Source organism: Ptychodera flava, chromosome 3, assembly GCF_041260155.1.
Source record: "Ptychodera flava strain L36383 chromosome 3, AS_Pfla_20210202, whole genome shotgun sequence".
In the NCBI taxonomy this organism is placed as follows: domain Eukaryota; kingdom Metazoa; phylum Hemichordata; class Enteropneusta; family Ptychoderidae; genus Ptychodera; species Ptychodera flava.
This window is the reverse complement of record NC_091930.1, coordinates 35,126,185-35,261,535: the sequence shown is the minus strand read 5'-3', so window position 1 is coordinate 35,261,535 and position 135,351 is coordinate 35,126,185. Positions and strand designations below refer to the sequence as shown.

The 135,351-nt window shown below is 38.2% G+C and overlaps 4 protein-coding genes, 1 non-coding gene and 1 pseudogene across 5 annotated transcripts; 4 read left to right on the top strand and 2 right to left on the bottom strand.

Moving 5' to 3' along the window:
- The first annotated feature begins 19,853 nt into the window (after positions 1-19,853).
- Positions 19,854-20,702, top strand: LOC139129240 (tripartite motif-containing protein 3-like). The gene has a single exon (XM_070694882.1). It carries the CDS (start codon positions 19,854-19,856, stop codon positions 20,700-20,702), a length of 849 nt encoding a protein of 282 aa, XP_070550983.1.
- Positions 20,703-26,675: 5,973 nt separating this feature from the next.
- Positions 26,676-29,317, top strand: LOC139129895 (tripartite motif-containing protein 3-like). Its single transcript, XM_070695584.1, has 2 exons — positions 26,676-26,716; positions 26,988-29,317. Exon 2 carries the CDS (start codon positions 27,283-27,285, stop codon positions 28,072-28,074), a length of 792 nt encoding a protein of 263 aa, XP_070551685.1. The 5' UTR covers positions 26,676-26,716; positions 26,988-27,282; the 3' UTR covers positions 28,075-29,317.
- Positions 29,318-43,860: 14,543 nt separating this feature from the next.
- On the top strand, positions 43,861-44,826 carry LOC139129239 (tripartite motif-containing protein 3-like). Its single transcript, XM_070694881.1, has one exon. The coding sequence runs from the start codon at positions 43,861-43,863 to the stop codon at positions 44,824-44,826; it is 966 nt and encodes a 321-aa protein (XP_070550982.1).
- A 10,386-nt stretch (positions 44,827-55,212) lies between these two features.
- Positions 55,213-95,366, bottom strand: LOC139129893 (putative surface protein SACOL0050; annotated as a pseudogene).
- Positions 95,367-100,604: 5,238 nt separating this feature from the next.
- LOC139129892 (coatomer subunit alpha-like) lies at positions 100,605-134,344 on the bottom strand. The gene is made up of 28 exons (XM_070695583.1): positions 134,157-134,344; positions 122,015-122,128; positions 119,410-119,564; positions 119,110-119,186; positions 118,563-118,672; positions 118,010-118,125; positions 117,529-117,628; positions 116,831-116,966; positions 115,487-115,569; positions 114,780-114,997; positions 114,236-114,311; positions 113,568-113,650; positions 112,679-112,904; positions 112,096-112,234; positions 111,060-111,369; positions 110,219-110,408; positions 109,456-109,551; positions 108,543-108,631; positions 108,207-108,411; positions 107,263-107,375; positions 106,713-106,790; positions 105,971-106,039; positions 105,327-105,463; positions 104,604-104,790; positions 103,845-103,955; positions 103,395-103,556; positions 102,714-102,826; positions 100,605-101,908 (listed from the first exon to the last, which is right to left on the bottom strand). The coding sequence occupies exons 1-28, from the start codon at positions 134,194-134,196 to the stop codon at positions 101,767-101,769; spliced, it is 3,675 nt and encodes a 1,224-aa protein (XP_070551684.1). The 5' UTR covers positions 134,197-134,344; the 3' UTR covers positions 100,605-101,766.
- A 447-nt stretch (positions 134,345-134,791) lies between these two features.
- On the top strand, positions 134,792-134,863 carry Trnam-cau (transfer RNA methionine (anticodon CAU)). The gene has a single exon. It is a non-coding gene; the product is annotated as a tRNA-Met (tRNA).
- The last annotated feature ends 488 nt before the right edge of the window (positions 134,864-135,351 follow it).

The window sequence follows — 135,351 nt, the reverse complement described above, 5'->3', positions numbered from 1 at the left end:
TCGTACAACAAATCATAGTTGTGGCGAGTTCTCGTCTGTGCAAAAATTAAATCACCGTGTGATTCAAATTGTTGGATGGTGTCAGTTTAGTCCAGTATTAAAATCATGGCCGTGATCATTCTATGCGATGTGGAACACAACCTCTAAACCACAACTGGTTGCAACTACTTCTTGTAATGTTATTTTCGTGTTTTCATGTCTTTTATTGTATTTAGTCTCAAAACACACTGAACCGACCTGCTTGCGAACGAATACAGGCGTGGCGACAGTGAAACATGCAATATGCACTAAGTGTGTTGGCGTGAGCCGCATGGGCGCTCTACACAGGTATTTATGATTTGTGCGAGAAGCTTATTAAGGTTATCACAAAATGCAATGTTAAGGTAGAATATGCCTCGGGGACAGATATTCGGACTTTACTTTTAAAATGCATCCTTAATCTACCACTATTTTGGGTTCATTTGAAGCTTGAAGTGTTAATAAAGTTTTCACCGGCGGCTTATTGTTTGAAAACTTCGAAAACAAATTCAATATTTCCTCATTGAGTTGACACAGGATGGTGGCTATTTTCAATTTCAAATGTCGGTATTGGGTAATTTCTTTCTTTAGTACCATATTTTGTAAGGTGACTCTTCGTTTGATTCGAAAGGAACAGGTTGAAGTTTCTTCACGCAAACTTTTAGCAAAGTTAGAGTCTTTCAGTTTTGAGACGCGAACTATCGTGAAGTGCATGGACGCTTATTTCTGACTTTCGACGCCTACACATGCGCAGCTCCCCTCGAGTATTTGCTTTGTGTTCCCAATACTCACTACAAAATGAAAGCGAATCGAATGTGAATTTTTTATACTTCCTTAAATGTTATTAGCTATTGTGTTGAGTGCCTGCCTTCCATTACACGCGTCGTTGATGTATTTTGATACTTTCACACTCTTGCCGTGATTAACAGTTGACAATATTTCAACACAAGTAGTTTTGCATTCTCTTAAATGAACCGTGATTTGATATTTTTCATCAAGACAACAGAAAATTTCTTACTTTCTTGCTTAAAATGTCTTAAAATAGAAAGTGTAAATATTGTGAACGCAACTCATTCTGTGCAGTAATCACAACACAAGTTAATCCTTCTGCTGACTTTAATTCAGTGGACCGGATATCGTGCACATACACGCCGTCTCGGAGAACTGATGACAGAATTCGGGATGAGTTTGGGCGTAGAACAATGAACCATGTATCACACAATGAGCAAAATATTTGAAGGTACATCAAAGGTTACAGGCATTAGAGTTTTGGTAATTACTGCGTAGGCAGCCTAACTGATATATGTTTGTTATCGAGCTCGCTTTGATATTTTGAGGAAGAAAGGAAACCTGCAGTAAGGTGAAATTCTAATGTTCTCCAGCCTTGTTTATTTATCAAAAATATTCACCTGACTGCGCATGCTTGGACACTAAAACAGTGTTCACTACTCGGGTGGATGTGTGTACGTTGTCCGTCCAAAGCTTGCAAGAACTCAAGGTGGAAATCTACTATTTTACGTCATATGTCCGTGTAATTTTTGTTTGTTTGGTTTTGTTTGGCTTTTCGAGTGGTTGCAATTTTTCTCTTTCTTTTTTAACGTTTTAGGGAAATAAAGAGAAGGCAGCTTGACACATTTTTAATACGAGTCTTCGGTCATTTAGGTTCTGTGTTGGATGTAAGAATAGATTGGCGGGGATTCTGTTGAACACACTCTCGGAGGGGAAAGCCATGATGCGCTGGTCTCGAATTGGTGCGCAAGATGACTATAAACATCCATTGTTTTGCCTTAGCTGACGTCATCGAACTGACAGATGCACATCAGCCTATATTTTGATCCGATGACGTAACATCCTAATTTACCGACTTATCTGAATTATAACACTCTACATTCTCTGAACCAAATCACGCCTCCTCTATGGACAGAGGGAAGGTGATTGGCAGTACAACAGACAGTGCCATGGCAACGAACTAGGGGAATTAGGCAAACGGCTTTTCCGGTAAAGTCATGCGATGCTAAGGTAACACTCGCCCAAGGACATAAAGGCTTGAACTGTCACTGAAATTTTCCCATGGTCCCGTACGCACGGCTTGGTTAGGTCGGCATATAGTAATTTAGTATTTAAATAATAACACACGCCAGCAAGGGCAAGATCTCGATTTGTTGTCCGCCCAAGGGCTGGTGGTCATGACGGTAATATTGATGATGCCCTAGCCGAAGGCGAGGGTATCATCAATATTACCGTCATGAGCACCAGCCCGAGGGCAGGCAACAAATCGTTATCTTGCCCGAGTTAGCGTGTGTTATTAATTTTATTACACCGAATAGACACTTGTTTTCGAAACTTTGCTCAGAATGCAGTCAAGTGTCGATCGAGACTCGCCACAGTGAAACGTTCTATTTGTTGCTCGATCGCAATGCTACATGAAGTTGAATTAACGTCTAAAAACGAAGACAGTATTGTTCAAGATTTTCTCGTTTAATGTACTAAATGTCGTCGTGCACTTCAGTCGAGCTAATTTCTTGTACCTTTTCCAAAAGCCATGCTTTACAGAAATACCAAGCAATGTACGCGATGATGTGGTACGCGCAGAAAGGACGCGCGGTATTCCAGAACGTGGTAGCGGGCTATATCACTGCACGCGACAGGGCTATATCACTGCACGCGACAGGGCTATATCACCTAAGCAATGTTCTATCACTTTTTGTTCTATATCACGTGAGTGAGGCTCAGCCAATCACAGTACCTGAATAATACGTTAGGTGTAATAAAGTCTTTTAAGGGAGGTTCCGTGCCCGAATAAACACCTTTGGCTACCGAAGTTGAAAATTTCCATTCTCTTTCTTAATGAATATGAAAGTCAGGCTTCGCTGTCATAATTTATAATCGAACGTCATCGGATTGACAGAGACACGTCAAATATATTTTGATACAGTGTTTAATTTGCTAATGAGGAATTAGCTGAATTTGATTATAAGTCAAACTCATTTCTCTAAATTATCACCTTCGCCAAGCCGCTTGAAGGTAATTGACCGTTCATCAGACAGTTCCCTCATGATGAATCTGATACAAATGATACCGCCTAAGACGCCTGACGGCGGTACAGATGGCTTCGTTCGATGTTAAAAGCAAAATGTTTCGAACTTTTGTGCACATTATCAATTCCTTCCCTTGCTAAGATTAAAATCATGAATCACTTGCATGGTTTGGAATCAGAGAAGCCCAAAATTACCTTAACTTTACTGGGATTTGAAATTAAAAGTGGCAAATGTGCCCTTCGTTAACCCTATACGCAAACGGTGAAAATTTTACTCCGAAAGCTAATTGCACCCACACTCTGTACACTACACAAAAAAGGCAAACAAGAAAAGAATTGTAAAAAATGGAGTGTCTGAAAAAAAAGTCCCCGACACTCATTTACCGGTCAACAATTTCCAATAAAGTTTTTAAATTGCAGGTAATGCGTTAGCCCTGCGTACACAGGTCTGTGTGTTCCCGGCGTTATACGGCCTCCACCACAGCCTTGCAACGGTCGATGATATAACTGGGGACTCTGCGGTCCGGATCCGGATCGCAACGAAAAAAAACGGTCTTTTTGGCCGAAATTCTACTCTATCGGGGCAAAATCCTTTCCCTGCCTACCTTTACCTCCTAAGCGACCCAGAAAAGATGCGATTAACTTCTCCTAACGTCAAAAACCGCTCGTTTTCTTAAACATCACGTACTCGACAAGTTGTATGGAGATCGCCATTTTGAATCTGGCCAGTTATCTGTATGGACCGTTGCAGGGCTGTGGTGGGGGCGTATAACGCCGGGAACACACAGACCTGTACGCAGGGCTAATAATGCGTGTGTTGGTCTGCTGTGCCGACACTTTCTGGGAACCGGAACACGCGCCAATTGCCGACGTTGTGGTTATTGAACTCGTGTCTGGAAAGTGATGACTTAAATTGCATTTCCTGCAGATGGCCCATCCGACTTTTACGACTTGCCGTGTTTTGATACATGATCACTTGAAACTTCTGGTGTGTTTCGTGCCTACTCCGTGATATCGCCGTGTATGTCGTTTGCAAGCAAGCGACAGACCGCATCAGGCGTCAAGTAACATGCATGTTAAACATCTAAGGGAACAGAAATTGTCATTTGCCTTTACAGTCCGCGAGAACATAAATCAATGTACTAATTTTCTTAGCGGAAGCTCGTAAATTTCTAAAAACAATGTGTGTTCCAGTTCGTGTTTTACCTTCGTGAAGTTGTGTAATTGTTTGCATGTGAACGAACTCGGTAGCTATGACATCATCACTCTTAATTTCATTCGTCATGGAGTGTTAGGTCAACGAAGCGCGTCTTTATCCCTGTGACTCCGTTTACCGTCCCAGCAAGAAATTGATCTGTCGACACACAGGTCAGCGCGCGAAGAAAGTCATACCATTACTGTTAAAACCAGATGTGAACTGAATGTGCTCACGTGGTTTACAAAAGCTTCATTACATACAGTGGTACGCTTCACAGAACAATCAGATATCTGTCATATCATTATATGTAGCAGGTTTCATCAACTTTCGCACAGTACTCTCGGAGTTAAATCACTAATTACAAAACTTCATTTAATATGCAAATGAGCTGTTTATTAAATTGACACTGCTCAATGCTTCATGGGACAATTAGATATCTATCAGATCAACATCTGTAGCACGTTTCATCAAATTTAATGCTGTAATTTTGGAGTAATATCAATAATTACAAAATTCATTAAATATGCAAATGACCTATTTATTAACTTGACACTACCCAGAACTTCACGCGATAATTAGATATTTATCAGATTAATATCTGTAGTGGAATCATCAAATTTGGTGTAGGAATTTCAGAGTCATATTACAAAGTTTATTAAATATGCAAATGAACCCTCAATTAACTTTGCACTACTAAATGCTTCTCAACACAGTCAGATATCTGTTGGATCAGTATCTGCAGCAGATTTCATAAAAGTTGGCGCAGTTATTTAGGAATTATATGACTAATTACAAAACTTCATAAAATATGCAAATGAGCTATTTATTAACTTGACACTGCCCAATGCTTCTAAGTACAATTAGATATATCCGATCAATATTTGTTGCATGTATCATCAAATTTGGTGGAGGAATTTCGGAGTTATATCACTAATAACAAAAGTTCATTAAATATGCAAATGAGCAGATAATTGACATGACACTCACAGTATCATCATAATGTTCTGAGATTGTCACCTGTCAAAAGTTTCATGAAATTTTGTGCAGTATTTCTTGATATATGTCGACCCTGTCATTACCGCGTCTCCAAAGGGAAACCATTATGTGAAAAAAATATATCATAACTTCATTAATATGCAAGCCACACTGACCAAAATCTAATCAGTTCTTGCAAGTAGCGTATGGTACCTGTCTACCAAATCTTACTTCAATGTGTTCAGGCGTATTTGATTTATCGTGTAAAGACAGACAGACAGACACACACACACACACACACACGGACAGAAAGACAGACATTGTTACGACATTAGCTCACGTGTGTGAACACATGAGCTAATAATAAATGGCGCGAAGAGAGCGCGATGAAGTTTGATAGAGTTATTGTTGTTCTCAAAACGAGATGTGTAGCATTTCACATTTTATTTATTTACTTATTTTATTTATTTATTTATTTATTTATTTATTTATTTATTTATTACCGTAGAGCGCAAACGATCTTTACGAGTCGACGAAAATGTCATTTTGCTGACAGTCTTCCCAGCTCTGAATTTTATCAATATTTTTTTATCGAACAAAGAAGTCTCGAATTTCTTCAAATAATCATTATTTACTTTACAACACACTGCGCATGCCCATGATATTTCACGTTGGCGTCAGTAGAAGAGATGTTACCTGTACCTTTTGCGAATACCAATGGAAGTGGCCAATGAAACAATATCAGGATTGGAAAGCAAGTTGTTACCGTTCGAAAAGGAGTGGTTTACGCCGCTCCTTGAGCAGACAAAACACGGTCCTTCCCCGACAAAGAAGATGGATCGATGACGTCACTACTGGCTTCGAATTCGCTCAGATGTTATTGACCTCCACGTACGGTAAAATTCTTGAAACGGCGATCGAGCTACTTTTGACTCTCATTGTACGGAAGCTTTCCTGAAAGAGAAATAACATAGCAAAACACAATCTCTTTCACAGGTGGCTTGGACGAGTGCTTGTATACAAAAATGTACAATGAGGAAAAGCTAAGCGTATAGTAGCAGCGTGCGAGTCAACGACATAGGGGAATATACGGCTAGTTTTCAATCGGATTCGAACCAACAACATACGGCATCAGTCGCCTAGCTGAGAACCGCTCGGCTAAATCTCCACTCCCAAAAAAGAGTGGTTCAATAGCCGGCTAAGTTGTTACATTTTTCTGACTGAGACCGCTCAACACGTTGTAGAGTTCGTGAAGCACTCATGCACGCATGCTCACTATCATACATCGCGAAGAAACGAATTTCATCGCTTTAACTGGGCGAACGATAACCTCGGGGACAATTCTGTCCACCAGCAGTGTTACCAAACCAGGGTAGAAAATACGGCTAGTAACGGCTAGTTCTGAAGTTATTCTAACATATGACGTTCCCAATACGTGCGTAACAAACACTTGTCAATATGTTGTCCTATTCGAAAATAGCAGTATTGTAACATGTGTCGATGCAGAATAGCATGGAATGTTTCGGACTTGCATTATCGTCACATCAGTGATTATGTTCAGTGCATTGTGATGACATTCACCGTATTGATGACCGGATAGTCAACCTCGTACAATGTACACTTCTTGGCGCCTTGCCGCTGATCTCGTGACCGGGTGTATAGTGATATCACAGTCATACGACATCATCACACTAATGTATGGATTGTTAACCCTTTGAGCGCCTAAGTCAATTTTTGTTGCCCCTATGAAATAAACCTAAGTCATTTTGTCAGTTTTTTTGCGAAAATTTTAATGAAAAATTGTGGCAGTTGAAATATTGTGGTCATCTGGTCCAAAATTATCAGAAAATAAAGGAAAAGTTCATAAAAATTGGCAAAATGTTTCACAAAAATTTTGGTGGGAAAAATAAAGCACTCAAAGGGTTAACAAGATAACAATGTATTTTCTTTTCAATAAGCAGTTGCTTACAGCTTCCTTCAAAATCCAATTAAATGGAAAAAACGTGTTTTTACCTATTGTTTTCCGTGACCTTAGAAAGATATTTAACTTTATATGACGAAGATCGCTGTCATCAGCTGATAAAGTCTGCTATGATTCGAAGGATTTAGGTTCAGGCGTGGATGGAGATGAGACAGTATTAATTTAAACCTTGTGATCGAACTCGTTCACGAATGTTTTTTCTCATACTATCGTGCTATTATTCTTTAAAGCAGGAAAGTTTCGGATCGGTTCGGAAGTCAATCAGATACTGCTATCCTGACATCGATATCTGAATATAGTCAACGGTACCCGGTTCATCCTGTTTCGCCGCATTGGGCAGCAAAAAAACTCTGTATTCTATGAAATAAAAAAGAGATTCGCACCAAAAAGCCTATTAAACGAATTGATTTCAGGAAATGAGTAATGTGGTGCGAAATAACATCTGATATAGATTTAATAAATTGATCAATTTTATGTCCTATAACAGCACTGTATGAAAATTGAAAAAATTTAAATGAAAAAACATGTTAAACACTTCGTGTTTCTGTCGGTTATCTAATGTCTTTGCGTAAGACCAAGTAAAATCACATGTTTTACCGGTAACAAGACCCACCTAAGAAAACACGCCGACTGTAGACATGTTTTCCTATTTTCAGAAACATTCGAGCAAAGTCTACTCACTCTGAATTTTACCTCTTTATTGGTCTCATCCAGCCAAATAACACCTAGACCTACCTAGCCTAATTTTCGGACTCGAGGCATGTTACAGGAAAAAACACATTTATTCGCCCTAAGTTTTGATTATCAGATATCGCGACTCAGTGCAGTATCTCATATGAGGAAGACTTTTTGGCCAATTTGTGTTATGAAATCACACCAAAAATTGCCCAGTCCAAACATTTGCACTGACATCTCCAATCAAAGAACGACAGCACAATATGCAAGCCACGTGTTACTATGTTCGACATACTTCTGAAGAAAAAACACACTTGAGAACGGCTGGTGCGTTCGTTGTTGACTTTGTCAAAGTTAATCCGGTGATAATCTGGTGACAGCGTCCACAGATTAGTAATTTACCTAGTGTCGTTTTACCAGACCTCGTCGCTTCGCCACTGCAAAGTGCGCTGCTGACGATAGGACATGGCGAGTTGCCGGAGCGACGAGCGGCGAGTCGCGAAGCGACGAGGCTTACAAACTCATCAGATAATAGACGCAGTATGTTGATAAAACGTTTACGCAAGACTGTCAAGGGCAGTGCTAAGTTAAGACCAAAATACCAAAGGTTGGTAGAATATATCTTTATTAGCAATACAACGAAACACCTACCCACCCCTGGGGAAAGGACACGTAGTCGACCCCCTATGGCAAAACACCGGGAAGTGACCTGTACAGTATACTTTTTATTACACCTCACTCATTCAGCGTGCACTGCCATTGGTTAAACACGACTCACGTACATGACTGTAAAAGAACGTGATTATGCCCTCTGCGAATGTGATGATGCCCTCTGCGAACTTGATGATGCCCTCTGCATTTGATATTACATGGATGACGTCATTTTACTTACTGCGCATCCTTTCTGCACAAAACAAATTGTCGTTCGCTTGTTGTGCTTTGCACAGTTGGCAACTTATGGCTGCGAAACGTCATGCAGAGCTGTCACCGGCACAGTTAGACGATATTTTGATGCAAGTAAACAGCAAACGAACGAAAATGGCAACAAGGAATGCAATTTCTGTGTTCAGCGACTATGCAAGCAACAAATTTGGATACGCCACGAGGAGATCGGCAAACTTTAGCGGCAACCCTAGACTCGGCACTGACAACATTTTACGCTGAGGTCCGGACTCAGAAGGCGAACTGTACTCGAAGAAGTCTTTGTGTTTTTGTTTCTTTGCATGTTTGCTTGTTCGGTGTAATAAAAATAATAACACATGAGAGCTTGGGCAATATCACGATTTTTTGCCTGCCCTCGGGCTGGTGGTCATGATCGAAATACTGATGATGCCCTCGCCTACGGCTCGGGCATCATCAGTATTTCGATCATGACCACCATCCCTTGGGCAGGCAATAAATCGTGATATTGCCCTCGCTCTCATGTGTTATTATTTAAATATAACATTGACTTCGAGACAGCATGGAGAAATTCAGGCTCTAAGGTCAATGCTCAAACCTCGCTTTAGCATTGTCAAGGTTTCAGTACATAAATTGTCGTCTGTTTATTAGCATGTATTTTTCTGTAGATTTTTGTCGTGGCAGTAAGCAAGGTTAAATAAATAGTCTTGCTGATCACTCTCCGCGTCAGTGAACAACCAACTTCTCAAAGTCACTGGCGCAAATGATGTCGAGACAGCGCGACACTGTCCCTCTGATTTTGAACTATCTTATCACATAACATGCGGTGTTTTTTCTTCGATCAAAATATATGTGACAGCTTTGCTAGTCGGTTTGATATGCGTCTCGAGGGCAGTACATTTGTGGAGTGCGTTGAAAAAGGTCAAAGTAGGTCAAAGGTCATCAGACAGTTATCAGTCAAAATGTCCTGCTCTAAGACAACCAGTCAGGCGTTGAGTTCAGCTTGTACGTAATCTCCTGACCCTTGACCCTTTCGTGACCTGGTCATCGGTATTTGACAGAAGTGTACAGTCAGGCCAATTCGAATTTGTATTGCTTATAATGTTTCTGTTATTTCATGGACGACATTCTTCCATCCATCATAGATGATATGATTTCACGAGATCCGTTGCATTCAATTGTAACTATGGCTGACCTTGCCCTTGTGTAGTTCACGAACCCATTGCATGCATCATATTATATTGCATTCCTGACGTTTGAGAGCTAACAAAATACAAAAATGTAATAAATAACTCTAAACATGAACACAGTCCTCCACCAAGACCGTGACATGAAGTGTGAGCGTTTAACACTCTGTGGCAAATGTACAAAACATGAAGTGATGTGAGCGTTTAACACTCTGTGGCAAATGTACAAAACATGAAGTGATGTGAGTGTTTAACACTCTGTGGCAAAATGTACAAAACATGAAGTGGTGTGAGCGTTTAACACTCTGTGGCAAATGTACAAAACATGAAGTGGTGTGAGCGTTTAACACTCTGTGGCAAATGTACAAAAAGGGATGTATTCACTATTCCTGGACAAAATTTCAAACCACTTTATTTTTGTTTTGAACAGAATAGCTACTTGTGTTTTTCATTTCACTGAGAGATATTGAATGACAGAAATACCTGTATGTTTTGAATCCCGTTTCTAGATATAACGGATTAACTGGAATTCGAGAAGTGAAATGTGTATCAAGGTGTCTATTTTTCTCCAGTAATCGTGTTCCTGTGAATTTTATATGCACATTTATGTGTTCTTGCTACCAGTATGATTGGAGCTGGGTTTTGTTAATTTGTATTTCAGCATGTTTAAATCGAACAGCGCATATTGTATGTCATAAAGTACAAATATTGCCAAACTAATGACCTGTGTGTCGTCATAGCGCAATCTTTGGTCATACGCGATGTGGACCGCTGCGTGCTGTACTCCAAACATTGTCATGACAACAGTTTATGCTTTGTATTCCAAAGTATGACTGCGCTATTCTGTGACTGTGCCCGCAGCCGGACAAATGTTGGTTTCTAAAACCATGGAGGTAGGAAGAGACCTTCCTACCCCCATGCTAAAATCAACCCGGTATGACGGAAAACAGCCTGTCTTTGATCTTCGGGGCGCAGATGGCTGTAACGTCTGTCCGTCAATGAGGTATTGCAATGTTTTGAACCAAAAATACACACCCACAATTGTACACGAATACCGTTTCCGAAAAATGTTTCCTCATAGAGTTGAAACAGGGATGGTGGTTATCTTCAATTTCAAATGTCGGTATCGGGTATTTCTTTCTTTAGTTCCTTATCTTGTAAGGTGACTCTTCGTTTGTTTCGAAAGGAACAGGTTGAAGTTTCTTCACGCAAACTTTTAGCAAAGTTAGAGTCTTTCAGTTTTGAGACGCGAACTATCGTGAAGTGCATGGACGCTTATTTCTGACTTTCGACGCCTACACATGCGCAGCTCCCCTCGAGTATTTGCTTTGTGTTCCCAATGCTTACTACAAAATGAAAGCGAATCGAATGTGAAATTTTTATACTTCCTTAAATGTTAGTAGCTATTGTGTTGAGTGCCTGCCTTCCATTACACGCGTCGTTGATGTCTTTTTGATGCTTTCACACTCTTGCCGTGATTAACAGCTGACATTCTCTCAAGTGAAGTGTGATTTGATATTTTTCATCAAGAAAACAGAAAAATTCTTACTTTCTTGCTTAAAATATCTTCAAATACAAAGTGTAAATATTGTAACGCAACTCATTCTGTGCAGTAATCACAACACGATCCTTCTGCTTAGTTTAATTCAGTGCACCGGATATCGTGCACATACACGCCGTCTCGGAGAACTGATGACAGAATTCGGGTATGAGTTTGGGCGTAGAACAATGAACCATGTATCACACAAGAACAAAATACTTGAAGGTACATCAAAGGTTACAGGCTTTAGAGTTTTTGTAATTACTGCGTAGGCAGCCTAAGTGATATATGTTTGTTATCGAGCTCGCTTTGATATGTTGAGGAAGAAGGGAAACTGTAAGGTGAAATTCTAATGTTCTCCAGCCTTTTTATTATCAAAATTCACCTGACTGGGCATGCTTGGACACTAAAACAGTGGTCACTACTCGGGTGGGTGTGTGTACGTTGTCTGCCCAAAAGTGTCAAATGCTTGCAAGAACTCAAGGTGGAAATCTAATATTTTTACGTCATGTGTCCGTGTAATTTTTGTTTGTTTGGCTTTTCGAAGTGGTTGCAATTTTTTCTCTTTCTTTTTTAACGTTTTAGAGAAATAAAGCGAAGGAAGCTTGATACTTTTGTAATACGACATCTTCGATCATTTTGGTTCTGTGCTAACCATATGAGTGAGAATAGATTGGCGGGGATTCTCTCTTGAACACACTCTCTGACGGAAAGCCATGATGCGCTGGTCTCGAATTGGTGCGCAAGATGACTATAAACATCCATTGTTTTGCCTTAGCTGACGTCTTCGAACTGATCGAGAAACATCAGATATATTTTGATCCATTACGTAATATCCTAATTTAATGACTTATCTGAATGATAACACTATATTCTCTGAACCAAATCATGCCTCCTCCATGGACAGAGGGAAGGTGATTGGCTGTACAACAGACAGTACCATGACAAGGAACCAGGGAATTCCCGCGCAAATGATATTCTCAGGCCAAACGGCGGTTCCGGTAGAGTCATACAATGCTGAGGTAACACTCGCCCCAGAACAGAAAGTCTTAAACCGTTGCTCAAATTTTCCCATGGTCCCGTACGCACGGCTTGGTTAGGTCGGCGTAGTATAGTCTTCTGAGAGAGGTTCCGTGCCCGAATAAACACCCTTGGCTAGCGAAGTTGAAAATTTCCATTCGCTTTTCTTAATGAAGATGAAAATCAACCTTCGTTGTCATAATTTATTACCGAACGTCATCGGATTGACAGAGACGCCATATACACGTCAAATATATTTTGATGCACTGCTTAATTTGCTAATGAAGAATTGGCTGAATTAGATTATAAGTGAAACTTGATTCTCTAAAATATCACCTTCGCCAAGCCGCTGTGAAGGTAATTGACCGTTCAACAGACAGTTCACCCGATGATGAATCTGATACAAATGATACCGTCAAACGCGCCTGACGGCGGTAAAGATGACTTCGTTCGATAATCTGCGCATCGAAAGTAAATGTTTAAAACTTTTGCTCAAATTATCAAGTCCTTCTATGGTCAAGATTAAAATCAGGAACCACTTGCATAGTTTGGGATCAAAGTCCAAAATTACCTTATAGAACGCTGCCTCGGGGACACACATTTGGACTCTCAAACTTTTACAATTATTTTCTGATATACTACTTGTGGGGTTCATTTTAAAGCTCTTGGTGTGAGAAAACTTTTCAAGGGCTTAGTTTTTCGAAATTCGAAAAAAATTACTTTCTCCATAGAGTTAACACAGGGATTGTGGCCATTTTGAATTTTAAATATCGGTAAATCTTGAGTTATTTGTTTCCCTAGTACCAAAATTCACGGTGACCCCTTATTTTTATTCTTGATTTTTAAAGAGAATGGTTGATAGATTCCCCAAGGAGAGTTTGAGCAAAAGTTTAAGTCTTTCACTTTCGAGGCGCGAACTACCTTAACTTTAGAGAGATTTGAAATCCAAAATGACATATGTGCTCTGTGTTAACCCTATAGGCAAACTGTGAAAACTTCACTCCGAAGGCTAAAAATGCACCCACGTGCACACTGTACACTATACACTCAGTGGATGACCAGATAATCATGAGAAATGGAGTGTCGGGAAAAACGTCCCCGACGCTTATTCTACTGGTCGATCATTTCCAATGAAGTTTCAAATTCCAGTCAGAGAGCTGTTTCTCTCTAAACCAAATGATTATTGGAGCATTCTGAGTTCTTTTGAAGAGTAATAGTCCCATTTCTCCGTATGCAGACAGATTTGTTGTTACAATTTCAAGATTTTTGAAGATAGAGGATATAATGAGGAAGCTCATACTTTCCCTCACTTTTAGTACGTGCCGTTTCGCTGTGCTGACTCTTTCCGTGAACTGGAACGCTCGCCAAGTTGCGTAATGTGACCGACGTTGTGGTACTTGATCTCCCGTCTAGGAAAAGTGATGACTTAAGTTGTACTTCCTGGTTCCGAGGGCCCGGCCGACTCTTACAACTTAAGACATGCTTTGATACGTGATCACTTGAAACTTTCTGGTGTGTTTCATGCCTACTCTGTGATAACGCCGTGCGTGTCATTTGCACACAAGTGACAGACCGCCACTGCAGGCGCCAAATAACGTGCGTGTTAAAAATCTAAGGGAACAGAAAGTGTCACAATCCGCGAGAACATAAATCAACGTACTAATTTTTCTCGTGCGGAAGCTCGTAAATTTTCTAAAAAAAATTTGTGTTCCAGTTCGTGTTTTAGCCAACGTTGTGTCATTGTTTGCAGGTGAACGAACTCAGCCTCTATGACATCATCACTTTATATTTCATTCGTCATGGTGTGTTTGCTCAATGGAGCGTGCCTTTGTCCCTGTAACTCCGCTCACCGTGCCTGCAAAAATTAATCTGTGAGTGTCGACACACAGCAGCTCAGCGCCGCGACGAAGAAAGTCATACAAATTACAGCAAAATAAATGGCGCGAAGAGAGGGAAAGTTTGAACGCAGTGAAGGTTGATAGAGTTTTTTGCACTCAAAACAATGAGTCCAGCATATATTTATTTATTTTATTTATTTATTTATTTATCTATCTATCTATTTTTGACCGTAAAGCACAATGTGATCTTTATGAGTCGATGAAAATGACATTTTGCTGAGACCCCCCAGCTCTGAATCAATATTTTTGTATCGAACAGAAGTCCCGAATTTCTTCAGATAGTCATCGTTTACACTTTGTCGCATCTCAACACACTGCGCATGCCCATGAAATTTCACGTTGGCGTCAGTAAAATAGATGTTACTTGTACCTTTTGTGAATCCCAATGGAAGTGGCCAGTTAAGCAATAACAAAGTTCGAGGAGTGGTTTACGCCACTCCTTGAGCAGAATAAACAAGAGTCTCCTTCATCGACAAAGATGATAGAAAGAGCGATGACGTCATTACTGGCTTCGAAGTCGCTCATGAGTGAACAATTGCTTTCATGGGCTGTTATTGGCCTCCACGTACGGTAAAATTCTTATAACGGCGTTCACTCTACCTAGAACTCACTGTGAATGTAAGGAAGCGTTTCCGTGAAGAGAAAAAAAACACCATCCCTGTCACTGATGCTTTGAACGAGAGCTTTGAATAAAAATGTACGCTGACGAGTGCTCAGAACAAGTCTCTATGGCATTGAGCGAGCCAACTATTGGGGAAAGTGGACTAATTCTGATCTTATTCTAACATATGACGTGCCCAATACGTGCAGAACAAACACTGGTCAATATGTTGTCCGATTGCAAAATAGCATAACACATATGCCGCCGATGCTGTGTCGCAGGAATGTTTCGGACTTACGTCATCGTCACATCGTTGAGAACGTTCGTTGCATTTTGATGACATTCACCGTATTGGTGACGGAATATTCAACCTCGTGAAATGAATACGACTTCGCTCTTCGCCGCTGGTCATGTGACTGGGTGTACAATGACATCACAGTCATAGGACATCAATCTTTGTATGGATTGTAAACAGGATAATTTTTGGTCAAAGGAAAAACAACGCATGTTAAAATAATAAGATGGCTCAAAAGTCAAAGTCACGAAATGCATTTTAAAAGTGAGTTATGTGATGCAAAATAATAACTATATTCCTTTAATAAATCATTCTAGTTTATGTCCTACAGCAGCACTTTACGAAAATGAAAACTTTTTTGTTGCTGTCGAATGTGTAGTGGCATTGCGTAAGACCATGTACTGGACTGTGTTTTACAGGTAACCAGACCTATCTGAGTAAAACCCGCCCAACCTTGACATTTTTTTCGCATTTTCAAAAACTATTGAGCAAATTCTTTGAATTTGTACCTTTTATTGGTCTGATCCAACAAAAAAAACCTCAACCTAATTTTCGAAGGTATGTTACAGGAAAATACGTCTTTTTTGGCCTAAGTGTTGATTATCAAATATCGCGACTCAGTACAGTATCACATATGAAGAAGAATTTTTGGCCAATTTGTATTATGCAATCACGCGAAAAATTGCCCAGTCCTAACATTGGCACTGACGTTTCCATAGCAAGAGCGACAGCACAACATGCAAGCCACGCGTTACTACATTTAAGCTTTGTTCGACAATCTGAAGAAAAAAAAAACACACTTGTGATATGACCCTTATGCGTGATAAACTTAACAGTTGACCTTCCAAGATCTCGCATTCATGGCAAGTTTGTAGACATGAATGAGCAATCGTGACCTCGAATGTCGTTCAGCCATTGACTATTGGGCGATATGGCTCCAGGGTAGGTCTATACCTTTTAATGACAATCTGTATTCTAGCCGGCATTGGCACTGATGATTTACGTACGAAAGGAAAACGCTGCTCATATTTGCATGTTTCAGGAAAAAATAAAACTACCTTCAAATAAAACCAATTATAAGCACAAACAATGTATAACGCGGGGAAGTGGCTTGTATACCTGGAGAGAGAAACTTCGCTGTAGTATAGGTCATTGAAGGTTTCAATACAATAAATTGTCGTCTGCTAATTAGCATATTATTTTCAGTAGATTTTTGTCGTGGCCGTAAGCAAGGTTAAATAGCCTTGCTGATCACTCCCCGCGCGCGTGAACAACCAACTTCTCATAATTACAAAAGTCTGGCGAAAATTTGGAGACAGAGCGACACTGTCCCTTTAATTTTGAACCATCTTGTCATATTAACATGCGTTATTTTTCCTTTGACCGAAAATATATGTGAAAGCTTTGCCAGTCGGTTTGATATGCGCTTCGATGTATTTACTGGTAGAACGTTTGTGGAGTGCGATGAAAAAAGGTCGAGGTAGGTCAAAGGTCGTCTTGTCTATCAGACAGTTATTAGTCAAAATGTCCTCCTTCGAGACTACCATACCAGACGAGCGTGGTGTTCAGTTTGTACGTAAACTCCTGACCCTTGACCCATCCGTGACCTTCAAAACGACGGAGATTACATTTTGACAGCTCAAGTGATCTGTTCCTAAATTTCCGTCCGAATTTGTCATCGGCATTTGACAGAAGTGTACATTTAGATCCGATCAAAATTGTATTGCATCATAATGTTTATGTTATTTCATGGACGACATTCTTTCATCTACGGAAGGAGATATGATTTCACGAGATCCGATGTATTCAATATTGTGACTATGGCTGACCTTGCCCTGGTGTAGCTCATTTATTCATCTCGTTCCTGACCTTTGACAGCCAACAAAATACAAAATATGTAAATAAGGCCATGAAAAATAAAAGTTTGTTTCTCATCCTAGACATATTGCAAAAATGACACGTAGACGCGGGTTTTTTTTTTCTCTCATTTTTTTTATTCTTCAACCAAGAAAAATGCGCAAAAACACGAAAACAACATAGGAATGAAGTTCAACGCAGAGATAAATGCACAGTAGTGTTGCTTTAGTATTTTTGTATAGCAGCAGTTCTGTGGTGTGACTTTTAGTGCAGCAATGCACAGTTTTGACAGCTTAATATAACATATGTACTGTTCTGAATGGAATGTTAGTGTCAATTATTTTGTTTACAGTTCTGTTTTATACAGCACTGTGTTATGCTCTATCGTCGCGTATTTTTGCGTTTATTTTTTTCATTTTATTTCCTCATGAGCAGAAAAAAAGAAAGGTTGACGCGGCGGGTCTGAATTGACGCGCGCGAGGATGAGAAACAAACATTTTGTTTTTCTCGGCCTAACTCCAAATATGAAGTGATGTGAGCGTTTAACAGTCTGTGGCAAAAGTATGAAAGGGATGTATTCACTATTCCTTGACAAAATTTCAAACCACTTTTTTGTTTTGAACAGAATTGCTACTTGTGTTTTTCATTTCACTTAGAGATATTGAATGACAGAAATACCTGTACCTTTTGAATCCCGTTTCTAGATATAAAGGATTAATCGAAATTCGAGAAGTAAAATGCGTATCAAGGTGTCTATTTTTCTCCAGTAATCGTGTTCCTGTGAATTTTATATGCACATTTATGTGTTCTTACTATACCCGTATGATTGGAGCTGGGTTTTGTTAATTTGTATTTCAGCATGTTTAAATCGAACAGCGCATATTGTATGTCATAAAGTACAAATATTGCCAAACTAACAACCTGGGTGTCGTCATAGCGGAATCTTTGGTCATACAATGTGGACTGCGTGCTGAACTCCAAATATTGCCATGACAACAGTTTATGCTTTGTATTCCAAAGTATGACTGCGCTATTCTGTGACGTTTCTAAAACCAACCCGGTATGACGGAAAACAGCCTGTCTTTGATCTTCGGGGCGCAGATGGCTGTAACGTCTGTCCGTCAATGAGGTATTGCAAGTTTTTGAACCAAAAATATACACCGACAATTATACATGAATACCGCAGATCACCAAAGACAATGCGTTGGGTCACCATCCGTTGTACCATAGACCCTCGAGAAGTTTTTCTCGAGGGTCTATGGTTGTACCGATCCGGGTTTTTAAAACAATGCATATGCGTACAATGTACCATCACTTTTCTATTGTTTTAGCAACAATCGCATTCGACCTGTACTTTGTACCTATACACGCATGTTGATGTAATTTGTGGTGACGAAACACCGTTTATGACATACGTCATTTCAGTAATTTTACTTCGCCACTGTAAAAAGGGGGAAGTTTAATATCTCGAATGTCACGAGACAAGCATCTGCGCTATTTCCAACTGATTATACTGTAATAAAAAACAGGAGGACTGATATATTGTTTGTGCCCTGCATCGCTCCTAGAAAAACTAATCGCAAAGTAGCCGCAGAAAAACTGAAAGTACGGGACAGTTTGGTTCGAAGAGTACGTTGGAGTTCTTTGTCATACGCTTTCAACCATTTTATCGCCCTTTACCGTATGGCTAGCTGAATGTGAGGCGGAGTTTGGTAAGCAGGCGTACAGGGAAGGCGTACAGTTTGTCCAGCCATACGTTAAACCCTTTATATTTACAGCATTATGAATAGCACTTGGCAGCGTCTTTCCATCTTCTAGTACACCATCCTGGTAGTTTTAGACTGGCGGGAAAATCATCTCCGAGCTCTGATTTCACTGAAGCTCGGTGATTTTATTTTCTACTTCTGGCTGGCGTACAATATTGGCAGCTGCAGCTGGCTCGTTGCTTGCTTTGGCTTTGTTCCGACGGTCTCCTGACCAGACAAAGGCAGGGATCACGTGACATGGGACGCTCGCCTGCAGTAACAGTCACGAGTCACGCGGAGGCTATTGTGTGTGTGGAACACAAAGAAGTTGACGTATATTGCCGGCGTCGTCGTCTTATTTTGTCTCCCATCGCGGCAAAATACTCTTTTTGCTCAGCTGAGCGTCATCTGAACATGACACCCTTGTAGGTTAAAAATGCTGACCTAAATTGCGGTAAAACATTTCATACTTCATTCGTCCTTGCCGAGAATGCTACCACTTCGTGAGTTCGGTCGGTCGCCTCGATAGCAAAAATCATCAGCCGCAGCCTGCTAACCTATCCAGTACGGAGGGACTTCCCGAGCGGAACTGCGATTTCATCTGCGTTGATTGTGAACTCGTTCTAACCTGTTTCTGGTCCGCAACAAGAGTGAATCAGCGTATCCGACCCTTCATTTTTGTGGCTTGGCCGTCGTATCAGTGCCCGGGATCAGTTGAATGATAGTCTTGCCGCGTAACAACCTGAACAACTTGGTATCAGTGGAAAAGGAGTTCTTTGGGATCTCAGGTGGTTCAGATTTTCAACGGCCAAGATACTACGGCACACTTCAGGACAACGTGGAAATTTGAACTTTTAGGTGTTGGGAGCCCCCTTCCCCTCTTCCACCCCGTACTGTACTTGTCGGAGAAATTGAATGAATTCAGGATGGATCGATGGGAAGATGTGGAATCAGGTGAAGCTGCGCCAGGTCACTTCAGGACACCACTGGGTATGTGTGTCGCTTCAGACGGAAGGCTGGTCGTGGCGGACTCCGAGAACCATCGGCTTCAGGTTCTCAACTGGGATGGAGATGCCGAGGAAGTAATCCCGTTCGGGCGTTGCCGTTTCGCCGAGCCTTGCCTTCCAATGGATGTCGCCGTTTCCGACGACGGCGCGTTCTATGTCTCCGACCAGGCCAATGAACAGATAGTGGTCCGTAGCCAGGAGGGAGTCGTCAGCTCGTTTGGTGAGGGCGCGCCTATACGACCGCGAGGAATTGCGCTGACGAAAGACGGCTACGTCCTGACCACCGACTGGTGGCAAGAACGGTACTGCGTGAAAAAGTACACCAAGAACGGGGAGTTGGTCAGCGAGTTCGGTCTTCCAAAGTCAAACGGAGATAGCATGGGCTGGCCACTCTTCTTAGCTGTCAACAGTAAGAACCAAGTATTCGTGTCGGACCAGGGTAACAATCGAATCCGGGTATTCGACTCGGACGGCAAATTTCTCTTCGACTTCGCCGACAGGGATGCTCCAGACGCGCGCAAAGTCTACGGACCGACGGGCATACACATCGACGCCGACGACAACGTGTACGTGTGCGATCCGAACAGAATCTGTGTGCTGAAGTACGACATCAGCGGTAAATTCTTATCTGAAGTCAGCCTCAAACCGTTTCAGTACCAAAGGCCATACGCCATCGCCGTCAGCAAGCATGAACCGCGCAAGATCGCTTTCACCGAACACCAGGGAAATCACATCAGATTTCTGAACGTGTCATTTCTGAGTTCTTGAGGGCTAAACAGCCACCTTAGCCAGTAGGAAATCTGATTTTGACGACAAAGTACTGAAGACAAACAGACGTATACATACTGCCACAAACAGATTTATTCTCTGTTTCGTTTGAAGAAAGTTGGAGCGTTATAATGGCACCGCATGCACCGAAGATACCACAGGAGTAACACTGCCAATCATGATGTCTTTAAGGACAAGCCCTCGAATAGAAATCGCAAAAAACATCGATTTAATTTGTTCATGTAGAGTAAATGAAGGAGTTTTCTGATTATAGATACGTGGGACGTAGGCCTGGCTAAATGCACCGGCCCACTGCCTGTAAGTTTTGATATACTGTTAATTTTGATGTATTTTCCAGTAATTTGCTGTGCTTTTAATTCTTGTGTGACTTTTGAAATCATATCGAAAATAATTAATGCCTTGTCTTCACTTGCCAACACAACCTTTATTATGTTAATTTGAAAACCGAATCACTTTGTTAGCAATAATGCAGAGCACAATTGAACGTTATGAAGTTCGTGTTTCCGGTAACACGCCTCCGAAACTAGGGTTTGGCAGTGGAACTTTTTTGTTGGCTGAGACCCATAAAATACGGCAAATACGGTAAAATTTCAGGACTTTACTTTCAATATTTTGAAATTGGGAAAAAATGTCCATGGCGGTGGGTTTTTTCTAGGGTAGGTGGGGTTACCGGAAAGACATTATGATACTTTTTATTTCGCCTTAGCAGAGCAAATACTCGGTATTTCAATGTACTTTGGGAAGAAGAATGATGGGAATGGATTTGTTTTGTAGGATAAATATGGTGATTACATTATCAAAAGTTACTGCTGAACAATACTTGCTCTCTGTGTAGGGTAGAATGAAGGTCAAGATCATAACCTTCACACTCAAAACTCTGAAGGTAATCAATAAGAACTTGACCGATACCTATACACAGGTAGTGAATGAATTGTCTAGATTATTTGTATCCTTTAGGGACCGACCATTAGATTAGGGAGACAGGCAACCGAAATGGAGGACAAAACCTGCTATAATAGAATTGTTTTTTAAAGAGAGTCATGTGACTTTTATACCTTTTTTCATACATTCACATGAAAATTGACCGAATAAAGTTGTAGAAGTTGAAGGAAAAGGTGTTTGTCAAGCAGAAACAATTGTCCCATTCTTGAGCGTGAAAAAACTACTTTGACCATCCTATACTGTGAGATCGTAGTAGGCCGTGCATTACACCATGGAGGTACCACTGCGTCCATGATTACATGTCGCAAAGAGAATGTCCCCATTATTTTTAGATATTATCCATGTATCACGTCATGTTCGGTGTACTTGTAAACTGTTCTCGTGTAAAAGTCGTATTTTCACCGAACATTTTTAGTTTATTTCTTGCCTTTCCTAAGTAATTTGTTGTGCTGATGATGTGGGAATGTGTGAGAGAGAGTAGAGAGTCTTGTCTATCTCAAAAACAAGCTAAATATTCATTTTGTAAAGAATGGGTTCATTTGCATATTGGCTAATTAGTACCTTTATATTTGCTGATTGTTCGACATGCTGGTACTGATTTGAAGCAATCACTTCGAAAGACATTAATTTGCGTATGTAACAATACATTCATTTATTATTACATCAACGAATTGTTTTGTCAGGGAGATAATCACCCGCGTTGGTGATTTGTAAAAATAATTCATGGCGGAATTAGCCTGGTGGCCAATTAACAAATATGGACGGTTGTACTTGCAATGCAAAACTGTGACATTTGGGTGTGGGCTATAATAGACACACAATGACACATTACTGTGTTATCTTTAAGCAATAAAGCACCCCAAAAGACGGTATACCACGAGATTTGTAGTTCACGACATATATGCACGAGCGATAGCGAGGGCATATACCGGGGCATATATGAAGTGGACTGGTCAAAACCGAGTGGTATACCGTGGCATGGTGATTTTTATTGCTATTATATCATAACAGTATATTGAAATTCTGGAATAGAACGTCAAAAATGGATTTTTGCACTTGCAGAGCGTTCACGCGTGTGCCAACTGCGGTATATCGCGAACATACCACGGTTCTTCTCATGTCTCGACCAATCAGATCGCTGCATTTGCGCCATCAATATACTGGTATGATATAATTTTAACTATACATAATGATGGTTCTTTATGATAATCAAGTCAGAGATAATTGTTTTGTTCGGGTAGCCCCCATGGTATAGGCACCCGCCAAAATCACAAGTGACATCATCACAGACTACATGGAGGATCTATTGTCGACAGTGAGCTGTGCTGTATGCAAACAATAGTTCTGAAACACGAAACAGCAAAGGAACAGAAATACCTCAAAATGTTATTGACGACTGCGACATGACCTTGAACTTCGATAGCTTCTAAGATTTCACTCGAGCATGAACGTATACCACTGGTTTGCAATATTTCGGCTGAAGACAGTCGTTCTTGACCTCCGTGTAGCATTCCTCATCGACAAGCCATCATTCACAGATTGGGTCACTTGCTATTTTAATCAGGCGACCCGTTGAGCACTATAGGGCTACTTCAGTTATTTTTCCCAATAAAATCCCAAGCAGCAAGAGAAAATTTCAACCTGCTGGAAGTCCTTCCAGAAATAGCAGAAAAGGGTTACAATGTTGTTACTCAAGAATAAGTAACCTCGATAAAATATGCTTTTAATCTATTGTTGCTATTGTAAAAAACATAAAATTGTTTACACTGTCCTTCATACCAAACGGCATGCAAACTATTTGAGCTACTCTTGCACTCAAAAGGAATTCGGTTGTCACCATAGACAGTGGAACGGTTGCGATGTCGGGTTGACACATTAGCTGCGGGCATAGCGTATCGAATATCCATAACAGTCGTCTGCAGAATGCGCATAACCAGGAGGACACTGTCTATGATTAGACACAATGTAATATAATGTGTCTGATTTTACAGACGACTACCCTGTTATTCGTTACTGTCCCAGCGTGCATGTTTCCACATTTCATACAGCATCGAACACATGTGATGCCTTTCACAATCATTTTACAATGTAATACATACGGGTAATTTTACATTGTATCTGCGTACGTTCCCACACGGTTCATGCACGATAATGCACATGGGATTGTTATGACATTGACTATGTTTCGCCATAATGTACAGACATTTTTTCACATTACTGGCGTGATGTTGCACCGTCAATCCGATACACTTCGTTGCGCATTCGTTGTTTCCGCAAATGACTGGCCAAATCACGATATGCGACTAAAAATCGAGTTTGGCGATGAGTTGTGCTCTTCCCTAATCCAAAGTCTAAACTTCAGAATGCTACCGACGTACCAGCACCTGTTTTCCGCAGAGGACCGATACCCTATTAGCATTGGTAGAAGATATAGGCGCAGTAAAAAACATTTCACGGAACCTTAGTTGTTTCTAATGTTTTGAAGAGTAAAAATAACATATAAAAGAATCTGGGGTAAAACTGAATTTTGGAGGTGGAATCAAAAGCTGTTCAAAACTACCCTCTCATCGCGATTTGAAAAGTTTCCCCACACTTATCCTCTCCCATTCCCACTACCAAAACTCCATAGCAAAATTTTCCCATTACCCTCTCATCAACACATGATTTTGTCCTCTCAACTCAAGTGCACCATCTTTGACGTTCCGTATAGCTGAAGTATTCCAACCAAAAACAATTTCCCGCCTACTGACATAAAAGAGATGCCCTCTTCCCGACCCACTGATGGAATGAAATAAATGCCCTCGCGTCTCCGAACCACTTGCGAACACTTTTTTCACGAACAGCTTAATTATGGCTACCCCTGGTGCAATCTGTTGAATCTTGTATTCATATGTTTTCCCATGCTCTTTCCGTTGAGGTCCGCGACGTTGCTCCAGTGAACAGTTGACCGTACAGTATCATATTTTGGCGCCAAACTACCAGGCGAATAGCATAGCATAACGATGTGCACGATACGTAGTGCAGGTGTCAACTGGTGACGTACGACTCTCAATCGGCGGCCGCCGCGAAACGATGATGGACGCGGGGCTGAAATCGAAATTCCGAGGCTTTATATATCGACTGTTTATAAGTCGTTTCAGCAAGCCATTTTATTGTAAAAAGGTATAAAATCGAATTTTACCTCACTGTGTATACCTTACGCTTGCGTGATGTTTAGCGTTTTTTCTCAAAATGTGATCTACACGCGGAAGCGTTTTTCCTCTCAGAAACTAGTTAGAATCACCCGTGTCTGTCTCGGGTTTTTTGTGACAAAGAAAAATGTTTCCATTTGATTCAAAAATGCAGCAAGATATCTATTATTTCATACATACATACATACATACATACATACATACATACATACATACATACATACATACATACATACATACATACATACATACATACATACATACATACATACATACATACATACATACATACATACACATACATACATACATACATACATACATACATACATACATACATACATACATACATACATACATACATACATACATACATACATACTTCTTCATTTTGCAAGTAAAATTTCACATAAAAGAAAATTAAAGCTCAGCGCATGTTTGATGCAAAAAGTCAAGAAGGTTGTAAACGATAGCATAAAATCAGAGCACAAGTGCGACCTCACAGTGTGATATTTCTCTTCTAATGACAAGTCCTATGACGACAAGAATCGAAATCCGAAGACTTGTAGCGGAAAAAAATAACTACATCAACATATCTGTGTGTTTTGTCTTCAGATCCGTTGACCTTTCACCTCACCATTCTCTGTATAACCTCAAGTAGCTGAATACGGTGTGGTTTATAGACGCACTCTGCGACATAGGCACCAACTCTCTCCTTCCATTTGTCTTGTAAGCATTGCTGATCCTAATGTCAGTTTAATTGATACATAGCCGTGGCATGGTTCATCATGTCAATTTAGTCTACAAATATTTGGAGGGTCTATGCTACAAGTTTGTGTAACTGTCAGACTTATGAGCCTTTTTCTGTCTCTCAACTCGATAAATGTCGAGTTTTTCTCGAGGGTCTATGGTCTAGACCGTGTTGCCATGCCATGCGGCCATGGTTGTGAATGCGGCCAAAACTACTTTGAATTCAATGGTCAATACTATCTACAGATATGCGGTACTGCTATGGGTAGCAAGTCGCTCCATCATATGCCAATATCACTATGGGAAAATTAGAAAGACAAATTCTGGAAAAACTACACACCGGCACCAGACAATTGGGAAAGGTTCATCGAGGGCGTCAGATTTATATGGCAACACGGTCTAGACCAACTGAAACAATTTCACCAATACTGTAATGCTGTCCACCAACTCAACAGTTTACCCTGGAATACAGTTGTTAGTCCAAGCTAAAGTCAACTACACCAAAGACCCCGCTCAGAATATTACCGGACAATGCAAACCCTGCAATAAATGCAACCAGTGCAAATTTATGAAATCATCAGACAATGGCCGCATTCACAACCACCTCACTGACAAATCAATCTCGATCACTGGCAACATGAATTGTTCAACTCGCAATCTCTTTTTATGTCATAACTTGCAAAAAATGTCATCTTCTTTACATCGGGAGAAACCAAATGTGAACTTCGTAAACGCATCTACGAACATCTTTATAGTATAAGAACAAACAAAAATACCCCTATAGCGGAACATTTAATAGTCCTGGTCATAGCATTAGTCACTTTCTTTTCACTGCACTCTGCAAAATATTTCGAAAAAAGACTATCAGAAAACAAATGGAACTCAAAATAAGCTTAATTGAACTCGACACCTTATGTCCCAATGGCATTAACAGAAAAGATTGGTAGAATATACGCCAGATTTGCACGCCATCTTATTTCCGTCCACTTACTATAGAGCCATTTTTCCCCATGTATCATTTTCTCCACTCTAGGGAGTACTTTGTAAGGCTTTGTCATTCGCCTTTTCTCACCATCATAGTGCGATCGGTTTTTACAGCTCTCCAGTATTGTAAGTTATTTCCTCGTTCAAACTGCTTTCCAGACACCAGTTGCTGTCAATATCTCGTTTTGCCTTAACTTTTATTACATGCATGAATCCCGCTTTGATTTTACGTATTTTTACACTTGTTTCATCGATTTACATTTCCTATGATACGCGCAAAGCCCAGCTTTACTTTTATATCTCTTGTACGCAATATCTTTCTTTTCATTTCACTGTCTTGTATCGTTGTTGGTTTTTTATTTTTAATCCTTTTTATCCGCTCATGTTATTATTTTAGAACCTGAAGAAGACCTCCTGTGTGTGGTCGAAACGTTGGTTTTTTAATAAAGGCTTAACCGTAGACTACCGGACTTGTCTGCTTTACCAAACTCAAGATCGCTTGTTACCAACATAATACGCATGAGGTCACAGGTTAGTTGTTTATTCACCAATAGTATACCACTGTGAATTTTACGAACCGCGTTGACTATTACAACGCATATCGCGCCTTCTATTTACGCTGGGAGCTACAAGAACGAATGAAAAAATGAAGCAAGTGGAAGCGATTTTCAAGAAAGTTGACAAGCATCTCGATGAGATGGTTCAAGACGTCAAGGACCAGCTCGATCGGACACCGTCCTTTCCGGACATCTCGCGGCTGCAAGAAGATACTTCGATGTAGACTTAGACCAACCAGCGCTGGGTCGCTTCAGGACCCCGCTAGGTATGGCGTGGCCCACGACGGAAATTTGGTTGTCGCAGACTCAGAGAATCAACGGCTTCAGATTCTGAATTGGTATGGAAAAGCGGATGATGCTATCAAGCTTGGACGGCGCCGTTTCCCCAAGCCTTGCTGTCCAATGGACGTCGCCGTTTCTGACGACGGCACGTGCTACGTCTCCGACCAGGCCAACGAGCAGATCATTGTTTGTAGCCAGAAGAAGGGCGTCATCAGTGCGTTCGGCGAGGGCGCACCTGTACGACCGCGAGGAATTGAGCTGACGAAAGACGGCTATGTCCTGACGACTGACTGGTGGCAAGAGAGGTACTGCGTTAAAAAGTACACCAAGAACGGGGAGTTGGTCAGCGAGTTCGGTCTTGCAAAGTCAAGCGAAGATAGCATGGGCTGGCCACTCTTCTTAGCCGTCAACAGTAAGAACCAAGTATTCGTGTCGGACCAGGGTAACAATCGAATCCGGGTATTCGACTCGGACGGCAAATTTCTCTTCGACTTCGCCGACAGGGATGCTCCAGACACGCGCAAAGTCTACGGACCGACGGGCATACACATCGACGCCGACGACAACGTGTACGTGTGCGATCCGAACAGAATCTGTGTGCTGAAGTACGACAGTAGCGTAAATTCTTATCGGAGGTCAGTCTGAAGCCCTATAAGTATGAAAACCCTTACGCCATCGCCGTCAGCAAGCAAGAACCGCGCAAGATCGCTTTCACCGAACACCAGGGAAATCACATCAGATTTCTGAACGTGTCATTTCTGAGTTCTTGAGGGCTAAACAGCCACCTTAGCTAGTAGTTTCAAATCAGATTTGACGACAAATACTGAAGACGAACAGACGTATACACACTGCCACAAAGAGATTTCATTCTCTGTTTCGTTTGAAGAAAGTTGGAGCGTTAATATAATGGCACCGCATGCACCAAAGATACCACAGGAGTAAGGACAAGCCCTTGAATGGAAATCGCAATAACATCGATTTGTTCATATGTTAGATGTAAATGAAGGAGTTTTCTGATTATAGATACGTGGGACGTAGGCCTGGCTAAAATGCCCCGGCCCACAGCCTGTAAGTTTTGATAAACTGTTAATTTTGATGTATTTTCCAGTAATTTGCTGTGCTTTTAATTCTTGTGTGACTTTTGAAATCATATCGAAAATAATTCATGCCTTGTCTTCACTTGCCAACACAACCTTTATTATGTTAATTTGAAAACCGAATCACTTTGTTAGCAATAATGCAGAGCACAATTGAACGTTATGAAGTTCGTGTTTCCGGTAACACGCCTCCGAAACTAGGGTTTGTAGGGCAGAGGAACTTTTTTGTTGGCTGAGACCCATAAAATACAGCAAATACGGTAAAATTTCGGGACTTTGCTTTAAATATTTGAAAATGGGGGAAAATGTCCATGGTCGTTGGTTTTTTTCTAGGGTAGTTCGGGTTACCTGAAAGATATTATGATACTTTTTATTTCGCCATAGCAGAGCAAATACTCGGTATTTCAATGTACTTTGGGAAGAAGAATGATGGGAATGTATTTGTTTTGTAGGATAAATATGGTGATTATATTATCAAAAGTTACTGCTGAACTTTACTTGCTCTCTGTGTAGGGTAGAATGAAGGTCAAGATCATAACCTTCACACTCAAAACTCTGAAGGTAATCAATAAGAACTTGACCGATACCTATACACAGGTAGTGAATGAATTGTCTAGATTATTTGTATCCTTTAGGGACCGACCATTAGATTAGGGAGACAGGCAACCGAAATGGAGGACAAAACCTGCTATAATAGAATTGTTTTTTAAAGAGAGTCATGTGACTTTTATACCTTTTTTCATACATTCACATGAAAATCGACCGAATAAAGTTGTAGAAGTTGAAGGAAAGTTGGTGTTTGTCAAGCAGAAAAAATTGTCCCATTCTTGAACGTGAATAAATACTATGACTATCCTACTGTGAGGTCGTAGTAGTCCGTGCATTACACCATGGCGGTACCACTGCGTCCATGATTACACGTAGCAAAGAGAACGTTAGGGATTATACATGTATCACGTCATGTTCGGTGCACTAGTAAACTATTCTCGTGTAAAAGCCGTACAGTTTTAGTTTTAGTTTATTTCTTGCCTTTCCTAATTTATTTGTTGTGCTGATGATGTAGGAATGAATGGGAGAGTACAGAGTCTTGTCTAACTCAAAAACAAGCCGAATGTTCATTTAGTAAAGAGTGGGTTCATTTGCATATTGGCTAATTGGTACCTGTACATTTACTGATTGTTCGACATGCTGGTACTGATTTGAAGCAATCACTTCGTAGGACATTAATTCGCGTATGTAACCAATAGGGCTACGATCAATACATTCATCATATATTACATTAACGATTTGTTTTGTCAGGGAGATAATCATCGCGTTGGTGATTGTAAAAATAATTTATGGGAGGAATTAGCCTGGTGGCCAATTAACAAGTATGGACTGTTGTTCTTGTAATACTGTTACAGACTAAGTTTTCTTTGGCTTATTAATATTGTTTTTGTAATTTCGGAATCTGTATAAAGGTCAGTGAACAAGACGGCTGAACTTTCCAAGTCTGTGTAAGGGTTAATGATCATTACAAATTTTCCTTTATCTTCGTTAAAACTCCCTTGTCAGGGACATTCAATGTATTTGCGTCATTGATACCTAAGTATCAAGGATACAGGTAGAAACTTGTACTAGTGACATCTATTGTCAAGGCAGTAGAGTGAATTCGTATCATCAATACCTAAATTCCAGACAGGACCCTGGGACGATTACATAAGGGAAATGTTGTATAACGATGATGTCACTTATGCAGATCATGTAAAATTTTATATGATCAATATCCTATCAGAGAAAGTTTAGTAATGTATTTCTGAAGGGAAGAATATTTAATTATTGTAGCTAATCAGGAAATACTAGTTGATAAGTGATTGGAGGATTAACTAATTTGATCTATGTTATGATTTCTTTTTAAAAAGCGATCATCACCCACTATTTTCAGTCGGAGATAGCTGGGCATCTGATGTGTAAACTTTACACTTCAGTAATAAACCACCATCATTGATACCCAACAACTCTGTGAGTCTCTACTCTATCAAAGATCTCAAAGTACCTCTCAGCAGTGAGTTCACTCCCCAGACCGGCGAGATACGACTATAACACTTGGTGGAGATATCCGACGGGTAACAAGCAAGCTCACATTGTTGAGTGTATGACAACTCGTAGTGGAAGGCACTACTCTAGAATGGCGACGAGGAACAGCAGCAGCCCCGTCAGAAGACGGTGAAGAAACTACTGAGTGGCAGCGTAATATCGCCACTCAACTGACTGAAATCCGCCTTTACAACGGCGATGATAATGGTATTGGTCCTGGCATCTTTCGTGGTCGAGAGGATGAAAACGCACGGAGATGGTGGCAAAGGTACAAAGACTACGTAATCTTCAAAAACTGGCCAACGGAGAAACAACTGAGGGGAATCAGTCTCTACCTGACTGATGAAGCAGAAAGATGGTACCACGGCCAGCCTGATGATGCAAAAATGATATGGAGGCCCTAGGGACTGCATTTCTGGATCGATTCGGTAAGTGCGGCCCGATTTGGCTATACGACCAGATGTTGTTCAAGTTAAAACAACAACCGACCCAAACTGTCGAACAATATGCAACCATGTTGAAGGAAAAGGGGGAGAAGGCTCAGAAACCGACCGGGAGATTTTATCCTTTTTCATCAACGGACTGCGACCACCCATTCAAGCTGTCGTCGCGGGAAAGGCTCCTGCGTACTTTGCCTCTGCTTATCTACAAGCCAAAACAGCCGAAGTTGTAACAATACCAAAATAAAAAGAGATGCGGGTGTTGGGGCTACAGGCACACAATGACAGAGTTCAAAAGACGGTATACAACAAGATTTGCAGTTCACGACATATATGCACGAGCGATAGCGAGTGCATATATGGAGTGGACTGGTCAAAAACGAGTGGTATGGCGTGATTTATCGCCATTATATCATAAAAGTATATTGAAATTCTGGATAGAATGTCAAAAATGAATTTTGCACTTGCCGAGACGAGTTCACGCGTGTGCCGACTGTGGTATATCGCGAGTATACCACGGTTCTTTTTAACATCTCGACCAATCAGATCGCTGCATTTGCGCCATCAATATACTGGTATGATATAATTTTAACTATACATAATGATGGTTCTTTATGATAATCAAGTCAGAGATAATTGTTTTGTTCGGGTAGCCCCCATGGTATAGGCACCCGCCACAATCAAAAGTGACATCATCACAGACCACATGGACAATCTTTGTTGACAGTGAGCTGTGCTGTATGCAAACAATAGTTCTGAAACACGAAACAGCAAAGGAACAGAAATACCTCAAAATGTTATTGACGACTGCGACATGACCTTGAACTTCGATACTCTCCAAGATTTCACTCGAACGTATACACTGAACGTATACCACTGCTTTGCAATATTTCGGCTGAAGACAGTCGTTCTTGACCTCCGTGGAGCATTCCTCATCGACAAGCCATCATCCAAAGATTTAGGTCGCTTGCTATTTTAATCAGACGACCCGTAGAGCTCTATAGCGCTACTCCAGTTATTTTTCCCAATAAAATTCCAAGCGAGAGAATTAAATTTCAAGCAGCTGGAAGCCCTTCCAGAAATAGCAGAAAAGGGTTACAATGTTGTGACTCGAAGAATAAGTAGCCTTAATAAAATATGCTTTTAATCTCTTGTTGCTCTTTAAATCACTATTGAAAAAAACATAAAAAATTTACAATACCCTTCATACCAAACGGCATGCAAACTATTTGAGCGACTGTTGCACTGAAAAGGAATCCGGTTGTCACCATAGACAGTGGAACGGTCGCGATGTCGGGTCGAGACATCATCTGCGGGCATAGCGTATCGAATATCGATAACAGTTGTCTGCAAAATGCATATGAGACAATAACCAGAGGACACTGTCTATGATTGCATGTAGACACATTGTAATGTAATGTGTCTGATTTTGCAGATGACTAACCTGTAATTCGTATATTATACTGTCCTCAGCGTGCATATTTGCACATTTCATACAGCATCGAACACAACATGTGATGCCCTTCACAATCATTGTAACACATTCGGGTAATACATTGTGATTCTGCGTACGTTCCTACACAGTACATACACGATAACAGCACATCGAGATTGTTATGATACATAGTGTGTTCCGCATGATGTACAGACATTTTTTCACTTTACTGGCGTGATGATGCACAGTGTGTCTTATGCACTTCGTTTCGCTGTCGTTGTTTCTACAAATCACGGGCCAAATCACGATATGCGACTAAAAAATCAAGTTTGACGATGAGATCTGCTCTCCCCTCATCCAAAGGCTGAAGTTCACAATGCTACCGGCGTACCAGCACCTGTTATCCACAAAAAGAATCGATAACCTTACAATTTACCATTTTGAACTTCACATATTGTATACATATCAGCGCAAGTTGTCTACATACAGATGATAACTTTCTTTACATTTTACAATTAAATATTCCTCTATAACCAGCGTGAAACATCAAAATATAAGTATGAACAAACTGTTATCGAAAGAGTTGATCCTGAAAAATAAATGTCAAAATAATTTTAACCTGGGACTGGCAGTAAAAATGGATTAAAAATAAGATAATAGAATTCCTTCTTTGCAATCAGGATAGAAGGCCAATCTTTGCAACTTGAAGACTAAAAGTACGAATACTGTTATTTGTAAAACGTTTCAATGTAGTCATAAGAGTGAATCGAGCGTCCGGAAGTTCTGGCCGTGCAAACCGTGAAGTTGTATCTCCTCAAGTCGCTAGGATTTGTAAACTACTCTGGGAAATACTGACTATATAATGGACATCGCAAACAGCAAATATAGCGTCCATAATGTCGCGCGTCATCTCATAAAAATCTCGTAATAATTGATGGCAACCCCAATACTAGAATACGCAAGGTCAAGATACTGCATGTAATTGTTCTCTTCAGATGTGGTTCGCGCATGTGCAAGAAGAGGTTGACAAGTCTAGTATCGTGACCGTCCCATAGGTATACACTATAGTTCAGTCTGGTTTTATTTAATTAATTAACTAACTCATTTATTTATTAAGATTAATCCAACGTAAACAGAAAGGGTGTACGTGAGATTTGGTGACTTAAACAGGTTCAAATCACCTAAACAATGTCAGTCCACCACGACACACTAAACACCGAGCAAAACGAAAAGCTGACGTAAAAATAAAACAATTTAAAGAAAAAATGAATCAATAAAACAATGAAAAAACATGTTTATGTAGGTCTATATTTACTACAAAAGCAGCGGCTTGTCCATGCACAACTTGAGGATGAAATGTATAGCATTTTATTGCTCGGTTAGATGCAAGCTGGTCCGTAATATATCGGGGCTAATAATTCCATTAATTGGCTATACGATTAAAAAGAGGCCCCCTTACACTGGCACTATTTTTGTCAGTTTGTTTCTTTTATGTTTCAGTACCTATAAGCTTAGAATATCGTACGATAAACTTCACCAGGGTTAAGTAATATAGGCATGGGTAGCAGATAGGCGCAGTAAAATAGCCTATTTCACGTAACCTAACTTGTTTCTAACGTTTGAAGTGTAGATATAGCATGTAAGAAATTCTGGGGCAAAACTGAATTTTACAGTTGAAATCAAAAGCTGTTCAAAACTACCCTCTCATCGCGATTTGAAAAGCTTCCCCTCCTACCCACACTTATCCCCTCCCATTCCCACTACCAAACCCCCATAACAAAATTTCCCCATTACCCTCTCATCAACACTTGATTTTATCCCTCCAACTAAAGTGCACCATCTTTGACGTTCCGTATAGCTGAGGTCTTCCAACCAAAAACAATTCCCCGCCTACTGACATAAAAGAGATGCCCTCTTCCCGACCCACTGATGGAATGAAATAAATGCCCTCGCGTCTCCGAACCACTTGCGAACACTTTTTTCACGAACAGCTTAATTATGGCTACCCCTGGTGCAATCTGTTGAATCTTGTATTCATATGTTTTCCCATGCTCTTTCCGTTGAGGTCCGCGACGTTGCTCCAGTGCACAGTTGGCCGTACAGTATTGGATCTATTGGCGCCAAACTACTGGGCGAGTAGCATACATTGTGCACGATACGTCACCTGGTGACGTAGGGACTCTCAGTGTGAACTAACCAATCGGCCGCCGCGAAACGATGATGACAAGGGGCTAAAATCGAAATTTCGAGGCTTTATATATCGACTGTTTATAAGTAAGTCACTCCTTTCAGGTTTTTTTTGAAAAAGGGTATAAAATCGAATTTTTACCTCGCTGTGTATACCTTACGCTTGCCTGGTGTTTATAGTAGTAAATATCGTATCGGAATTTGGACTCTCAGGTTCAAGTTCATAACTGCAACGCTGCATGTTCACAGCTAACGCTCTGTGGGAGCACGGTTACATACAAGAAAACATAGAAAAATCGATGGCCTTTATAGTACATTGGACCAACACGACTTTCAAGATTAGCGTTTTTTCTCAAAATGTGATCGCGGGAGCTATTTTCCTCTCAGAAAGGATTTAATCAAAACTAGTTAGAGTCAACCGTGTCTGTCTCGCTTTATTTGTGACAAAGGTAAACATTTTCATTTGATTCAAAAATGCAGTATATCTTAAAGTTATTTTTCCCGACGGGTCCTTCTCGGATTTCGATTCTTGTCGTCACAGTGCTTGTCATTAGAATAGAAATATTACACTGTGAGGTCGCACTTGTGCTCCTGATTTTATGCTATCGTTTACAACCTTCTTGATTTTTGCACAAACAAGCGCCTATGACATGATTTCCAAAGTTTTTATTTTTTCCCTTCAAAAACCTAGCCAGGGGACCTGTCTATGGATTGCATATAGTGTCAGTTCGGAAAGATGTGCGCGAAGGGCGAAATTTGACTCCTTTTTCATGCCTGGTGATCAGGGGGCCTCTTCGCACCCGAGCCAGGCAGCGGTATTTGCATATTGACCAACATGTACAATTGACGTCATTTTGACCACGCTATTGTCACGAAAGTTTACTTAGCGGTCCTTGCATAAATTAGACTACAAACAATGTCAGCTATATAAACAGTACTCACAGACGCCCAGTAAACACTGGCAAGGAAGCCACGCCGGTGATCCAGCTGCAGGGACTTATCAAGTTGCTTCCAGCGAGGACAGTGTTGACCAGAAATCAGAAAGTGATTTCGAGGGGAATTAGCTTGAAGGCGCGTAGGCAACTCCAGGCATCCGGGACGAGTGGTTCCAAATCAGAGTCAGATTCTGACTCTGAAGAACAAAGCACGAGTAGCTCGGGACAGATTTGAAAGTACGATGAGGCTACGTTTCATTCTTTGTATGAAATAAGGGGAGAACCATTTGATTTCTGGGGGGGATATGGAGGATTTTGAGAAAAAAAATTTGTCACCAGGTGAGAGAGAAGAAAAAAAAAATTGATCCTGTCATGGCCTGAGAAAAAAAAATTGTCATAACAGACAGAAGAGAAAAAAAAATTGTCACAATGCACCAGAAATAAGCAAAATTTGGAAACCTTATTGTCATGTATTCTTTGCCGGCGCGCCGCCATAGGCGGCGCAAATGTTTTACCACAAGCAATTCTTATGTTTCTTTTCCCAGCACTTATGATATAAGCATGCACTACATAGGTCTACTTTACACCTCAGTACACTCAATGTTTTCCTTCCCTTTTCTGACCTAAGAAATCATATTTCAGGATTTCTGTTGCAATATCTCAATGGCATAGGCACTATCTAAAGGGGACTATTTGACTTCTGTAAATTGTGAAAATTTAAAACACAAGACAGGAGTCAATAAACTAGTGTTAAACCCAATATATTATTTTCTCAATATACCGGTAAATTTGTTAGAAAGATGTACCTTGACAATGAAAAATTGAGGAACAACAAATATAATGAAATACAATGCGTGAGCCTTGTTTTTCTGACCACAAACACCGGATCGCTAACATACCATATTCAGGCTTTTCATTAGAAGCTAGCAGCTGGAGAAATGACACAAGAAGGTCACAGATTTTCCGTTCCTGTATATTCATTTGTCTTCAGTCTCTGGCAAACAGAACTGTTTTTCACAAATTGTATTGTCATTGTTTGGTTGTTGAATATTGTGACTCAAAAACTGATCATGCAAAAAATGTAAAATATATCAGTGTTCAATGTAATTTTCAAAAAGTTTTACCAAGTGCAAAATAAACTGAAACTCCTCTCAGATTGCACCATTAAACACATCAATTTCTCAAAATTTCCAATACGAGAGGGGGAACCCCCCTCTCGTGCTCTCCCCCTTGGGGTATTCTAACAGTTTCACTTAGTAAACAAATTAAAAAAACTCTCAGATTGCACCAGACTGCACCATTGCACACATCAATATCTTAAAAATTTCCATGCAGGATAGGGGAAAGCCCCTGTGACACTTTCCCTCTAAGCCTCTCTTATGTTCTCCTCCTGTACTTTCAAATTCTGCCCGGTCAGATATCCTAGTGAAAACCCTGTCATAATATCCATCCAAATTAAACAATATACTATATGATTAGATACTGCGTGATCTTTCATATCTTTATTTTATTGTGACTTTGAATTTCAATTTGATGTGTTCACCTTTGTGAACCATCATGAGATAACTGATGATAGTCTAGCAGGGTACATCAGGATTTGAAAGGTCTTTACTGTTGCTGTATTTTGTAAATTTTACAATGTATTGGTATTTAAATTTTCTAAGTGGGGGATCGGTCAAAATTTCAGAGTTAGAGAGGGAGGTTACTCAAATTCATCATGGTTGGCAAAGGGGGGGGTTACTCGAAATTTCGGAGTTTCAGGCCGTAAATAATGACGGCTCCCTTATATACAACGCATTACAAACTTGATGACCAATAAAAAAAAAATTTGCACTCTGCTCCATTTGGAAAAAAAAATTGATGCAGGTCTGACAGTAGAAAAAAAAAATGCTGTCACTCTGACAGGAAAAAACAAATTGCTCCCATACCCTCTTCCTCCATACCCCCCCAGAAATCAAATGGTTCTCCCCTAAACAGTATAAGTCTCAGTTGAACTTTTCACGGTGAATTTATTATAAAAAGTGGATCAACCCGCGCCTGAGTGTTCGATTCAATGCATTGCATGTTGTAGCTGCAGTACAGTACACTATGTGAGACAGTTTTCAGATGGCCTCAGTTTTCGGACATTCAATCACATGCTGTTCGTCCGACTCACTCGCTCCGTAATGATAGTGTTTTACAAATGAGTGACCTCATATTAAGTGACGTGATACTGCTGTCCCGTTTTGGATAGTTTGTTTAGTAGAAGCTATTTCGGGCTATACGAATTTAGCGAAGTTAGCCAGACCACACGATAAAAGGTGCCGAAAGCAACACACAGAGACAGCCCATATGTCCGGTAGGTAAGCGCCAAACACGTCGAAATATGGTTATGTCGTCGATTAAACGTAACTAATATTTACATTCAGTTTTTAAACATATCGAAAATGAAAATTCGGGTTTTGAGGTTTCAAATTATCAAAATTTATCCCCTAATCACTTTCTAATTACAACCTCCGAATACTGTGATAGCAGTCCGATTACTACGCACTCAACACGGGGTCAACAATTTTGTAACTTGACGCCCTAAATACCACGTCCATTGTGTTAACAGTTTGGAGGTAAACAAATCAAAATTCAAAAGGTATGGTAAGGTACCGTTCAGTTTTTACGGCCGGGGGGGCGGCAAAATCCAGGGGGGGGGGGGTCATCAAAATTTTGGAATCCGCAAAGGGGGGGTCATCGCTTTTTCACTGGTAGGAAAGGGGGGGTCACCACATTTTCAAAAACATAATACCAACAATAAAGTTCACTTTATGCCATGCCATGATCGACCCTCTTTACCGGCGGGCCGCCTTCGGCGGCCACTACAATAAATATACATTATGTATTACCCATGACCCTCTTAACGGGCAGACGCCTTTGGCGGCCCACTCCAATTAGGTTTACTTCATGCAATGGCCATGATCGACCCTCTTTACCGGCGGCCCACTCCAATAAATTGACTTTATGTAATACCCCACGGCAATCTTAATGGCCGTGCGCCTTCAGCGGCCCTGTCCAGTAAAGTCTACTTTATGCATTAGCCATGATCGACCCTCTTTACCGGCGGGCCACCTTTGGTGGCCCACTAGAATAAAGTTGACTTTACGTAATGGCCCATGACCCTCTTAACCGGAGGGCTGCCTTTGGCGAACCACTCCAATAAAGTTCACTTTATACAATGTCCATGGACATGAGTTGTCTATGGAAAGGAAGTTAAAAATTGCCTTACAGTCGTCTAATTAACAGACGTTTCAATGGATGTGGCTGAGAAGTTTGTGCACTGGCATCTCTGCTACACGAATAAAGTGCGCGGCGTACCGGAGTTCAAATCCAAACCATGCGGGTAAATTGACATATGGGTTTTAGTTATTTTAAGCGGGGGGGGGGGTCATCAATTTTTTCGTCTGACAAAGGGGGGGGTCATCTTTTTTTCACGAAAAATGCAGGGGGGTCTATATTTTTTTGAACACCGGCGACAAGATTTTGCCGGCCCCCCCCAGCCGTAAAAACTGAACGCTCCCTAATAAGAATTCGTAGTGCTCGTATTTATGAAACGGCTTTGGGCGAAATTCACTACCCTTTCCAAAAACTATCACTCTGCCGAAAACTATCACTCTGAGTGTAGCTGTGTTGGACGTAGACCTTTGACAGAACTTTCATTTCCTTGGAGCACGAGACAAATGATGCAATCGACCCATGTTCCCGTGCATTTCAAGAGCAAACGAATCCTACAAAAAGTGACGGGCTAGGCCTATTTTGTACGTGTTTTGATGAAGTAAAACAAAGAAAGCTTGTAGCCACATTGTCGGGTCGCCATTTTGAAATCGCCGTCTTTAACCCCGTCTTCACCGTTCACGATTGTGTAGAGAGAGAGAGAGAGAGAGATGGGAAAGCTTCCTGCCGCACAATTGTTTCCCGATACATGAGAATGTGACATGAACTGTCACCCTTCTTGTAATGTTTATTTGCCATAATTGGCACGAAAGCATAGTATATAGCCTGACAAGTCATTTTATTTTATACTCGATCGGCGAGGCGATTGACCGTACGCGACATGTTACCGTTGGTGATCTCGAGCTCCTGAAAAGACCATGTCATTATAGCTAAACACTATTAGTGTAAACGGTAAGTGTTCATGAAAGCTAGTTTCGCAGAGACTTTTGTCGCTTCTGCTATCGCTCCGAATCTCAAAATCCATGTCCATGAGACAATAAACTTAAAAAAGGGGAAATCTTCTTTTAAAAGCTTACAATGTTCTCTGGTGCGTTACGCGCTGGGTGTACGTTTTGAGCGAAGGAAGCCCTAGCCACACACCCTTACGGACATGAGATTGCGAAGGTGTGAAAGACTGTTTGCCCGTATTAAGATAAGTCGTCGGCTCAACTTCGAAAAGCCGAAAAAAGTCGAAGAAGTTGGGCAAGGGGTACACGCCCACCCGTAACTTTTACTTGGGTTTTATGTGGACACGGGGGCGATACGCAATTCAAGACAGTGACGTGAGCTAACTTCAAGACCCAAAGAGTGATTTTACGTTTGGTTGTTATGGGCATGTCATAGGCCCTTTATGTGAAATTTTACGTGCAAAAAGGTATGTATGTATGTATGTATGTATGTATGTATGTATGTATGTATGTATGTATGTATGTATGTATGTATGTATGTATGTATGTATGTATGTATGTATGTATGTATGTATGTATGTATGTATGTATGTATGTATGTGTGTATGTGTGTATGTAATAATACTACATCAACATATCCGTGTGCTTTGTCTTCAGACCCGTTGACCCGTTGAACTTTTACCTCACCATTCTCTGTATGACTTCAAGTAGCTTTAATATCAGTGTGGTTTACAGACGCACTCTGCAACATAGGCACTATCTCCTTCCATTTGTCTAGTAAGCATTGCTGATCCTAATGTCAGTTTAATTGATATATAGCCGTGGCATGGTTCATCATGTCAAGTTAGTCTACAAGCATATTTGGAGGGTCTATGCTACAAGTTTGTGCAACTGTCAGACTTATCAGCCTTTCTCTGTCTCTCAACTCGATACATGTCAAGTTCAGTTGTACGCGGCCCTTGTTCAATACGTTCATTTAGTCTGCATACAGTGTCTGCATATGTTGTTTGTAACTGACATATCACTCTTGCGTTACCCCTCAACTTGATGACGTTGTATGTATAGCAAGTGTTGAGTTGTGATCACACTCTGGGCATTGCATATTAACGATCGCGTTGCCTAGGGATAGATATTCAGACTCAAACTTTTACAACACATTTTAGTCTACCACCTGTGGGCTGATTTTGAAACATTCAACTTGTTTTTCCTGAAAGCAACGTAAAACATTTTTGTACTGTGTACAAATATTTTAAAGGATATAAATCGATATTTTTTACATCGGCAGGAATAGATGTACCTCTTGTCAAGAAGTAAAAGTTAATAATACGTGAGAGCTAGGGATAACTTGCCAAGCTTCAGGCCTTTTTCGCACGTTGAGTACGTGTTCCCATAACATAAATAAGGCTTCCCGAGACATTGTAACATGTTGACACTGGTATAGTACATGAATCAATGTTTCATCTTCTCTTTTGTAGAATCTACACAGAGAATTTTCGACTCATTTTACCGAGTCTAATATTTGTATACAAAATTAGTGGGCAAAATATTAACCCGAAATTCACTCAGAGACAATTATGACACCGAACAGAAGCACATAAAACATGATATATTGACATTGAGTTCACGTTCAAGCTATATCTCTGATCTGGTTTCAGTAAAGACATTGGCATTTATAAATTTCCCGTGGATTCCCATTCCTATAATCTGTTCACGAGGATTTTATTGTTTGAGGGAGTATGCTACTAGTCTTAACGAACTCTAACCGCTGCTCTCTGACTCACCAAGGACAAAGGGTTGTAAACCATGGTGTGATATACATTAATAAGTGACAAATTTTATAAAACAAGGTCGTAAAATTAGGACATGAAATTCAATACGCTTGCAAGATACTCGTAATCACCTGGTTCAATGTCAAATTGACCTAAATAAATTACCTAGCCAACGGAGGTGGTTCAAATACGACGGCAATGTAATTTTGCGAGTGATTTATGTTCAAAGACATTTTCAAAGTTTTTATTGTGTTTATGATGTTAATTGGTACAGTTTGTAAGCCACAAAGAAGTCGGAACAAGTAATTTGGAATTATAATTTTTTAATTAGCGCTAATAGCAAATGACGTCATTTTTCTTTCATAAATATGCAAAAAAATAAATATTTGTCCGCATATTCCGCAAGAACGACGAAAACTAAACCTGCTTATAGTAGCTTTACAAAGGATACTATAAGTCACACTAATTTATAGCTCAGACTACTACTTGTAGCTGCAACAAAGCCACAAATGAAAAATAAATTTTTTCAAAATTTCAAGCAGAATTCGCAGCTGTATTTAGTAACAAACCTGATATCTCCATCAACGCTGTTCGTAGTCAATAGGCTCCGTTCCCGGACTTCGCTCTCATGTAATATATCTGCCAGAGATGAAATAGCAGCTTAAATTACTGGGATTTGTTTTCGAAATGAATTTAATTATACCAAACTAAAAACGACAATTAAATTTCACTATGTGTAAATGTATGACGCACACGTGTATTCGGATGGTTTTACATTATCGGGATTTTACCGACACAAATACACAGTTGCTTGCCTTTTTATGTTCGACTGTCAGCGCACAGCAAGTGTATGGAGGCAGGGGATAAATTAACTGACCCACGATACGACTCATAAACACGATCCACATGAAGACGTAAAGGACATTCACGGGGTCGAGGAAAGGCTATGTCAAGGACGGTCTTCTTCGATGAATGCTAGAGGGCACGAGTTCACTTGGATATTAAAAATGTTTTCTTTAAAAACACTTGGCCGTGTGTCAAAATTACGCAAGGGTTCAGGGAAGGTGCCCTGCTGATCATATCCACCGGCGTCATGGAGGAAATGCTGCCATAATCACGTCGAATGAAGCTGTTTGTCTGCCGACAAATTAACGTAGGCGTACACGTGCCAATGTACACGTTACTGGAGCTGTCACCTATCGCCCTGAGAGCTTGGGCAGAACTTGAATAACGACGTATGTGAGGACTCAGAACAAAGTCTTCCCACCTCCTTTTTTCCGGTCTCGCCATTACAATATTCCCACCCACACGTTTTCATTGTACACCTAGCCCATCCCATCCCCGTATCACTGCACTCGCAAATACGGGCGGGATACAGAGTGACCAACTTGTAGCAAGTTTCGACCTCAGTTGCCCTTTTGAACGGAGATCTTGTGGGAAATTACTTGTCATAACCAGTTTAATTCAAGGCAGAAACTGGCCACAAGGCTCCCGAAATTTTAATTCAAAAGAAATGTCGCTAATACTGCTTATTGACCCCTGACTCCTTGTGATTATTTTCAGAAATCCACATTCATGTACACTGAACGTGTTTCAAGAGTTGAGCTTCTGTGCTGAACGATTGTACAGTAAATCAATGAACGGACAATGTTGTGTTTTTCTAAAGGCAGGGGGTCACATGACAGTTTGAACCTACAAGGACATGACGCGTACTTCTAGTGAAGGCCATCCATAAGTTTCCGGCTATTGTACCTGGCACGGTGAATTCAGAGCGTGCAATAAACCGCGTGGTCAGCTTTCATTGTATGGGACAATGCAAGACGGGAAAAACAAGTTTTATTTGTCAGCTGACAGTCAGCTGACTCTGAAATTCCTGGGCTGGATATAAAGTACTGACGCATTGCACAACCTCGTATTTTATACGCGACAGTCATCGTAGTACGTGTTTGACCTGCCACTCTGCAGTACAGAAGACTTGTGTTCGCCTGCACTGAGAAAACATTAACCCGTTTGCTTTGCTTGGTTGGAGACGCAATTGAAGGACAAGTGAAGACGAGAATTGGAATCGTTCAGCAGGATTTCGAAGGCAATTCGAACTTTTGATACTGTGGACAGCAAGAGGAACTGTACTTTTCATTACTGATCGCATTGTCGTTTTTGTTGTGCGAGGACAGTACTGCAGTAGGCTACGGCCGTTGCAACATCGTTTGTTACCAACATTATACGCATGAGGTCACAGGTGAGTTAATTCACCGATAGTATACCACTGTGAATTTTACGAACAGCGTTTAACCATTGCAACGCAAGCCTTCTATTTACGCTGGGAGCTACAAGAACGAATGAAAACATGAAGCAAGTGGAAGCGATTTTCAAGAAAGTTGACAAGCATCTCGATGAGATGGTTCAAGACGTCAAGGACCAGCTCGATCGGACACCGTCCTTTCCGGACATCTCGCGGCTGCAAGAAGATATCTTCGATGTAGACTTAGACCAACCAGCGCTGGGTCGCTTCAGGACCCCGCTAGGTATGGGCGTGGCCCACGACGGAAATTTGGTTGTCGCAGACTCAGAGAATCAAAGGCTTCAGATTCTGAATTGGTATGGAAAAGCGGATGATGCTATCAAGCTTGGACGGCGCCGTTTCCCCAAGCCTTGCTGTCCAATGGACGTCGCCGTTTCTGACGACGGCACGTGCTACGTCTCCGACCAGGCCAACGAGCAGATCATTGTTTGTAGCCAGAAGAAGGGCGTCATCAGTGCGTTCGGTGAGGGCGCACCTGTACGACCGCGAGGAATTGCGCTGACGAAAGACGGCTACGTCCTGACCACCGACTGGTGGCAAGAACGGTACTGCGTGAAAAAGTACACCAAGAACGGAGACTTGGTTAGCGAGTTCGGTCTTGCAAAGTCAAGCGGAGATAGCATGGGCTGGCCACTCTTCTTAGCTGTCAACAGTAAGAACCAAGTATTCGTGTCGGACCAGGGTAACAATCGAATCCGGGTATTCGACTCGGACGGCAAATTTCTCTTCGACTTCGCCGACAGGGATGCTGAAGACACGCGCAAAGTCTACGGACCGACGGGCATACACATCGACGCCGACGACAACGTGTATGTGTGCGATCCGAACAGAATCTGTGTGCTGAAGTACGACAGTAGCGGCAAATTCTTATCGGAGGTCAGTTTGAAGCCCTACAAGTATGAAAATCCTTACGCCATCGCCGTTGGCAGGCAAGAACCGCGAAAGATCGCATTCACCGAGCACCGGGGAAATCATATCCGGTTTCTCAACGTGACATTTGGAAATTGTTAGTCTCCGCGGAGTGATCATCCGCCATTGACAATCGAGATATTTCATGGAATCTTGATAAGATTTGAAGACAATCAGGCGTAATCACTAGATCATACACAAGTAACTTAATTTTCTTTCATATTTGAAAATAATGGCATTAGCCTAATTAATTATTAATACAGTCAGTGTTTCATTAGTAATTAATGTATTGTACAAAAAATCGGTACTTAAAACTTATGTCTGTGACACGAATCCATTCTCTGTCTCTCTGTCTCTAAATATATCTAGGCCTCTCTCTCTCTCTCTCTCTCTCTCTCTCTCTCTCTCTCTATATATATATATATATATATATATATATATATATATATATATATATATATATAATAGAAGGGAGAGAGATGTAGATACGCATTTCCATAGATAGACTGACAGAAAACAGTTGAAGCTAGATGTGTAGATATATTAATACGTACATGCATTACAAGTTATTTTTTATCTCTCATCAAAATGAATCAGGAAGTCTCACATCAATAGAGCATTACAGCAAATACTCGTGACAAATAAACAACAACTTATAAGCTAAAGGTAGTGGAATCGATCCCAGAGATCGAGTTTTTTCTAGTCTGTAAGAGGATTATGAAGGTGTTATAGCCTTTTGTTTTACATTGACGCTGTAATCTAGTAAGCAAATTTCCTGGCAAGACAATCTGACGCCTGAACAATGCCTTTAAATATTTTTTTAAATATTTTTTTCTTCAAAAGCTGCTTTAAATTGACTTGTTCCGGTGATTCTTTTTCGACTCTATATCTTTAACATAATCAAGTCAGAACAGTTCGTTTATGGGTACTTTCTTATCCCCGAGCCCATATTTGTATAGACCATTTTCCTTGCAAAATCAACATTTTGACAACTCATCCATGTTACAAGTTTAATGTCGTATAGATGCCGGCCTTTTGGAGAGGGTAGTTTCCTTCATCGCAAGTTTGTACTTTGCTGACTGTGTTTGTCAACTGTCTGAATGTTGATTGCCATCTTAGACATTTGACTCCTATCACTTTTAATGGATAAAGAAACTGCACTCATTCAAGGTGTGCCATTATTTATTTCAAAGAACCATTCTTGTAGTACCATATTAAATAATTGGTGAAAGCCAAATATGGCGTCAGCTTAACTTGGCAACTTTGAGACGTACCAGACATAGAGATTTGTTAAATTTGCTGTGTTTTTGTTTTAACCTTGATTAATCTAATTCTCTTTGTGCATTATTTTGGTTTAGAAAACATCTCTGTGGGGCCTATGCAATAGAGCCCTACAGGCGTTTGTTATGCATGGTTACTTCCGCCATAATGGCCCAGGTCACCTATTAGTGCAAGATGCGAGGTATAATGATATTCAAATATGCAGATTACATTAATGAGCATTGTTTCGGGTATTAAAATTCTATGCTGATGACCCTTAATCAATGTGGACTATTCATGGACCTCGGATCTTGCTTTGTATACAGGTCACACTAGGTTATATTTTACGACCCTGTGATGTAGGTCAGGGAAACGATAAAGCCTCTCCGATATATTGTGGTAGACATCCCATGCAGTGTGATAAAACACCGTACACGTGCATTATGAAACTGTTGCATCTTGAACTATTTAACGCATATAACGAGGCAGAACCTCATTTCAAATAAAATGCCCATCAAATGGCAAACCCAGGGTCAGTATTTGTTTTTGTGAAGTGTAATTTTTATAATAAATGTATTAAACCTCGTGAAGTATTACTTTCATTGGAATATTTTGTCTTGTTTATATGTTTATTATGAGCGCACTTTAGGGTAGTATGCGCCTCGAAAGAGAGCGATTTTTCACTCAAACTCTCCTCGAGAAACCTTTCAACCATTCTCTTCAGAATAAAGAATAAAAGTCGGGGGGTCATTAGGAGCACTAGAGACATAAAGTACCAGTGATTAACCGATATTTCAAATTCAAAATGGCCGCCATCCCTGTGTTAACTCTATGGAGACAAATGAAATTTTCGATTTTCGAAAAAACGTATGACGGTGAACATTCGTCTTACACCACAGACAAATATAGAACAGACTAGCAACGGGTATTGTTCAAGGCGTGAAGCGGTTACGTAACCCATCCATGTTCGCCTCGCCTCAGGTTTCTCTTGCCTCTCTTTTCCGAAGAGTGCCGACCATGCATCCTTCGGTAATTTTCGGATTTTCGCCATTTTAAGCGAAAGTATGTTCGGCAAAGTTTGTGTTGTTGTTGTCGTGTGGTGCTGAGCGGAATTGGCGTGCTGGCGAAAACGGGAGTGTTTTGAGCTTCAGGAAAGTGAGTTTTACCATTTTAAAAATTCCTCTCATATTTTTATGAATATATAATAAGTGTGTTTGAACCAAATTTGAAAGTCTTTTATCGATACTGTCAGGTTTTACTCAATGGTTTACGGTCAGTCATACCGTCTTTTACACGTTCGTCAAGGAAGGACATGTTTATGAAACTGCTGGCGTGTTGTGTTTTGATTGGCGTGAAGCAGTGTTTCTGCCCTGAGAGCTCACAAAGTAACTATGGTTGCTACGCGACTGGCAGCATGATGCCATCTCGTCGTATTTTTCGCATAATCTCGTGCAATTATCAACCACAAACAAAGTCTCCAAAAAGTTTAACACCTTGAAGCTCATTTAATATGAAAAGGCCATACGGTCTACCAAGACACCCATGGAACAAAAGGCATGCCGCCGTTGCTAGTCTGTTTCTATATTTGTCTGTGCTTACACCGAGACCTTTAAACGAGCCCCCGCGAGTGGTAGATCAGAATAAAATAGTACAAACTTGAGAGTCCGAATATCTGTCGCTGAGGCGCATTCTACCTTAATATGAATTTTGATAACCATATTTTTACTCTGTACATGCACATGTCGACTCATTTGCCGAGAGATACCTCGTGATACAAGGGGAGATTTAAAACCGTCAACCAAGCCATGCATAGGTACCCTGCCAAACGGACACACCCACAGTACATTTGCCTGGGGCGCCGCTGAATATGGAAGGCAGGGGGTGGATGGGGACGCGTAATCAGTGTAGCGTTCCGATTTCCGTTCTTTGCGACGAATTTCCGTAACATTACTTGTAATTGTAATGTAACCCGGCACAAAAGATAGAAAACTCGGCAAAAACGTCCTTCATTTTCAAACAGTTCGCTACTTTGCTTTATTCAGCTTCAGGTGAAACGTTTGGCAATTTGATCACAAAGTCTGTAAATATAGACCCTTACATCAACAACATTGACGAAAGTCGATTTCTGTACGTTGATTCAATGGAAAGTCATCGCACCAGGCTCTTGCTTTGTATGGAAACCAAACACTTCAGTTTGACACGATCCCTTGTTACCTAGTTCCGCAGTAGACTGGCCGTACACGCTTGGCTTGTCTCGGGCGCACGCAGCAGTGCTGGGCTGGCCAAGCGGGGCCATCGCGTTCACCCCAAGATCTACACAACAGTTGTTGGCGGCCTTTTTGAGTGTCAAGAATCGGTAAATAATGGGCAATTTTTTCTTCTACCAAATTGTCCGTGATGACCCCTGATTTTTATCCTTCATTTCGAAAGAAAATGGTTTAAAGTTTCCCTACGGAAAGTCTGAGCAAAAGTTTAAGCTTTCTTTCAATTTCGAGGTGCGTAATCGGTTAGGGTAATTTTGCAGTATTCATAATATATGGTAAAAGAGGGCTAGTCGGACCTCTTTACTCTTAGAACGTATCATCATACGGTACTAGGGGTGCATTTGTGTTTGAGTGGCCATCCCATTACAAATCGGTGATTGGCTGAAGTTCGATGATGTTAAGCTACATTACGCTGTCTGAATATATTTTTACCATTGTCTTCGACCCGATAGAATGAATCCTGTAATTAAAAGCTTAATCAAAAATTAGTTTTGCTTTAAGATTCACTCATTCGCGTAACCTATGTTCAACATTTCAAGACCGGACTTCAGTTCTTGACTATATGAATCTCTGGCTTCCAAGGACGCCAAGACTTTCTCACCCATCACGTAGAGGGCGACCTACTCCGTGTAGCTGCATACAGAGCATATACCAGATAAATTATTGATTGTTAAAATGCGCCCGGCGACAGATATTTGGACTCTCAAACTTTTACAATTCTTTTTTGATCTACAACTTATGGGGATTCAGTTTAAAGCTCTTGGTGAATTTCAATATTGGTAATTCTTGGGTAATTTGTTTCTCTCGTACCAAAATTTGCACGGTGACTGTCGATTTTTATTCTTGATTTGAAAGAGAATGGTTGAGACATTCCTTGAGGAAAGTTTGAGCAAAAGCTGAAGTCTTTCACTTTCTAGGCGTATACTGCCTTAATCGTATAATGTCGGGCCAGAAATGTGTAAGGGGATGTTCGGTAATAATCTTTACGGCCCTGATACGGCTTTTGCGGCCCGAAGTCGTACGGCGGAAGGGCCCGAGCGTGCGAGGGCCGCCCGTACGCCGTACGACCAAGGGCCGCAAAAGCCGTATCAGGGCCGTAAAGGTTTTATCATATACCTTATGGAATGATAAATATGTAGTTGAGTTTACATAATATTCAATATTGTTTAGGAGATAAAAATGCGTGCGATATCAAATATTTATCACCATTTGTGTCAGTTTTCATAAATAGGATGGCCGCTTCCCGTCGCGTATTGACATACATAATGACGTCATTTGTTTACCTCCAGAATTCTAGAACGCGCAAAGCAACATCCGTATATTACGTGTTCAACAGAGATCCAGGCTGAAATTGAGGCGTAAGAAGGACAAAAGCGTAATGTCAGTTTCTTGTAATTATACTGAACAGGCACGCACTTAGCATACACAGGATTTCACTTGAATTTAGAAATAAAAGCCGATGTCACCTGCGCGGCTCCACTGTCGCCACGCGCAACTACGATCTGAGCGAGCAGACGTTTTCCTAATCTCGCGCTGGCTTTGTGTACGAATGGAACGTTTGCGGATAGCAACGCGCGTAGTAACCAGAATCGAGATAGTTCAGAAATGCACGCGATTGCCCATATTTGGGCACCGGGCCGGGGCGTGATACGTAAAAAAATGCACGGATCTGAGGGCGCTTTCTCCCATAGCTTTACACGGCACGTGAATGTAGGTATATGATAAAGGGTACTATGACGAAAATGATGTGACACTCGAGCTCTGATCTTGAAAATGTTCACTGAAAAGACTGGATCAGTATGTGCAAGTTAAAGCAAGAGAAATGATATTATTAACTGGTAGCCGTCTAAAATATTGCCGCCTCCTTGCCGCATATGGACAGTGGAATCATCAGAAAAACATTGTTGCAAACTATTTAGACTAAGGTCGCCAGCCTCGAAAATGGCGAAATATTTATAGCGAAATGAAAAGTGTTCAATTTTCGTGTCGTATCTGTCACATATGACCGTTTCCATGCTGTTGTAGAGGGCTATTTCGTTTAATACATAGAATTTAAAGAATATGAAGAATATGCCAGGGTCATTGATTTTTTGCATGTCAACAAATTACAAAATGATATATACCCCATCGGTCCTTACTTGCGAGAGAGGTAATCAGTTCATATTAGTAAAGTTTCCACACTGAACGATCGGCCGATGCTTTCCACGGTCGGATGCTTGCTACTTCAAAAAAGGAATGGCTTGTTTCGAAATTTGTCGTACCTTCGTAACTCACTCGCTAAATTCGATGGCCAGTGCAAGAGGGACGTGACTCAGTTTTCAACGAACTGAGTTAGAGAGGAATAAAAGATTTAAAAGCCTCTAACTCCAATAAAATCCATTTGTTTGGAGTTAATGGTTTAATAGATAAAGGGTGATGTCATAGATATATAAAATGTTATAAATGAATGTTATAATTATGTAATCATGTTTATGTAAAATGAAAAAAGTTACGTCTCGTCAAGAGTTACGTCGTTTAATTACAGGTCAATTTTCTGTTTTTGATGAAATATTCCTGAATTTTCTGTTTTTGATGAAATATTCCTGAATTTATAGCATCATCATCAGATGTTTTTACATTTTGATGCTTTTACATTTTACCCGCGCAAAAACAGACCTAACTATTCAGATATGTCCTTATTGCAGTGACTTTGAAGTGCAAAAGGGCCGTAACCCAGGTGATGTCCCTATCGCAATATCAATTATGACTTTTTCACTCAAAGTTTTCACAACAGATGCATTTCACGTTCGCGAACAAAAATATATCAAAGACTCAGTTTTGCACTGGGCTATCGAATTGTTCTTATCTTTATAGTTCCACGACCTATTGGTCGTGTAATTCTACAGTGTCGCTGCAGTACGGTGCAGCTATGGTAAGAAAGAGGAATAGTCATCTACAGTTACGTCACAAACGAAGAAGAAATGGCAATGTTTTTACTACAATTATAAAAACTTGACCTATTCATCAAAATTTTCATGTAAATATCGTTCAAAAGCGTTCATTGACCATATCGGACGGGAAAATGCTTTGTTCCCAACAGTTACGTTTGTTGCATACAAGTTTAACATTACTGCTCATGTTTGGTGGAGAATCCGGTCGGTCAATGCAAGACGACTGCATCTACATCAATCGATATAAGTCATCTCATAGGAATGGCGGATCAGGTAGCGACATCAACGTTATCTGATTATGAATTCATTGGACCATAGAATAGAAATGAATTCGAAATAAAAATTGATCGAAGAAACATTGTGATTGACAGAAATTTCAATTGACTGAAGAATATCACCCACGCCTTACAATGCATACTTGCCAAGGACACAATTTAAAAAGTATATATCATGTCGTTGTAACTCCTTGGTGAAGTTCCAAGCTGATATTTCTCCTGTATCAAACGTTCTAATCTTACTCCGTAATTATGTCAACGTGCATATCTTTACTGTCTTGCGAACCATGATGATTGTTGGTAGCCAGCGTTGCTATATTCCTTACAGGTGACTTTGTTACGGACTTAGATAAGATCAGTAACAATAAAATTTTGCACTATATTACCACCGATTGTGTTAAAATTAAAAGCAAAATAATAATATTGAATATGTTCTTAGTTTGCAGAGAAATATGTCCAGAATCTACACTTGGACAACTTAAAAATTGTTATCTCACCAACGTTGGTCTAATAAATGATCAGTGTATCAACATTATTCTTGCAGGTTTTTGCAAAGAAGTAGTTGTTCTTGATTGGCCCCCTTAGCAAAGGAAACTCACACAAAAGATACGGCAAAATAGCAACATTTTATTTGTTTCATTTAACAAATTACACATTTAAAATTGGCTGTGAAAAATTAAAAAATGATAGAAACATTTTATAAATTGTAAACGTATTTGGCAAGGTGAAACCTCCGATTATGCATAACATGACAGCTTAAGTATACAGGAATCGTCCACTACAAAAAACTGACAAAGTTGCAAGTAGATATGTTTATGACTGAAGGTTACTGACAGTTTCACTCGTACTTTGAGCAGTGGCAGCTAATGTTATGTTATCAGCCATGGTTTGACTGCGGTCTTATCCCTCGGAACGTGGTCACAGACCGTAGCATTTCAACAACGGGCTGTGTGAATCCACACGACCAAGACGTGTAGGACAAAATTTGCATGAGAGGGGTGAATGTTAAGACAAATTGCGTCCCCTGTTATAGACAGCCCACTTTCTATTTCATAGCTACTTCCTTCAAGCAAATATTGAAATACATGTGCAGCTATGATGGCTGACAGTTATTTAAAAGCATGAGGAGCAAAACGGTATGTTTTCTGAAAAGAAACCTGTCGAACGGTTTAAATGGACAATGTCAGCTAAAGTTTTTATTTTCCGTGTATAATTTCAATACAAAGCAATGAATGGGAAAATTCAGTAAATTTTCGATCGGATTCGAACTCACAACGTATGGCACCCAGTCACCTAGCGAAGACATCACAGTCAAAACCGATCGGCCAAATCCCATCCTTTAAATGTATACAGTCACCTTTAATCTAAATATGCCAATACATGGTCAAAGGGGCGTTCCTTGGTATTCTAAATGCCCATGTGAGGGCGCTGTTTTAAAAAAAGCGGCCACCCGCTTAAAATCTGTGATTGGTTAGATTTTCTCTTTCCATGGTAACTGTGGCAAAATTGGAACAGGTGACAGTATACCTTTAAAGCGAGTGGTTCAATAACAAAGCTAAGTTGTTACAATTGCTGACTGCGACCCCTCCACAGGCTGTAGAGCTCATGAAGCACGCGCACTCACATACTCGCATTCATACATCGCACAATAAACGTTATCAAAGCAATGAATACACACCGCTTAACTGGGCAAAAGACTGCCTCGAGGACAATTCTGTCCACAAGCAGAGCTATCAACCCAGGTTAGACAATTCAGTAAATTTTCGATTGAATAGAATTGTAACCTTCACATGCCTCAGCATATAAATGGTAGTTTTTCTCATTCAAACTTTCTAAATGAATAATGTTTTTCTGATTCCTCTTAATTCCATTATCACTGATAAAAATTACAACAGGGATCTTCTTCAAAGTTACATATCCTGCATTGACACATGACTTCAAAAAATGGAGCCTTAGTAAGAAATAATTTCCCGATGGGTCTACAACCTAGAAATGAGGAAAAAATGGTTAATAAGACCTAGTATCTACCCTGATTTAAACCTATGGTAATGACCTTGAAGATCCTTAAAGTCATCAATTTCAATTTTCAAAGCACCTTTCAAAGCAAAGTTAAATGCCCTAAATGTGTACATACTGTATAAGCATTGTAACAAACCCTACTCACAATCTATTGCCATCTTTCACTTTATAGTCATGTTGTGTGTGTCATTTTGGCCGTGATGCACCTAAAGAGAATGTTGCTGGTTATAAAATTTGGCATTGCTACCCAAACTAATAGCAAAGATAGTAGTGTCATCTGCAACTGGTTTTAAAGTCTCTAGAAAACTCATGGTTTCTACTGGCATATTCAGATACCTAACCCTTATTGAAGGCTAAACCCAGATGATGATCAAATTTTGAACCCTGAAGATTTGATTGTTAAAATGTTGGCAATAAATAATTACAATAGTAATATAACAATACTAATTGGTGTAGCCAATGTAGATCTTGTAAAATAACGGTCAAGTCAAGTTAGTTATAAGTTTTGTCACATAGCTCTTGTCTGACTCCTAAACAAAACTGCTTCAAAGAGGAAACTATCCTCAAATGACAGAGTTATGATTTTGACGATGAGGTGGGCACTGTCCCTGTTTCATAAGTAGGTTTCCCTGATATGACTTTTTCACTTTCATCACACTTCTCCATTACATTATCCAGTTTTATTGATGATTGACCCCAGTATTTTGAGTGACAAGATAATTTTCAAGCTTCCCCTACTATATTAAGAGTTCACAAGTTCACAGAACACAGTATATCATGTTCCTCATTTTACCAGCATGAATCTCCCTGCCCTGTTACTGGACAGCAAGTTCTAAAACATATAGCAACACACAAGCTGAACGTTTTCTGTAAATCTACAAATGCACAGACTCTTTTGCTTTCTAGGTAAGATTTTGCCAAACTAGGGAAAACCACTGACAGCCTGCAACAGCGAAAGGACAGAGTTTAGTTGTCCTACTCAATTCACAAGCTATAGGCATGGTGACTACTTAAGCTTACATGAAAAATGCAAAGCCACATCTTTAAACACCGTGGTAAGCACACACTAGAAAGTAATTGAACTGTAAAACACGTTCTACTGAATTTAATGACAATTCAATGTCTAGAATTAAAGTTAGTGGTTGTGGAAATTCAACCTATTGCAATAAAATTCTACTTTATTAAATCACCTTGCTTAAAAAGTGAAATCAATCCATGTATGCCAGTGCAGTGTTTAAGTATAAAGAAATGAACTGAATATTGATAAGTCAAAAATCTGAGAATGTTGAAAAAAGTCCCCTTTTTAGAACCTAAACAGCAGAGGCCTTCTGAGAGCAGAACTTTCCTGAATAAATGATAATTGGTGTATGTATTAAACCATTGAGTTATAAGGACAAGAATATTTTCAATTTTCATTTAAATTTAAATTTAGCAATAGTTATCTGGGGCCTATGAAATATTGGCTGTTAGTATATTCAATTTTTATACAGTGAAATTATTGCTGTATTTTACATGTGAAAATAGCATTCAGTGAAGGTGGTGATTGTTTTCACCTAGAGTTCTCCAAATCAATTTTGATTTAATTTAAATTAAGTTTATCAAAGAAGCTTATTCCTTCTGCCAAACAACTGTTGTTGGATTCTTAACTTTGTTAATCAACAACAATTTAGCTCGATATGTTTGATTGAATCATTTTCCAGCAGTGAACATCTGCCACTATGAAAGTCTGCTTGTCTGTAAACAACTTCAATTGCTGAACACAGCAACAAAACATCACCACCAATGTGGTGTTTGTTAACAGCACCCTTTTTCAGATTGTTTCCCCTTAATGTAGCTTACACTGAGGTGATGGAATATTCTATGAAGCACAGACATGGCAACATGTTTTTATAGTTCATCATGGCTGTCTCTCTCATCACCGACAAAGTCATCCTCCTCATCATTTGGAATCCCGTCTCCATCAATGTCATCATCCAAGTAGTCTGGAATACCATCCCCATCTGTGTCCTTCTCCAAGTAGTCAGGAATTCCATCTCCATCATCATCATTGTCTTCATCATTTGGGATTCCATCACCATCAATGTCATCGTCTTCATCATTTGGTATCCCATCTCCATCAATATCATCATCTAGATAATCAGGAATACCATCCCCATCTGTGTCTTTCTCCATGCCATCAGGAATTCCATCTCCATCATCATCTTCATCTTCCTCATTTGGAATCCCATCCCCATCAATGTCATCATCTAAATAATCAGGAATACCATCACCATCTGTGTCTATATCCAGGTAATCAGGAATTCCATCACCATCATCATCTTGATCTTTCTCATTAGGGATTCCATCTCCATCGATGTCATCATCTTCATCATTTGGTATACCATCTCCATCAATGTCATCATCTAGGTAATCCGGAATACCATCCCCATCTGTGTCTTTCATCAGGTAGTCAGGAATTCCATCTCCATCATCATCATTGTCTTCTTCATCATTTGGAATCCCATCTCCATCAATATCATCATCTAGGTAATCTGGGATACCATCACCATCGGTGTCTATATCCAGGTAATCAGGAATACCATCACCATCATCATCTTCATCTTTCTCATTGGGGATTCCATCTCCATCAATGTCATCATCTTCCTCATTTGGAATCCCATCTCCATCAATGTCATCATCCAAGTAATCTGGAATACCATCTCCATCTGTGTCTATATCCAGGTAATCAGGAATACCATCACCATCATCATCTTGATCTTTCTCATTAGGGATTCCATCTCCATCGATGTCATCATCTTCATCATTAGGTACACCATCTCCATCAATGTCATCATCAAGGTAATCTGGAATACCATCTCCATCTGTATCTTTCTCTAAGTAGTCAGCAATTCCATCTCCATCATCATCATCATCTTGATCATTAGGTATCCCATCTCCATCAATATCATCATCTAGGTAATCTGGAATACCGTCACCATCTGTGTCTTTCTCCAGGTAATCAGGAATACCATCACCATCATCATCATTGTCTTCATCATTTGGGATTCCATCACCATCAATGTCATCATCTTGATCATTTGGTATCCCATCTCCATCAATATCATCATCTAAGTAGTCTGGAATACCATCTCCATCTGTGTCTTTCTCTAAGTAGTCAGGAATTCCATCTCCATCATCATCATTGTCTTCATCATTTGGGATTCCATCACCATCAATGTCATCATCTTGATCATTTGGTATCCCATCTCCATCAATATCATCATCTAGATAATCAGGAATACCATCCCCATCTGTGTCTTTCTCCATGCATCAGGAATTCCATCTCCATCATCATCATCATCTTGATCATTTGGTATCCCATCTCCATCAATATCATCGTCCAGGTAATCTGGAATACCATCACCATCTGTGTCTATATCTAGGTAATCAGGGATACCATCACCATCATCATCTTCATCTTTCTCATTAGGGATTCCATCTCCATCAATGTCATCATCTTCCTCATTTGGAATCCCATCTCCATCAATGTCATCATCCAAGTAATCTGGAATACCATCTCCATCTGTGTCTTTTTCTAAGTAGTCTGGAATTCCATCACCATCTGTGTCTTTTTCCATTCCATCAGGAATACCATCTCCATCATCATCATCATCTTGATCATTTGGAATTCCATCTCCATCTATGTCATCATCAAGGTAATCTGGAATACCATCACCATCTGTGTCTATATCCAGGTAATCAGGAATACCGTCACCATCATCATCCTCATCTTTCTCATTTGGAATTCCATCACCATCAATGTCATCATCTTCCTCATTTGGAATCCCATCTCCATCAATGTCATCATCCAGGTAATCTGGAATACCATCACCATCTGTGTCTATATCCAGGTAATCAGGAATACCGTCACCATCATCATCCTCATCTTTCTCATTTGGAATTCCATCACCATCAATGTCATCATCTCGATCATTTGGTATACCATCTCCATCAATGTCATCGTCCAAGTAATCTGGAATACCATCACCGTCGGTATCTTTTTCCAAGTAATCTGGAATACCATCCCCATCCGTGTCTTTTTCCAAATTGTCTGGAATTCCATCTCCATCATCATCATCATCTTGATCATTTGGTATCCCATCTCCATCAATGTCATCATCTAGGTAGTCTGGAATACCATCCCCATCTGTGTCTTTCTCTAAGTAGTCAGGAATTCCATCACCATCATCATCATTGTCTTCATCATTTGGTATCCCATCTCCATCAATATCATCATCTAGATAATCAGGAATACCATCTCCATCTGTGTCTTTCTCCATGCCATCAGGAATTCCATCTCCATCATCATCTTCATCTTCCTCATTTGGAATCCCATCACCATCAATATCATCATCTAAATAATCAGGAATACCATCACCATCGGTGTCTATATCCAAGTAATCTGGTATTCCATCACCATCATCGTCTTCATCTTTCTCATTTGGGATACCATCTCCATCAACGTCATCATCCTCATCATTTGTATCCCGTCTCCATCTACATCATCGTCCAGGTAATCTGGAATACCATCACCATCTGTGTCTTTTCCATGCTGTCAGGAATTCCATCTCCATCATCATCATCATCTTGATCATTTGGTATCCCATCTCCATCAATGTCATCATCTAGGTAGTCTGGAATACCATCCCCATCTGTGTCTTTCTCTAAGTAGTCAGGAATTCCATCACCATCATCATCATTGTCTTCATCATTTGGAATTCCATCACCATCAATGTCATCATCTTGATCATTTGGTATCCCATCTCCATCAATATCATCATCTAGGTAGTCTGGAATACCATCACCATCTGTGTCTTTTTCTAAGTGGTCAGGAATTCCATCACCATCAGCATCATCATCCTCATCATTAGGAATTCCATCACCATCAATATCATCATCCTCATCATTCGGAATCCCATCTCCATCAATGTCATCGTCTAAATAATCTGGAATGCCATCTCCGTCTGTATCAATTTCCATGTAATTTGGAATGCCATCACCATCAGCATCTTCAAGGTAGTCAGGCATGCCATCTCCATCACTGTCTATTTCCATATGGTCAGGGATACCATCATAGTCATCATCGTCTGTTTCAAAATCACCTTGCAAGTAGTCTGAAATACCATCTCCATCATTATCATTATCCATTTCATTAGGAATGCCATCACCATCTATATCATCGTCCAAGTGATCAGGGATGCCATCACCATCCGTATCAATGAAGATTGAATGAGATATTACCTTTTCAAGCCATTTCTGTAATTCTTTTCCCAGAGGAACGGCATCAGAAGGCATGGGATACCAAGAGCTTTCATTCTGTTTTTAAAATAGAATGACAGAGAATCTGTTTCATGAATTTTCTCAAGATGAGTTTTTTGAAAATCGAAAATTGTATTATTCTCTATAGCGTTAATACAGGGATGGCAGCCATTTTGAATTTCAAATATCAGTAAATGTCACGTAACAGGAATTTGTTTCTCTGGTCCCAAACTTTGCACAGCAACCCTGACTTTTATTCTTGATTTGGTAAGAGTACAGTTAAAAGTTTCATTTTGGAAAGTTTGAGCAAAAAGTTTAAATCTTTCACTTTCAAGGAACATACTACCTTAATTGTCCAATGTATTCATTGACTACCACAGAGCATTGTTATGCAATGTACAAAACTGATTGTCAAAATAGAGTTTTCTCACCTCTTTGATTTTGACATGTCCAATGTTTGGTTGGTCAACATCGATCCCATACAATTTTTCCCAGTAGTCATGCATCTGAAAAAAACAACAATGATTACAAACATGTCAGAAAGCAAAATTGGAGAGCCAATAAAAATTACATTTTTTCAAAAGTATGAATTTCGGCCAAACAATATGTCTGAAGGGCCTGGAGATGGAGGAGGCACTTTTATTACTTGCCAATATGTATACGTGTTGGCCAATAGGGTGGGTATTTCAGCAAATTGGAAATTGGTGTAAAATGGAGGTATTAATTTCACTGTAAACCAGGGTCTAAAGTGGGGTTGATTTTTGAGTGCCAATTCATAAAATATTTCCGTTCAAATCTTGCTAGCACCATGACTGGCTCTGAGCTGCACTCAAGAAGCACTGATATCTTTTTCTGTGGTAGAGGAACTATGAAACAGAACCCCTAGCTTTAGCCACAGTAAATATCGACTTGGTTTTAAAACAGTGTCACTGATTGGTCATTATTACCCAGTCATGCAAATGCTTGGTTTTCACCCCATAACTTTTTGGAAATCTCGGCACTATGACTTTTGACCTGGGTCAAAGGTCATATAAGTCTAAAATAGGGTCCTAAAATAACAAGATTTTAGGCCCTAAATGGGCCATGGGTTTTTAATGTGCAGCCAAAAACCCCTACCACTTATCTTAACAAGGACTGCCCCAGCTGAAGAGTCTGTCCTCATTGGTTGGCTCTTAAATTTAGCTGAAGAGTCAACAGTTGTATCTTACCATCGCAAATGGATCAGGATCAATCCAGATGAAACTGAATTTCTTAGAGTCACTGTAATGTCTTGCCAGTTTCTTGAGAACAGAGAAGAACTCAGCTCCCCTTGAAGTTTGCGGTTTTGCAAATGCCACAATGAGGTGTGTGTTTGGATCATGTTCCTGAAATCAGCAAAGTAAGTAAAGAGCAAACTGCTTGACTATGTGATTTATACATTCAGACACCAATCTTCTGGAGTTTGAATTATACATGCCTCAATCTATCACTGTGGAAAAGTGAATGAATAATATCAAACTGACTATTCAATCAGACATGCATGGAAGCAGATATTTATGTTTTGTAATGTTTTCTTGAACTTTGCACATGATGCACATATTATAGACTTACAACAGCGGAATTCAACATGCCATAAAATAATCATGTCACCATACATGATCTTGATATAATTTCTGTTAATCAACATGTTTTACAAAACATATGATATTATTAAACATGTAAGGAGATTCAAAAGTAATTTTTAAAAATATCACAACATTAGTTTTTCTGCTCTCAGTACCAAGCCAGGTGACTATATGAATTTTAGTTATGGTAATATTTGGTGATACAAAAACTCAATTTCTGACAAATTTCTACATTTCAATAATGCATTTTATTCTTTCAAGCAGCTGTTCCTTACAATTTTGATTTCAATACATTCATTAGTTACCACGTGTTGAAATTATTCAGACAGAATTTAGGTTGACAAGAAAGTGCACTTTGAGAGTGTTGGCCAAAACTTTATCCTCTGTTTCAAAGTACAGTACGGATTACATCAACAATGTTAAAACAATGATGTTAAAATTAACATCTATAACATGGGAAGTGACTGCATCTTGCTAATGGAAATTCAACACTCCAGTTTAGAGATTGAGTCATTTCCGAAATACCGATTGTCAACAGACTGCAAAAATAAACGTCAAAAAGCACAATAACTTACCAAAGAATAAAGTATGGGTACCACTTGATAAAGGTGTGCATGCAATGACAGTGAGAGGCGTCTTGCACACTGTGTTGCCATGCATCATGCAGGATGTGAGCCACTTCACAAGTGATGAATGATTGAGCGTGATTTGTAGGGGGCAAAATGAGTTACTCTCTTGGTGAAATGTTTATGAACTGCAATGCTGAATATTAAAAAACTCAATTACATCAATGAAAATGAAAACAACAATAACAGCAACAACAGCCATGCAGCTTGTGTGATCATATTTTTAGTAATGTTTGTGCTCACTGGAGTGTATAATAGTTCCCTTCTTCATACTTCATTTTGTCCATACATGTTTCATTGCATTGCTTGATATTGCAGAACTGTGCATCATCGCCTTCAAGTGCTGTTGTTTCCACACACTGATACACATGGAACGATGTAAACTTTCTCCATGATAACCTTTCATGACTGTCTCAAGCATAATGCATGCATGCATGCTCTCAAAATGAATGGCTGATGATATATGTAATAATGGAAAACCTGAGTGGCTGCAAGCTGTTTGTGTTGATGTGTAAATGATAATCGATTCAAGAAAATGATCCTTAGGCCAAGAAAAATAAAAAGTCTGTTTCTCATCATCGTGGGCGTCAATTCAGACTCGCCGCATCAACCTTTTTTTGTTGCTCATGAGGAAATAAAATGCAAAAACATAAATGCAAAATATGCAACAATAGTGCATAGCACAGTGCTGTATAAAACAGAACTGTAAACAAATAATTAACACTAACATTACATTCAGAACTGTACACATATGTCACTGCTATATTAAGCTGTCAAAACTCAAGAAGTCAAATCGCAGAACTGTTGCTATACAAAAATACTAAAGCAACACTGCTGTGCATTGATCTGTATGTGCATTTGTATGTTGTTATAATTGTTTTTTGGGCATTCCTGTTGATTGAAGAATAAAAAAAATTTGAGAGAAAAAAAACCATGTCACAGCATCATTTTGAAATATGTCTTGGATGAGAAACAAACTTTTTATTCTTCTGGCCTTAAATCTGCCATAGTGTTGTGATTATGAATGAAATTGATCAGGGTATAGTACGTACTGTACCTTCAGTATATTAAAATAGAAAGTTTTCACACCCTCTTTACCCCTATGTTAGAGACAGTTATGTGGACTGTGGATGGCTTGTATGAATAAGCACACATCACCCTTTGTAGAACACAATGGTTGGTTCGGTCCAAGGATCCTAATGAAAACAACTCAATTCATTGCTTTTCTACTGATTCACCTGGTTAGTTTGACTTACCCATGTATCATGAAGATCTTCAAGCCTCAGCTTTCGCAACCCTCCCTTTCTGTGTCTTTGTATGAACTTCTCTATCACCTTGGCAGATGCAGGCTGTTCACATGGGAAAAGATAATACAGTGTGTTTACATCTAGGCAGTTAAAATTTGTGTATATACAGATTTACAAATCACCATAGGAAGGCTAATCCCTGCATGTTTATGATTTACCCATACATAAAATGGTCCTACATGGACAAAACTGAACATTCTCAATCACAGTTTTATATCAGAATTCATGCAAAACAATAAATTTAACTTTTTTAACTAATTTATAAATTCCCAATGTGGCTTCAGAATATAAACAATGGAAAGCCATTATTTCAATAAGACCATGAGATCTAAAATCATTTTAAAGTGTTGATGACATGTTATATGAAACAACACCAGTCTTTGATGGTGCCAGGACTTAACTGGACTTACACACAAAAATTATGCAAATCATCATAAACATTGTATACTATTTCTGATAGGCTTAGAGTTGAGAGTTGGAGTTCAAGGCACAGTCACTGTAAAGTTTGATGATTGTTTTTCACTATTTTTGTTTTGAGTGTTGTAACTACACTGCCTTGTTCTACTCTCCAAAGCATGTTGAGATACACTGGGTTGAGTGTGTCAAGTCAGCCTGTGTACATAACAACTGCATTATTATTGTTGACAAGTGAATTCTAGTCCAGTCGAGAATTCATATGCAAACACATTGACAATGCATTGACAGCATGGGGATAGAAAAAGAATTTGCAAGAAATTATTCAAATACAAGATAAAAATGGCGAAAAACTAACAAAACCTTACTAATACTGTCCCTTTAAGAACTATGAGGGCGCTCTATGTGACATCTACTGCAACCTTAACCTTGTTCCTTCCCAATAATCTGTGTAAATAGCATTTAAACTTTTAACTGTATGTGTTTACGAAATTGAAACTGACTAGGACAACTTACCACTTGTGGAATTTCCAAGGCTTTGTCATAGGGTCTGATGAATTGAAGTGAATTCAGTTTCTTTAGGTGAAAAGACTTTGCAAGCTGTGGATATAACAAATCACTCTTTGAGAAAACAAGTGTACATATGGTGAGAGACAACCAATTCACTGTTTTTTTCAGTTCAAATCTAAAAAATTCTGTCTGGGGTATGAGCTAAATTTCAGCTAAATTTAATTTTGTTTTGCTTATACTGGTAGGCATTACACTGGATGTCCTATCTCTTTGTCTTAAATCCATTTTTCAAGAGGAACTACAATGATAAATTGACTACATTTCACTTCAGGTAACAAACAAAATATATTTTCACAAAAACATGATGGTGAAAAGTTAATTTCCCGAGTCTTTACAGGTTTCAAAATGAATTCACACACTGGGTCATACCAGGAAATAATATACAATTTTTGGGTTCAACAATCTGTCTCCCTGAGGCACATATTCTACCTTGATTTTATAATCTCCGAGTACTTACCTTTTTATCAAAAACAGCATAGAAAGGTATCACAGGTTGAAACGTCTGTGCAGCATCTTCAAATTCTTTGTATTCTGTAAGGTCAGTCATGTACAGGCAATGTCAAAACATGGAGGACTTCTAAGGGCAGTGGTTAAGATAGAACGCACCTCGGGGACATATATTCAGACTCTCAAACTTTTACAATTCTTTTCTGATCTACCACTTGTTGGGGTTCATTTTAAAGCTCTTGGTGTTAGAAAACTTTTCACCGTCTTAGTTTCGAAAATTGAAAATTTATATTTTTCTCCATAGAGTTAACACAGGGATGGCGGCCATTTGAATTTCAACTATCGATAAATCTTGGGCAATTTGTATCGCTAGTACCAAAATTTGCATGGTGACCCCCAATTTTTTTTCTTGATTTTGAAAGAGAATGGTTGAAATATTTCTGGAGGAAATTTAAGCAAAAGTTTATAGTCTTTCACTTTCGAGGCATACAACCTTAAGTTAGCTCACACCCTTGAAATTGAAAGATTTATACTTTTGCTCAAAAATTCCCAAATACAACTTGTTTCAACCATCCTCTTACCAAATCAAGAATAAAGATCAGGGGTCACCACACAAAGTTTAGAACTAGAGAAGCAAATTACTCAGCATTAACCAATATATGAAAGTCAACATGGCACCATCCCTGTGTCAACTCCATGGGGAAAAATTAAGTTGTTGATTTTCAAAAAGTTATGACGGTGAACATTTTTCTTATCCCAAGAGCTTTTAAATAAGCCGCCACATGGTGTAGACCAGAAAAGTATCGTAAAAATTTCTGAGTTGAAATATCTCTATCTAAGGTGAATTCTACCATCATATAAGTTAAAATTTGAAATCAAACAAAGCTAATGAGATCAAGACATTTTCATTAGCCATCAACCAATGAAACTGATGAGCATAACGCACCATGTTTGGTACTCTGAATGCAAAATGAGTAGTACTTGGATTCATAAGTGCTTTGAAAGTAGCATTTTCAGGATTGAATCAATAGAAAGATGAAGGATTGGAAGGTTTACAAAGTAGCAGCTAAAACAAACTTAATGTTTGTGATAAATGCAGTTGATCTAAGGAAGACTAAATAAATAGTTCCTTGGAATCACCGCTTCTCAGGATACTAAAACGAGTTTGGAATTGTTTTGGAAATTGTACAAAATATAGAGTTCTGCATTTCAATTATTTTAGTGCTTTTAGGACATTTTTGTTGTGAACATTTTTACAGTTTTGCTTTTTTTTGTTGACAGTTTGTAAAATCTAAACTCAAAGTCATCAGTATCTGGTTGCTGGTTAGTGAAACAAATAAAAAAATTTGCAAGCAGCCTCTGGAGCTTCGCCAAAATTATCTGAGGAACAATATTTTTTTCTCTGGCCTACAGTATCTTTGGATTACTTTGATGGATGGAGTCTTATGACTTCGTAACCAAAATTTTGGTTTGCTGACTTTATAACATCAAATGCAATCTCAATGCCTTAAAGCCATAGCATGTGCCATTATAAAAACAAAGGCTCTTTTCTAACTTTGTATGAGGGCGCTCTTTGCTATTGAAACTTGCTCACCTTTACTGTCTTTCTCAAAATAGCCCAGAACTTTGGGTAAGTCCACTTTTTCAAATGCTTTCTTGTCTGACTTTCCATCTATGGTGATAACAGGGTCATCAAACAGCTGGAAAAGAGAAAACAGAACAAGACATTGTCCTCGGGCATTGAGAATTTACCATAATATTTCTGTGTACCAAGTAATTGACTATATTTACCTATGCTTACAGAAGTGAAAATATTCTGCTTGGAAGTGAATGCAACTTACTGTGACCATGCAGTGCTGGTTTTATGGAAATGCCACATTTGAAGACGACATTGAAAACAAACAAGACGTCTCAATTGGGAAAATATTTAACCAATTCACATCCACAGACACTTGAATTAGTTTCTTAAAGTAACATAATGTGCACAATTGAGCTCTCAGTTTGCATTCATAACACTATCACTACATTTTTTTCAATTTTACAATATTCATTTTCATTTTACAAATCTGTTATGAATTGGCAAAATGAAGATAAATATTGCAACATCATGATTAAATTATCATAACGGTCATTGGCTCTTTGCACTTTGATGTGTTTGGTGATAATATTGAAAGTACTTGTTATTTTTCACAATATTTTAGAATCATTACAATCTCTTCATGATCTAAATCTTGAAGACCATTGAAATTTTCCTGTAGCAAAACTAATAAATAGAACTCATAAATGCAATACATGGGTTGATCTTACACATGTTGAAGAAAGGAATACACATTTGCATAATAAAATTATGTTAAAGTTCTTTGAGAATCTGTAAGCTTGTACTTTTACGTTGAAAATATGAATGACAAATTAATGTAATGATATAAATTCAACCTTTCATTTTTTATGTAAATTACAATCTCACCTTGAGAAGGAAACTAATGAGAACTTCTGCTGCTCTGTGTCCTGTGAATTCGATCTTTTTGCCTGTCTTGTAAACATATATTTGTCCTGCATTGGTTGCACCTGCAGGAGAAGTTACTTGGCAGTTATGCAATTGCTTGGCCTAGATTCTATTCGTCCGCTTGTGGGTCGGAGTTACGGAGGCAAGGGGACGAATAGAATCTAGGCTAGCAATTGCTTGGCAAACAAAATAAACTAAGCACAGGCAATGACACTATGGAATGGAGTTGGCCTATTCCAGAAATTAATGGCACAATTAACCATTGGTGGATGCAGTATTCACATATGTATAAATTCAAAGAACTGACAGGCCATAAAATAAAAGAAATTTTCACAAGTCTGATGGGTTAGGGATGCTTACATGCACATTTTTTCACACTGAAAATTTAAAAAAAACTTTAAGTATGTGGAGCATGGCATAGCCTTTTTTCAAGAACTCAGTTTTTTTTAGTTTCCATTGCAATTGCGTACATCATTTTTGCAAAGGCTCTGCTAAAAATTTCAAGCAATTTCTGCTCTGCATATTTTTCACTATTGTTGAGCCTGAAAACCCCTTTCCATAACTGGTAGTACATCTCTATCTTGAGAGAGTGTAATCCTTGGTACAAACTGATGGCAGATTGGAGACACAGGAACACTTCTAAATTTTGAAAAACTTCATTACCTATGAATTTTGAAGCTTCACGGTCTTCATCTAAGTCTACAATTCCAATGACAACATTCCTTGACTCAAGGATTTGGGCAGCAAGCTGAAAAAACAAATGTAAGAATGCACACAGCTGTTTATATTTTTGGATAATTATGTTATGCTTTGACTTACTATACATGCAATCACTTTTTAGGGACGGGGACAGATATTCAGACTCTCAAACCTTTAGGGTACTTGTTTTGGTCTATCAGTTGTGGGGCACATTTTGAAGCTCATGGAGTAAATAAAGTTTGAAAAGGCTTTTTGTTGTGAAAATCAAAAATTTCATTTTTTCCTCATAGAGTTAGCATTGGAATGATGGCCATTCTATATATCAGAAAATTCGGGGTAATATTGTGTTTCCCTTGCACCAGATTTGCATTGTGACCTATGATTTTTATTCTTGATTTTTGTAGGGAATGGTTGAAAGCTTACATGCCTGAAGGGGATATTCAATAAAAGTATTGTACACTCCACAAACGATTGTCATTTAAATTTTTGGTGCTCCAAGATATTTTTAATTCAAAAAGGCTAATATTCTCTATGTCAACTCTGCTGAGAGATAATTTTTATTTTTCATTTTCCTGCACATGTTTCTAAATGAGTCCAGTGTGACTTGATCTGTTGGTCAGCAATTAATCATGGGATTTCTGGGTCCACACACTCAAGGTCATCTAAAATTCAAGGACTTTTCTAGAAATTTTAAGGACTCATTAGGGTCTGACCAAAATACTATTTTCAAGACACGATTTGTACAATGCATCATATTTGTATGTCTTTTTTAATACATATTTTCATGATATCACGACTGATAATCTTGTAATTGTTCAAACTTGTGTGTGGATGATCAATTTTCCAGAACTTCCAAGGACTCAATTTCATATTCCAGGACTTTTCCAGGACTTTCAAGGAGGCTATAAAATTCAAGGACTTTCACAGACTTTCCAGGAGTGCAACAGACCCTGGATTTTGATTGTCAGAATACCATTCATCGCCCAGGGTACATTCTACTACAGATTTGCCTCTAGATAATTGACAGGTTTTCCTCATCAGTAATAAAAGTAATTCCTTAGCTCTCCTTTAGTCCTAATCCCTTGCAGATGCTTAGCAGTTAATTTTTTTCATGAGCAATTTAACAAAGGATATGTATTATCAAATTAATGACTTCATCTTCACAGTAATGTGGATAGCATATGGGACATGGCCGGCATGATAATCCAAGCATCATAAGTGTACCTTATTGCCATGGTGACAAAACATAATGCTTGTTGCCGTGGTGACAAAGATGGATGCAAATGACTATTTGACAAATCACATTGAGATAGCGGTTGCAGAAATTGATGATGACAGATGTTGTAAAAACCTCAAGCATAATAAGGAATTGTGTGTTAACACAAATCCAGTTTGTAAGTCCACGGAGCTAGGCTGCCTGCAGAACAACATGTCCTGAAGTCACTTTGCATTGCTGACGTTAGAACATCTTATCCTGGTTATCTATCTACTCATCTGCTGACGTAGACACTTAGCAATCTGCTATCTAGCTACCATCTTTCTTGCGCACGGCACTTGACCTAATCCTTGCTGCAAGCTTCTGTCCAAGTTCATTCATTCTAGGCCATCAGGCTGTCTGCCAAGCTATCCCGCCACCAACCCCATCTCCTCCTTGGTTCCACTAGTCTGCTTCCCACCATGGCCGTCCATTGCATGTACCCCCACTCAAGAAGGTGATCTCCACCGGCCGGTGGAACCACTTTCACTTTCGGCTTTCCAAAGGTCTGCAAACACAACTTTGCAACCCAAACCTTTGCCCAGGAAGCAGACTGGCGGAGACCCCTTACCCAATCTTTGAGTTATTTGTGCTTAGTTTTGAAATGTTTTTGCCTAGATTTTACTTTCGTAGTCTTGCTTGACACTGTTATTTTTCCGTAGTTAGGTTATCACTGCTTGTATTTGTCCACTGTCGCTTATTAATTCTTTTAACACCATATCCTGCGTAGCGGTGTGTGCTTACAAACATGCCTTTAATCAACAATTGATTGAAGACCTGAGTGAGAACTTGAGGAAATCATTCAGGGATTGTATCTGGGGAAAGCTGACTTAGATCTGATTATTTTCCATACAAGTGTCCTCATGATTGGATTTTTCAGGTTTAGATTACCAAGACGTAACACAATCACGCTCAGACACAGGATACTCATATGTAAAACTGGAATGAACGCCAGGCATCCATGTCATGTGTGGCAGCACGGTCAGGCAGGGTTATCATTTTAGATGTAAGGTTATAGGGTCATGAGTTCAATATATATATGTATATATGCATGATAACTTAGCTGTAAGTGTTCACATGGGAGGAGTGATTATAGAGTATGGAACCATTCAATTTTGATGGTTAACAAGTCCTTCATCAAGGTATCTAAACCAAGGCATCTTGTGATTTTATCTAGCTGTAACATATTTCTGCATAAATTGTGTATTACATAGTTCTGATATTGCAAATTCATGTCTGTGATACTTAAAAAGTGAAACGGTCAGAAAATAAGTTCCTATCATTTCTGGCATTGTGTATTCAGTCATATGGGGAAAAAATTACAAATATTTTCAAATGTTTCATCGTTCCAATCATCATCCACTGAAGAAGAGATAAAGTATATGTGAGTGAGTGACTGTGGGAGATCATATCACACAGAGGGGAATAGCTCAACACCTGGTTGACAACAATATTTGATAAGGGTCCATTGATTTTCCAAGATATCGTTAAGGTAGTATGGGGCCTTGAAAGTGAAAGACTTAAACTTTTGCTCAAACTTTCCCAAATGAAACTTTCAAACATAATACCAAACCAACAATAAAATCGGTGGTCACTGTGCAAAGTTTGGAAATAGTGAAACAAATTTCCAACATTTTGCAATATTTGAAATTCCAAAATGGCTGTCATCCATTGTTGTTCACTCAGTGGAGGAAATTAAATTTTGGATTTTCGGAAAAAGGTCGGTGAAAGTTTTTCTTCCTCCAAGAGCTTCAAAATCATTCATTCATTCATTCAGTCCTCTTTGTCCGGGTGAGGACATAAGGCGATAGAGCTACAAAATGAGCCCCCAAAAGTGGTAGATTCATAAAAAATTGTAGAAATTTGAGAGTCCGCAAACATCTGTCAAAACTCCAGTTGATGAATTATTGAATATGGCGGCAATATTAGTGATTATAGTGATATAGAAGTTTGGTAAATGCAAAAACAATTAAAAGCAAACTGTCAATTATTTCTGGTGGATGCTTGTTATTTTCATCCTGGACATCTCCTATCTGAAACACACAAGTTCCTTGAATAAGGAACATCAACAGGGCTAAATGTTATCAAGTCTGTACAATGTGTTTGTCTAAAATATGTGTATTTTATCTCAGTTTAATAACCATAGGTCACAGTGAGTAAGCCTCAAAAATATTCACAAAATTGAGGTCACAAAGTTTACAATGAGGAAAATAATCTGTTGTAACTTTCTGTTTTTTTCTTATGTAAATTTATATTGTGCTGTGGTTGAATGGGACCCATAAATGTGAGTTACATGTACCGTAGTTAGTGCTGACACATGTGGGGCGTCAATCTTGGTCAAGAAACCTTTGATGGAAATTGGTAGCTCCATTTCTATGAAATTACTTCCGGCATTTCTTTTTGCTAATTCACTGCATATTTTTTGCAATTTGCTCAAGGGCAAAACTATCTCTAAAAGTTGCTGACAGACAACAAAACCCACAAAAAACCACACATAAGTGTCAAAAGCTTGTTTTCTTAGATATTGATGATTACAATAGGAATTCTGCTACATAAGGTCTCTGGGAATCAGCTTTCAAGAGTCTGTGAGATAACCAACAGATTGAAAATAGCTTGTGAAGTGAAACTACGATCAAATCAGAATTTCATATCAAGAATTTTTCATAAACTTAATATTTGTTACGGTTTAAAATGCTATATGCCACTATCAGTACTTTCTTTAATAAGAATGAAAATCCAGGGTTGGAAATTATTTGGAATTGAAACTTCTATAGGTACAATTCATATTCTTTAAACTTTTCAGGGACAAAGTCAATTTTTGTTGCCTTTTATAGAATATACCTCATTCAATTTTTTCAGATTTTTGTCAAAATTTTGATAAAAAAGTTTAGCCAATAAAATGTGATATCCATTTGGACAAAAATTATCAAAAAACTTACAAAAAATTCATAAAAATTGGTTAAATGTTGCACTTAAAATTTGGTGGGAAAAATTCAAAGAGTTAAAGAGGAAAAACTCAAAGAGTTAAGTTTAAAACTGGAAGACTGATAAATTTTCTTTAGTCTGAGTTTCAAAATGAGTCCACGCAAGCTGCAGGCCAGCAAGCTAGTACAATTTTGGGCATCTGAAGGTGAGATCTGTGCTATGGTAATAGCTTGAAGTAGTTTATAAACACTACCATAGTCAGGGGATGTAAATAAAAATGAAATGATTTTTTAATTGTAATTTTGCTACTGAAGGGCTGAAGGGACCTGCTTATGTACAGATCTATAGAGAAGCTTCTATATACATGCTCAGGGATCATGCAGATATTATTTAGCCAAAAATACAATTCAAATATTATAAATTACTTGCAACTGTAACCAAGAATGGCTCGACAATATCATCTGCTTGTAACTGAACACCCCTTAGCAAACTGAATAGTTTTCTCATGTGAATGCCTTGAGGGTGACAGGTCTAAACTCTGATCGACTGGTGACAAATATACAGATGTGGTTTCAGAAATCAAATTACAAAATGACAACTTGCTTGCAGATAGATTGCTTCCAGCACATAGACAAGTCTACGATTCGATATCACATATGTGCACAACAGCTGACTGTGAAACTCGATACAGCAATCACCGTGACTGTATTAAACCCAGTATTTCACGAGCAGTTGTCTGTAATATATACCGTATACGCCTAATTCAGGAGTCTATATAACTGCCTGAAAATAGTGATGACATGACAAATATTTGTACGCTGAATCATTGGCCTTTGATTATCCTGTATTTCCAACTCAAACACAAATGAGACTCTCTTAGTCTGACCTTTACCGTATCTGTGTAAAAAAAGACAGTTTGATCACTGCATGGCTGACATCAAACTAAAAGATGGGATATTGTACTTCAGCTATTTACAAATTGATGTTTCATAACTGAATAATTAGCTAATGCTCAATTGTTCTTAACAAGCAGAATGATCTTAATTAATTAAAACAAAAAAATTGCAACAATAAACTGACAATGTTTGTTAATTATGATTGTAATTTTCAGCAGCAATGATAAAAGTTTATGTTATTTTCTTTTTGTTCTTAAAATCAGAGTGATTTTAATTACTTAAAACTATAACAATAACAAACTGGCAATAATTAGTCAATTGTGCCAGTAATTTTTTGTAAGCATGATAAAAATTATCTTTACTGAGTAGAGAATTGATATTTTGTCTGATGTGAAATATTTGCATATGATCCAAGTTTCTTCTGTCGACCCTGCACGCTAATCATGAGAGGAATTAAAATGTTTCTTTTTTGCCATTTGTTGAAAATGATCTGAAAAGTTTAGCAGTTTTGCAAACCAGTATGCATGCCCTCTCAGCCAAGTTGACGCACTTATTTAGTGTCTCAACAGTGTCCTCTCCATAGTTAATGAAATTTACAAGTTACATAAGTTGGTATGGGCTCTGGCCACATGGAGATATTTAAAGATGTCCTGCACTGTACTGCTACAAACAATGTCCACAATTTGCTGAAATATTGTGGTAATCAAAATCTCAGTTGGATGAATAACAACACATCAAGTATATTCCTTCACTTACTATCAGTACATTCCATATTGCAAAATTAAATTCCTGGCCATTATATTTTTTACAGTAGTCTAGGAATAGTTTTATCTTAAAAGTAAACTAGCATTCCTCTGAAGCTAGTTTATCAATGTATTCAAATCAACGAAAATCCACAACAACTACATATCTAAGTTCATTGTAGTGTGTGGGAAAAAGTTGCAGTGCATCAAATCACATTCTCTCTCTCAATTCATCTCTCTCTCTCTCTCTCTCTCTCTCCTCTCTCTCTCTCTCTCTTTCTCTCTCTCTCTCTCTCTCTCTCTCTCTCTCTCTCTCTCATATCAACACTTTTGAATGGGCACATCAAACCTATTTTTAATAAAACATTAACCAGTCCTCATAAGGGAAGCCTATCAGACAAACATCATCATCATCATTATCACAACAGAAGAACTACATTACCGGTAAGCATTATTAAAAACACGCAGTGCACCAGAGTGAGAGAGTTTTTATTTATTTTAATGTCAAGGTATCAATCAATCAATGAATCAAGAAAATATATAGAGCATCAGTATCTAGTTTGTATAATCCTGGCTTTCTTGATTTGAATGATAGAGAAAAGTTCATGTATATCTTTACTCACGAAGATAAACTACCTCTTGCCAAATTTATTTCTTGTACTTTAGTTCCTCCCCCAGCAGCAGCTTCATCCAGTGTTTGCTGAGTTTTGCCTTACCACTCTCCTTGAGTGTGTTGTTGAGCAATAAAGTAAAGTAAAGTATCCAATAAAAATTGTTCAATGGCACTGTATATTAAAAAGTATCCGTAAAATCGGTATAATTTAATGACAATTTATTTCCTTTTTGTTTGACTCAAAGAAAAAAGTAAAATTTCACTTGTAAATTTCTCAGATCACTTTATCTGTCAGAAAGCTTAATTGGCAGTTAGGTCATAGCAGATGCCAAGACCTATTCCTATTAGCTTGATAAGTAAGTCATTATACCATGTTCAGAAAGCATCATGTAAAATGAAACGTTCCTTGTAGGAACTGGGAGCTATCCATTACATTGTGACAGTTGTGATGACAGCTAGTACGGTAAGATAAGACAGGGTATATTTAGTGCAACAAATTGACTGTTCTGATTTGCATGATTTATTTTCTCAAATCATCACAGAATCTGGACAACAAGTTGTTCTGATGCCAATTATTTGTCCGTAACTCATAAATTATTACATAAATTTGTGGGTGATAAAAAGAGGAGTGATGCCTAAAACTGAAAACTGCTGAGCAAGTTTTCCGTTGCATGTTTTTGAATGTCATATGTTAAATCACGGACAGAAGCGCTAAAAGCATGAAAAAGACAGAACTTCTTGAGTTTCTGTGATAATCATTACTGCTGTCAACTGCAAACTGCTAATATTTACTGCATATTCTCTCCAGTGACTGACAAACATATTTCTTGATGTGAAGTGTGAAGTGTCAGCTCATGTCAAAACCATGTGTGATGATGAGTTTTGTACTAGGTTTTCTCTCAGTATAAAGTCTACAAAAAAACTAATTGTACACATGTAAAAAAACTTGCATATACTGTACTAGACAATGCTCGCAGGTTATCTTCAGTGAATAATATTGCAGTGACTTGTGAATCGATAGATTTTCATTGCATTGACTTCATCAAAATCTACACACAACCGGTAGAGCACACATGACTCTAATTCTTGTCCTGCTATTCTTATCACCACTTTACCTGACTTACACTACTCATCTTGTCTTACACAGCTGTCTCCTCTGAAAGCATTCCTAATAATCTTAGCTTTTTGAAATGCTTTGATTATGTACAGCCCTACACTGGCCTTTAAGGCATAGATGGATGGAACTTGCATGCTTTCATAAAAACTGTAATGGTGGATGTAACAGCAAAAATCAATAAATGCTGGTCCCAGAAACCTCCTGAGATACAACCAATCCTTATTCTATCAATTTGAATTTTGTTTTTTCCCGTTTCTTACGTCTTTTTCAACATGACCTTTCAAAAACTGTATTGACATCTATTTGTAATAACAACTCTTCAATCAGTTTTGTTAATATCTTAAAAGATACAAACAGCCTTGACTAATTCAAATGAATATTGATTCAAGGAAAAGTGTATCACAAAGGCAAGCTCAAAATAGATTTAAAAATTACCGTCTTTGTCAGCTATAAATATTTTAACCTATGAGACATTGGCTGAAAAACTTGGAAAAATGTGATCACAACTGATAAGCAAAATTAAAGTCCATTTGAAAAATTGTAAGTCTTTACTTGAGGATGCATGAACTTTATCCAAAACATTCTTTTTTCCACAAGTTTGTATGACTCTAGTTCCATCTATCTATCTATCTATCTATCTATCTATCTATCTATCTATCTATCTATCTATCTATCTATCTATCTATCTATCTATCTATCTATCATCTATCTATCTATCCATCTTCTGTATATATATATATATATATATATATAGAGAGAGAGAGAGAGAGAGAGAGAGAGAGAGAGAGAGAGAGAGATTGATTATGGAATGGAACTGTAGTTTTTCTTTAGGGTTGCTGGTATAACTGAAATTTACAGGTAACTGGATATTTGTACATAGTAAAACAGAGCTATTATTTGCATACCTTAGAACAAGGTACACAGGATAAATGAAAGGAAATAATCAATGTGTACTGCTGAAATCAACTGATGTGTTCAAAACGTCAAAACAAAGGCCCAGCCGCCAGCGCGTCTTACCGCAAGATATTCCCAGCTGTCACTCAACTTGTCAAGTGAAAACATCGACCCGCCAAACTCAAAAGATCGTGGCGCGAAATAGAAAAGTTCTACCCGCCAGAGCAAATCTGTTAAACCACGCCTCCAATTTTGACCTCAAATTTCACGATCAACAACTTTCTCAGACGTTGTTCAGACATCGTGGTCCTGTCGACTGGCGCGGCCGGCGGACATTCTGTCGTTCATCTTTGGAAAATTGAAAAAATTGTGAGATGATGAACAGGATTTACCCGAACAGAACATCGACACGCCGCGGGAGAAACAACTAGAAGCATGGCTCGTAATCATGGACTATAGGACTTTGTGAAATATGCAAGAACTGGAAATCAAAGAACTGGATTTTGTTTGAGTGTTGTTCAGAAAAAAATTCACACATTCATCACAGTTAGCAATATTCTCATCGGTGAATTTCTCCTTGGCTACTGGCGTCAGTTTTTTAAAAGACCATTCCCAAACTGACCATCGGCTTCTCACACATCGTGCGACGGCACTGGTTGAGACATCTTCTGCACTATTGCCATATTCGTCATTTTCTTTTGCTTTGTTTTTCTTTGAGAGATATCTAACACTTGACACGATACAAAGCGTTGCCATTAATTTCGTAACCCACGATCGCTGAAACGGAACTTTTCGCCACCTCTCTGCATGACGAGAAAATCGCCAGTACTTTATCCCCACCACGCAGTAAGATTTCCATTACAATCCTGCAACTTGGGCAAGATTGCCTTTCCACTCCTATATCTCCGTTTGAGCCATTAGGGTATCATAGGACGAAGGTAAATGAACCAGCAGAGAATTGGTTCAAGTCGGTGAATTTTCGAAAATAAATGATCTGTAAAGTTCATCGTGTAAAATTTGGCAGCCAAGGTCAGGTTTACGTAGCGATCAAACGCGTTTTTATTTAGTCTGTGCAGCTACAGTGAGTGCCGGGTGAAACTTCCCTGTATCGCGTTCACCCCACTCAATGCGTTCATAATCATATCCTACTCACACGTTTCACTTGAAAACAGAACACAAATCATTGCATTCCAAGCGATCACCCAACTCACACGATCACAAATCATGAACTTGAACCAAGTCTAGTAAACCAGTAAGCAAATCAAGAGAAAAGCTGTGCACAAACACGCTTCAAACACGCGTAAGTGTGCGGTGGTCGGCGTTTGGAAGGTGGGCGTGGTTTTATGTTTTTGGTCTGGGCAGTCAAACTTTTCTGTTTCGCGCGTCGATGTTTTGAATGTGGCGGGTTCATGTTTTCGGTTGACATGTCTTTCTGACAGCCGGAAAATTGCGGTCAGACGTGCTGGCGGCAGTGTCTTTGTTTTTACGTTTTGAACACATTAGTGATTTCAGCAGTATTACAGAAAAGAACCAAAGTACACTGGGTTGGGCCTTTATGACACTAACAGGGAATTGCATGTATTTTTCTAATTAGTTCCTAAATCTTTAGAGGAAACTCTGAGGGATGGATTCCCATACATACGAGGGACATTTTCAAAATGAGGAAATTTTCCTCACGTCACATGACTTTAAATTGCTTCTGCTTTTACCCTTATAAACTAGTACATTTATCATTCCACAGACGCAATAAAAAGTGTAATTGGTAGTTTCCTTAGCAATTTTCTGCCCTAATTTCAAATTTTTACAAGCTGCCACTTAGCATTGAATAATAATGACATGCACACTTCCCCATATAAATCAAAAAATGTTCTTCTTGTTTCAATGAATGCCTTAATGATTTAAAATGCCACTATTTGGTGGTTTAGCAATTGACGCTTTACACAAAAATTAAATATACCATATGCTCATGCATCTTTGCAAACAAAATCTCTCCCAGACTGCTGGGCCGGTTTGGTACATTTTTGTACAACTCAGGTGCTTTCAGAGAATGACTCAATGGCTCTATAGTATACATCACAGACAAATGCTCAGAGAGTGAAAATTGAAGCTAACATGCAGCACGTCATTTTTCAGGCCACTTTTCTGTTCACTGCAATTGCCTTTCCATCTGTGACATGATTACACAGCACTTAAGAAGTCAAAACTGTAACCCCATTACTCTCTTGTGGCACAGTTTGAGGAAGACAAAAATGGAGAACTCCCATCAAACTGTCACAAATTTGCCGGTGATTTGACACCTTCTATTTCAAATAATCGATTGCATTAAAGTATACTTTCTAGACTGTTTTCCATTAAAGTATACTTTCTAGACTGTTTTCCATTAAAGTATACTTTCTAGACTGTTGTCCATTAAAGTGTACTTTCTAGACTTTTTTATAAAGTATACTTTCTAGACTGTTTTCCATTAAAGTATACTTTCTAGACTGTTTTCCATTAAAGTATACTTTCTAGACTGTTTTCTATTAAAGTATACTTTCTAAACTGTTTTCCAATCCTTTCTGTCAATACAGTTCTAGAAACAGCTTCTGCATTGTTTTGGAATTTCCCTTTTATTGCCATTTTCTGATACTTATGGGCAAAAAAAACAAATCTTTAACAAAATGTGTCTGGAAACTTCAGTTTTGGCGTTAAAAAACGGGATTCATCAAATATACTTTCTAAACATCAGGTAATTTCAATCATTTGCATAGACCTATACATTTTTTACTGTGCAAGGAATGAATATATACTTTTATGGTAATATATTTTAAATTGTCCCATCATTCAATCTACCCCTTCTATTTATCACTATTGCTTCATCATTTTTATAAGAAGGCATGAAAAACTACACTGTTGTAACACAAATTTAAATTTCTTATTTTCACTGAGACCCTAAACAGATCTGATTCATGTTTATACTTTGCATATTGGAGTATATCATCCACAATGTGAATACAAGAAACTAGGGTTTTAATTCTATCATCTAAGATTGAAAAAAAAATTTGAAATTTAAAATTAGGTAAACAGAAAATAACTAAATGAATAAACAAATAAGTAAATAAGTGAATAAATAAAAAGAAGTCTTGCAGGGTAGACAAAAATCATAAAACAAATAAGCAGACAAAAACAAAAATTAATTAATTAATCAGCATGACAAGTATACTATGGTATGCTTTCATTACATTAGATCATTCTTCATTTACAGGCCACTATTCTTCCAAACTCAATTTGCCAATTCTTACTAATGCTGGTTCATCAATCTGTTCGCAAATCTCTCAATCTGCACATAAATATATTCACTGGACCAGACTGTTCCGCCAACTCCTATTGAAATCACTCACTGTCCATACATACAGTTCAACAAAATGTTGTTGCCATGGTAATGTCATGACAAACAAGCAATACAGAGTGAGAAGAAATGCTTGAGTCTGCAAATATCAGCGTGTATTTGATTGACTTGATCAGTATATACACGTAAGTGAGAACTGAGAACTGAAAAACTTGATCCATTAATTATGATTTCACTACCTGTATTTGACAGAAAATATGGAATTATCAATAATTAATCTTTCCAAACACCAAAACCAAAAATTGATGAATACATCAATCATGGAAATTACAGAAGTGTTGTCAAGAGCAATTATTTGCAATAAATGTCAAAAAACTATTCTGTCTAAGCAGGGATCAATTAATTACATCCATATACAACTCCTTAACATATGTGCCATACATCCCTTTTCAGTAAAAAAATCGATTTTCAGATGTGCAAGGGCAGCTCTGTTACAAAGTTACAAACACAAATAAAGCACCACAATGATATATATATATATATATATATATATATATATATATATATATATATATATATATATATATATATATATATATGTCTGTGTCAGCAGCAAAATGAATTTCTGAAGATATTTCATTATTTTCATGAAAATTCATGCACAGGAGCCATTACTGTGAGATAAACCATTGACAGAGCAGAGACAGCTACCATCTCAAATGATCAATGTAACATGAACTGTTGACATTTCCTTCATTTTTAAGGGTAAATTTAGCTACCAGTAAGTATTAAAACTTGTACTCTCCCTATACAATATCTATCAATGTTCATTGTGTGTTATGTATATATATACACACACACACAAACATATACATAGTGTATATAATATATATAAATATAAATATAATATATATATATATATATATATATATATATATATATATATATATATATATATATATATATATGTATAATTCTTTCATTCTCACTTTTTCCACTTTCAAAATGCAATGTGAACCGTTATCCAAACACAGCACAAGCACTGATTTACACACATTTGGATCAACAAAATAAAACAGGCAATCTTATGCAAAGATATCATTGGTCTTGAATATGAAATTTGTTGTAGACTGAAAATTATATAAATTTCGGAGCGCTAGATTACAAAAAATTAATTACGTCATTTTTGGCAAGTGAGAGGACAAAGAAACATTATGGCGCTGTTCATGGTTTCAGGTTTGTTACTTAATATAGCTGCACCCACATGACATCGGACACCACTACTTGAAATTTATACAAATTTTTTGGTTAAATGCGTGGCTGTTGTTGCTGCATAGCTACAAGTAGTCTGAGACATAAATTCATACAAATTAGTGTGACTTTGAGTATCCATTACTGCCAGATTTTATTTTTGTTGTTCTTGAAGAAAATGCAGACAGATATTTAGTTTTGCATATTAATGAAAAAAAAATGACGTCATTTGTGTACTGAGCAGTATGCAGTGATGTTCAGAGTCCATATGTTATATAAATTTACTACAGCAACTTTCACATGTACTGTAGTTAATAAACTGTATTTGCTCAGTAGAGACTCAGAGTATATTCCATTTTATCCGAGTGCTGAAAATGAAATTAATATGGATTGATTTAATTACTTTATGGAAATTAGTCATACACAGGCAGGCCAAATTAGTCATACACAGGCAGGCCAAATTACCTGTGATTGGTAATTTCCATTGAATTCATAGGCACGATGCAGAAATCAATTTCAGCTTCATTTTCACGCTGATTTTTTTTTTTGTAATAAACTAGAAAATAGTTGTGCAATTATGGTCAGAAACTGTTATCCTCGATACAGATCTTATTTTTCTGTTCTCAGGGCCTGGCTTCTGCATGTAACTATAGCAACCACTGCTGTTTGCTGTATTTGACTACTTTTAATAATCAACGACAGGATTTTCTGTACAAAGTAAAAAACATTTGAAACAACTTTAATCATCCACAGGAGGAGAAACTGATATTAGAAATGTTCTTATCAACCATGATATTACTTTTGTGTTGTTAACCCCTTTGAGCGCCAAAGTCAATTTTTGTTGCCTTTATAAAATGTAGCCAAATTAATTATTTTCAGATTTTTGCCAAAATTTTAATGAAAAACTGTTGCTAATGAAATTTTATATCAATTTGGTCCAAAATTATCAAAATATTACAGAAAAATTAATAAAAATTGGTAAAATGTTGCACTCAAATTTTGGTGGGAAAAAATTTACAGCATTCAAAGGGTTAAGTTGTTATTTATGAAACAATTGTATATATCTAAAAAGTGACCAGTTGATGAAATTTCCAAATGGTACCTTACCAGGACTGCATAATCAGTCTATACTCTGAATAATGTACTCCCTAACCAATACATGGATGGTTAATTTTGAAATTTTCAAAGATAAAGCAATTTGCAAAGCGACATACTTTATATATCACGTTGTAGGAAACAAAAACCAGATCTGTTGGTTTACAAAAAATATCTTCAAAATATTGAAAAAATAGAATTCACATAGCTGTATGAAAAAGTAAACTGAATTCACATATATATCAGAAAATGGGGACAGTTTTTGAAGGATGTAACTTAACAAGTTTTTCACACTGAGTGTACTTGAATCTGAGATCCTTAACTCGATTTGGGGGACATTGGCTGTCTCTTTTAGCTTAACTGGCTAAGGGTTGCAGCCAGTGGAGCTTTAAAAAAAAGGACCATGTATTATATGGACAAAAGACATTTCTTTACCAAAATGTGTTGTATACTTCTAAGAAAAACCAATGAAATTCATTACATACAAAAAAGATAGAGCAATTTTTCAATTTCCTTGTTTTTTGTAAAATATTTTTTTGCACACATGATGAAAAAAAAAATCATATAGAAGAAACATTTACATTGAAAGCACTATCAGTGATTAGTGTCAGAGAGTTGTTGTAGAAGAGAAATCTCTGTAGCTGCTAGCTAGAGTCTTTAAATGTACTGACACAAATGAAATCAATTCCCTTTTCACACTCAAAAGTACAGCAGTCTGAACCATAGGGGAAAATCATAATGAAGGTGAAGATGGAAGCCCCTCAGATGGTGAGACTAGAAATTTGACTGAAATGTACGATTTCAATTGATTGAAAACCGGTAATCCGACTTATTCAGAAGCCTCAGTCATTATGATTTAAAAGCCTCTAGTTAATATATGTGTGTGCGGTTATTTCAACAAACTTGCTTTTTAATAACAAGATATGTGTTTGTAGTATACCATGGTAATGTGTGTAAACTCTAGCTTGCCTTTGTATCTTTCCAACATCAAAAACCTGTAGGGAGCTGTTCAAACTGCAATAATTTACTCTCTGTGACTTATTCATCATCATTTCCAACATCCCTGGTGCACAATATCACACCCTCTCTAAAGTAATCACGCAGAAACATGATGATGATGAGAAATCAAACACTACAATCCCCTGGCATTTCTGTGCATTTATGAAATACATCTTTTGCAAGCTTTGCCTTTGGTGTAGCTTGCATGGTCACGATTCTCTAACATTTTTCTTTGCATTACCAACGGGGAGTGCAACATATGCTTCACTTTGTAAGGCCTTAGTTAAATCACAGCGACTTTTCAAGATGTGTCGTCTAACATGATTCTCGTACATAGGTGCGCTTTGATTGAATAGAAATAGGGTTCTCTTTCAGGGATTACAGTCTGTAATCCCAGTGCCTTACAGAACACGGTTTTGAACCAAAATTAACCCCTCATCCAGTTAGGCAAGCTTAAATGTGATTTGCGTTCATTACCGCTGAAAGCACACGATTTGCAGCCTGGCAACAAACTTAGTCGATGTTGTAAACAGCCGCCAGGGTGGAGTCTGGTAAAACAAAGATTGAAATTTGCCAGGTTTTCTTCTGAAGTTAAATAGCTACTATGTGTAAACTTTAATACTACTGTGTCCAATATATGTAGACTTCTGCATATGTGTGTGTATACTGGGGTATATTATGTGCTGTGTATATATATATATCAAAGTATACAGATTGTCCTTGTGGGAAATTACAGTGCTCAATGCTAAAAGCACAGCCTTAAATTAATAACACAATTACTTCAAGTGCAAAGTAATTATTAAGTTTTATGTATCTTGCAATCTTCAGACTAATTTTTCCTAGGTCTTGACACTCTCATTTACATGGTTATTTATTAAATTTAAACACCGCCAAAGATTGTGGTATAATGGTGCATCCCAACCATATAAAGGAGTGACAACCCAGGAAAAATTACTTTGAAGATTGCAAGATGTATGAAACTTAATAGAAACTACTTTGCAGTTGAAGTATAATATATATATATATATATATATATATATATATATATATATATATATATCATATATATATATATATATATATATATATATATATATATATATATATAATTATATATAATTTTAATCTTCAGACAGATATATATATATATATATATTATATAATCTTTAATCTTCAGACAGAAGTCACTTCTTGTCTGAAGATTGTACTTGAAATAATTTGTGTTATTACATATATATATATATATATATATATATATATATATATAATATATATATATATATATATATATATATATATATATATATATATATATATATATATATATATATATATATCGAATGGCCAAATAATTTTGTGAATTATCCAAATGGTAACAATAAACTCTAGCTACTTTTCAGTACATGATTTAAATCTGGTAATTAGTGGCTTTCAAATAGGGAATTAAGTTGAATGTTTTAAACTTTTACAGAACTTTACATGTATCCAAGCTGTCATGCACATAGTATACCTGTAGCATACAATCTGCTGGTAACAATAATGGACATCAATTAATGCACAGCCCTGTATAGCTGACAAAATATTAGCCCGGTATCTTTTCAGATTTGCAGTATAATTCACAGTCAACTCTTATTTCCTTGCATTAAATAGATCTGAACACTTTATCCCAAGAAAATAACACGATTAAACTCACAGCAATTTCCACGTTTCATAATTTTAAGGACTTTTTTAATATATCAAACATAATCAGCTGGCAGACAGCCAAATGAAGAAAAAACTTGCCGTGCTTTTTAGGGCAATATAAGTGCATATCAGTACAGCAGCTAATCTGTCAGTTACCATGATGTCAAAAAATGCATACAAACTGACAAATCAGATACAAGTTTTCAACCACTCTGTCTCAGATTGTGGTAGTCATTCAAAAAGCAAAATCTGTGTTTTCTTAAAAGGTAAAGCCTCAAAAGGAACTTCACAATTCTAAAGTATCCACATGAACCATTTCAATATTATTTGCTGATGGAATTTTGCATCACTCGTAAATATCATGCATTTAATACACATAATTAACAAGTTGATGAACTTATTGTCAAGATAAATTATTAAATAAATGTCTATCTCAGACATGCATCTTTGCAGTATAGTAATACTAATAATTTCATGCTATGTATGATATTCACACATGATACATTCAGTATGGCATCAACATTTTGAACTTTTGAACTTTCGCTTTGCAAATAGGGGAGTTTAAACTTTTGATCCGAATGAATGAATTTCATTTGTTGAACTTATGTGTCAATTGAGATGGCCCCTGACTCTGGTACAGTTTGGCACAGCTGCAAACAGCTGATCTTTAAAAACTGCTCATACACAAGCTGTTCCGATGTTATCAGTTTTTTTAATCGGTGGTGACAGTTTTAGTAACTGCCGTGAAGAATCAAGGACATCATGCTCGGTGACCTTTCAAGAGTTCCAATTACAGTCAAATGATAATAAACTACGCCAGGAACCAAGAAGGCTACTATACAATCCACACATCACTCATGAGTACATTTAAAACCCTTTGACTGCTGTTATTTTTCCACCAAAATTTTAACATAATATTTTACCATTTTTGTGAACTTTTCTGTAAGTTTTCTCATAATTTTGGATCAAATTGATACCACATTTCATCGGCTACAGTTTTTTTCTCAAAATTTTGGCAAAAATCAGAACAAATTGACTGTAGTATATTTTAAAAGGCGACAAAAATTTACTTTGGTGCTCAAAGGGTCGACTATGTCTGATACATGAGCTTAATGGTGTAAAATGCATAACTCACTGCAGGCAGACAGATTTAAGAAATACAATCCACATATTAATCCAGAACACAAGCTGGTCTAAAACGTGAGCTATAATGGTGTAAAATATTTGTGTATCCTCGGTGCCAGCAAACACTGACTTATATATTTACAGGAATTGCAGGGTGTAGGCAGTCAGTTGGAAAAACAAACCAATATTTTTTTAAAAGAGTACTGTATACATATGATTTTGTCTTTAGATGATGTCAGTTGATGTATAAAAGCTGCGGTAATGACAGACAATTAATGGATATTTACAAGAACAAACAGCAAAATTCAGCTGTATAACCAACCAACAATGCTTAAAAGACAAACTAACCTAGGTTTACAAATTTTCAATCTTTCCACCACACTACAAGATTTAACATAGAAGTTTTATGACAGCTGTTGTTTGAAAAAAATGAAAATTAGTAAATTGGTAAAAAAATCTGTACTTTGTTTAGTTTTGATCAAAAAGTTCTGTTAAACATTGTCACATGTATGTTGAATAAATATGTCATATACTATATATCCTGAAGCTTTGATGGTCATTATACAGAATAATTGACAGAAATTTTAGCGCTGACATGGTAAAAGTATCCCAATTTACCTATCATTTTCACTCCTATATCTTCAAAAACCTTAGTGGAATGAAAATATATATTCAGAGATGAAAAATGATACTGTATCTCATTTTCTTTTCTGATGAAAACATTTAAACTGTATGATGAGCAAAACTACCCCATATATGATAACATTAATCTGCTTATTAAAAGTCTATACACACAAACACACCCACATGTATACAGACACAGCATACAAAGATACCCATCCATATATGCACATTTAATGCACACATATACATAGATATACAAAACCACACACATATACATATATGGATAGGTAAATAGATAGATAGATATATAGATAATATATATTATCAAGATAAATAAAAATTTCTCAAGTATTATATATAAGCAAAAGGCAATCAGACATTTTATATTCACTACACCATGGAGCAAGAACTTTCTACAACTACAAAGCACACATAAAACATTCTCACAATGATAGCTTTTTATCACACCTACTTTAAGCATTAAGGTCTACTTAAGTACTGAGAAGCAGCCTTAACTCATTGTAAATTCACAGAGCGGTAAATTGTCTGGCTCACTCACATACCAATGTGTACAGCTATACTTGTATTTTTATGATCGTCAACATACACAGGATGGAGAGACACTTACTTTTGTACAAGTCAAAAGGTACTGCATTGGGTAATAATACGCCAGCTAGGTACTCTAGAAGCCTTAATATGATATGATTGAAGTCAAATTGTATTACGACAAATCTGCCTGCTTGCCAGTCAATTAAGTTTTCAGGCACTCCAAATTGTCCTTTTGATCTTAAATTTCTTGTTTAATTGGCAGGTATTTTCTGAACATATAAGAATGAGTGCTGAGTAAGAAGACATATTAGAAAGTTTTAAATTTATAACTCTACAGCGAGTCACATTTTAAAAAGTAATTAATGTATAAGTAAACAAATAATGTAACAGTAATATCTTTGTGTTTACCAAATATACTTGATGTGTTCTGTATGCTTATTGTAATATTGCTGTGTGATCCTGTATTCAGCACGTGAACCCCTGACAGAATTCACAAGTAAATTTTGTTGTGTGATATGTGTGGATATGTGTGTTTGTTTGTGTGTACACACTGGTATATGATGCAATTACATGCAAATACATGTGTTTGTTACTGTCTTTGTTATTTTAATATTTATACAGCCACGGATGACTGATGACTGCCTAAGGATGTCGGATATATGGGAAATAACGAGAATAGCTGCTAATTGACATATACGCCTACAGCACTGAACTATCAGATAAACGTATTTTCTGGTTCTTCATTATGGCAGAGACATGAAGTTCACACTTTGTAGCAATCAGTGAACATTTATATGCATCAATATGACAGATATACATGATTATTTCATCTTAGAGAGTGAATTGGCATAATTATAATTTCTACCCTCAAATGAAATTATCTCATTCAGAATGTAATATCATGATATTATGAATTTTCTGTATTAATTCACTGACTTACATTTTAGCCAGCTTAATTTCATTGAAATTATTGGCTTTATCAATCTAATTTAAGGGAACTGAAAATTTCAATATACCTAATTAGGGAATGAAAATTTCAATATACCTAATTAGGGAATTGAAAATTCCAAGACGTCACATTCACAAGATGCATGCTCACTATTTCAAAATCAGAATTGATTGTCATGGGATCAAATAAGTCGACAAGCGGTGATCACGCTCTGTGTAAGAAGGTATTACGCATAATTAATCGCTTCAGATTCCTAATTCTTATTCCCATCATGCTTTTCAAAGGCACCAGATAACAGGATTAATCAAAAAATTAAACTCATTGCGGGAGCCTTGCATGATGATGATGCATAGAAATAAGGCGTATATATCAAATTAACTTTGAGTGCTGTAATTTTTCCCATCAAAATTTCAGTGCAACATTTTACCAATTTTTATGAATTTTTCTGTAAGTTTTTTGACAATTTTGGACCAAATGGACATCACATTTCATTGGCTACAGTTTTTCACCAAATTTTGGCAAAAATCTGAAAAAATATTAATTTGACTGGGGCACATGTTATAAAGGTGACAAAACTTGACTTTGGCGCTCAAAGGCTTAACGCCTTCATGCACTTTTGTTTGATTGTTTTGAAATTCTCTTTTTATTTCCTCCACTGAAGTCTTCAAGAGTTGGACACCTTTCATTAATTTTCACTGCGATGTCCATGCACACAGAGACATTTTTCCTAATTATGCACAGGCTTGTTCTATGCACCTAAATATTTTTTTTTACTGTTAGGAGTATGTGACAGAAATTATTAAGTTGTTTTATAGAATATACTGGTACACAACAAAGTTACTGATCATCCATTAATTCAATACTGGCTGACAGCTTTGTGATAAATTAAAGGTACACAATATATCCTACATAACAAATAATATTTACATAGTTGTTAATAATTTAATGTTATTTACTGTCTTGTCCATGAAAGCCCAACAGTGGTAAAATTACAAAGTTCAACAAAATGTAAGTATGATCACTGTTAATACAATTTTACAGAGTCTTCCACACGTACACAAAACTGACAGTCAATTTCTAATATAGTTGCAACGTGATAAAATTCAAATGGATTCAGTATGGATTCTTTCAGCCGGGAAGATATTCTTGGCAGCTATGTGTTTAATATTTGAAGCAGTTGGAGCCACTTTTTAAATATTGCTGAAAATTTACGTGACACATTGCATCATTTTCATACACACATGACTTATTATGAGTTTACTATCAGGTCATATGTATTACACATCACATTTCCTCAATAATTTCATTCTTTCTCATAATGGTTTAGCCTAAACTTACATCGTTATCAATCCTGATTATGGACCTGTTTACTGGGAATCGGGGGTGAACAAGTTAACCTTTCCAACCCAGACTGAATCATCCTCATTATTTCTAACAAGAATACAGTCACCGGGTGGACCTAGCTACCATGAGATATGGAGGTGTTGCAAGATTAGACTGAAGATCACAAAGGGTTAAAAGAACATTGATATCTTTATCCACTGAACAATTTTGAAAAAGTCTCATCACTATGTTATGTGACAGAGCAAAATCTTTTTGTGCCAAGGAGCAGGGTTATGTCTAATAGTGGCATATTCATACCTAATGAAAGGACTATACTGTTTAATTTAGTAACATATCCAATCGATTTGCCGGGTCATCTTCACACACTGAAGGCGTGTAAGTTAATTGGAAACCTAACTGACGTGTGTGCTGCATCTAAGCGTGCTTGCATTCATGTTACAAATTTTTGTATAGCTATATACACTCAGGCATTCTCATTCTCATACATGTATCATACACTTTTTTGCAAGGTTTTGCTTCCTCTTTTTCAGCTTTTTTAACATTAATAATGTTTTTGCACATACTATCAATATTTTGAAGTCTGAACTAATGAGATGTTGGATCTTAAATCTTTTCCTGTCAGTCTGTCATGTGTGTTGAAGTTTGCATTTTTTTGAGTTTGGTAATTTTTGTCTTACCACACCCCATGAATGTGTTGTTGAGCAATAAAGTAAAGTAAAATAAAGTAAAACTACAAAGAATGATGGAGAAACACATAAACCGATCTCTTTCTCGCTGTTAATCAACAGAGCCAAAGCATGACCTCATCAAATGGTCATTTATAGCGTATCTCTTTCAATGGTGGCCAGGCTTTGTTAATCCCCTCTAGTCTTGTAAATTATGAGATAAGATGAACTCCCTGGCTGAAAAGAATCTTTCAATCCAAAGACAACAGATGAATCATTAATACAATGCATTAATAGAAATATTAAAAAATAATCTCACTTGTTCGCCTGAGCATGTTATAATCCAAAGTAATAAAATTATATTTCCATAATTTTAATGACAATTTGATGCATGCGTGTAGAGATGGGGAGAACACTAAATTATGGATCGGTGATTAATTACCATGAATGAACTATGAAGGCAACCGTCCATACTGTATTATTAAATATGGAGGTGAGAGCATTGTCTTCAAACAGCTTCAAACATAAAATTTACTTTCAGTGAGCAGACGATACAGGAACAAACTGTATAATTGTTGTTCATCACATCACAAGAGTAATTAATTTAACTACCAGGTACTTTTGTAATTAGTGTTTGAATTTCTGTTCATATTAAATTGTTGGAAAATAATATTTGTGGCTGACAATTATACAGCCATGGTTTTCAGGTGCGCAACTTAGCCTCTGAGTTTGTGCACAACATTCTTTAGATGCAACCACAAAACCACAGCCTAGTCTTATCTACACAAATTTCAAATGGTGTTTTTCAAGGCTTAGATGTGAATATATAGTATCAACAGAATTCCTGTCTATTAGACCAGTCTGTGGTATTTTGTGTAACATGCATGTATAATTCCGTGGAGATGATACTTGACGTATTTTGACTGGCAGTGCATTTTCAGTGAGACAAAGCAATAATTCAGCACTACAACTTTTCTCACCCATGAAAGTGAACAGTTGACACCTGTGGACTTCTCCTTTTCGGGCTGACAACCAAATTAATAATTAGCTTCCTATTTTGTTGAAATAATTTTGGATGCCTCAATGCGTTCAAGGATACTCTTTCCACCTGTATTTCAGAATACTGGATTAAAATAGAAAACACACGCAGAATTATGGCTCTACAATACAATAACAATTCTCTATAATATAGATCAGAACGTGATCATAATTATTGGCTGATATGCTGTACTTATGTCACTGCAATTATAACACTCTGAGGGGTCACGAATTAAAACTATTTGCCATCCGTTAGTTGACAAAATGGAATTTAACACTAATCCTACCAGGCAGTATCACTTCTCCATCTTTCAGGTCAGTAAAAGGTGGTATCAAGCCAAAACCATGTATCTTCACCTACTTGGCATGGTATATAAAAGCATGTATGATCAGTACATATGATGTTTATATCTATGCATTCAGAGCCAGGCCATTGTTCAAATTACACTTGTCCTAGCCAACTTTACATGATGGTCACATATGAACTTGGCAAGTATCTAAGTGACATCAAACTCCTCGTCATCATGGATAATTTAGAAAAACACAGTTCATCAGATAAAGAGTAGTACATTACAAATTACATTTTTATTGATTTAGCTTTGTGAAACAACAGCATAAGCAAGTATATTTTATTAAAATGATATTTTTCTGAGGCGTTGATGTCACTCCCCTTTCAAAATCAAAATTGGTTCGGTTTTTGCAATCATTTTGTCTGAAAATAGACAAAAATTTGACAAATCAATCAATCTTTTTTCTCTACAAGTCTAACAACCCTCTTTAAATCTGAAGTACTTGTAAACATGAGCAAGTTTGTCCAGTTATTCAAGAATTACCTCGGTAGTGTTCCCTTTTCATGCCCACAGGGCCTTAAAGATTAAAATGAACTCATGTCACAACTTTGCGTCTGAAAAAGTGTCATATAACTGTGACATAAATAAAATATTTAACTAAACCCCTTGAGGAATCGGGAACCAGTTAAAGAGAACAAATTAGTTGATCCCCTTCTCAACCGTAAAAGCATAATTTATGGTCGTTATAGATTTTTAATAGGAAACACTGCATTTACTTCTCCTTCTTCAGAATATATAGTTTGTGGGTTGAATTTTAACTATCAAAGAATACTAAACAGATTTACCCAGTGAAGATGCAGCTAACATCATTTGAATAAATTGATTTATTTAGTTGCGAAAAAATTACATTATTTATCTAATTCAAGTTGAATTTGGTGACCAAAATTATTTATGTTGATATCGGAAATATAATCAGGATTATAAGTTCATTATTTGATTATTCAATTTGGAAATTATATGGGTAGTCGATGTCCATGAAGATTAATATTAAAAAACATTACTTGAATTGCATCTGATATTTGATAATTGTTTGTTACCAGGATCTTGAAAAATGAAACGGGGTTCATGAGAAACGATTTTCGATTTGGTAAAACTTCCTGAAAAAACTTACGATTTTACTCTTTCACATCAGGATTTCAGGAATCAAAAACGAGGGGTCACTTTGCAAAATTAGGATTAGAGAAAATTTTACCAAAAATTTACTTCTATTTGAAACTGAATGTCACACCCTGTGTTTTTTATTTTCACTGAAAACCAAGATGTAGAATTCTGCTTTTACTCCGTAGGCTCGAGGCCAAACAAATGATACACCAGCAAAGTATTGTAATAAAATTTAAGTCTGAATATGTACGTGTCCCAAAAGTGCATGCACAGTGCATTCTACCTTGAAGTCAATTATTGTGAGTGGTTTATAAATAGAGGGCGTAAATATCCTCAACATGTCATCATCTTTGAAATACATTGCAATAAAAAATACGCAAAAACATAAAAGATAAGATAAAGAAACTACCTATGGAAATGAACTTTTTATTTCATGAATATTTCATGGTCTTGAAATAAAATTAATATGTGAAATATATTTGTCAGAATCAAATTACAATACCCAATTCCTTTAGAAATGAAAGAAATTTAATTTCTTATGTTGGCGATCATAATTCATAAAAACCTTCACAAGAACGTCATGAATTTTTAAAACTTGATTAAGCCAGCAGGCCTGCCAATGCCCTCAGAGAGGTGACTTTAATTTGACCCTAAAACAACCTTCATATGTTCCCCTATCTTGGGTGTTAAATTTCAAATGTATGACAACTGTGTATAACACACATCACCAGCTGTGTTTCAGTGTCCACATTTGCTCAAGTCAGAGAGTAAACACGTGCCTACTTTTACCACATGTCAGGTTAACTTTTGACTTTTTTTAGCATTATGATCGGGTTATAACAAGCTGTTCTTGTCAAAAGTCATTCAATCTCCATATAACTGTGGCCAGGAACTGTGGTCCCCCAAATGTAGGGATGAGTAAATTTTGTTGGTGATATGACATACATGTATTTAGAACACACGTTTTTTTTTGTTGTTTTTTTTTGTTTTGTTTGGTTTTTTTTGGGTTTTTTTAATTTTGCAACACTTGGCTAGCCATAATGCACGGTATCATACACTGGTGTATAGTCTAAGCATGCATTGTGTTTGCCAAGGTTTTTGAAGGCAGTTTAAATCATTTGGGAACACATACTGTACTATTTCTGCTGTCTTCTCAGACAAGAATGCATACCAAAGTGAACTCCAACAACATACCACCCTTCAAGGTTAAAGACACTTCTGATGTTTAAATTTTCTGAACTGATTTGGTCACTTTGAATACACCTTTGTATTTTCTTAAAATAGCCAAATTCACCTACTAGTATGTGTGTAACGTGTAAAATTTCAACGGCATGAGTCAGTGGTGCATAAAATTCAATGGCTTAGGGGGTACACTCCCATAAACTAAAACTGCAAAATTCACTGGCTGGACCTCTAACAGTACCATATACTGTGAGTGTGAGTTTCTCCAGGGTCAAAATCTGGTGTAGAATGTCCTCCCTGAATGTGTGTTTCTCCATGTCACAGTCTAGTCTATCTAGAATCTCTGGTTATATCTTTGGTTGAGAGAATGTTGTCGCCTGATATTTTGAAAGATATACTGGTTCTACTTGATGCAACCCAAATTTTTAACTGTTTGTACCTTTTGTGACGTCACTTACACGTAACTACGGTACTAACAGATGTCAATTACAACCTATTACATTATTTGGTATAATGTCAAATGAGTCTGAGATTTTGTTACAAAAACCATGGAGGTAGTAGGTACTACCTCCATGCACAAAACCAAGCAAACCTAAGAATCTTGTAAGAAGTCCAAAGATGTGCAATGTTTTAACAGAGTTGCCATCAATCTTTTTGGTGAACATAATGAGAAAATATGGTAAAGTATTTAGATGCTAAGTGGAGGTTACTGCCAGCCTATCATCAAATTCTGATTGCAAGATGTAGTACTAGTAGTCTTAAAGCCCAATGCAGTCTTAATCCAAAAATCTAGCATCATATTAAAGGATTGCAATTTCAAAGGAGAACAAAAGACAGAAACACCTCATAATCTTCTTAACACTTTAGTTAACATGGATCCCAGGCCATTTTTGAGTCGGAGATATTAGAGATATAATTACTTCGTACTTGATGTAATTTGTATTAAATACAATTTTGCTACTTAAGTGAGTGATGAAAGTCTCAGGAGATGAACATATTTTATGCAGCGGATTTCTACAGGTAAAACACATATTACATAAGCAAAAGTATTTAGTTTAAAGTTATACAGGAATTTAATGAATTGCAGATGATAAGATTAATGAGTTTGGCCAGTTTCATCACAAGCAGAACATTTTGCCATGACAACGAATACATCTGCTGTTATTATAAAAGTGTTTATGAGATCACTAATTCAAACTCTAGCTGTGGTGTGAAGTCGACTTTTTACCCATAATGCATTTCAGTATGCAGTTTACCCTTTAGCACAAGACAAAAATGTATCTAATTTAGCGAGTGTATGTTTGTTTACTTGTGGACTGGTTTGAGTAAACAGCCCAAGTTCTATACTTGCAGCAACAAATTAGTACCAACTTAAATTTAACATCGCCGAAATTCTTTGAATGGAACTTGTATACCTCTACAACAGAACGCCAGTTCCACTTGCATTGAGCGGTACATGATAAATAAACAATGTAAACATGATAAATAAACAATGTAAACCCCCGCACAGAAATCCAGTCATAGGCGGAACTCTTCAGCAACAATTCTAATATACCTATAGGTCTTCCTCCTGCTTTTTGAGAAGTGAGCTTGTATATACAGTGTACGTTTTACTGTTTGTACGAGATTTGAGCTGTTCCACATCCCCTATCTCTTATGTAGTGTACATGAAAATTGCTCTAACCTGTAGTCTACAAGGTTACGTACACGATATACACGATATACATTATGTCATCACCTGTCAGCGAGATTTCAGCAGTGCGTAATGGTCCTCTTTCTATTCGTTTCATTTTTTTTCCTTAAGTTTTGAATATTTTCCTTTGCTACTGCTCGTTTGAATAGTTTTCATTATTCATTTTACCTTTCCTATCAAAAAGATAAAGTTTAATGAATAATTGCCAGATTGCCACAGTAAAAAAAATACAAAGTCGCAAATGAGAAGCTATTAAAAGCCCGCACGTCTATACTATAGGCTAATAAGCTACAATACTACAGAATGCATGTCATCCTAAGTTTAATTTATTCAATATTTCAAACATTATTGAGAGCCGATAACAGTTATCAGATGGTTGAAATTGCTGCGTTGCCCTACTCTAAGGGTCATTCACCCATAACCGACGAAAGTTCGGCCAAATGTCATGAAATCGGCTGCGATGAACAGAAGTCCCGGGACACGCTTGTACCGTATCATGTGAACCATGTACCGTTCGTACTACAAAGAACGTGACGTGACTAGTGGCGCGCGCCTATGTTCTGACAAAATTGTCGCAAATTAAAATTTTCCATTAAAAAAAAGAAATGTATGACTGTGTACAAAAGCGCCCGGTACTTACCTCAAGCATTTGTTTGTGTAGTTCGAGGGTGCGAACCGCCGTTGCATCTTGATTTTGGTCTTTGCAGTAGACAACGACGAGCGCCTGTTTCTTGAATTTTTGCGGGAAGCTGGTGTCTGCGAAGTCTACAACCCGCGAGGTGCCGTCGTGCTCTGGGAAATGAAAATCCGTCTGTGCATGCACCAGAAAAATTACAATTAAATTTAGAATACACAAACTGAAGCTCTTCATTTTGATGCGTACAGTACCGAAATAAGAAAGAGCCTTTCGCTGATAGAATCACTCTCTCTGTGTATCTTCTAATAGTTGAAGCTGGACGTAGAAGAAAATACGCCTGGAATCCCGCCAAGGAACTTCTCTGCACTATTTTTAGACGCGTCGCTGAAGAAGACCCGAGTACAAGAGTCCCAGTTCACGGATGATACGGTTTGGCGATGTTTCCATTTCCGTCCGACTTATGGCACGACGACAAACCATTCATCTGGAGGACTGTATCGCCAACCATGCAGGATGAAGCGGTCTACCCTTCTACCGTTGAAATGGAAGTGACGGCGAAAACTTGCCGTATTGCATGGGGAGCAAAGGGAGGATGCTGCAGCCGACGAAGGGACATGAAGACTCCTTAGCTTCGTAAGTTTTAGTCAAATGCAGCAGACGACAATATTTGAGCAATTTTTTCCGACATGTCAAAATCTACAGACAACGTGACATTATTCTACATTTTCTGTTTTTTTCAGAAATGTATTTCCTACGTATTTGATTGAAATGCTTGAAAGCGGACATATCACGTGGAGATATTACGCTAAGTCGGTTGACTGTTTACAGATATCACATAAGCTTATCACATGTCGACGACCAAAGTGACGCTTTGCCTTGGTTGGTTTTCAACGGGTTTTTCAATAATAATACTCGACATGGGATGTTGCGAACAGGACACAGGCCTATTTTCTTTGTTCGCCCGCTCGAAGACCCTAATTTCTGACTATTCTTGCCGCAAGAACTTCTGATAAGTGTTTCACTTTGCAGCATATAGGCCTATCATGAAAATTCAATGTCTACTGGAATCGACTCTCTTTTGGTCATAAGCTTAGCCGGGGGATGATTGTGAAGTGTTGAATAAAGTACTGTTTTGTACTCTTTTTTTTCGAAATTTTAAGTGCCGATGGAAACAGCCAAATTCAGACGCGCTTGCAACTAAGCTTAGCCATAGTATTAAACAAGTTACATTCAATTACCGACAAAAATATACCTTGATTCATTTTTATGTCGATACAATTTTCAAGCCTAGAGAAGGAATATTAGTCGTAATGATGGTTGTTATCATGACTTAGCTAGATCCTCGAAGCAGTGTCTCAAAGATGCACCGTATAGGCCTTAATGACGAACACGACGAACTGACTGCATGCAGGGATAAGCTTGATCAATATCGACAGATGATGTAGGTTCATTTAACTGTAGGCCTATATTCGGAATGATGGTATGGTAATGCGACAGAAAATCCAATATCTGCACCTGTGGGCTTCACCAATACGCTATATACCAGTGTGTCTATCCATCGTTGTGTATGTGCAAGAGAGTCACCTGAGTGAGGTATGCCTTATGGAAATGTGTGGGTAGCGTTCTAAAAATGATGTTCGTGCGTGGTGTATGTTCGAAATTTCGAAAATCACCGTCTAATATTCATAATAATGAAGTCATTAATAAAGTTCAGTGTATATTAACATCAACTACATATCTGAGGTCATTGAAGTATTCAGGTCATGCAACCATCCATGTACCCATCTGATTTGGAAAAAAGTTCCAGCGGCAAGGTGCGAAACACATAAGCTTATGCGCGCTCTCTCTCTCTCTCTCTCTCTCTCTCTCTCTCTCTCTCTCTCTCTCTCTCTCTCTCTCTCTCTCTCTCTCAATATTTGATTTTCGGTGACCTGCTAGGCCTCAGCATACAGTCTTTTTAACGCGCATATATTTCATCATCAGAAGCTTATGTACTAATGTTCTTATTGCTTGACTTTTCTCAGCTTTGAGAAGGTTAACTGAAGCGCGATTTGGTATTTTGGTTGTGAAATATACAGCCCTGAGAAGATTGAACATTTACCTAAGTCCTATACTTATAGTACCACCAATATTGAAAACACGAAAAAAAATAGGTATGATGCAAACGTGATAGTCCGAACCACAAATATTGTTATAACGGACGAATGTAGAGCAATGGAAGACAAATTAAACTTTGTTATTTGTGAGAAAATATCCAGAGGTGACGACACGGGGGCTCAGTCATTTATATTTTGTCGTTCTTTGTTTGTTTGTTTATTATTATTTACGAATAGGCCTACGTGGACAGAGTAAATAATCATGTAGCTGAAACATAATGACGTATACATATTTGTTTGAAATACAGCATTTAATGAAAGCCAGAACAGGACGCCCGCTCTGCAGCCCGACCGATCCTTTTGCTGGATAAATACATTCAAGTATTTGAATATATTACTTATTATTTTATTTTCATTTTATGCCATTTTTTCATTTTTGTTAAGTTACCAGATTCAAGGATATAATTTTGAGCCAATCAAAATAAGACATGGATCCACATTAAAATTATCTTTTACTGCAAGAAGGTTCACACTTCGATGATTTCAGTGTATTTCAAGTAAACATCCACCATCATGTTCCAGCTACATTTACTGCACGTGGGTATAAATCGTAAAGAAACAAACAACGAGAAAACATCAACTGAGTCCCCTGTGGTGACGATAGGTCTATTGCCAACGTTGTTTTTTTTTTTGGGGGGGGGGGCTTGAATGTTTGCATATATAAGTCTTTCGCGATAAGTGTTTTTTTGTTTTGTTTTGTTTTTTTGTTTGTTTGTTTGTTTGGGTTTTTTTTTTAGTTTTTTTGCCGGGGTATACGAGATATCATTGTCAATTTCTTAAAACAGAGCATTCGAAATACAGACGTTTTGAGCTGGAAAGACCTTGAAATAAGTGGAAATTTTGGTCTATCTATTTCTGAAGGAATCTAAAATAAATCAGCTAAGGTATCATCAGCGGATTTTGGGGGAAAAAAACAGTATATAGTCCTATCAGCTGACACAGGATCATAGATTTTCTAAAGGTGCTGTCGAATCCCTTAACATGATTTTTGTAGTTTCATAACATTGGCTGCAAAAAGGTGCTAAGTACACCGTTTTTGTAAGCATGATTTCCGCTGGTCAAAACTTTTGACACTTGGTTTACATCGTAAGAATAATATATGTCAGCGCTGGGAATCAGTCCAATTTTCGGTGTTTTGGTTGTGCAGCGGCTCCAGCCTGGGATCGAAACACAGATGCGTGTCCATGCAAAACACCTAGAGGAACTTCAATCAAGGAAAACACTGAAAACAAGGAAAGTGGCGATTTTTTTCTCAAAAGAATGCCGAGCTTTTAGAGGAAACAAACATAGGCCGTCTCATATTTGTGTGATATTGTGTACATACACATCGGCCCATCCGATCCGATATTGGTGTTATTTGTCGTGGAGCTAGGTGGTACGACCTAGGATGATGCGCGGAATGGAACTAGGTTGAGCCAGTGGGATGACGTAGTCGGCAAACTGAAATTCCTAACATACTGGAAACGTCATTCCGCAAATTTGCTCAATTGCAATACAGCTGCACGTCACAACCAAAGGAGTGTCCCTTCAACATACATCTCCCGTGTATTTGTCAAACTATTTACAAGCTAGCGGGTAACTATAGTAACATGTTACTGCAGTGTAGGGTCACTATTAAGCTCATATTGCAGAAGTTTACCGTGAGCCGACTGGCCTGTACTTTGCTCGATGTTGGGACCAGTTTGCATTTTATGTTTCGAAACTTTTGCGGTTCTTAATGTTGTATCACATCGGTCAAAGAGGATTCGGTTTTCCCCATGATAGCTATATACCAGTGTGTGGTAGTTTTATGTTAGTTGTTAGTTGTTACTAGTGTGTGGTAGTTTTATGGGCCAAACCCGACATATGCACAATACTGGAACGCCGAATGTGTATGTATAGATGTATTTTTACACATACACAGTCCAACATATGTATGCATGTACGTACACACACATACACACACACACCACACACACACACATATGTATATATATATATATATATATATATATATATATATATATATATATATATATATATATATATATATATATATATATATATATATATGAGGTCTAGTTCAGACAAAGTGCATCACCGTCGTGCAAAAATCTAGAGCCACTTGAAATGCATTGCATGGTATCCATACGTGGTAATCATATTTTCATAGATGTTGTCAAGCTGTCGACACTACTCAATGGAAATTCTAAACATTGTCAACAGTTCCGCATCACTAGATTTCCAATTAATATTTCAACAACACAGACGAGGTAATTGTGTCAGCTACAAATGCTAATTTAGCGATGTGATGAGCCAAGACAATGTCCACCCTCTCTCTCAGTATATATATATATTCTCTCAGTATATATAAATATATATATATATATATATATATATATATATATTATATATATATATATATATATATATATATATATATATATATATATCCAAGTACATCTTGCATATGAACTGTCTCAGTGTGAAGACAACTAGATAATATAATGCATGATAGGGACAGTCAGCATAATTTGTAATGTAGACATGCACACACACACACACACACACACATATATATATATATACAATATATTTACTGCATATATGCAGAGAGACCGAGAGAGAGAGACAGAGAAATAATTTCCTCAGTTTTGCAATATTGCTGACATTGCGTAAATTTTTTGTTGGTTTTGGAGGCTGGGCACAGGATTACTGTATCTCAGTGTGCTTTGAATCAGCTTTCTTAAATTCTAATATTTCAGAGATCTTTGTGCAGTCTTTTGGGGTGGCTGTAGACGTGATCCAAGTCTGTCCGCATATAAATATTAAATCAGAGTAAATTGACCGTCACGCAAGTGGTAGGATGCTGTGTAGATCATAGGGCAAACATGATGGCCTACAGTAACAGCTGCAACTGGGGTCACTTAAAAGTAACTGATGTGTACGGTTACAACCATCTTTGCCAAAGTTTCTCAGATTCAATCACATCTGTATTGTTAGTACTGCATCTACTTCAAGAAGTTTCGCAGTCTTGTCCAAAGTCTGTGGGCATACAAATATCAAGATAGAGTAAATTGAAGGAATAAACTTGAGCAGACTATCACGGTGACGGTGTGATCATCAAATTGAGGCGATATACTTTGGCAGACTGTTGTGTCGTCAATGCAAAAACCTTGGCCAGGCAGCAACTACTGTGTGCAGGGTGGGGCAGCAAAGTCACTAATGGGACAACCTAGAAGTTGTGCAATTTCTGGCAACCTTTCGGTACCATAGTCAACAAATTTATCTCGTACAAAATCGAACAATCTTATTTAAATATCATGAATAATTTATGTTTACCCTCCAACTTGAGAGTGCTATCATCATTAAGGACTTGCACCATAGAACTCGGGTCTGGGCCTACACCTTGTGGACAGGTGTATTATTGTGCAGGGGGAATATCAACAGAAAAAAATACATTGAGCCAAATCTCCTGGCATGAAATACATTTATTCATTTGCCATTGCAAAAGAAAATTTCATAATTTTTCCCCGATAAAGTACATTGGCTAGAATTGATCCTTTTCATGAGAAATCTAATTACGCTGCTACCAGTCAAGTAAATAGATATGGATGTGACTTGTGTCCGTCGAAACATCAATACACACTTGCGACCCCCCTGTCTGAATGTAAGAGTCCACCCCCGTATCTGACTGTAAGAGTCCACAGTTGTCCATTGAACATGACAAGGACTGAGGATGGAAGGGTATTCTGAACTTTCACCCAAGGGTTGATTGCATCCTACACCTAACTCATACTTGACTCGGACACAGTTCAACAGTTCTGAAGAGGAAACTGTCCTGGTCTGGGCTGTTGACTCAATGTTGATACATTTCTAAATTGATATATTTTTCAGGCTATGTCCAAGAAACTCTGAAAAAAAAGACTTGCAATTTCATTAATTTTCATTGTAATTACATCAGGGCCATCCACACATTTATTTTGTTTATATAAATAAAGTTGTACCATCTTAGGTCATGGAGAGACCTGAATTTTTTCAAAGCAAACAACGGCACAGAAGATACACAATTATTCTTTCTTCACCAACTCGTAAGATTACACAAAGAGAAAACATTCTCTAATCCACAATTTTTTAAAACATTCTCTCCTTTACATCTTCCCTATGCAAAGTGACTTGTTCAAATTCTTTCAAAAAGTATGGCCACATAGCAGACATGAAAAAATTGATATAACTCTAGAAAAAAAGAAAAATACAGAAATTCAAAGGTCTTCACCACAAAGCGCTGATAGTGTTAGTTACTGAATGAAAAACTACCTGTGGCTGAACATTTTTCACATCACCAATTTTACTTTTCCCACCCCTACAGTGAAAAGAAGTTAAGAATCTTCCTATGGATCTATCAGAAATGTGAACTGACAAGAGGGATGTGCATGGGTTAAAAGTGACACCACAAACAAGGATTGGCCTTTGTGTCTCCATATGTAGTTGAGGGTCCTTTTCTCTGTATGTGTGATGCAGTGGTAAGGCGTGTCACAGAAACATTTTACATTTCACATGCTTCTTAAAACATTTAAAAAATAAAGTTCAATTGCTGTTCATTTTTATCAAAGATGGAGAACATCTGAATTGATTTTATCTAAACTGGAGTGGGCTGATTCGTAGACCTATGGTGTCCTTTCCGATTTCTGTACACATGGTCACTCGGCAGATTTCACCCTTGAACTCGGGTAAGTAACATGCTCCGCTCAACGGACACTTCTCCACTGGTTTTCCTCTGCAAAGAAAACAAACATCACACCATGAGATGATGATGATGATGTGACACACTGATGTGGCAACAAACCTTCTGTGACGATGACTTTTCCAATGGGGACAGTTTCTATGCTAATAGCAGAGCGCCCTCTATGTGTGCTTTGTGAATTTCTGAAACTATCTCAGTCAGACATATGTGAATGGAAAACTGGTACTGCAACATTCGGTTTGTATGAGTGTTATCTTGATCTAGTGGACAATGATGTTGAAGATTTTCAAATGCATAATATACAACTACTGATGCATAGGAAGGCATGTTTTTGGATCTTCAATGTTCCAGAGATTCAGCAACAACAAGTCTACCGTACAGATAATATCAGATCTTGTGGCATTTTCTCTGGGAGAGTTTTCTTTAAGAAAATTAACCTTTTGCATGCAAAGTCAATTTTTGTTGCCTATATCAAATGTAACCGAGATAATTTTTTCAGATCAAGACAATTTTCCTTCAGATTTTGTTCCAAAACTGATCAATAATGGTAGCCAATGGAAAGCTACATCCATTTGGTCCAAAATTATCAAAAAATTACAGAAAAACTCATAAAAGATTACTAAAGTGTTGCACTAAAATTTTGGTGGCAAAAATTACAGCACTCAAAGGGTTGAATGCATTGCATTGCATTGCATTGAACAGGCAGTCAGAATACACATATCACTGTAACTCATTCCAGCAATGTTCCAGTACAGGCAAATCGCAAATCGAATAAAAGATGATTTGCATATGTCTCTGCCTGTTTGACTGATTCCTATCAGGAAATGAGACAACTCACCTGTAGATTGGTTTGTATGTTGCTGCACAGATGTCAAATGGGTTGTGTTCATCGTACTGGAGTTTGTGAGCATCCGTTGGGTTCTTCTCACATGCTTGGAGGATTTTGCGAGTCTGCAAAGATATCAGAGAATCAAATTTTACCTGTCTGCATGGACTAGCTTCAAGTTCAATACTTTCACCTTATTTTCCTGTACATAGGTACAATCACGCAATTAAAAAGACTGGGCATTTACAAAAGTATGGTGATTAAAAGGTTACGTCAAAGCTTCTCAGATTAAATTGTAAAGTCTTAGATTTCTGATGGACATGAAACACAATGCAGATCACGCAACCCTGTTGAAACCCTTGCATCCCTGCTTTACAGCATTTGGTTTGGTTCACACATGGTAGAGAGACAGCACCACGTCAGATGTGGGGGGAGGTTGTGTGGGTGTGTGTATCAGCAGTGTGGACTCCTTGATTCTGATGACCTAATCTGGAAGTAGTTTTACATAATTCAGATATTTTCAGGAGAGAAACAATTCACAGTGAGAAAGGAAATAATGAGATTGTTTCAAACTATTCCTTTTATACAGGAGGGTGGTAATGCAGCTCTAACTGCAAGGAAAAATTAGACACTGACATCAGCCAAACCACATGACTGTCAGTGGCGAAACACAATTGTGGTCGGTCATCTTACCTGCTGTCCTACATCTGGTTTGGGTCCTAGTTCTAGCAGTCTACGTGCAAAGGAAGCTGCAGTCTTGTAGTTTTTGAGTTTGAAGAAGAGATTGAGAGCTGTCCTCAGTGTCAGCATCTGATGGATGGGCTGTAGGTTGCAATGGGTGAAATAGGCTGCCATCTAGTGGTGAAAGGGAGAAACAAAATTAATTGTATGTGCCATGAGTGTCATCACAATTATCACATTCAAACTTTCGGACACATTTGAAAACTCGTAACGGGTGAAATAGGCTGCCATCTGGTGGCAAAAATGAGAAAAATAGTTGTGCTGTGTGCTATCAATGTCCTCTGTTTTCATATTTATACTTGAAAAAAAAATTTGAAAACATGTAAGCAACGACCAGTAAACTAAAAGGTCGACTTGAGGTCAAAGATTATGATATATGTATTCAAGGAGTGGTGATCTTACCTCACAGTTTCTTTTCTGGTCATCTAGTGAACTCTTTGGAAGTTCTTTCCTCTTGGTTTCCATGGAGAGGCCTACAATGTATTCCCTGCAAATGCCAATCAGCTGTTGAGCCTGTGGATGTCAAAGGTCAACCTTATGAGAACATCTCCAATGCACAGATGTACACCAATGCCATACACGGATGTTTTGGGTTCCATCAAGGCCACAATTCAGTGATATGGGTTTTAAGACCTTGAGAAGCGTATTAGTTTGTGGCAGATTTCCAATATTTACTTTAGTTATTTCTTGTCACAATTGTACAGAAACTTGTAGGGCCAAGAAGAATTTTTTCATGGAATCCCCACTTCTACTTTAGACAATCAATTTGGAATGTTATTTTGAAATTGGTACAAATATCTACTTCAGCACTGTGACTGTTTCAGTGCTGTTGCTGATGTCTTCTTGCTTTCTTATGGGAGCATTTGGAAATGCTAAGAATTTGTTCTGTCAACACTGCCTGTACATGTAATGCCTGTATTTTTGTGGAAAGTTAGTAAAATCCAGACTCCACGTTATCGTAGCAGTGTAACTAGTAGGAGATTTTGCTGGTTCATGAACAGAAAAAAATTTGCTTGCCGCCTCTGTAGCTTTGCCAAAAGGATCTATGTCAGTGACAATGACTTGCTTCAACTCCAGGATTTTATTTTTGTCATGTGTAACTAACATTTTCTACATCCCCCTCAACTGTTTTGATGCAAAACCACAGAGTAATTTGCTCACCTCTGCTATTTCCTGTTTTGTTTCAACTACGAGCAGTGGAATGCTGAGGAGAATGACACGCATCCTATCGACGGCCTCGTTGAATTTACCGGTGGTGGTCATTTGGTAGGCAGATTGTAACCTCTGTACCAGGTGGTTGAGTCTTAAACCTATGGCTGGGACACCACCACGGGCACCAGCCTCTCTCCTGCAAAGAAAACAGCAAATATCATAATGAAATGAAGTGGACATGAAGCCTGCCTTCAATATATATCAAAACAATCTGAGTAGTGTGCCAAAGAAATTTTCATTTTGACAGGACATCTTCTTTCCAAGACTGAAGCAATCAACGTGGCCCTTCTGTAAGTTAATTCAGTATACATATTTTGCAGAGTGCATACATAGTTTCCATCCATCCATGAATCCATACATGCATATGGACATAAGTACTGACATACAAACCATACGGTGACATATACACAACACAGATACATACATACATACTACATATTACATACACTCAAGTAGATATACATAAACTTCACCAGACAAACATGTATACAAACATGTTTAAATACATACACACACATAAGACAGACAGACCGGCATATACACAGATAGACAGATACCCAAACATACATATGGACAACTGTCTTTAGATACAGACCGCCACTCTTGCTATACATTGCATGTGCACACAATATGTGATGTCATGGATGGCAGACATGACTGTCTTTGACTTACCAATTTCTATGTGGGAAGTTAAACATGCAAGGTATTGCCGGCAATGCAGTGTAGGCTGTCCTGGCTCTGCTGAATGTAGACATAAACAACTGTCTGTACCGTGTGAAGTCTACAATACCAACTTGATCGTGTAATAACTGTTGAAGAAAAAAAAAACTATATTAGTAATCTAGAAACCAATACAGAGTTTACTGGTGGGAGAAATTCTGAGGAATATTTTGCTGTGAAAGACGACCGTCAAATGTGATTGTGGCATCATTGGATTGATAACTGAAGTAAATCATGGGGAGATACTAAAGGGGAGCAAGGGGAGGAGGAGAATTGAGGAGGGAGGGTGTGATAGAAATTTACAAGAGGGGAGACACGGTCCATGCTACAGCAATCTCTTTTGAATAATGTAGCTCTGATTGGGTTGTGAACCATCAGGCCATTTATAAGCACTTTGAAATATACGGAACACAGTTTGGAGAACAAGGCAAACATAGAATGAATGCAAGGATACATATGGGGAGGATGGAAGGGAGGGAGACAGGTACAGAGATAAATCCCATACATCAGACTTAGTATAGTCAAATTATCTTAAATTTTTATGGACATAAACAATGTAAGAAAACATGGAAAAATGCCATGTAGGATTTACTCACCCTGGTGGCAGTTTCAAATGACCCTGCTAACACATGATCCACTGGCAGTTGTGAGTTGTTACACCATACCTGGAAAAATAAATGACATTTTCAAAGATGTCAGAGACTTGTATTGAATCTCTTTTTCTTCTCAACACATCCCGTCAAAATGTTACAAATTAAAGTTAAGTTTGAGACGACCTACAATATCAGGTGTCTAAAACAAGTTCTGTTTGATGACATTTGGTCTAGCAATGAGTAGCGTCTTGGAAGTTGTAGCATATCAGTTGCTGAAATATCAGTGACATTAATGAATCGTTTCAATGCAGCCAATCAGCTACGCAATAGTCTTAGTTTAAGACTCCCTAAGTTGCCGTAAACAATCACCCTCTACCAATCAGCAAATAACCTTTCCTGCCTCTGTACATTGCCTCTGATGTCTCATTAACATAATGATCTTCAATACTCAGAATACACGAGGTTACTTTTTTATTATCAAACAATGCATACTTTGAATTGTAAGTTCATTGGGTGTGAGCAATGCTGTCGACTAAATTTAACCTGTTCATCCCCATTTCATGTAAACAGGTCCACACTCACCATCGACAACAATGGGTTTGGGCTGAAACATTGTGGTGAAAGGGTTAACAGTGCAGTGTGAACTGAAATTCTTTGGAGTTTGTGGATTAAAATACTGACCCATACCTAACTAACAAGTAATGATCTCATCAGTTTGTTTCAGCAAGTTCTTTCAAACACCTACCTGTGACTGACTGGTGCCTTTGGTTGGAGGGATAAAGTAGCCTTCATCAGCGCCGCCGGTAACCATCGGACCAATATCCTGCAAGGACAAGACACAGGCATTATCAAAATTGAGACACAAAGCTGTAAGAATTTGCAATTAAAGTGAACTTCAGTAAATGTTCTATGCACTAACACTTCTAACAGTAAAACACTTTTAAAAGAAACACCCGCCAGCATTTTTGTTTTAATTGTCCACATTTGAGAACAACCATTACGTCCTGAATTCCCACTTCTGCAAGCTACATTTGCAACAGAACACTGTCTTTGCTGAATTTCTTGTTTTAGGGTCATTTATATTTCATTTGACTTAATTTCTTGATACCGTGTCCATTCCTTTGGACACAGCAAGGATGAGAAGAAGTATGCTCTTACTTATCGCACACTGAACACTGCAAAGCAAGTTTTAGTTGTGTCAAAGGAGCCAAGAAGTTTAGTGATTCAAGACACAGACAGATGACAGTACTAAAGAAGAGCATTTCTTTGGTTAAGGCAGTGAAATCACGGCTTACCAGATCAGCAGGCAATTCAAGGTCATCATCACCAACATCCCAACCGCCGCCTTCTTCATCGGCATTCTCTTCATCAATTCCAATCATGCCTTCATCATCAAATCCACCGCCCTCTGTGTCACAAATAAACAGTATATTCAATGTTGAATATAATTTTGACATTATAGCTATCAGAGAGGTGTAAATTTACTTCAAAAAATCTAAAAATATACATTCAATTCTTGGAAAATACTGAGCAGCACTGTGGATCCTTCTAGAAATGCACTCTGAGAACGTCTCTCAGCACTGATGTACATACTGATGGGTCTCTGCTCAGAGAGTGTGACTGAACTCAGCATAAGAATGGCTATAAATAGCCATAAAGCTTGAGCTCCAAAGCCGATTTTTGTCGCCTTTATAAAATGTACTCCACTCAATTTTGTCAGATTTTTGCCAAAATTTTGATAACAAACTGTAGCCAATAAAATGTGATGCCCAGTTGGCCCAAAATTATCAAAAAAATACTAAAAAATTCATAAAATTTTGGTAAAATTTTGCACGAATATTTTGGTAGGAAAAATTAAAGCAGTCAAAGGTCAAGCTCTATTAGGGTAGAATGCACCTTGGGAACAGATATTCAGACTGAAAATATTATCAAAGTTTACACCTGTTGTCCCTTTTGTGAAACACACATGACATCAAAAATTAATCAGCTTGGAAACTTTCAAACAAAACCTTAAAAACCATCTGTTCACCAGATCATACAATGTTGTGTAACCATATTGCGTCACAGAGCAACACAAACTTTTGGATTTGGCACTTCATTAACTTTTACTGATTGACTGATTGATACAATGTGTGCATTTTCTACCTGATTGTTTTTTTGTCTGTCAGCTTATGACTTTTACTACACTGCTGTTTCAAGCGATAAACTGATGGTAGCTGACAGTCCCTGCGACACTTACCGTCCAACACAAGCTCTGCATCATCTCCCCAGCCTTCAGCGCCGTCATCCATGATGACCTCGGTGGCCGCCATTGACGCTTTGCCGCGCGTCATGGCCCCTTCAAAGAATCCCTTGGTGACAGTGAGCAGCGGCCAGTTCTCCTCTGATTGGGTGATTGGTGGCGGCGGTTGTAGCAACACCGCATCTGGGTTGACTTCAGGAATCTGTCAGGAGAATGAAAACATTTCGTTTCATCTTACACACAGAAGAAAACAAGTTAAGAAAAAGCAACTATAAAATCATTCATAGAAAGAAAAGCACTCAAACAACTGTGGAAGCTGAAGACAAAGTTTACCGTTTCAGTTTCTGGATCAAATAATTCTCGTAGAGACGCAGCTTCTTCTTCCATACCATGGGTCGCTGCTGTCAGATAGGCCAGGGACTCTGCATTGTGAAAGAAAAGATAAAGTAAACATGAATTCAAAGAGTCAAAAAGGTTTTGTTTGTCATGCTGGACTAGGCATATAATTCTTATTTTTCACATTCACTTAGAAAAAATTCAGTTTAAAAAATGACATTGAAGAAGGCATGATGTAAAAATCTATAGGACTTCATATACAGACTGTATGATTATAAACCTTGGATTTATACCATCATGTCACTGTGTATCACAATTAACAATGCACAATGAAAGCATAGACCCTCTGGCTCAAGGGTCTACGATGTCAGTAAACATTCTTGCTCTGTTGTTCTGATGCTGGTATGAGTTTGGATTTCTTTTTTGCCTGGGATAAAATTTATTTAGCTGACACATCATACATCATAACTATCAGTCAGCAACGAATATGTGAAATATACTGCATAAATTGAGGTCCAGTTCCCTGTATACAGGTCCAACTTTACCATAGAAAACAATGGATTTGGGACAAACCATGGTGGTGAAAGGGTTAAGAACATATTTTCAATACCTCTGTCCAATGAGAACTTCAAATGAATGTATTTACATTTGAAATATGACATGTTTTTCAACTCTGAAGGTAACTCGCATTAATCAAAACAGAAAAGAAGTGACCGAGTGACCATAAATTATCTGGCATTCCTTTTACACATCTCAGCTTACAGCAATCAAACGATGAATTCTTTGCCTTGTGTGTTACACAGTAACTCTCAATATTGATTCAGCAAATTTGTCAATTTGAAAACTCTCATCAGTATGCTGACTTCCTGCACTGTTCATGAACTCAAACAAACTTTTTATCCCCACTTACTTTGTCCACATCCCTTCAGTATCTTGACCCTTTCTGAGACATCTCCAAGGTAGAGGGCATTCTGGTAGTGACCACTGGTGTCCTTACGAATCTCAGCTGTATAAAGAACAGAAGGAAGCGGTGAGATTTTTCTTTAAGCTTGACAAACTTGTGCAAAACTGATCACTCACATGAATGCACAGTTTTTTTTTTCACACAGTTCACTACTCAATAAGACACCATGTAGACCAGCAAGCCGTCATATTACAGGATTTCTAGACTTGAATTGAGTTCAAAAGCACTTGAAAACTACTTTAAAGATTTAAACTTTTGCTCAAACTTCCCTCAGTGAAACTCTCAACTATTACTTCTTACCAAATCCAGCATAAAAATCGGAGGTCACTGTGAAAAGTTTGCTACATGATTGATATCTGAAATTCAGAATGACCCCAATCCGTGAGTTAACTCTATAGTGAAAGAAAACAATTTCAATTTTTGAAAAACTAACACCGTAAAAAAATTGTCTAACTCCAAGACCTTTAAAATGAGCCCCAAGACATAATGCATTCTACCTTAACCCTTTCACCCCCAGTTCCCTGTATACAGGTCCAACTTTACCATAGAAAACAATGGATTTGGGACAAACCATGGTGGTGAAAGGGTTAAAGATACAGATGTATGATAAAACACTGAGCACTACGTCATCCTATAGCGGAAGCTGTTACAAACTGACAGGCTATGAAACGCAGTTGTTCAGTGATAACATTTGTTGACCAAAACTCACCAATTTTCATCATTTTCTTCATCTTCTCCAGGTTGCCAGTGATAAGGTAGAGGAAGGACAGCTTGTCAAAGTTCTTAGTTCTCTGGTACGCCATCTCTACAATCTGATGGTTACCCTGCATCAAGGCGACTTCTCCTAGCTTCTCCCAGCAATTCTTGTCATCCAGGGCTCGGGCTGCCTCCAACGCAACCTGATTAGACACACAAAACAGTGACACAATTTATTATCACACCTACAGACATCTCATGCATTTCAACATCCTAGGTAGTCTTTCACCTCTGTTTTGGCAGAGTACACATCCAACTACAGTACTTACACTCAAGCTGAGCCACACCATGAACAGGATGGCTTACAGAATGTAGAAAGTCACTGCTGCTCTGCAAACAATAGCATGGCATTCACGCAATCTGTCCTTTGATCCTTTTGGTACAATAGACAGAGTGATTGAATCTAAGAATCTAACTGATTGAATCTGACAAATTATGTTGAGCAAACCTTATATTATTTGTTTCATAATCATAATCAAAAACACATGTTCTGTTCTGTCGCTCAGCTATGTAGCCACTTTGGGGGTTTAAAGTTTATCTCTAACTGAGCAAATCAATAGGTACAGTCTGTAACAAAATGTCTGCCTGGTGACCAACCACATTGGATCATAGCATGAAACAAACTGACATGTACATGTATTTCATACATACTGTCCTTGTGTTAGGTTGAAAGAATTTGGTTCACATGTGAGAGACACAGGCCTGGATGGATGGACAATTACTGTCACAGTAAGCTTTATGAAAGGTACATTTTCCTAATTAAGACATTACCTTTTAGAGTAAGACTTTCTTACCTCAATATTGCCACATTCAAGGGCCAGAGCAAATCTCGTCTTTTCATCTTTCACAAAATGAAGGGCCACTTCTGGGTAGCCCTTCTTCTGCAGGTACGCGATGATGGACTGGCCGACCAGCTTCGCGTTTCGCACCATGTGAAGTACCTCGTCGTACTTGCGGTTGATCAGCGCCAGCTTGAAGCGGAACTCGGTTGGGTCGATTCCCAACACACGAGGGCGACACTCTCGGTCCAGGCAGTAGACGCTTTGACCTTTGACCCTGGTGATGTAGATTGGCAGGTCCAGCGTTCTGATGATTCCATGGTCACTATGAACACAAGGAACAAAGAATGTGAGATATCATGCAGCTTGAAGTTTGTTGGGTGACAGAAAAAGTAAATTACAACACTGAGACTTTGCAAATTGCAATGTTTACATGTCATAGACACTAAGCAAATTGAAAATGTCTGCTGACAGGATAAGAGCTAAGAGACACTCAAATGTAGGCCCTCTAAGGCCACAATGATGCCTTCATTATCCAAGCAGTGTGTCCTGTAAGCCAGTTTGATGTGTCATTACATCAAAGGTTTTCTCTCTGACTGAAGGAAATTTACTTGTATTACATGCATTGGTATAGGGCTGACTCAAGGAATTTCCAGACATTCCAAATTAAGTCATAACAGAGTTTGAAAATATTTTAGCTTGGAAGTTTGAGGCCACAACAAACCCTAAAGAGCTCTCTTAAGAGTTTATCCAAGGAAAATTGAACGCATCAAAAGTCTTGGCGTATGGCTGGCTAAACAAATGTTAAAGAAATTCTTAAATGGACTAACCCAGTCAAGACATCTTGAAAGTTAGAAACTTAACCCTTAAACCACCGTGGTTTGGGAAAAACCCAATATTACTGATGGTGATTGTGGACCTGTTTAGCGGGAATCGGGAGTGAACAGGTAAAATGACAGCCAATAAAAATTTGTGTCCCCTGATAGTTCCTTTTGCCATATACATGTGCAGTGCATGGGAGTTACAATAAAATTGGTAAAGAGTATCTTACCCATTGGTGATGGCATATTTGATGTGATTGCTGGTTGTGTAAATGAACACTCCACTCTCATCCCAAGCACCACTCTTGATGCGGATGTTTTCATGCACTGTACACAGATTCTCCAGTTTACGATTGCACACAGATATCACTGTTGACAGAAACAAGACATAGAAATAAACGTGAACATTTACTGAATACACCATAATTCTTTCTCCTAAAATACCCAAAGCAATAATCGTAATGCAGGTGTAAGCCTCAAAGTGTTGCAACTGATAGAATAGATTTGCGCAGAACACTGGTTTTAGAAAGGTAAACCTGCATTTGTTGATGTCGGGGGTAAAATTTGGCTGTAGTAAAAATATTTTATGGAGACTGACCAAGGCAAAGTGAAATGGTTGTCTGATTCTATTCAACATCATAAGGTTGACACCCCTCACCACCCCCCCTCCCCTTAATCCATCCCCAATTTTAGAATTGGTGTACAAGTATTCTGGTTCTGTAAAGTGCAACACCAGGAACACCAAATTACACTTCATGAACGACAGATACATCTCATTCAATGAAAAGCTACAGGACATCTTAGTCTACTTACCATGTTTACTGAGCAATGCAACATGTGACATATCAGGTGACCATATGGCGTACTTGACCTTGGATATCTTGACAGATCCCAGGGTTCTCTTCTGCTGCACGTCAAACAGCGTGACGCAATCACTGTCACGCAGCAACAGCATGCCAGTTCCGGCGTAGAAGAGTTCGTCGCACGAGGGACCCTGGATCTTCTTGGTGATTTCATTTTTCATGTTTTTGATCAGCAGCTGTTAACAGAGAAAACACTAACGATTAGAATAATGTTGTGAGATAGAAAATAAATGTGTCAAAATGGCTGCCTGGTAACCAACCATAGTGGATCATAGCATGTATCAAAATGGCTGCCTGGTAACCAACCATACTGGATCATAGCGTGTATCGAAATGGCTGCCTGGTGACCAACCATACTGGATCATAGCATGAATCAAAGTGGCTGCCTGGCAACAAACCATACTGGATCATAGGGTATATCATAATGGCTGCCTGGTGACCAGCTATACTGGATCATAGTGTGTATCAAACTGGCTGCCTTGTAACCAACAATACTGGATCATAGCATGAAACAAACTGACATGAATATGTACTTCATACATACTGTCCTTTTGCTACGTAGGAAGAATTTGATTCACATGTGAGAGACAAAGGTCCAGATGGACAGACAAACGGAGACAAATCTATACTCCTCATGGACTTCATCAGCAGGGACTGAAAAGGTTTCCAATAGTACAGGATGGTGAACGTGAAAAGCCTCCGACTTAATTACTACTCGCATTGACATTGTTAGTTAAGGATTCGCTTGATTACAAGTCCACTGGTGTCAAACAAGAAAACTCTTGTGGATTTTTTCACTTATGTTTCTAAAGCAAACACTGACTGAACCCATTACTTACCGTGTGTGTTCTGTCTAGGACAGCAAATCTGTTCCTGGCAACCCAGACAGCTGTCAGTCCGGATGAACGTTTGCCTTCTGGCGCTGTAACAAAAGTCATGTTACATTAGACACTGTGTACATGTAATGTACATATTGTACCTTATTGGAAAATGTTGACTAGGATGGTGGCCAAGTTAACGGATCAGTGGAATATGATATTTGAAACATCTAAATGCTTAAAATTCTACTCACATTTGGCTCAAGAAAAAGTTAAACTAAGAGAAAGAGATTGCCAGCAGTTTTTACATTGGAGAAGACTTTTGCGAAATCTCTACCCTAATCTTAAGTTCAAAATGGCTGCCATCCTCTTTGTTATTCTCCATGAGAAATGTGCATTGTGTGTATTTCCATGACACTACCAGTCCATGAAAACCATATTTCACGCCTGGACCTGGTTGAAGTGTTCACAGGTGATGCCTGAAAATGTGTCTGCAAAATTCACATCTTGATAAACACTAAGAATGAAATTACTTCAAACTTGTACTGCATTTGAGGTTCATTCAGTATAGTTCCTGCCAACAAAAACACTAGGATAGTGTGCTGAAATCATTAAAAATTATACATTTGTTGCAAAAATCAATCTCATTGGAAAAGGTTTTGAAATTTGACTTCAACCAATGTACCTACCGTCTGGATTCTGGGAGTCAGAATCTTTAGGAATGGCGTAGAGATCATAGGTACTGTTGTCAATGTTGCTTGCTCTCTGAAATACAACACAGGTACAATGGAAAGTGTTGAAATATATGTAACTGTGCACAAAACCAGGTGTATCATTAAGTCTTTGTTGAGACTGAATATATGAGTTCAGATGTAACTTGGTCGTTTTCTAAAGAAAGAAAATTTGGTACAAAGTAGATTAAATTCACTTTGATGGGCACAGAATTGTTTTGCAGGCATTACTTCACATGGATAATGGCCAACTAACACATTTTGATGGTCCTGTGCAAGAGGGGCGTATCTCCTATGCTTTAAACACAGGTGTCACGCCCCTCTCGCACTGGGCCATCTATTTATCCATTTTGATATTTGACACTGTTAATTCAAGGTCACTAGAAATCTACAAATGCAAAATTTGGCTCGCATGCCTCAACACAAAACTTTCCCATCTGATTCTCCAAATACTTATGAACACTGGGCAGCCAACCACTACAGCACAGGATATACAACTCACATTACACAGAAGCACTGAGTTTTCAGCAGGGTTGTAGGACATGCTATAGACAGCTGTCTTGGTGCCACCCCTCAGCTGCATCACTGGCACATCCTTGGACGTGGTGAAGTCCAGTTTACGAAGGTAGCGTTCCTTGACGTAGTACAGAAGATTTCCATGCACGGCATATGCTGGTCTCTCACGCTCCAACTTGAAGATAATCATACCACTGTCGTGTCCTGTATTGTAGAAAATTCTTTTCAGTGGCATGTTGGTGCTAATAAAGATATTTTCTTCTCTAATGTTCAATAATTTTCACAACTAGTAAGATAATACTATTTTCCACAAAGGGTTTGTCTGATTTTGTGCCAAATCAAAGCAAAAGTCAGCACTGAAATCGTTGCCTTCATTGCTATAGTATACCTGATTCATGAATTAAACTAGATTTTTAAGTCAAAGCCTCAGAAATATTGCGTGCAATGTCATCTTCCCTGCAAAGAAGTCAATATTTTTTTTTTCAAAACTCTTTCAAAGCTCTTGCATACACACACCAGATAGTCAGACACCACTGCCAAAACATTAAAGGGATTGCAATGTTTGTTACTATATGGAGATAGATTGCACTCATTCCATGGTCACAATACAGTCCGAATCTGAACTTGAAATTCAAACTCTCGAAATAAGAATACAGTTGAAATTGACCATTGTTTTGATTTTCATAGACTCACCTGCAGCAAACAGGTTCAATGTTGGGTGACCTGTTATTATCCAGAACCTGTCATGCTCACGACGGAATGTCTGCACACCAGTCCTGTGGAAGATAATCAGAAACTAGTAGTTCACTATGATAAATGTGAGGTGTTATGTGATAGTATAGGGGTGAGGGTTGGACAGCATGAATTGTAGCCTGATAGGTGGAAAAAAGTCACCCCTTTAATTTCACTTCTTTGGTGAAGGATGTTCAAATATTCCTCTTTCAGAGTGGGTACAGTTCACAAACGCTGGTTTGAATGAACCCATCAGTGAAATGAATGTACATGACAGAGTTGGCTCTACATCCTGTGAGTTCAAGTTGATTTGATACACTGTCCGTTTAATGCCCATCAGAATCCTGATGGTGAGGTTTACTTTTAAAACGTCAATCTTGAAGTCAATCTTGTTATTTGAACTGGGATTTGCAATATTTTGGATGTGTCTTGGGCTGAAACAAAGAGTTCAGCAAGATTCAATGAAGTCAGAAAAGTATTAACTGGCTAGTGTATGATTTAATACCTTCTTCCCCATTTTCCTATACATAGGTCCAACCATCCTATTGAAAGGTATGGGAATGAACCATGGTAAAGTCATTAAGAGGGTATTAAGAAATTAAAGTATTTCTGGCTGATACCAATCTTAGTACATCATTTACTACTTAAAAACTATCTACTGTTGATTGACCAATCAGAGTGCTCAACTCAGGGTGTTTTATTTACTCGTAAAGCCTTGGTCACCAAATTCCAGAAACGAATGACAGCGCCGTAGTAAAGTGCTGTCCAATCAAAAGTGAACATGTCATATTCTGTAGACATCTGGTACGTTTTAATATTCAAATTGGTAACACAGCCGAAACCAGCTGCCAACACAAAATGCTGTGCCCTAGGGCATTATTTAATGTGCCCCAGGGCATTTATAGGATGTTCCATTACATGGAAGGCTATTTCACAAATAAAAGTTTTAATTGATATCCTAAACATGTTACATTGACAAAGGGGACGGTTGACGTAACACATTCAAAACGAAAATATATCAGTTAGGGGGCGATAGTATTTAAGTCGGATAAAACCCTCGTACTCGGGCTCTTCTGGTATATAAAGTCCAACCCTACGATAAAATGTCTCGGCCTGCGGCCTCGACATTTTATCGTAGGGTTGGACTTTATATACCAGAAGAGCCCTCGTACTCGGGCTTTATCCTGTACTTATGCACTTTTCCATCTCTTTGTAGTGAGCGTGGTGAAAGGGGACCTTCACACTGAGAAATTCAAATGCAGACAAAGTGAAACTATTGAGAATAACAAATGAAACAAGACTAACCTCTTTGACATGTCCCAGACTCTGATACTCTTATCTTCTGAATTACTGATGATCAGTTCTTGTCTGGGATGAAAGATCACACAGGACACATTGTTGTAGTGACCACGGCAAGTGTCCACTTCCCAGGCCTTTGCATCTGTGCAGTCAAGAAATCACAAAATATGTGACCAAAAATGTACAAAACTATAATGGCAAAACACACACACGTGCACATATATACACATACATATATATATATACATACACAGACTTGCATGTACACATACATACTAACATATCTGAACAGGAATATAAATATACATATGTACTAACGTACTGTATGTTCTTTTTATAAGAGTCTTGTAATTCCCATAAACTTGTATTCATTGTTACATCAAACAACTTTTGCAGTCAGCATGAACTATCAGACCTCTTGTCATATCAGTGATGTAGTTACCATCAGCAAGCACCAAGCTGAAACTTCAACTTATGGTTTGACCATGGTCCCTCTGTGACAGAGGGACTGTGGTTTGACCATCTCATGGTTCAGATGAAACCTTAAACTGTGCAACTCTGAAGAATTTATCTTTGAAACAATTCACTTCAAGACATGAATCAATATACTGTATTTTTGGAGAATTTTGTACTGATTTACCCATGCATGTCACTTCATAATTAATGTATCACTATTCATGGCACAGATAAGTTTACAAACTCACCATTCATTCTCCACATTTTGATGTACCTATCATCAGCTCCTGATACTATCAACGGCATGGTAGGGTGAAATGAGACCCAGTTTACACCACGGTCATGTCCCTGCCATCAAAATAACAATGCTCAGTCCAGTTGGATACAACATATCAGGAATACTTTCAGTGGCCCCCTTTTGGAAGTTTATATTGCAAGAGTATTTGGGATAGTGACAAAATAATTGCCAACCAAAACTTGTATCTTTTCAGTGACTATGTGAACCTTGCATAGGCTCTGCGAATGTCTCATGTGAAAAATATATGAAAAATCTATACTATTTATAAATTGAACTGGTTGTACTCTTTTCAAACTGCAGACAAGTAGACACTGTTCAAATCTCATGTACATGCAACTAGGTGCCTTTTTTGACCAGAGTAGATATCATTTTCAGCAGTGATGATTTTGATGAAGTGCCGTGTCCTCACATAAACACATAATAAATCTCACCTCCAATACATGTTTGACGACAGCGTCAGATGTACCAAAGAGATCCATCTGTCCTGGTGTCTTCAGATGATCCTCAAGACCACCTGGCCCTGGTGCCACATTCTTTTTTCTCAAGCCTATGAAGAAAATTTTTTTCTAATATTAGATGGACATACAACAGAATTACAGTGATGTCAGAAGGAATGGCATGCAGAAGATAAACATTGCAGTCTACACGCCACTAGTCCCTGGAGCAGGTCACAGAAAAATACTATCTCTTTGGTGTTTTATTTTATAATTACAACAAAGAATTTAAAAGTTTGTGACCTTTCAACTTTTCTTATGTTGCACAATAAATTTAGGTAATGGAGTGAAAGCTGGTGGATGCTGTTACCCCCATCTTACCATCAGTGTACTCAACTCATTTGCATAAACTGTCCCAGAAAATATGGAGCATGTGTGAAGATTATACCAGGCAGTGGTTTTATGATGGTCTCCATGGAATGTCACGCACGCCCTCTATGGCATGTCTGATAAGCACAGTTTAGGAGCCAGGCTGAGTTGAATCCCTTACCTGAGATATCCCAGACTCTGACTGTTTGGTCCAGAGATGCTGATACAACCAGATCTTCTGACGGATGGAAGTTGGCACACATCACGTAATGATTGTGACCTGTCAGTACACTGTGGACAACGACAAAACACAAACCATCAAGTAAAATTCACACAAGTATAAACTAAGATAATTTTTTTGAGGTAATATATGCCTTGAAACAAAGTTTTAAACTTGAAATTCAAAGTGGCCACTATACCCTGTTTTAACTCTGTGGGGAAAATTAAATTTTCTATTTTCATAGACATGAAAATGGTGGGAAGAGTCATAGACTTCAAAAAGCTTCAAGGCGAGTTTACATTAAGCAGAAAGCACAAAGGCAGTATTGAGGAAAACTGAGGATTTGTATGTGTCTCTGAGGTACATTCTACCTTAATACAACCATCACAAAATTAAGATTTGACGATGTCTTCATACAATGGAAGGATACAGAAGGTGAGCATATCTATAAAGAAGAGTAATATACATCGCTGTGAGACATGGTCATGACGTCGTTTATACAACTTACCAGACACAATTCCTGCTTTGCCAGTTCCAAATACGGATAGTCTGGTCATCAGATGAACTCAGAATCCACGGATATTCCTGGAAAGGGAAGATGATTAACGACATAAGACTTGATGACAGTCTAGGGTCTTGTCAAACAAATGGAAAAGTATCAATAACACTTGGTGCACTTGTAATGCATAATGTATATGCTGATATACACATTCCTGCACACCGTTCTTGAATATTCAGAATTTAACAAAATTCTTCAGGCCAGTACACATAGCACTGACATCTGCCAGGGCACTCGATACAGACTTACATGGTGAAAGACAGTTGTTCTGATGTAATCCAAGTGTCCCAGCAGCGTGAAGAGGCAACGTTTCAGCTTGTAGTTCCACACTTTTATCTTGTAGTCGTCGCCACCAGAGACGAACAGTGGCTGTTGGTTGTGAAAACAAATCCCGCGGACTGGACCTAGGGTGAAGAAATACACACAGACTCGGCTAAGTAACGCTTTCTGCTGACTCGGCAAATGAGGAAGTGAATACTAGTAGTATCTGGCAGGTTTTGGGTTATTGCTCAAAGTAAGGTAACAACTTAGTGCAGTCAGTCACAACAGATACTTTGGATACATTCAAACAAATTTTCCATTCACTCAGAAAGAGACCACAAAATAAATTAAGATAAAAGATACAACAGTTATAAAAAAATTTGGATCAAGTTTCAAGCACAAAATAATGACATGCTGCTTGATAGAGCTGTTTGGCGATTACTTTGATGTCTATGAAGCCGGATTATGTTATAACATACTGTCACATATGATGTATGATCTGTGGAAATTACACTGTGTAAAAAAAATAGTGACAACATCACTGTTCGCTCCCATATAGTTATCAAAACAAGTCAACAATTGTATGAAACATGGACATACATATACAGACAGACTGACATACACAGACTGGCACAGAGTGATGACATTGACCCCAAGTATGCCTTGGCCCATGGAGAGTGATAAAGATATAACAAACAGCTGAATGTAATGATAAAATAGTTAAGTATAGGCCTATACAGGCACTGAGAGTGAATATGTTACAGCAATTCGATTAGTTTCTTTTCCTTTTCTACTTCTGTGATAATCTTTAAGACAATCAATCTGCAAGGCAGTTTATGTATTGACAAATATGTTATCTTTTACAAGCACACAGTAAACTGTTCTTGATTTTTCATTTACAATATTTGACATAGACTGAAATACATGAGATGCAACCAATGTTTACACTTTGCCCATACACCAGATACATGGAGAAATTTCAACATACAATCATCAACTCAGAAACCCTACAGGAAAAAATAAACATTGTTTTCTTCCAGAACAGCTGGTGCATCCACATCTGGAACAACTTACAAACTTAACCAATTACACAAGGATGATGACACAAGAGATAAAGTTAAACTGTGGTGAACTTGACTATTCCTTTCAAATCCTTACCTAACTTTACATCTTAAACTAAAATACACTGCATGGTTAATTGTGCAAAAAAATATGGTACATCGGGGTGGACCATTTGATAAGGGATGGTGTCTGGAAGATCGATGAGGTACATTATCTTTTTTATCCGATCCATTGTACATTCTTTTTTTCCCCACTCTCTCACCTTTTCTTTTTGTCAAACCTTCTCTGGCTGAATTTTTTTGGCTTTGTCTGAATTTTTTTATTGGCCATTTTTTTAATTTTTTCACAATCCGCCAGAATTTTTTTAACCGCATTTCAACACCAAATACAGTTTACTATATCAAATGCTTACTAAATCACCACATTATATACTCTTAGTTCCAGTAGGTATAAAATTACCAAAAAAATCTTAAAAATACAAAATGAAAGATATCCCAGTAAAACTGAAAGTTTCGCAAAGTTGTCCAAAAAATTCAAAATTCCGGATTTCAACTTAATTTCAATATATCTTATTAATAAAAACCCTAAGGACCGGTTTACTAAATATCAAAGCAATCAGACTGGTAAATTTTGAGAAACAAATTTTTTGACCAAAAATGAGAAAAATTGCCCCCCAAAATACAAAATTGCAGACTTCATCCTAATTTTAAATATATCTAATCAACATAAACCCTAGGAACCTGTACACTAGATATCAAAGCTACCAGATCAGAAGTTTTTGGAGAAAAATTTTTTGACCAAAAAAGGCAAAAATTGCCCCCAAAATAAAAAAAAAATTGCCAGTTTCAACATACCTTCAATACATTATACAAATACATGTATCAAAGCTATCAAATCAGCAGTTTTTGGATTAAAAAATTGGGAAAATTGCCCCAAAATTACAAATATGACAATATCAATACAATTTGTACAAGCATGACTGAGGTCATTCTGAGGAACATGAATATTAAGTTTCATAGCAATCAGACGAGCGATTTCAGAGAACAAGATTTTTTTACTAAAAACGGAAAAAATACCCTAAAAATACAAACATGCAAATTTCATCCCAATTTTTGCACACATAATTTAGAATACCTAAAGAAATCTGCATACCAAGTTTCAACCAAATCTGACCAATGCTTACTGAGTTTTAGCCATTTGCAGGATTTTTCCTTTTTTCACCCTCATTTGCATATTTTTGGCACTGACATGTTCATTTGAACAAATTCACATCTCCACCCCTAGGTGCACCTGTACACCAAATACTAGGACAGTAGGTGCTACGGTTTAGGAGTTTTTGATCCGGACGGACTAACAGACATACATACATACTTACATACATACACACAGACGCCATTTTCCACCTTATACGAATACCTCCCATTTGCATATATACATATGCATATATGGGAGCGTAAAAAAAGGACAGAGAGACTTTGACATGGCTATCTGATGCAAAATATATGAACTACTTATAGCTATGGTAACTCACCATCGTGTTCATCAAACTTGTCCAGAAGTGTACACATTCTGTAATCCCATAGCTGAATAATGCCATTGTGTAAACTGGCCAGGATCCATGGTCTCTTTGGATGGAAGGACAATCCTAGGGAGGAAAAAATAATAACATAAAATTTATGTGTACTGCAACAGCATCTACACAGAGTTGTTGGTGAGAACATAAGTTGGTAAATGCTATCCAGGTTGCTAAATCCCTTTTGAATGAGGGAATTCATACTGCAATGCTGAAAAGAGTATCAATGGGAAATAAGTGACATCAGCCCGTGCTCTTCAGTCCAAAGAAAAAATACTGCCATCACAGAGAATTGTAATGTTCAACATTGAGGAAATGTAGTGGGCACAGGGCTAACAATTGATCTTGTAGACAGAGCATGCAGCTCATTGCAATTACTCTAAAAATTTCACACTTTTTCAAGCCTTTCAGTATTTTTGCTGAATATTACCAGGGTTCCCAAATCATTTGACTGGGTTCCTATTGATACATCAATGATATAAGTTTTGGGGACACCTGCAGAAATGTCACTTGGGTTCCCAAATCATTGCCAATGCTTCCCAACCTTAGCGAAAACACTGCCTGCGTACTTCACTTTACAGCTTTGACAGATAAAAGCAGAGGCCATTAACACATCTTTGAGTCTCTGTGAACAGCATGAGGGCTGGGGGTGCTTCCTGTACATGGAACGTCTATATACAGCTACTATACAGGTCAATGGAAGTTACAGCCATAGTCTGTAAGGGACCACTGAAGATTAGTGGACACATTTTTTTCCATTTGTTTTGGGGGTTTGAATGAGGATGGACTTCTTCATGGCCACTTCACGAAGACTGTCAACTTGACAAAAACCTTGGATCGTTATTCTTGTTGTGATAAACTTTCAGATCCCGAGGGTCCATGGGCAACGACTAATGCGCCAGTCAATGTAAACCCCCATCCCCCCACCTCGGGCAATACGGGAAAAATGTGGGGGATTAGACCGTGTGTGCCATGAAACTGTGCCCGAGGGGGTGGGACAATTGCCTCGTTTTGATCCCCCTATTCCTTTGACGGACAGGCCCAGAATATGTTCGTAAATAACTACGCATGCGCACGTATGCAGGGCCTGAAAATTACCCGAGGTCCCGGACCAGTGTTTTTATCCCGAACCAGTACTAATTACCCCTAAAAGTCTGCAGACCAATACAAAAAAGGAGCCAATTTATTTTGCAAGGGAATGTCCAGTGCTTTTCCCAGATTGTGTTCTAGTGTCTTTTGACGAAAAATTAGAAACTACGTCCCCCCCAAAATACCGAAGTTACTGAAACCATGATGGAGGTAGCAGAGACGCACTAAAGCCAGTTACACTAAAACCAAGAGCCCATTAAATTGAGAGACTACGTCTTATAGGTACAAAATTACAATAATTATCGCGTCTTTAAGTCGATCAAACATTTAAAATTTAGTCTATTTCTTTCATCACAACATAAACTCTAAAGGAAAATCAGTTACTCAATTACAGTTTGCGATTCATGATATGAGCCAGGCGATGTGCGTCCACTAGCCACTGCACTGCAAAAATCAAATGACGGGCCATGCACGTACTCATTTTACATGTAAAATTTAATGTGGTAAAAACCAGACCATAGCCTCAGCTAAAAATATCAGCAACCCCAAAATGGTGTGAATATATTATATCTCTGCTATTAAAGTAGTATTTTGCAGTAAAATTCTCTGGAAGGAGTCTCATTACAACTTTCCGATCGTCCGTGGCAAGCAAGCTTCTGAATATTTAGAAGGTCACCATGCTGAATTCTCTATATAGTCAAGACCCCCTAGCTCGATTGTAGTTGACCTTAACAAGAACCGTCTAGCTTGTCAAAACAGCGTTGCAGCAATTTGCTATTGCTATCAAAGGAAAAAGAAGTTCCTCTCAGATATTTGTGTTTTCAACCTATTTTTTTACAATTTAAATGGAAAAGAATCAACCGCTGGGCAATTATAAAAATGAAGTGAACTTTATAGCAATAGTAAAAAACATGTCAAGTGTGTGTACAAGAACTTGAGAAAACTACCAAGTAAATGTTTATGCAGTGTGTCTGTATTAAAAAGATTGGCAGTTTATGCTGTATGTAAATCCCAAGCAAATCTGATAGAAATGCATATATAACATGAGTATGAGAAATGAATCATTCTTGTATTGTTATGCAAATTTTTGAGGACCACGGTGGATTTTACCTTTGGACCAGTGAAAAAAAACAGGTCACTGGTCCTGGGACCAGTGGGAAAAAACAGAAATTTTCAGGCCCTGGTAATGGATGTTGTTGTTCAGAGCGGGTAGCATGGCGAAAGGTGGCTGCAGGGTTTTACATGACGCGCATTTCTGCGTCCTTTACGCATAAAACCGGACGCAGGACCCCTCAAAAACTAAACCACGCGTCCCTTGGGACGCAGCAATATCTGTTGCTGGTGTACACCTTGCGAAGCTGCTGAACACGTAAAACACATCCCAGTAAACCTTACCGACCCCGTACTTTAACCCTTAAAGTGCCGCGTCGGTTTATAAACCGACACGGCATTCTCGCTCTCAGCGCCACGTCGGTATATAAACCGACAGTGATTGCGTTCTATGCTTATGCCTAACTTAGCTATGCATTGCCGAACTCAGCCAGAAGGAGGGTATTCCTGACCCTTTGAACCCAGTTTAGTACCATATAAGGACTAAAATAATGACATCATGCAGCCTAACAATCGAAAATTCCAGTAATTTATGCGAACTTTCTTCAAAAGAGGTCAGCGGTTTTCATGAATATTTAATCAGGTCTGCAGTTTCACCCGTACGCGGATACGGCCACAGTGCATTGAACGAAACATGTACGTACGTTTTGAAAGCTTTACCATGCCGTAGACACGGAAGACAACTATATTATGCCAAGCTACTGCCCTCTGGGTGATAGAAATGATAGATTTTACAGTTTTTTTGAGAATATTTTATGGAAAAATGACGCGATTTGGTGACCAAATCGATCGCGATAGTGAACTTCGAACGTATCGGCGGCCAAGATGGCGGCACTGTGTGATGCCTAACTCTCGACATGGAACCCGAGGTTAAGGTTTTCGAAGTCCAAAACATGCAAGATTGAGAAATTTGTAAGGATTCGGTTAAATTGAAGTGTATTTTGTGAATTTTCAAGCGTTTGACTGCCAAAAAGCCCCTTTAAACTGTTGATATTTGACCTCCGGCCGTCCTGAAGCGAGACGGCCATAACAGTCGACCCGGTTTGTAAATGAAATGTAGTTGTTCTGAACTGTTGACATTGCGAGACATTTCCTACGTGTACGCATTTTTTTAACTGAAATAAACCGGACATGAAACTTTTTTCTCGATACTTAGTGGTTTCTTTCCATTTTGTGGCGGATTTTGTGGCGTGCTTGTCAAAAAATGTGATCAAACTTGGCAAACGGATTGACTAGTATGTATGGTAGTACGAGTCCGTGACTCGATAAGCCACAGATAGTTACACACGCGTACGTGAATTAAACTAATGTAAGTTGGGTCAAACACCAAAATTAATCGATAAAAAGGTTAGTGAAATGTGTTTTTGTCTTCAACTCTTCATTATAGTTATACAGGCGGTTCAAACTATACAGAGTCAGTTGAATATGCCCTATAGTTGTGTGCATGTGTTGCACAATAGTTACCCCTCCATGTACAATATGGAACCTTGTTGTCTCTGTGTATGCAAATTAATACTAATTGAACACAGTGAAGACCATGGCATTGATAAACTATAAAACATTTTTGTGAAATAAATTGGGACCCCATATTTTGATGTAGGACTCCCATTTTCTAACACCAGGAGTCCCAGGGACTCTCAAAAGTTAAAAGTGATGTAAAACCCTGGTGGCTGTCAAGGCCGTGTGGGCCGGGTAAGCAGCTTTTCAACTGGCTATTGATGAACGCGATGCAGCAATATTCAGAGGTGTGTATGACAGTATATTTGTGATTGATTGCTTAAATATCGATAACTAAATAAATGATATTCATCCGCCGTGTATTCTTATTTTTTGGAAAACTGAACATACCATACGCAAAATTTCCCGCATTTTCCCACGTGAGCGTGACATTTCGGATGTTCACGATGTGTCATCGACATGGTCCAGCACTGAAAAGACCTCCGGGTCAACTCTATTTTTGACAAGCGACCTAGCGGCCGATATAGCTCCGCTGTGTTTATGTACAGAATAACTATTTTTGACACATGTTGATGAAGAAGGTGGAAATCTTTGATAACTCAATGCAGTGGCCGGGAAAAAAGTGGCTAAAATAAGCTGCAAAAATACAAAATTGAAGATTTCATCATACTTTGAATATATCACATTCGATCATCCCTAAGAACATGTCAACCAAAGCTATCTGATGAGTAGTTTTTGAGAATAAAATATTCTGACCAAAAATGGCAACAATTGAACCCAAAAATAAGCAGATTTCATCATAATTTCAAAATATCACACTTAGTTCATATATAGAAACCTGTATACCAAATTTCAAAGCTGTAAGACCAGTACTTTTTGAGAAACACATTTTTTGACCAAAAATGAGAAAAATTGCCCTAAAATTCAAAATTGCAGATGTCATCATTATTTCAATAAATATCATTTAGTTCATCTATGGAAACCTGTATACCAAATTTCAAAGCTATCAGATAAGTAGTTTTGGAAATACACATTTTTGACCAAAAATGGCAAAAATGCCCAAAAAATACAAAATTACAGATTTCATCAGAAATTCAATATATATTACTAAGCTTATCTGTAGAAACCTGTATACCAAATTTCAAAGCTATCAGACCAATACTTTTGAGGAACACATTTTTGGACCAAAAATGGCAAAAATTGCCCCAAAATTACAAAATTGCAGATTTCATCATTGTTTCCATAAATATCATTAGTTCATCTGTAGGAACCTGTATACCAAATTTCAAAGCTATCAGATGAGTAGTTTTGGAAATACACATTTTTGACCAAAAATGGCAAAAATTGCCCCAAAAATACAAAATTACAGATTTCATCAGAAATTCAATATATATTACTTAGTTCATCTATAGAAACCTGTATACCAAATTTCAAAACTGTCAGACCAGCACTTTTTGAGAAATACATTTTTTGACCAAAAATGGCAAAAATTGCCTTAAAAATGCAAATTTGCATATTTCTGCACAATTTGAACAAATCTGAAAAAGATCATCCCTAGGGACATATGTACCAAATATAAAAGCTATCTGACTGTAGTTTTGAAGAAGAAGATTTTTAAAGATTTTTTTACCAAAAATGACAAAAATTGCCTTAAAAATACAAATATGCAAATTTCACCACCATTTTAACAAATCTGATTTAAGTCACCCTAAGCAAACTGCATATCAAATTTCAAAGCAATCGGACGAGCGGTTTCAGAGAAGAAGATTTTTTTACCAAAAACACCAAAAAATGCCCCAAAAATACAAATATGCAAATTTCACCATGATTTGAACAAACTGAAGTGAGGTCACCCCAAGTGAACTGCATATAAAATTTCAAAGCAATTCGACTTGTGGTTTCAGAGGAGAAGGCAATTGTTGACGGACGACGACGGACGCCGGACGCCGGACGACGCCGGACGCCGGACGCCGGACGACGACGGATAATCAACCTAGGGACGACGACGGATAATCAACCTATTTGATAAGCTCCGCGTCGCTGACAGCGGAGCTAATAAAGCTTAAGGGACAAAGTCAGCCATTTTCATGAATTTTGTTTGATGCGATATACTACTTATTTTGTTTGACATGTTAAAAGATACTGAATGAATGAGTGACCATACATATATTCGACCCCAGTTTTATACAAATTAAGTAAAACCATCGCGAAAACGAATTAATGGTCATGACCATTAATTCATTTTCGCGATGGTTTGCATGTATCGTGTCTAAAACCGGGGTCGAATATAGCATGGTCAGCCATTCTTTCGGTATCTTTCGACATGTCAAACAATATAAGTAGTATCTCACATCAAACAAAATTCATGAAAAATGGCCGACTTTGTCCCTTTAAATTGCTTGTGTATTTGGAAAACATGTTCGGTCACGACGGATTCCTTTTTATGTCCGCTAAATGTATTATCAATTTTATTCATGATGACCCATATAGCTAAGGAAACAGTTCTGTTTCATCAGTGTGATCATTCTGATCATCTGTTCTGTTGAGTTTTACACAGTATCTTTCTGCCGTGTTTTATGATGAATAAACACGGATTATTATGAATTTTCATTCCTCTGCTTGTTTTAAATCAGTGCATGACTGATGTAGAATGTGTCATTGTGCTTGTAGCATGAGAGCGAGAAGACAAAAAAGCTGCACTTGTGAGATTGGACATCATGTATCTTGTTTATCAGCTTTAATTAGTTTATTGAGGCGACACGTCTTGTGTGATACATCTGGTGTTTTGATCTATTTACATCTGTGTTTTATTTGTTCTAGCCTGAAATATGTTTATGCCTGACAACATACAAGCAAACTAGACTGAAAAATATTGTAAATTTTTGCTCCAAAATAGGTGACGTGACTGTGACACCTCAACACTTTTATCTGGTCACAGTATAAGTGGCTGAAAAACAAATGCGAAAAGTATGTTATTTTTTGGATCTATTTGTGTTGATTGTGATAGACATTGTGAACAGCATAAATGTCACAAAACCCTGTTTTAAATGATAAAAATTGTTCTAAAGTTGAACATGAACTTTTTATATTGATGCAGGTTGTTTACGACATGAAATGAAAATTCCAAAGAGTGGTTGTGTGTAGGAATTTACAAATTCCCCACCCCCGTATGTGGGGGATTTACTTGGTTTAGGTGGGGATTTTCCGGATTGTCTTGCCCCAGGGGGTGGGGCATTTGGCAGATTTCACAGGACTAATTTCCAAATCCCCCACTAAACCCCGAGGTGGGGGGAGTGGGGGTTTACATTGACTGGCGCATAAGCCACTACAGAAGCAAGACTACCTATGGGTCAATGGTTAGGGCACAGGCGACCCAATAAGTACTACTGAGTTTTTCAGTGTTTTCTCTATCATTTTCTCTTCTTTCTTCATGCTCTGAATGATCGGAATAAATAAAATAAATGGTTTATATAACATAACCTAGCCTCTGTGACTCTTTATTTATTTTACACTCCATTACAAGGACGTATATCTCTCATACACACATGCTGTAATTAATTAGTCAACACAACTAATTATGCTAATCCGTGGACTTATCAGGGATTTTACGGGTTGGTCAACATCGCGAAAGATAGGAATGGTTACTAAAACGGGAAGGTAAGAAGCTCTCCTGAAATGTGTCCAGAAATTACCAAATTGCGGCCAGTCATGACCATTTATCCAAAATCTACTGCAGCCAATGTATTTCGATGGCCGAGGGGAGCCAGCTACTCTTATTTCAAATGTTTAAATGGTCGCGAACAGTGCAAACCCTGCCAGTGCCTTGCCTGCAGTTCATGGCATGAGGACGTCCGTAAAGCAGGAAGTCGGAAGTTGAAACCTTTGACCTTTACGTTGTTTATATGTGGGCAAACTTGTAAACATATTTCCCAGGGACAAGCCTGATTTTGACTAGGGTCAAAGTTCGTGTGGTTAAGCGTGGTTCTCTCAATCGGGCGGTGTTGCTAAGGTTTTGTCTGCCCACCGTCCGTGGGTGGAGGGACGGTGGTCTGCCTAATGTCTGCCGTGCGTTCTCGATAATTTTGCTGTATTTTTTCTCACAAACATTGGAAATTCGTTTAAGTTTTAAGAAACATTTCGTTCATGTAAGGAAATCATATAGCAAGTACTTCTTGCGCTGGTGCAAACTCTACGAAATATTATGATATCAACGATGTTTTCCATGATAGTTTACAAGGTGTCTGTCTAAATTCGCGGAAATCATCAAGAATATCTAAAAAATACTACACGTAATTATGACTACATTTTGTATGTGTAGAGGTGTTGTTTGCCGTTCCGAACGTATGTTCTACACGTACGCGACGTATGGTTATCACTAACCAGCTGATGATGGAACGTAATTACGTGTAACTAAACTTCTCCATAACGATATGTTACCGGCAGACATGGAGATAATAGCGAGTGAATAGAAATGACAGTGACTGGTTTAAAAATTCACAGTGCTGGTAAAAATTCTCACAGGCTTCTTAACGTAGTGGCCGACATCATCGGTGATGTCAGTTTGTGTTTCGATGTTGCGAGGTCACCGCTCAGGTGACTTTAGAGACGGGCTACACTGAGCCTCGTCAATCGCTTGTACGCCAGAAAAAGAACGGTCTGCGAGTAGCCATGTCGGAAAAAGCTGGAAAAACGGCGATAGCTTGGTGATTTTCGAGCGGATTTCTGGTAGTGGTAGGCTCCTAATAACCATGTTGTCGATGAGTGTTGGCAATTTGGGTGGAAAATATGGACCCAAAGCTAGCCTAACAGTATAAACGAAGTTTTATAGCCCGTGCGCCGCTTCTTTCGGGAATTTTGTGCACTAACACTGCATAAGGCACGATTGAAAATCGATGAATTCCTTAGACTAGTAGCGACCATGGAGCTAGAAACTAGCTCTTTGTAGCGACCAACTCTCTTTTACTATGCGAAAAAAGTAACCGGCGACATTAACTCTTTGACGCCGTACAGTCATTCTAGTCATGAGCTTGGTTGCTACCGTACACCAGAAAATAACCGACTTTGACGTCAAAGGCCTTTTGCTGGTACGTACTTTGAGACAGAAAATAACGATATGTTACCGATAGACATGGAGTTAATAGCGAGTGCAGAGAAATGAAGGTGACTGCACCTGGTTTAAAAAAATTCACAGTGCTGGCCAAAATTCTCCAGTGTGTGCTCCTGCTAATGTGTCACCATTGTGCCTTGAATCACGACGCGGTTTGTAAATTATACTTGGTATATCATAGACTCTCTATTCTCGAGAGTCTATGGTATATACACTCCCAGAAAACGACGACGTGAAACATACATCTATATAATTTTGTTGAAAAACTCATGAAACGGCAACTCCGGCGATCTTTTTCTGCTTGGTCGGTCGATACTTTCTGGGTGGCATTTGTTACATGGAGCAGGACCATATCTGCTTAGTTATGTGAGAATTTGGCGCTTGGCAACGAAAAGCATGCGCGTTTCCAGCGTTCCTTTCGATCTAACTTCCCGTTTATTTTTGAATAATGAGCAGTGTTTGTTTGCGCATATCATGAATATATAAGCGTCCACTAGGTTTACGGACGTCCTCGGGACATGTTTCCCAAGATCTTCATACCTTCTCCTTTTTCATTAACATCACTATCTTTCCGATGTTGACCAACCTCTGATAAGTCCACGGATTAGCATAATAAGTTGTGTTGACTAATCAATTACAGCATGTGTGTATGAGAGATATACGTCCTTGTAATGGAGTGTAAAATGAATAAAGAGTCAGTAGGTTAGGCTATATAGTCATTTATTTTATTTACTACGATCAGTCAGAGCATGAAGAAAAGGAGAGGGGCTGACAGTGACACAGAAAACTGAGAAAAACTCAATAATAAGCTTATCAATATGTATGGGCCGCCTATGGTTGGGGTAGTACACATGGTAGTTCTGCTGGGCTAACACTAGGGATTTTAGGTCACGTGACAATTGTGTTGAACGTACGCGTTCGATGCAGGTCTAGTCCGAACTTTCGCGTTAATTCTTAAATAGACCAAATAATCAGAGAAAATGAAACTGTAGTGTTGAAGATTATTATTTTAACTTCATTTTGGGAAATTTTCACTTTTGTACTACGATAAATGGCAAAGCAGCACGACTACAAACTCACGCGTACCGGCGATTTTGGCGTCCATTATGAGCGTTGTGCCGTGACCTCGAATGTCCCGCGAAGGAGATCGAACATATACCTCTTTGATAGGCTCTCCGCATGACTTATTCTGATCGCATCACTATTTTTTTGGGTTGGTACGAAAGTAGAGATCATGGGCTTCTTTTGAGGGGGCAAACGTTAAAATCGGCGGAGAAAAACTCAATCTGTGATCAAACTTTGTGTTTCGTTTGTGTTTTTTGAAAGAAAATATTGATTTCCTTAAACGTTCGGCCCCAAAATTAATTTTATGATAAATATTAATTGTAATTCTGCAATAATTACGAGTCTGACGATGCGAAAAATGATGCTTAAGGCCCTTTTTAGCGAGTATGGTTTCACCCCAACTTTACATCCGGGCACTCCCAGGAATCACATACAAGTAATCGGCGCTAGCTTCGCCGCATGTTCTGTGTCAGGAGGTCTAAGCTGAGTTCCGACGTTCATGATTTCGCAGCTAGATTTGTCTGATTTCTTATCTAACGCAAGGAACTAGAGAAATATACTTTACCCTTTCAAACGTTATCTTGTTCGAAGTAGTTTGACTTCCGGGTGATATTTTTCGATAGACACTGAGTGAGAAGTTGTCAAGCCAGCACTGCACTGCAGTGTAGGCATACGCACGAGCACCACACTTTGCCGATACTATACTGAAATTTTAGTTTCTATCTTTAGTTCCCGAGAAGGGGACTATTTTGTTCTCTCTGAAGAACAAGGCCATAGATTATTAATTTGTTCTTTCCTCATTGATGGTGTCCCGGACTTTGAAAAAGTTGTATTTATACTGGTTTGTATTTCGGACCGCTGACTTCGACATGTTCGAGGGTCTATGTTATTTCCGGGGCAGCTTAACTTTGCATCCAGTTTAATGCAGTTGTTCATTCTATAAATGCGTGTTGCTGTTTTACGGCATTGACAAAGGGTTGAGAACGAAGTTTTTTTGACTTTTTGGAAAAGTTCTTTGTTTTAACTTAAAATCGACATTAATCAGACATATTTCATAATCATTTAATAAAAGTTGTAATCACACAAAAAAATTAAAAAAAAAATTCGAAGTTCAAATTAAAAAAAATCTAAAAAAATATTTTGATAAATTTAAATCAAGTTCTAAAATGTCACAGGTATCATTTGATTGTTTACAGGTATTGTTGTTTATTTGTTTACCTTGTAAATATAAATCTAAACTTTTTTCACATATGCAAAGTAAATATGATGGAATATGATTATCATATTTCTGTAGATGTTCACGATACATAATGCATACAGCGATCAATGTCACAGGTATCATTTGATTTTTTACAGGTATTGTTTTTTTGTTTACCTGTAAACAGCATTCTAAATAACCTTTTCACTTATAAAAATTAAAAACCATTGAACATTTCGTCAGCAATATCCACAAAAATTTCATCAATTTTCAATAAGAAATGCTTGAGTTATTGCAAAAAGCACAAGAAATTGCAATTCTAGTTTCCTCAAACAATGTTCAAAATGGGGTCACCTGGTGGTTATGATAACTACAGGTGTCTACCATGGCATAATTTCTAAATAGGAGAAAGTTTTTTTTCAAATTCAACAGGACATATCTCTGCATGTACTGAACCGATTTTCATCAAACAAAATGCAATCAATTGGTCTTAAAGAGAGCTTTCTTTTGATATATAATTTATTATTATTGTAGTTGTCTATCAATTTCATGTAAAATCCCTACTAATACCAATACACTCTCTATCAGATTTCTCCTGAATCAGCTCAGCTGATCGTCGAGTGCTCCCACGACCTGTACGCTGCGTTTACACAGTCGTACCTCTGAAAAAACAGAGCACCTGCCGCTCAAATATCCCACCAGTCTACATGGCTTGCCCCTATGAATTCTACATGGATTGTACACTTCGGTAGGTACGATCCGATCTGAAACCCTAGTGTACCCATTGATAGTCAATCAGAGTGTCCCCACTTCCGTCACTGAGAGGCCTGATTGTCCACCCAACTTAACTTGGAAATATATGGAAAAGGAACGCACAGAATTACTGATGCTTTCTCATTCTGAACTCTCATTTTTCTCGGCTTTTAGTTGTTTCTTTTGCGATAAGAGTTATGACAATGTTTCAGAACAGTCAACGTGTACTTAGGTGATCATCAGATACATGGTTCGTCTGCATGTACACATGACTGTAAATATCTCTGCGGAAAACAAGAAAATATCTCTAAAGATCATACCTTTGACTCTCGCTGACTTTGTCTCAAACTTTGTCAGCATGGTGGCTGCTTTGTATTGGATTTCTCCGACCAGGTAATTTTTAAAAGGCTACAAAAACAGTTGTAACTTATTCAATGAAGCCGGTGACTTCCAACCAATATGGCTGCCACGTCACTTGCGAACACGTCTACCCACAATACACCTCTTTGAAGTTCGCCCTCGCACGTGTTGACTGTTTCAGATGGAAGCAAACGCTACAGCTGCGCTGAACTGCAACTCATAATACTTTTATCTCTGTAAATAATCATATGCAAGTGTTGACAGACTACCTCACCTGTAAAGCAAGAACCTTATGTCATAGTTGTTTCTTCGACGAAATCTTACATTTCAGCTAAAGTGACAGTAAAGCTTTCTGAAAGTAAATTTGTGATGTCTAGCTAGTCTGTGGAGTTGCACCGAAACTGCAAAGAAAGATGACCTTGCATGTCTTACACGTGTCATGAAAAAAATTATAGAAGCCCCTCACATAATCATCGTCAAGAACATTCATAGATTTTACCGTAAACCGCCATAGAATTATACACTGCGTGGACAAATTCGTGCGAAAAGCAATTCATGAAATAAATATTGCATTGTTTCCTCTCCTGAACAAGTGAGCAGAGTGGCGCAGCGGAAGCGTGCTGGGCCCATAACCCAGAGGTCCATGGATCGAAACCATGCTCTGCTAATGGCTTTCTTTTTTTTGTTTTTGTATTATTTTCGTTTCACTTTGTTCATACTCTCCAAAGCTAACGATTTCTATTTACTCCGTTGTACATTTATTATTAGTTTTATTCATTTTTCCTACATATTTCAATGAGACATTTTATTGAGTACAATATTTCAAATGTCAAATCTCACCCATAGAGGGCGTCACACGTCTGATTTCTTCTCCCTACATATACATATTGAGTTTGAATGATGCACAGTTTATTCGGCATCAAAAGAGTGCATTTATACCGGCAAACTGTAATGCGCGCAGCCCTGTTCTTGGTAGAAAAATTGTTATCGTACATACATAAAACTGGTAACTTTGCCACAAGACATTAAAACCCCACGCAAATTGACAAATTTCTAAATATTTCTAAAATACATTCCCGTAAAACGGTCACCAATTCATGCAAGCCTGTCCGGTAGGGTATAGAAGTTTTGATACATAAAGATCCTCAGGATCTT

Coding starts and splice junctions, on each gene's coding strand:
- LOC139129239 (XM_070694881.1), top strand. CDS start 43,861: ATGAAGCAAGTGGAAGCGATTTTCAAGAAAGTTGACAAGCATCTCGAT.
- LOC139129240 (XM_070694882.1), top strand. CDS start 19,854: ATGGATCGATGGGAAGATGTGGAATCAGGTGAAGCTGCGCCAGGTCAC.
- LOC139129892 (XM_070695583.1), bottom strand. CDS start 134,196: ATGCTGACAAAGTTTGAGACAAAGTCAGCGAGAGTCAAAG. Junction 113,651..114,235: donor TGACTCCCAGAATCCAGACG/GTAGGTACATTG, acceptor CTTTTGTTACAG/CGCCAGAAGGCAAACGTTCA. Junction 110,409..111,059: donor TTGAATGTGGCAATATTGAG/GTAAGAAAGTCT, acceptor GTGTCTAATCAG/GTTGCGTTGGAGGCAGCCCG.
- LOC139129895 (XM_070695584.1), top strand. CDS start 27,283: ATGAGATGGTTCAAGACGTCAAGGACCAGCTCGATCGGACACCGTCCT.